The sequence below is a fragment of the Amphiprion ocellaris genome, chromosome 11, assembly GCF_022539595.1.
Source record: "Amphiprion ocellaris isolate individual 3 ecotype Okinawa chromosome 11, ASM2253959v1, whole genome shotgun sequence".
NCBI lineage: Eukaryota > Metazoa > Chordata > Actinopteri > Pomacentridae > Amphiprion > Amphiprion ocellaris.
The window spans coordinates 2763252-2882490 of record NC_072776.1 but is presented as its reverse complement, the minus strand read 5'-3'; the positions used below and the strand labels follow the sequence as shown (position 1 = coordinate 2882490).

The 119239-nt window shown below is 41.8% G+C and overlaps 4 protein-coding genes and 1 pseudogene across 11 annotated transcripts; 2 read left to right on the top strand and 3 right to left on the bottom strand.

The window, feature by feature from the left end:
• The window catches only part of LOC129350041 (Krueppel-like factor 5), a 3138-nt pseudogene extending 1725 nt beyond the window's left edge, over positions 1 to 1413 (top strand).
• A 203-nt stretch (positions 1414 to 1616) lies between these two features.
• On the top strand, positions 1617 to 5876 carry klf5b (Kruppel-like factor 5b). Of its 2 annotated transcripts, none has more exons than XM_023276633.3 (4): positions 1617 to 1959; positions 2682 to 3591; positions 3701 to 3760; positions 4139 to 5876. In XM_023276633.3, the coding sequence occupies exons 1-4, from the start codon at positions 1780 to 1782 to the stop codon at positions 4315 to 4317; spliced, it is 1329 nt and encodes a 442-aa protein (XP_023132401.1). In that variant the 5' UTR covers positions 1617 to 1779; the 3' UTR covers positions 4318 to 5876. The 2 variants fall into 2 exon arrangements, with proteins under 2 accessions (XP_023132401.1, XP_054871070.1); XM_055015095.1 differs by lacking the exon at positions 1617 to 1959 and adding an exon at positions 2446 to 2594.
• A 1467-nt stretch (positions 5877 to 7343) lies between these two features.
• Positions 7344 to 47067, bottom strand: klf12b (Kruppel-like factor 12b). Of its 3 annotated transcripts, none has more exons than XM_023276635.3 (6): positions 47016 to 47067; positions 32208 to 32290; positions 24819 to 25371; positions 21415 to 21550; positions 14548 to 14705; positions 7344 to 11671 (listed from the first exon to the last, which is right to left on the bottom strand). In XM_023276635.3, the coding sequence occupies exons 2-6, from the start codon at positions 32271 to 32273 to the stop codon at positions 11490 to 11492; spliced, it is 1095 nt and encodes a 364-aa protein (XP_023132403.1). In that variant the 5' UTR covers positions 32274 to 32290; positions 47016 to 47067; the 3' UTR covers positions 7344 to 11489. The 3 variants fall into 3 exon arrangements, with proteins under 3 accessions (XP_023132403.1, XP_023132402.1, XP_054871071.1); XM_023276634.3 differs by lacking the exon at positions 47016 to 47067 and adding an exon at positions 46732 to 46969; XM_055015096.1 differs by lacking the exons at positions 7344 to 11671; positions 47016 to 47067 and adding exons at positions 11680 to 14441; positions 46732 to 46973.
• A 30118-nt stretch (positions 47068 to 77185) lies between these two features.
• On the bottom strand, positions 77186 to 110578 carry tbc1d4 (TBC1 domain family, member 4). 5 transcript variants are annotated; one of them, XM_055015266.1, is made up of 23 exons: positions 109560 to 110578; positions 102107 to 102235; positions 101798 to 102029; positions 99936 to 100180; positions 97432 to 97521; positions 96892 to 96996; positions 96663 to 96795; positions 96438 to 96529; positions 95621 to 95731; positions 94604 to 94726; positions 94061 to 94120; positions 90646 to 90860; positions 90063 to 90242; positions 87647 to 87798; positions 86173 to 86385; positions 84733 to 84894; positions 83812 to 83970; positions 83510 to 83610; positions 83262 to 83405; positions 82052 to 82211; positions 81756 to 81925; positions 80561 to 80737; positions 77186 to 79861 (listed from the first exon to the last, which is right to left on the bottom strand). In XM_055015266.1, the coding sequence occupies exons 1-23, from the start codon at positions 109938 to 109940 to the stop codon at positions 79631 to 79633; spliced, it is 3765 nt and encodes a 1254-aa protein (XP_054871241.1). In that variant the 5' UTR covers positions 109941 to 110578; the 3' UTR covers positions 77186 to 79630. The 5 variants fall into 5 exon arrangements, with proteins under 5 accessions (XP_054871241.1, XP_023132393.1, XP_023132396.1 ...); XM_023276625.3 differs by having other exon boundaries at positions 90646 to 90863; positions 109560 to 110577; XM_023276628.3 differs by lacking the exon at positions 90063 to 90242 and having other exon boundaries at positions 90646 to 90863; positions 109560 to 110576.
• A 1145-nt stretch (positions 110579 to 111723) lies between these two features.
• On the bottom strand, positions 111724 to 116599 carry commd6 (COMM domain containing 6). Its single transcript, XM_023276643.3, has 7 exons — positions 116364 to 116599; positions 115518 to 115576; positions 114720 to 114785; positions 114542 to 114618; positions 114208 to 114376; positions 113959 to 114111; positions 111724 to 113528 (listed from the first exon to the last, which is right to left on the bottom strand). The coding sequence occupies exons 1-7, from the start codon at positions 116383 to 116385 to the stop codon at positions 113478 to 113480; spliced, it is 597 nt and encodes a 198-aa protein (XP_023132411.1). The 5' UTR covers positions 116386 to 116599; the 3' UTR covers positions 111724 to 113477.
• Between the last annotated feature and the right edge of the window lie 2640 nt (positions 116600 to 119239).

Below are 119239 nucleotides of genomic sequence, written 5' to 3'. Positions count from 1 at the left end.
AATATCACACAATTGAAGTAAAATAAATAGAAACAAGAATAAATTTACAAGATGTAGAATCAGTTAATAAAGCAAATGTTGCAAAGCAATATAAGCTTGTAGAAGGCCATAAGATTTAAAAAGAAATTTTGAGAATTTATTAAACCAGAAAGACTTTGAATGAGATCCTCCTTCATGAGATTCACAGCTGAACAATCTGCCACTTGTTAATGTCAATGTAAATGTAAAGTCAATGAGTGAACCTGATTTTTCAGTGCAGAAATTGAAAATAGTCTGTTTTTTATATTGCATCAGCAGTTTTTTAGGTCTCACATTTGACCCCATCGAACCTCGGTGATACTCACGTTTAAAACGTGTTCAGTCAAGCGTACGCTGGGTGTAGTCACAACATTTAAATAAATAAGAGGACAAGAACTGCCTGAAGAAAAATGTGGATGGGAGTGGCTGCAAATGTCACATTAGAAAAAAATCCTTACACACTGAGCTTTTTTCTAAATGCTAAAATGTCACTTAGCCTTAACTCCGTTCATGCCAGTGCTGTGGCACACCCGTGTTTCCAGTTCCAGCTTGTTGCACTGGCACCATTATTGACATGAGGCACGTTAATGCTTCATACACCTGTGTGGGAAAAAAAAGCAGAATCCTGACAGGTCAATTCTGTGTTGTTAAGCTGAGGTATAAAGCTGCTGTCACTGTGATCTCTAAAGGGCTTTTAGATTCTTTTTCATTGCTGTGCCAAATCCAAATATATGAGGAACAAAAACATTAAAAAAAAACCACCATATGTCAAAGTTCTTACAAGGTCAGGTCTAAAGGTAGCCAAGAGTGGAACAAGTAATCAGTGCAGTTTAGTTTATTATAGGTTCAAACACCTGCAGGCGACTTCACAAGATCATCAGTGCTAAATGTAACCATGGCACACTATGTGTTTGAGTGAAATGCTGAGCTATTTTAATGGAAACATCCGCTGCCAGTATATGTGTGCATGCAGGCTTCTTTGCTGGCTCAGGAATGTTGGCATCAAGTATGCAGTCCTGACAGACAGCTGCACTGCAGTGGCGTTTCTAACATGCCACACCACGATCCCAGCGTCCTGGACTCTCTAGAAGAAAAAATCAAAACTTCAAATGATGGAAAAATTGAACTCCAGGTGACAGGAGGTGGCCAGTTTAAATTTGACCCTGTGCCTCCTGGAGGTCAAAGGGGTGACTTTGGAACAGAGTGCGTAAAATTCAAGGGTTTTTTTTTTTTTTTTTTTTATATCTCCAAACTAATATAAACGTGTGTCTGATTTGAACAAATCACAAATGTTAGGTGAAGAAGCCACCCAGCCTGTCCAGCATCACCCTGAGGAAAACTGCACTGACTAACACGGTGACTCAGTCTCACTTTATCCCAAAAGTCTGCGAATAAACCGCTGTTTATGGACGCTCGACACCTTCATCCTCCGCAAAATCCGCTCCTCATCCCCCCCACGTGTTTTTGTCTTATTTCCACCCACATCATTACAAACCACAGTATTCATTACACAAGGTGTATCCCGATCGCCTGGTTGCCCTGTTTATTTTGTACATGTTCAGCCCCGCCCTGCAGACGCGCTGATATCACGCAGTTGCGTAATTTGACAAGCCAGCGCAAAAGAAAAAAAAAATAGGGGAGAATGAGCGTTTGACAGCTGCCGCTTTGCTCCTTTCAGATTGTTTCAAAAACAAAAAAGAATACATATGCAGGGTTTATTCGCGACAGGTTTGGGATAGTTGGGACAGTCTCTCTGCGTGGATGGCCGCTGCCGTGAGGAATAATGTTTGGGTCGCTCCGGGGCAGGACGCGCAGTTTCTCCACAAAACCGCCGCCGCGCCGCTGACAGCCGACGGTCTGAGACGTGAAGATCATGGACAAGTGCTCTGTAATACGAGGGATGCCGTCCCGGGAACTTCCACCTTTCATGATTGTAATTTGGTAGGAGATTGCATTTTTCCCCCCTCATCTCAGCATCACAGCATTTTCACTGATGCGCGCAGGTTTGGCGCAGAAATATTGTACGTTGCTGATCAAAGCAGAGCAGTCTGATTTCATTAATAAGATGTGAGCCTAATAGTGAAGGTATAAAGGGGCCTGTAATTACGGTGAATGTCCCAGCTCGGATGCTTCACTGACTGGGAATGTGGATCAGTGTAATGGCCGGGGATGGGAAGCGGCTTTTTGTGTGCAGCCCGCTCCAGAAAACTTGTGAGGAAGATGCATAGCGCTGCGGAGCAACTGGATGTTCTAATTTCAGCCATGTATTTCGAAACAGCTCGAGCTGGAGCGTTTCAGAAGGGCGTCTGCTGCTTGTAAAAAGGGGGAGGGGGCAGTTGGGGAGGACAAGTAGGCCCTACATGCATCCCCCCAAATTTATTCACCCCAGTTAGTTTTGGTTATCCTGGCATCCTTATGCATGCCTTTTGGTTTTTGCATGTGGAATCTGGTCTTTCTTTGGCCCTGGAATTAAAAATCAAAGTCAAAGTAGGACATGATATTAAAGCAAAGTGCAGGGATCACTTTAAATCTAAATACTGCTTTTAAAAATGTAAAGATTTGCTGGAAAATCTAATGTGAGCCTGAATCCATCGCTGCACACTTATGTTTGCCTAATATCTGTGACCACTGGCCTGATAATTTCCCTCTTTTTCACTTTCTAGGGGAAAGCAGACATGGACAGCTATTTGTGCCCTCACCCACAGGAAGTAAATCCCAAAATGCTGTGCAGAGACGCCTCTCTATCGCTGGAGCCTCCCTTCACCGAGGACTTCACCTCCCCATACAGCGTGAACATGAGCCTGCTCCTCCCTGACGTCACGTACCTGCACCCCGGCCTCTGTAGGACCGTGAGGCAGATCAAAACGGAGCCATCGCACTCCCTGATGCACCCCACCTGCCAGGGCAACGGAGCACCACCAGCTCCCCCAGAGTACCCCAGTGTTTTCAGTGCGGCCGACAGCACCGCCGGTAACTTTTACATCAAACAAGAAGTGCCAGATTTCCAGGACGTTCCCCTGTTTCAGCTCCTGAACTCTGATTTGGAGCAGTTCGTTCACGGATCGCAGGTGAACTCCATCCCCATCGCACCGCTGAGTCTTCCCATTGGGAACGTCCACATGCAGAATCCTGCTAAACCCACAAGCGGCCTGCAGAATGAATGCTTCCCATTTAACCGACGTCTATGCCATCAGCTGAGATCCACCTATTTGCCGCCTTCTCCGCCAAACTCTGAGCCTTCGAGTCCCGACAGGGGCAAAGAGCTCCTTCACAAACTCTCCCCTCCTCCCTCCTACGAAGCCAGCATCGCCTCTAAGTTTCACACCCATAATTCCATTGATCTTGGACAAACTTCCAGCGTAGCTCCAATCCAAAACCAAGACCAAAACTCCACTGTTGGATTCGTCCGAAGTCCACGCACTGGGCCAGTCCAGCAGTCCAGAACACCAGTTCAGACCACACCAGGTATCGGCCCGCTGTCCCCGGTGTTGGCCCAGTCGGCTCCTGTCAAGTACAATCGAAGGAATAATCCAGATCTGGAGAGACGGCGGATCCACCACTGTGACGTCCCAGGTAAGACTTCAGTCTAGTTTCCACAACAGTAAAGTTGAGTTTAGATGTTGGTGACATTAAAACTAGACATAACATGCATGTGCCTAATGATCTCTTTCTCTTTTTCTAGGGTGCAAGAAGGTATACACAAAGTCTTCTCATCTAAAAGCCCATCTACGGACCCACACAGGTAAAAAAAATGTTTGGAGTCGCACTTCTTATTTTGGGGATTAAAGCTGCGATGTTGCCAGGCAGAAAAATGTTCTCGGCATGCAGATGCATTCAGCCTGCTGACAGTCCTGGCCCACATCTCGCTGCTGTCAAATCACATAAACCCTGAAGCTCTTGTAAAGGGGGGCAGGGAGGAGGACGGGACGTGCTGTGATTTATGGCTCACAGTTGAGGCGTTGTATCAGTTTTTCCAGCATCAGAACTTCAGAATTAGTCATATGATTTGTGATGTGAAGAAGCGGTTGTGTGCTCCTTGTGTTATTGTTATTTATTGAGGGAAAATGATCATAAAAGTCTGCCTGCCGTGGCTTTATTTTGCAATCTCTTTGTGCTGAAGGTGAGAAACCGTACCAGTGCTCCTGGGAGGGATGTGAGTGGCGCTTCGCTCGATCCGATGAGCTGACGCGCCATTTCAGGAAACACACAGGCGCAAAGCCTTTCCAGTGCGGAGTGTGCAGCCGCTGCTTCTCCCGCTCCGACCACCTGGCCCTCCACATGAAGAGACACCAGAGCTAGAAAAAAAAAAAAAAAACACATCAAGTCAGTCCTTTTCTTTATTTTTCCACTAAACACGGACTGACACGTACACATCAGCAAATAAACAAAATTTTAAAAACTGTGGATTATTCCACTCTCTCCCAAGTGGAGTATCTGTAGCAGTGCTGGCCCACAAGTAATTGTTTCTTTTATTGTGGAAAGATTAAATATTATTGTTGCCTTATTTTATTTCCTCACAAATGCCTCAACATGGGGTGGAGGATATTTGCAAAAGTGTCAGTCAAAAACCAATAGCCAAATGTAATAACGAAAGAATATTTGATCTTTACAGGCTTTTATTTTCATTACAAACATCAAATATCAATTTTATATTTCAGTTTTTCACTGTACAGATCATATCAACACTGTCTCACACACTCATTTATTTAATACAGCAAACTGCTAAGTGCAGATATTGTATGTAGGTATGCTATTAACTGGAAGGAAGAGTATGTTGTTTTAGCCAGCAGGTCAAAGGACTGACAGTGTAAGTGTGTATTATAGGAAGTAACAGCAGTAAGTTAAAGTGAACAAGTGGTGGGTTTCCTTAAAGATGCAGCAGGTGGATAAATACTGGAGTGAGCCATGTGGTGAACCGGATTTATGAGTTAGATAACCTTACTCAAATTAACATCTATATTTATTCATTTCACTGGAATACATGGAAGACAATGGGTTTGATATGTTAGTGGTATTTATGTGGACTGCATTCAGATTATTATTATTATTATTTTTTTTTTTTTACATCTATGCTCCAACATCGTAGCAAAAATATGTAGATAACAAAGAGTGTTGACTGTCTTTCAGGACTTCTGTTGACACTCTACGATTTAATTTCATAACTGGAAGGTTGAATTTATTATTTCAACTTCAGCCACAAAGCAATATTCACAGCAAACATAATTTGCAACTTTGAGAACTGATTTTCTTTCCTTTTCATTGTCATCATGGACAAATCAAGACTTTGTTTTGGCTGCAAATGAATATTTTTATGATTTAATTTAAGATATATTTTTAGACTGAGCACCTGCCAGTCTGAACTACTCTCCACATGTGCCTTTAACTGCTTTTTTGGATGAATGAAAAACAAAGCTGCCCTCAGTGGGACAATGTTCTCTTATCAGGTACTCTGTTGGCTCTCTCTCCTTATGTCCACAATATAGTCATCTCTATTGCATGACCAAATTTCTTTATAATTTCAATACGGTTGAGAAAAATTATTTTTTTCTGTAATTTAAGATGTATATATTTTGTATCTGCTGTTTAAGGATACAATGATTGTTTTATCTTTATTTTTCTTTTTAAATTGAGATTTTAGTCCAAGAAAGACGGCGTTACAGGATACTGTTACAGTCTAAACTGATATCCAGCCAAGAAAGCAGCTCAGTGGATTATATGCCAGTGAGTTACTGCAATACTGCTAAAATATGAGTATTACAATATTTTGTGTCAAAGTTTAACATAAACATGTAGCTGAAAATTGATGTCCAATGGAGCCACGTGACCCTCACAGTGCAAATAAAGAGTTTTGTGTTGAACAGGTCTGATTTTTTAAAATGTAATGAAATACATCGTGTTTGTTTCCATGTAAACTACTCTGAAATACATTAACACAGAGGTTAAGTTAATTTTCTGCAGTAGTCCTTTACTTTTTAAAGGTTTCTTCAGCATGGAAAGGGTCACGCACCTTTAATACACTGGATTATCTACATTTTTAGACTGTAGTTTTTGGTTTTAGGGGAATGTAGGTGGTATTGAAGTGGATTAGAAGTATTAGTGATGATGTGGAAAATAGATTTTGTAGCAATATTTGCCCAAGGAATGGTGCATCTTGCAAGAAAATAGCAGAGATAGACAAAGATTTCCTGTTTCCTAGCTCAATAGCATCATCGGTGTTTTATACATAGAGATTTACAGTTACTGTTTACACACTGAAAATGTGGTGAAAAGATCCATTCAGAATCATGTTGTGGTTCTAAATGTCTGCTGACAGACAACCACTGGAAAACAGGAACAGGCCAAAGCCACAGTTTTACATTCCGAAAACCATCGGCAGAAAGTTCTCCTCCTCCTACGCACCTCCCACTCTTCCAAATCACCTTTTCTGTTTAAGTCCTTTGGGTTTATCTGGAATTTAGCAATTATTCAGGAGCACACCCTTAAATAAAGCCGTTCGTATTTGCATTTGTGCGTATTCAAAACAAAGCAAGACGTCCTTTTTATTGTTCTTGAACTGTATCATCGACGTGAGTCATGGCAAAGGTGTTGACAAAAGGTGCCAAGAGATGCTGTAGAAAACACAGAAGGAGTCTGAGCTTGTCCTGAGTTCAGGGGAAGTTACCTGTGGGGATCACGCTTATTTACTTTTCTTTTTCTCTCTCTCTTTCTCTCCGTACTTTACTTACTGTACAGTACAGCCTACACAGCATAGGCTCCTGTGAGTGATAAATCATGCAGGTGATACACTGCACACTAAAATGCTTAGTGGAGTGGGAATTGATTGTAATCATCTGAATCCTTTTGCTGGCTGACAGAAACATTCATCCAGATCCAGTTATAATAGAGCGCCGTGCAGGAAGTGCAGGGCGTTTTCTTTAAAGTGTAACCTGTTCTCAGAAAGTGTATTCACTTCAAGCTGTGTTACAACATACCAGGTCTTAAAATACTCTGTTGTTTTTAGATGACAACAAAGCGGTTTGAAATTACACAAAGGAACACGGTTTACTTGGATGTTTGAATTAAGTCCGATACTCAGCCACTGAAGGCCGTGTGTTGAAATGAACAGATCAACTTACAAATCAAGTTTTTGGTGGCGATCACATGCGCTTTTTGTCTACAAACTACTGTACTGCATATCAGCTATGATTTAAAATGGCTTCACTAATACCAAGATTAGGTTTCTGAATGCCACTGAATGCGAGTACGGTGCTCAAATGTCTAAGTGACATCGAAACCACATACCATCCGTCTCAGTCATAGATAGCAACTCGCTCCATCGCAGTCTGTTACATACAAAATGCAACTTTATTAACCTTCATGCCTCCATTCATATTAATATACATGTATATGTTTGAACTTATTTTAATTTCACAGCTCCATCCATATGAAAAATACAGAGAAAAAGGCAAAACACTGACTGGATACTTAAACAACTCTTGGAAAGAAAAGAAAAAAAGTAACAGAAAGAAAAAAAAGAAAAGGACACCTGTTTCCTTGAAGTTTTGAAAAATATCAGGATTAAAAATTTTCTTTTACAGATGTGGAATTCCATGAGCAGAATCTCCCTTTTGAAGCAAATGCTGAGCAATATCACATTTTTTTCTTCTTTTATGGTAAGAATGAAAAGATCTGAATATATTTACACTACACTCACTTTACATAAATACAGAAACAACGATTACTGTACGTAATATCAGCAAACTTGAAACATAGGCATCGGCTTCACTACTTAAAAATCTTCAAAACCAGGAAATCAAAAGCAGATGTTACACAGAAAGTAAAAATATATATCCAACTGATAGAAAGTGTAAGATCAGTAATCACTAACAAAGGCGTCGCTCTACCGCCGTTGGAATCCCAGCCACAGGATTGTTTTCCTGTGAGTACGATTCCTCATTATCTTCCACGGAATCACTATGTTGAATTGATGTGCTGAAGCTGAAACGTCAAGAGGCCTTTGTAACTCGGTTTTGTTCCCCTTGGAGGAGGTGACTTATTGCAAGCAAAGTAATAATATGTGCTATAAACAGCCTGTCAGAGTGTTATGGGAGGATGCTGCATTTGACACAATGGTATAAGGCTCAGTGCGAAAACAAAGTTCAACATTAGAGGTCCGACTTGCATAATGTTGTCTGTGCTTTTGTGTTTTATTTTGTTGGGTTTTTTTTGTCCTCCAAAATTCATGGTTTCTCGGTTGAAATTTATTAATCGGAGCAACACGTGTTGAAATCGAAACTCTGCACAGAGCAGCTGATATTACAAGTGTGTGATATGAGGCACTATTCATTATTATTGCATAACTTTGACCCTGGTTACCGTAACAAAATTATGCTTTAAAATGAGGAAAGAGATGCTGAAGGGAAGTACAATACACCCTGTCCTGTGGAGACACCGTCTTCAAGTCTAATTGAATTTTTCCAAAAAACTGGTGCATTAAGGCGTGCAACATCACATACTGAATACAAGAGTACATGTGTTGTTGATATGTGCTTGATCTGCAGAATTTCTTGTCCGGTTATAGCAAAATAGCAACACAGGGAATCGAGTACCTTTAATACGGTCGATGTATATAAATAATTTGTTGGTTATAGCAAACACTGGTTCAGCCTTGGGAATAAAAATGATTTGATCATGAACTTGTTTAAACCACAAACCCCCCAAAAAACAACAAAAAAACCAAAACAAAGCAACCTGTTATATAACATCACATATGATAATTTACACGATGGATACCATTAGCCCCATTTCACTGTATATCAAATTAGATAAATTACAGTCTCTGAAAAAAGACTTTACATGTATAAATGTATTTCCTGCATCTACTGATCAAAAGCCCTATTTTTCCAATGTATATACAGGATGTAGAACTTTGTAATAAGTTTTTATCTTCACTATCACATATATTACAACATTTCAAACGATCCTTTGTACATAAGAGAAAGAGTTTATATGCAATGATGAAGTGCCCCTCAATCATAAAAATGTTCGAATACATTACATGGATGATAAAATATGATGATGATTATTCGCTTATAAATTGACATCTGAAATAAAATTATTTGAAAATTATACTAATAAACAAACAAGGTGCTGATATGCTTCTTTTTCTTGTTGCCAAAAATGATAATACAACTGGGCATAATGACATGTGCACAAAAAATATACATAAATAATGATAACATACATTACCATTCATTAATTACATCCGAAGGGTGTGTGGAAAGTTACTTCCTGGATTTGGCTAGTCGAGTGAAAGTGAGAATCCAAATTTTTTTGTGTGCATTAGTGTGGGAGGGTATGGATTTCAAGGTAGGATAATCACAAAGGTTACCATTTCTTTTTACTGGCTCGGGTCCAATAAATGCATTTGGCAGCACTATCAAATAGCACGAGGTTGGCCTGATACTCCGGGTTTATGTCTGAAGCTTTTACATGGCATAAAGAGCGCTGGAAATACTTGCAAAGACGTCACTTATTAGGACTATAAAAATATATTTCTAATTGAATTTCCTGATTAAGGTAAAGTGATGCTCTCTGAGAGATATTTCTGCCAGTAACTGCATCTCGCTGTAAATACAGAATATATTATTATGTGTATTCATGTGTGCAATTCCTGCATTGTTTTTTCAGCATTTTTTGAACCAAATCTCAGGTAAATCAAATCATAATTTTAACATAACTCTGGTATGAGGTGAAGACATTTCAAGTGACTTTCTGTGTTCGAGACAAACAAAAATGGAGCAAATCAGCAGCTGAGACGCGCCAGATTGGAGCTACAAACCCAGTCAGTAACAGAGGGAGTCGTGGTACAGAGCGAGGAGTCGGCCGAGCCGGAAACTTCTCCTCGGGACATTGACATCAGCAAACAGAACAAAGAGGAGGGTGACGTTTCCGCCTCGTCGCTTTGTTCAGAACGTATTGCTCTTCTGTATTGTACACCGGGTACCACACTGTTATCCCTGTAACACTTCGGTCGGTATCGATGTCAGCTTATGGTCAAGTGCTGCTGTGCCGTGCAAAACCACAACACAAATTCCATTTTTTTTTCTTTTAAACAGAGGGGGGAAAAAAAGAGTCGAATGTTTAAAAAAATAAAAACAGATTGGACAGAATGAAAGCGTGAGTCTGTAAGGTGCCTCTATTTTTTCTTCACATACTGGAAATTCTCCTCTGATTGTTTCAAAGTTCACTGTACATGAGGGGTTTGTATTTTTTAAACAGAAGCAATAAGCAGGCATTTAAAAAAAACAAAGAAAAAAGCAAAAGTCAATAAAACAAAAACATTTCCATACTGAAACTATATTTATCCTTTAAGATTGCACTTTACTGATTGCTAATCACAGCTCAAAATCCACCAAAGATTTTTGTTTAAGAAAATGCTTTCAAGAGGCTCAACATAAAGAATAGCACTGATGAGATTTGGGGGAGTTTGTCCAGCAGAGAGAGCGGATCCTTCATGGTATTTGCTGGTGCGATGATATGCAGTTTCCATTGTTTGAAATAAAGCAAAGAACGATGTGCTGATGAGGTCGATCCATTCAGGTCGTGGTTATTGGAGTTAATGTTGCTTGCTGGCTATGATAAAAGGTGAAAGTCCAGCCCTCTTTAAGCTTCCATAAGGGGTTCCTCAGATCTAACAGCAGACTCCAGAGTGGGGGGGATAAAAGAAAACATCTGTGAATAAATGGTGCCCTCTGCTGGTTGCAAATCAGACTCACAGGGAGGCAAACAATACTGCCTGTTCAGTCCATCTACGCCTCCAATGTGATCCAGTCCAGGCCTGATTCCTTCCTGCAGGGACATCCATTCCTTACAACGGGGTCTTTCACATTATGAACGCTGAAAAAAGCAGCCGTTTGAACAATAATGAAAAGAAAGATACCAAAAAAGAGAGAGAGAACGTTGCAATTGCATTATATATAGATTTTTTTTTTGTCCAAATAGAGTGCGAGTTTATCTTTAAAAATCAAAGTGAAACATTTAAGAACAGTGCTGTAAAAGACAGTTCCCTATTAGACTCCAAATAATGACAATAAAAGATCCTGCCGTCCGTTCCTTCCATCCCAAAGAGGATCCAGAAGTGACCCTGTTTTGTGCTCCGCAAGCTCTGTGCACCTTCATCCATCCATCCGTCCGTCCATCCATCATCACCATCTCCATGTTCTCTCATCGATGAGTGTGTGTGTGTGTGTGTGTGTGCATCTATCTATGTGTGTGTGTGTGTGTGTGTGTGTGTGTGTGTATGTGCGCGTCCAGGCCAGCTGAAAAACATTCACAGGGAGATCCCGCTCCCCCGGCTGCCTGTATATATATGTGTGTGTGTGTGTGTGTGTGTGTGTGTGTGTGTGTGTGTGTGTGTGTGTGTGTGTGTGTGTGTGTGTGTGCGTGTCCGTTCCATTGACCTCTCCTCTCTTTATGGCCCCGTGTCTGATTCACACCAGCATGTGTCTCCGTCGGTGCAGGGCCAAGTGGTCGGATCTGGAGAAGCTGCGGTCACAGTCTGCACACTTGAAGGGCTTCACCCCCGTGTGTTTTCTGTAATGCCTCGTCAGCTCGTCGGAGCGGGCGAACTTCCAGGTGCAGCCGTCCCAGGTGCATTTGTATGGCTTTTCCCCTGCAGAGGAGGACAGGAAGCACGGCTGCAGTCACATGTTCATCTTACTTCATACCTGATACACGTGGGTTTCATTTAACCCTCGTGTCGTCCTGCGGGTCAGAATTGACCTGGTTTAAAGTTTGAAAATGCGGGAAAAAAAATATTTTCACAGTGAAACTTCTGATGTCCACATTTTCAACATTTCTGGGAAATCTTTGAACGTTTTTTGGTGGAAAAAAAGAAATTTTAAAAATGTTTCTTAAGAACATTCACAAAAAAATCTACCAAAATTCAGCGAATTTTGCTTTTTATGTGAATGTTCTTAGGAAAATATTAGAAGTTTTACTGATATATATGCAATCACTTTAGATGTTTTTAGGATTTTTTTTTTTTTTACCAATACTCGGAAAATGCCAAATATTGGCCATGATAATAGGCCAGGCTGATAATCAATCTATCCTACATGCTAAACACTTTTTCAGAATCTCATGTTTTATTGCAGTTTCCGTGTGGTATGAAAATCAATTAGCAGATGTGAAACTTGCTTGAGTTGTGTGATCCATCCCTGTGAACATCAGTTCTGCAATGACTGCTGTCAGTGCTGCAATATCACAGACTGATTTATAAAATCTGTACTCCTTAAGTAATAATGCTACTTTGGCACAAATAAAGGCTAAATTAATGTCCACTTCGAAAGGTTACACAGCTTCTACAAGTTTCAAGAATCTGCTAATAGATTTGCATGTTATGTTGAACTGGACAAACGGCTTCAGCATCGTCTGCAGAACTGTTAGCTGTACGGTAAAGTTGACATGATTTGTAGTAGTGGAAGACTTACTATCGGCATGGCATTTTTCTGATCATCACTATCAGTATTTTTATTGACTGATCATTGCAAAAACTAAGCAAGAAACCAGGAAATAAGTTGCTCTCACAGGGGCTAAGGCTATTCTGAAACTTAATCTTTAAAACAATAATTAATAAAGCTTTAAGACAATGACCATAGTGGACAATAAAAGTGATCGAACAGTGAAAAATTAAGAATCTAGAGAAAAACAGCAAACTTATAGTCATCCTTATTAATGAAGAAGTCTAATTATAAATGACAGGTTTCATCACAAGTTGTTAAATCACTACATTTAGTGTATATCGGCTCCAAATATCGGTTACTAGATTACCAATAATCAGCAACGGTGTTGGTCCCAACAAAAGTAGACAAATAAATACCTAAACAATAAATAAATAGTAAAAAACATATCAGTCAACCAATCCCTAATTTGTAGTAAATTATTTGAACCACTGGTTTCACACAATATGCTATAACTTTGCACAGTGGCAGCACCTTCAATCTAAACTCATAAAGGCAGTCTGCTTCCCTTTTGATGATGCTTGATAGCGCATCATTTCTAGTGTGGTGCTACAATATTATGCCATACAGTTCACTATCAGTACACAGCTTTTACTCCGAGGAGACAGTGAGCCATCTGAACGGCCTGGAGGCAGTCATAACTATAGTCTACATCCATAACAATTAGAGAAAGTGGTGATTCTAGTAGCGCTTCTCGTGAAATGAACTCATGTTAAGGACAGTTCATCCTTAATAAGATTGCATCAAGATGTTCCTTTGCATGTGTCTGAGATTCAGCAGACGTGGTATGGGCAGAAGTGATTTTATGCCATAGTAACTGTTCATGATCAGAGTACAAGTACGTTTAGATCAGGGGCGTCAAACTCATTTTAGTTCAGGTTCCACATTCAGCCCAATTTGATCTCAAGTGGGCCGGACCAGAAAAATCAGACGACAACTCCAAATTTTTCCTTTGTTTTAGTGCAAAAAACATTTTTGTCAGACAAAAAACGACAAAAACAAGACAAACTATTGCAAAAATGAGAAACAAAACGACATAAGAGCAATGATTTATGACCAAAATGACAAAAAAACAACCCAAAGAAAGACAAAATGTTACAAAAACGAGACACAAAACGACAAAAGCGAGAAACAAAGCGACAAAAAAATAGAAAAACAATGCAAGCAAGACAAAAAATGACACAAATAAGAAGCAAAACAACAAAAGCATGAGACAAGCAACAAAAGTCAGGCAAAAAAAGACAAAAAACAACAAAAATATTACAAAAATGAGACACAAAACGACAAAAGAACAATCTAGTATTTTACTTGATGATCAAAACAACTTGTCATGGTCTAGAAATTATTTTAAATTTATGGTTTTACAAATTTACAATCTGCAGTTAATGTCTTCTCTGTAATTTTTACACTGAGGGCCGGATTGGACCCTCTGGAGGACCACTTTTGGCCCGTGGGCCTCATGTTGGACAGCTCTGGTTTAAAGGCATGATCAGAGTATTACCCCATGGGCTCCGTTTTAACTCTAAGGAAAAGTTCTTAGTATCAGGATTTGTTTCTACTGAACATGACTGGATTTTCTCTTGCACTCATGATGTATAGAAATCTGTTCATTACACTTTGGTGCACAGAGAAAATCCCTATGAGAAAGTGTCTGCAGACCACTGAGCATGTACGGTCAGTTGACTTGATCTTTGAGTATTTATTTTGTGCATTCAAAATGGATTCTGTGCCCCTCACCGTACTTTTCTTGCCTTTGGTTTGTTTTTCATACTCCCCTGGTCTCAGTCTTGTTTTGGCATTCGAAGTTCTTCAAAGTGACTCCGGCTCTAAAGTGGTTTTCTGTGCGGCCTCAGCACAATATGACCCAGGCTGCAAATTTGCAAGCCGGTGGCGGGCAACAGAAACAAAGAGTGTGACTTTCTGCAAAATGTAAATGTCATCCCACTTAGACTTGAGCGGACACGGAACTGTTAGCAGAAATAAAATTACAGCACATAAACACACACACACACTCAGCCCCACTGACCTGTGTGCGTCCTCCTGTGTGCTTTTAAATGTGAGCTTTTGGTGTACACCTTATTGCAGCCCTCAAAGTCACATCTGTGGATTCTTCTCTTTTTGGAATCGGGCGACTCTGACCTCCGGGGGCGCCGTATGCTGTCAATACTGAACGGGGACATGGAGCTGCAAGACGGACAAAAACAGGCAACATAAAAGCATTATTAGAGTGTGACGGTGACTTCGCCTGACATCATTGTGCTCCAAACCCAATCTGAATAGTAATTCTACAGAACCGAGGTTTGGAAAGTATAATGGGTCATTTGAAAATGATAGTTTACGGTGCTTTGGGGAAACAAAACCTATTGAGGGACTAAATTCTGAGATATTTAACGTACAGTATAATAAAACACAGCATAATCCGTGCAGTAAAGCTGTGCTATTGTTTCAGATATTTAGTTCATAGTGTAAATGTATGGCAAACAATTAAGAAAATAAAGTAGAAAAACTACTTCAAAACCACTTACAAAGCAAAAATGATGTTAGCATAAACTAGACTAGAATAGAATAGAATAGCATAGAATAGAAAATTTCCATTTGCACATTAGAATTCTTCGTGTGTTTTTTAAATAGCAAAATGTGAAAAAAACCCTGAATAATTCCTATCCAATACTACATCAAATATCACATTAATTTGTGTTGCTTAAAATAGCAATTTCATAAAATAAATCAACTTATAAGTGTGCTGATTGCTTGATTACTGCAACTATAAACACAGAATGAGAAAACCACAAAGGTTAACAGACTGTACACACTGATTATTACTGTGTGAGGTGGCAGAACAGCAGCTTTGCCAGAAGATGGCAGTGCAACTCTGCTGTCGAGTTCCTCTGAGGACACAGATGAGGTAAGGAAGCTGGTATTCTTCTGCCTGCGCTACTTTCATTAATCAAAAGTGGAGGGATGACGAAGTTTTATTTCTCAATGCGTCCCACTGAGGTCAACGATTCCTGAGTAATTTCTGTCATCAATACATTTCTGGCATGGCATTTCCTTCTCCAACAAGTTGTCGATAACACTGTTGATAATATCATTTGTCACTTCTCTAAGTGAAGCCCTGCAGCTCAGTGTCTGCATCTGTGTGTGTTTTTGTGCAGAACAGCATCATATCTGTGGTTACTCTGAATTTGCATCACTTATTTTAAATAAAACGCTGCACACAAACCAAAAGAAAGGCTTGTGGTAGCGGGTCGAGTAGTTCATGTCTCACCCTGGGCTTGTTGACAGTGCACCTAAACACATGACTGCTGCACACACCCAGCAAATTGGCAAGAAAAGGGAGATACGGTGGAGGCAGAAAACAAGAGGATCTCTGTTGACTAAAGGGGAGGAGGAATATCTGTGGGATTTATTTAATGGGGCTCTGTCAGCAGCCGTGGAGTCTCTGGTGTGGATGGTGAGACACAGGTAAAAGGGGAAAAGAAAGAGGAAGGAGGAGGAAGAAGAGCTACAGTCATGTTGGAGGGGTTTTTGCCAGACAGACCCTCCAGTGAACCGTCTCCACCACACACAACCCACTTCCTGTCTAAGTGTCGCTCACCAAAGCTCGATTCGTCAGGCAGTGTACGATCAGCTACACACGAGCTGCACAAACACACAGAAATACAGAAGAAAACACACACACACATACAAACAGATCACCTGTTACTCTTGGCTTCCTGCCAATCTGAAGCTGTACAGGAAATGAGCACATGGGTCAGATATGAAGTGAACTCCAGCTCCCCTCTCATTTCAAAATCTCCCTGCTCGCTGCGTCGTGATGCCAAAATCGAGCGTTAAGACAAGGGGGGGGGGGGGTTTCATGCGGTGATTGATAAGATTACTGTAATCTAACGGAGAAATGTGGACGAGCATCAGGCGTCTGAGATAATGTTGGCCTCTGCATGTGGAGGGAAGCGAAGGAGGAGAGCCAGTGGAAAGACTCTGAGCTCAGGCAGCGAGCAGATGAGGCGGATGTTTACATTCTGACTTCATCCGACCGAGTGACTTCATGATTATGATATAATTTAGGAAGGTCTGACTACAAGAGCTTCTAAAACAAAGAACAAGCAACAATCATAAATTCAATTCATTTAATGCGGCAGAACTGCTTTTCCACCGGCGGCGATTCGTCTGTCATCGCCGCTGCTCCGTTTCAAGAGCTCAGTGACAGATTTCTGCTTTAATTAATTAGGCGTTTTTATGGACTTTTGGGCATTCATAAAAAAAAAAGTGAGGAAAGTGAGAAATGCTCTATTCCTCACAGAAACACTGGTGAACTGTGACAAACTTCTAAGCCCATTAAGATGACACTTTAATGATCCCTGTGAGGATATCAGGCCACAATAGAGAAATAACACAAATAAGCATGAATAAATGAAATATAACTATAAGTGTTAAAGAATAAAATAGCACTAAACAGTGAAATATGGCAATAAAATTAATAAAATTGAACTCTAAGGTACTGACAGCTTGAAGGAATACAAGATAAGTTGGACCAATTATCCAATCAGTCCATTTGTGAGCCACAGAAAATTCTTTTTCAGAAAAGTCATCTATCAAGAACACAGAGATATTTGCAGAATTTCCTTTATTTCTCTAGATAAGAAATGCATTTCTTTAAATTTTAATAATTTAAAAACATACATTCTTAATAGATTTTTTTATTTCTTTATTTTTTAACAATTTTTTTATTTATTTATTTAATGTATTTCTGTACTTTCTGTACTGTGCTTTGGATTGTTGGTCAGACAGAATTTTACATGTGAAAATGTCACTTCAGCCTTCGGAAACCTGAGATTTTTCACTATTATTCACTAAACAAAAACTTGTGAATGAAAATAACTATTAGCTATAATCTGCTTTAAGATCCGCCATGTTGCAGATGTCATGCAGAACATCTCTGCACATCCTCGCGCTTCCCCACAGGCTGAGAAAATTCCACAGACACTCGTGTATTCTGCTTGTCTCCAGAAAGATGCTACGAGCACGGAAAGTTGCTATTTATATCAGCAGTCTAACTGTATGTGCAAATGCATAGTTAAAGTTCAGTGCGCTAACACAACACAGCTGTTTACAAAATGTGCAAGGTGCACTTCAAGATCAAGTGGCACACCCTTAAAATATTCCTGTGAATAACTGTGACAGAAAGGCTTATCTTTTTATTAAAGATTCAGCTTTAATTGTTGTGTCAAGAATAAAATGGAATAAAGTCTATAGAGAACAGTGAACACAACGTCTGTACAGGCCTTTAAAGCTTGTCTCTGCTATATCGTAGCTGCTGTATGACAATACCTTCATTGTATTCTCTCTTTAAAGCCCAGAGGCGGACTCGCTCTGCCTTGAACCCTGAGTCACCGCAGCAGTATGGCTGCATGAATGTGTCTGGTTGTGTTTCCCAAAGTAGCACTGAGAAAAAGGAAGTTCAGGGCGATTTCAAACAGACTTCTGTTTTAGCTCCTTTTGTTTCCCCATTTTTTTATTTACTTTAATTTTTATTTTTTTGATCTTCTCTTTTTTCTGTCAAGAACGAAGCAGTGGCAGTAGTGGGTGAGGTGGAGGGGGGAGTAAATCCGTGTCACCTGTAACGGGGATTTCCCACAAAACAAACAGAATACATTTTTTTTCTGACTTCTCAGCGGCAGCGGGGTCGTAACACCGGCTACGACGCAGCAGCCCCAACAACACCGGCTGCTCTTTCTACACGGTAATAGTGGAATTATCAAGAAAACAGGAAAGGGAGTGTGTGTGAGGTTGTGTGTGTGCTCTGGAAGACTGCCCACTGGGCATTCCTGTACCTGTCCGAGGATACTGCCCCTCACCTCACCCGCCTCCCCTCCCTCCACCTGCTCTACTGCATGCCCCCGGCTCCCTGGGGACCGGCCAGACTTCAGCAGAGACAAACCCTTCCAACACCAGCCCCTGCCCCCAGCACACACACACACACACACACACACACACACACACACACACACACACACACACACACACACACACACACACACACACACACACACACACACACACACACACACACACACACACACACACACGCACACCTCTCTCTCTCTGTCTTCCTCTCTCTCACCCGCACTCTCCCACAATAGCCTATCCACCAGTCCCCAGGGAAACGCATGAATATGGAGGAGGCTGCCCAAGAAGCACATGATACACACACACACACACACACACACACACACACATGCACACATGCACACGCACACACACACGCACACACTCTAACTCTCTCTCCTTTCACTCATTTATTTATATATGGATACCTGGATTGGAGGCTGCAGGCACTCCCATCCTCCACCCTTCTCCTCTCTGATGCTCACTGGATGACTGCTTGTGTAAATGCGGTGCCAAATTATATAAAGCTTTCCCTTTTTTTTCCTCCACGCTTGCAGTGTACACATTTAAATGAAAAGAAAAGGAATATAGCGACACGGTGGACTGATATGTTTATAAGTCGGCTTCTGTTGCAGTGCAGATGTCCATAGAGTGCATGTGTTGTGTCAATACAGAATGCACATTCTTCCTCTGCACGGCCAAACCGGCGTGTAACTCAAGAAGACTACAGACTGCTTTGTTTTTCACAGACAAACATGCAAGTCTGTGTTCCTGTTGACAATGGCTGACCTCCTTCTGGAACCAGCTGTTCTGTCCACTGCGCAGAAACACGTGCATGCATACAGTACAAACACACACACACACACACACACACACACACACACACACACACCGGTGGATTAATACTTGCAGGCGTGCACACATAGTTTTTCACACGCACACTTTCCACACAGCACAGTCTGCACTTTGCACACAGAGAAGTGAGTGTGTGGGCAGACCCTGGCAGGGCAGAGCTAAGCCTGGCTGGTGATTTATCTCCATAGTGAAAGCTTGGGCAGTGAAAGGTTGGGCCCTGCCAACCTCTGTTCTCCTCTGACCACTCGGTGCCCACGTGTGGCACTCAGGGGCACGCCTGTCCCTTTCAATAACCTGCACCGAAACCTGAGTCTTCCACTGAGTGTGTGTGTGTGTGTGTGTGTGTGTGTGTCTGAAACATACAACCTCTACTTCTGCTACTGCATAAGTGAAGCAACACATCTAGCTTTTTGCCATATGTGTTGAACACTACAATATCTCATTTGGTTTAATTACCATAGATGTTCACACAGCCAACAGTGCACAAACAAACAACACGACGCCTTGTGCACAATGTCAACCACTATAAGCTGCAGAATTAGCACCAAAACTCAGCGACTTGTGCTACCACCAGCCTCAGCCTGCTTAATGCCGCTGCATCATTAACAGGATTCTCACAGAGTCCTGGAATACTTTCCTTACAGTTAGTCTAAATAACAGTCCTATGGGTATAAACTTGAGTCTGGCCAGGCTGGTAGTTACGACTGTTCTGGGTTTATGGGCAGCAGACAAGGAGGGCAGGGCCCAACCAAATGCTTCTCTGCATCTGATTTCCTTCCTTCTGATCAGACCACTATATGCTGTCATCCACTGGTGAGGAAGTCTTTTTCATTTCCACACAGATGGACTGGCACCACAGGAGTTGATGTCTGTAGGCCGAACAGGGCATTAAGTATGTCTGAGCCATATGCATAGAGGCATATAGATGCACGCCCACGCAGAAACAGCCAAATGTGGAAGAGCAGTTACAAAACCACAGAAATGCACAATGCAAAGCCTTACAATGGGTTTGATATCAAAACCCCTGCCTGGGGAGTAAGGGAAACATTTCAGTCTGCTGTACTCCACAACAGTTCTTTACATTTAAAATGTAAAGGCTGGAAACCTCACTAGTTTCACAAACAGTGACTAAAAGCAAAAGGAAAAACTCAGAATCAGGAGCCCAGACTATAACCATTGAAGAAATCCTCTGAGTAGAGATCTGCACATATCCAAAGATATACTAAAAAATAACATCTATTAAACTTCTAAGAGCAGTGATATGTTAAAACCCCTTTCAGATTTTTCTCCTTGTGGTTGCTGAGTAACTGCAAGATGTTAGGAGCCACACTATAGTGTAATTATTTACTATTGGATGAGTAATAATGGAAGGGAGGTTAGTTTGCAAAAATTCCATTTCACAGTGGAACAAACTGAAACTTCCATCTCACCAGATTTAACCCCAATAAGGAGCTTTCCTGTCATAAGCTTGAACCAAACTTACAGGTCTGGAGAGTGATGCTTATTTTTTTTAAAGCTTTTAGATTCACTTAACCCTTGTGTTGTTCTGCTGTCAAAATTGACCCGTTTTAAAGTTTGAAAATGTGGAGAAAAAAAATATAGTTTCACAGTGAAACTTCTGATGTCCACATTTTCAACATTTTTGGGAAATCTTTGAACATTTTTTGGTGGAAAAAAAGAAATGTTAAAAAAGTTTCTTAAGAACATTCACAAAAAAAATCAACCAAAATCCAGTGAATTTCGCTGGATTTTGGTTGATTTTTATGTGAATGTTCTTAAAGAAAATATTACAAGTTTTACTGATATATATGAAATCACTTTAGATATTTTTAGGATTTTTTTGGAAGATTTTTACTAAATTTTAAGATATTTACAAGAATTTTCTTGCCAAATTTGGGTTGTTTTTTTTTTTTTTTTAAATAAAATTTTTAATGGAAACTTAAGGAATTATTGGAATTTTCTCCCTGAAGGTTTTGCAAATTTTCAAAATTTGTGGAAATTTTTTGCTGAATTATTGGATTTTTTTCAGACAAGGAAACAATATTTTTTGGTGCCCGTAAATGAGGACAACGGGGGGGGGGGGGGGTGTTAAACAGAAAAAAGTCAGCGTGGAGATTTCACGTGCTCTTGCAAAGAGCGAGGTACTCACTCTTGTACGGCGCGAGCTATAGACAGCGCAGTGGAGCCGGTCTCATTAACACTGTCCAAGGTCACGTTTGGCAGGTCGTCGTCATCACTGTCACTCTTGATCTGCCTTGGCGACAGGCCGTTGGGGTCCGTGTGTGCTGTGAGGATGGTACAGACACGCGGGAGTCAGACACATGACACTGGAGCTGTAAACTTATAAGGCATATCACATGGTGTGCGTTGGTAAGTGTTTCCAATTGTAATGCAGTAATCATATATCAATCTTTTATCCAATTAACCTGCAAAGTGTTGCTTTTGGTGTGTGTAAAAATGGCCTCAAAACTTGTATTTTCCAACAGTGTAGACAATAGTTGCATACTCAGAGAAAAGCATGAAAAAGGACACACATGCACAGGAGCACATGTAATTTTTATGCGTCTAATCATAGAGATAAGGATCTGGGTGGAGCGCTGTTTGACTGCAGTCTCTGAGCAGCGTGTGGGAACATTTGTTGTTGTGCGTGTTTATGTGAATACTGGATATTTCCAACTTGTAAGTACATGTGCATGCATGAGTGCATCAGTTCCCCCACATGACAGAGAATAATATTCATAATAGCAACAAAACCTTCATGGTAAAATGCCTGAAGTTATCGCAAAACACATCTATTAAATGCAGAATTCTTTTTTGAAAATTCCCAAAAATTAGCAAGCAAGACTTTTTGCTTCACCTGATTCTTCTATTTTGCACAGTAACCAAGAAAAGAAAAAAACATGCTAAAGGTTTGACTGTCCTGCATGTTTCTGAACCATGACCCTCTGAACCGCTGAGTTCAGTGGTCTCTGGAGCTACACAGCAAAGTTACATCCATTACACAAGTTGTGACAACTTCTCCCTTGCACAATTCATTGGATATATTGCCAGAGCCTGAAGCCATTCTGTCCTTGCTGTCTCCATGGACACAGGCTACGAACATCCTGGATAACTCAAGAAATGGATGTCAAAAAAACAAAGACCTGCTGGAGACTGCTTGTCAGAGAAAAGGTGCTGGAAATCTAAATTACACACAAATTAGGCAGTGCAGCATTTAAAAGAATAGACGATAAAGAATATACAACGCAGGAACAATATGGCTGAGATGTTCTAATGACTGCTCTTGCTTCTGGAGATGAAATTATCACAAACACAGAATATATTGAGACATACGGCATTTTCCACTGAGATGTGCAGCATCTTTGTCTACTGTACGCTGGGTGCTTTTACGAGCTATCAGGACTTCACCTCCTCTGCCCTCTCAGCTGAGACTGTGGCCATAATGGCCCATAATAATGGTCTAGAGTAAGGAGCAGACATGGTGTTATTATTAAGGAGGGGTGGGGAGGGGGGCACAGAAATAATGCTGGAACTCTGTTGGAGCTTTTGCTTTTAAAGGTTTCTACTGTTGTCGTAGACTAAGACATGCAGAGTGGTCACCAGCTCGCCTACCCTATGGAAAACCTGTAATTAGCTAGAAATGCATCGTGTGTTGGAAAAAAAGGGGGTATTTTGAACGAGGGACACAAAGGAGGAGTGGTGGAGAGGTGGGCAGAGCACCGGATTTCTTTCTTTCTCTCCTGTTGTTTCCAGTCAAGCCCTGTTTCCATGGCAACCTCCTGCCGGAGACAGGGAGACAGCAGTGAAAGAAAGGGTACCCGCCCTCTCTTAAAGAGGATGGCCAACCTGTTTGTGTGTGTGTGTGTGTGTGTGTGTGCACATGGGAGAGGGGATGTGTGTGTTCATACAAGTGTTTCTGCATCTATGTCGAGAACTTCAATAAACCACATTAAACTTCTCGTGGGGATTTAGTTTGGGTTTGGGCCTAATGTCAACAACTTATTCGTTTAATAGTCACACCTGAGAGTGAAAACTCCAGATAAGGAAGCACCAAAAACAAAACATCTCATGCCGAAACATGATACCTTGTAGCACTTCATTATTTTTATTTGACTTTGGAATTTTCATGGAAGCCTTGCATGAAGCGCAATAAATAGCAAAACGTTCTGTTTGTCGACTGGTTGCTCTCTCATTAAAAGTAACTGCATCCACCACACCCAGCACTCACTCACCCTGTCTCTTTGTGCTCAGTGCCTTCAGAGCTGATGTTGGACCGTGCATATGTGCGTGCATGTGTTTGTTTAAGTGCCACCCATCTTCAATATCCATCCACACCCTCTTATGCAAGCCTTGTTTTTCCTGTCCTTCCTTCTTCCCTCTCCTCTCCTCTCCTCTCCTCTCCTCTCCTCTCCACTCCTCTCCTCTCCACTCCTCTCCTCTCCACTCCTCGGGAGCAGACATCCCAGCATTTAAAACGCCCATCTCTGAGGACCACCCCACCCAGCCGGCCAAGTGTCTGTCTGAGCACATGCTCTAATTACACACCCCTGTTTGTGCCTGCTCGCATGTACAGTACGTGCACGGGTCTGAGTGCAAGTCTAAATGTGTCGGTCCGTTCTGCAGGGAGTGACAAGGAGCAACTTCTTTTATGGCCAACAGTTGCCCTGTGTACAGCTCAGACTTGGACAGAAACACCTACTGTAGGCTCTCTTCCAGTGGTTGGCAGTAAAACCACACCCAGAGAGAAAACCAATAACACAGTCAAGGTGAGGCCAGAGAGGTCTAACGCTCAAACTACCTCAGATGTTTGCTCCTACAGAGGGAAAGGTACCTGCACTGCAGGCTATTAAAGATGGGAAATGCATTCAATCTGTGAACCTTATACTCACTCTGAAGCGGCAACATTTTTGCCTGAGGGGTCATCTCTGCAAACATGCACTCTGTCAGGCTGCACAGCGGGGTGTCTGGAAGTTATTTTTTAACTAAAAACACTGCAGAACACCTGGGCATCACAGTTTGCTATTGAGATCACACAGGTGTTGCAGCTGTGAGCTCTTCACTGCTTAATACCTGCCGGTTTCATCGCTAGGTTTCAACCCACAAACAGCCAAACAAGACATTCGCTAATTTTCTCTAATGATTCCCACTTAAACTTTTGTGGTGACTCCTTCTTTTAGAGGCTTTCATACACACATTAGCAAGAGTACTGTTTAATTGCACGACTAAAACATTTGCTTGTTTTGATTGACATGATTATTCTATGTGAGAAAATTGACTTCTAATTTATACTTTTCAAAAAGTGTCTTAAAATTGGGAGGTACAGCTCCTTAGGAGACACATCAGACTGCTAATTTTGCTAAAAACATGAATATAATCATAAGACATTAGCACAATTGCATCATCATTTCCCTTAACTTTCTCAGGGCTTGAATGTTTGCTGGGGCACCTGTGAAATAACAGCATTTCTTACTGAAAATAACATCTTAAGACAAATCCCCAAAGAGCAAAGTCAGCCTTATGAATATGGAGCGAATTCTGAGAGCATCGTCTCACCTTTGCCCTGGCTTTTGGCCTCGTCCAGCAGAGGTAGCATGATGGCGTTGCTGAGGCTGGAGGGTGATCGAACGGCAGTGGTGTACATGAGGGGCAGTGACTGTACCACAACTGGGATTCGGTGAACATGGCTGGCCAGCTTCGTTGCTCCCTGCAGGCTCAGAGGGCTGGATGGAGGCGGCGGCACAGAGTGCAGAATGTGCAAATACGGCTGACCTCTCACCCCGGTTCCAGGGGCGACCAGAGGGCCTGGCGTGAGCACCGACGAGGCTGAGGTGATAACCGACGGAGAGGAGGAGGAGGAGGATGACGACGATAACGAAGATGGGGAGAAGGCGGATCTGAGGGGGGATGATGATGAGGTCGCGGTGGGGGCGGCGGATGAGGAGGAGAAGGAGGAGGGGCGGGGTTTGTTGATTGACAGGTCGACCGGCTCGGTCTGTGTGTGGAAGTGCAGGTCGTGGGCGAGCAGGTCTTCTGGGGGTTCGGGTTTAACTCTGCTGAGGAAGAAAGGGACGCCGTCCATCGCAGAATAAGGGCGCACTTTGGGTGACTGTGGGAGCAGAAGAAGGAGTCACATTAGATTTCATTCATTTTAATGGCACACCAATGCAGAGAAAAGCTAGAAAAAGTGAAACCATATGCCTAAATTAGACAGATTTTTGTCACTGAAATGTTCCACTTATTCCACGAGGTGATAGGTTGAGGAAGACTGCAAAAACTCTAAATCTTACCAAGTCTATTTGTCCTATTTTTAGTCAAAATGTCTCATCCCACTTGATTTAAGATAAATTCAATTAACAAGTGACATTTCAGCAGATGGACGGACAATGCATCTTAAATATCCTGTTAAGTCAAACAATCTTGAAATTATCTTGTTTTGAGTTGGACTTTACAAGAAAATTCAAAATAAGTTTAATACATCTCAAATTAAGAGGTTACATGAAAGAAAGCATCTATTTTTGAGTGAAAACCACTATTTTTTTTTAGCATATCTGGTTTATTTTAAGACACCTAAGCTTGACAATCCTGGTCAAATAGAGCTTAAAATAAGTTTTTCCAGCTAATTTTGAGATCTCAATATTCTAAATATCATATCTTATTTCAAGAAATCTTACCAAGACATTTTTCACTTGTTCTATTGGCAGATTTTTGATTTTTTTTTTTCCCACTTATTTCAAGGTAAAACTTCCTGGAAATAATTTTTTTCCTTGTTTTGAGAGGGGCATTTTTTCCAGTGAATTAAGGTCAAAGATGACTGTAAATGTGGAAATATTTAATATACACCATAGAGGTAAACACAGTGACTTTTATACAGGAAGATCAGCTAATATCTTCATGTTCATTCAAGCATTCAGCTCCATCTATGAAATTTTTCTCAGTTAGCATGATGTCATACGCAGATGAAACGCAGGAGTAAAGATAGTGTCTCACACACTCGCCTCCTTTCACTCTTTCTTTCTTTTTCTCTTGGCGTGGGCTGCACTCTCTCTGTCTCTTTTCTTTTCCTGCTGTTTTCCATGACTCCCACACGAACGCAGCTCTCTTGGCTCCCCTCGTATCTCTCCTAAATCTCCTTTGTGACGGTGGAAAAACATCATATGGGCTCAATTTCCTGACCGTCTCTCTCTGTCTCTCAGCGATGGGCCTCCTAAGGCCAACGCTGGTGGCTCGGTGTATCCCTCAGCACATCTTTCACTTAACACCAAGCAGACTGTAACACAACCGCTCCATCTGTCCGCACAAGTTTCAGGAACCTGTTTACTCGGAAAAGAAAATAGAGGACACACACGGTGGAGAAACGGACGCTGCTACTATTTGTTTCTCCCAAACTTTGGCCCATGTTTGATACCACGATCTCTGCTCTGATGTCGAATTAGCCGACTTACATGCGATGTAGCTGATCTGGACTTACTGTGGGAGGGGTGCTACAGTCACAGTGGAGTTTTTCAGACGCTGAGTCACTGTTAGGGGCCATCGGGGACTAAGTACATCCAGGAGTTTTACTTATCAAAGAGGGACGGCTCATTAAAGTTAAAAATTTTAACTCAAACAGCAGCTGAGGCAGAATTGAAAACAACTAAAACATTCTGCACTGTGGATTTTCATCCTCACTTTTTGTTTTTGAGCCTCACATTTCTTTCCCCTTATGTAATGCTGACCGAGACTCGATCTGTGGTGAATTACGAATTTTTCTGACTCGTGTGTGTGTGTGTGTGTGTGTGTGTTCTTTTATGTAGTAGCCTACTATTTTTACTCCAGACTTGTATACTCGTTTTCAGCCTACAGGAAATGTTACGACCCCATGAATCAAAAAAAAAAAAAAAAGAAGCCTCTCACTGTGTAACTCCTCCTCGGTTGGAAAACAAACCCAGGCCCATGAAATACGCCCTCTGATGACCTCTGGAACTTGGTGAGGTTCAGGTCAGGGTCGATGGTGTCATGTCAAGATTCGTAGAACATTACGATCTGGTTTGTATACACCACCCACCATGCATTTGCAGTAGGGGTCCTATAGCACTTCTGGTAGCTGTTCTTTAGGGGGAAACATTTTAAGTGGTTTAATTAAGGCTTTTTTTATACAATACACAAGTTTAAAGTGCAGTATAGCAACTTTAAAAAGCTCGAGCCAGGTCGTTGTGAAGAAAATCAATGACAATCCCTCGAATCAATCACATCTTTTTCATCAAAACTCTTTTTTTTTTTGTTTGCACAGTACAGTTTACATACTGACCCTTTAAATCCAATAGTTATAAAGTTATATTGACCAGAAAAAGCCTTTTGAGGTTGCTCTCAAAGAACCCGAGCTACAATAGGGATTCTGCCGGGACAACTAATCCCCCTTAATAAAGACATATGTACACGGTTATTAGATCTAATAAAGTCAATAATAGGACAAGCTTGAAGAGGAGGAGCTGGGAGCGCTGGGAATGGAAAACGGCATAAGGGGTGTCAGCAGAGTAATAGCGAGAAGTGTCAGGTTATAAAGGTCGCCTTGTACATCTGTATGATTGGATTTTATTTGTCATTTGGCAGCCAAGCAGCTAATGAATGAGCCACTGATGGCAAAGCATGAATGAAGCAGCTGATGCCAATCAGCTGATGTAAGCTCTACTTTGCTGCTCCGCCTGAACCAACGCAATGCTTCAGCTTTTTTTGTTTTGGAGTTATTTATCTACTCATACAGTCCACACAGGAGGTGCAGCATGAGAAGCACAACAGATTCAGTCATCTATGAGGGTCTATAAAGGATGCAATCAGGCGTAGCTCACCAGTATTTTGGTATCACCAGCAAGAACCAAACGAAGATTTTAAAGAAGTACAAAAACATGCATCAGGTCACATCCATGCACACACAAAACCTGCATAGACAACTGGAAGGATTCAAATCAAGTCTTTTCCATTAAACATACGTAAGGCCAAAAAAATGTGAATGAAAGGTTTTATCACGCCTAAGGGTGACTTTTAATAATTAAGTTAATGATCATGTGAGACTGACACCGAATTTAATACAGTTTAATAATACATATCAATGTATTTCCTTTGACTTAATCAGAGTCTCCATTGAAGCTCCTTGTTAGCAGAATCTAGATAATCAACACTGAGATTATCCTCATGTTAAAGAGCTCACAGTTCTGCTATCTACTGAGTCAAACATCTACTAGGAGGAACTTCCATCCATCCATCCATCCATCCATCATCTATACACCGTTTTATCCTCATGAGGGTCGCGGGGGGGCTGGAGTCTATCCCAGCTGACTTGGGGTGAAGGCAGGGGACACCTGGACAGGTAACAGTCTGTCACAGGGCTACATACAGAGACAGACAATCACACATTCACACCTACGAACCATTTAGAATCACCAATTGAAGAGGAACATTTCAAAAGAAATATCACATCCAGTAACTGTAAATATGTAAGTTTTTGACGTTTAATGTCCTCCCTGCTTCTCTTGCATCAACTCCTGATGCATTCTCTCCCAACAGCCTCGGGCTACCGTCCAACTGCTTTAGCACATGATCTCTGTGTTTCCATGTTCTGTATAGGAAGTGAGTGTCACAGCCTGCCTGGAGCTATACAGCCTGAAGCCTTCAAAGCCATTAGCTCCACTGAGGCTAATCTCACTGCTTTGGAAATATTCTCCTTCTCAGTAAGTGTGTATGCAGCATTAATAGTTCTCCCCGATGGTCAAAGACGTGAAAATACATCATGTGTCGACCACAAGTGTCACTGAAGTACTATAATATTCTCTGATTAACAAAACAGATGTGTTGCCCCAGTCCTGAACTCTGATTGGCTGGATCAAATGACACGACTGTCTGAAACTGAATTTTGAATTTGAATTTAAGCGCTAAATTTTTATTATTTATTACAGATAAGCTAAACTGTCCACAACTAAAAAGAATAACTAAAAGCTAAATGACAAACTAGAAATAATAATAAACAAACACAAGAGTAATAATAATCATAATAATACTAATAATCCCAATAATAATAGTTATTATTTTTATTTTTATTAAAATTGTTTACATTTTATATCTGCTTTTTAAGTTTGAAAAATAAACTATTAAAAAACAATTATAAATATTATCTAAATATATACTATATAAATAAACTATTATTATTATTATTATTATTATTAGTTTATTTTTCAAACTCAAATAATAATTATGATTAGTTTATTTTTCCAACTTACAATACAGATCTAAAATGCAAACTATTTTTGTTTATCTTTATCTAGTAAATACTAGAATTGTTATGTGCAACTAGGGAGTGAGTGACTTTTGCAGAATGGCAGAGAATTTAACAACAATAATACTAATTCTACAATTGTAACTTGGTTTTATCTTTGTGATTAAATCACAAAAAACTGCAATTTCAAGTTGATTAAGCAAAAGCATCAGGTTAACAGCAAAAACCCAAGACAAATAGCATTCGTTTACTTTGTCCAGGTTGCACAAATAAAGTTGCACCACGTGTTCTATTTAAATGTTCTCTTGAAATTGGAAAAAATAAATATTTCTGGTGTAACAATCTGTTCACATTTAACATGTCCTCTTCCTGTGGTGCCGGCCTCTCTGACCCACGCTGATCCCTGTTACTCTCTGTAAACTAGGTTAAGGCTGTTTCACTGACCAAGCAAGCAGTGCCAGTTAATTATGAACCACAAAGTCTGAAGTAATGTGAGGAAACATTTTCTGATTTAACACCAAGGTAACATTAACTTAACTGTAGGGAGACATGACACCTGCAGCAAAGCGCCTCGGTAAATACATTTAAAGACGACTCACTGTTTTGACTTGTGCATTCTCATTTCAGTAACAAAACAATCTGCTATCTCTTTATTTCAGTTTCATAGCTACACCACAACCATCAAAGTTAGGAACATAGTCATTTACAGTCCTCTCTGGCTTCTGTGCAAAAAAAAAAAGGAGGGGGGGACACTTGTGTGGAAAGGTCAAATCTACAGATATGCAAAGAGTTACACAACAATGCAAAACAGAAACCTAGTTGCATTTTGGGGTCATGTTCTCAAACACATCTCACCCGGCAGAGATGGAAAACTGAAGCCACCCCCACTCTCATTCTGACATATACAAGCACTCAGATATGCGCTCAAACCTACACACACTGACACACGTAGAAAGAGCCGCTGCCTGCCTCTGTCCTCGTGCCATTGTCTTTATTAGGGGATACTGGTTAGCGGGGCAGATTTTCCAACCCCTTGCAGGCGAATTGTCTAACGAGGCAGACCATTTCCAGCAAGCCTTTGGCCCCACGCCACCCAAAATGAAGACCACATTTCTGCAGCAGCCTAAACTCTGTCTGTCTGTCTGTCTGTCTGTCTGTCTGTCTGTCTGTCTGTCTGTCTGTCTGTCTGTCTGTCTGTCTGTCTGTCTGTCTGTCTGTCTGTCTGTCTGTCTGTCTGTCTGTCTGTCTGTCTGTCTGTCTGTCTGTCTGTCTGTCTGCCGTCTAAAAGGGAAGCTCGGTCTGTTAGGGCGAGATTGGATCTCAGTGCACTTCAAAGCTGTGTGGGCTACAGCGCTCACATCCTGTCTGTGACTGACATCACTACGCCGAGAACGATTTCAAACCCCAGGCATTAGGTAGCGGTGCAGGATCACAGCTCCCGAACCCTGGAGCACCAGCTGAGAGCAGGACACCCAGAAAGCAACCACCTGCTGCCCTCACCATCAGCCCCTTTAGATGTGAGGAGACCGATTCTTATCAACGCAGAGCACCTCCACGGCCAAACAATTCTCTACAAGACTTGAGATAACCCGATAGGCTATCAGCGGCTGGTATTTCTCTCATCCATCATGGGGTAATGCTCTCAGGGTTCATCTCAACAAAAAGTGCTCCCGGTGATGCATTAGGGGGTAAAGATATTATCGATACGTTATGAATGGAAATCGATAATAAGTGAACACTAATTCATCATGATTACAAATATTAAGTGGCCTGCACCCACTGCACACACAGCTGTGGCAGGAACACAGAGCCCTTGTAACCTAGCAACAGCTTCACCATAACAAGACCACTTTATTTCTAGGTACGTCAGACCAGAGAGCACTGATACAGTATGTGGGCCATGAAAAGCTTGCATGAGGTGGCTCCGTTTTACCTAACATGGTCAACACACACAGATTAATTGAACGTTGAACTTAAAAAAAACAATGTGAATTTTAATTACGCAACGTGGCCTTTTGGGTAAAACAAACTCATCACAAACCAAGTGTTTTCGGTGGAAATTTAACCGCCACTCGCTATAGTGACGAGCTCCTCTGTGTGACAAATTCGTATAGAGTGATAGAAGCAACACAGAGGTGACGGCGAGATCTGTGAGAGAGCAGAGGCAAGCGTGAGATACAGTAGAGGAAGAGGAGAATCTGTGATATTTGTGTGCAAGAGGGAGATTGTTCATGTGTGTTTGTGTGCGAGAGCCTGACAAAGGGGAGGATGAAGGGAAATGGAGGGACGTAACGAAGCAGGAACAGACAGAGATAGATAAGATTTAGAGTTTCCCATGCAACCCTCCTTCCCCAGAGCAGTGACTACATCTGCGTAATCACCCCCAGCCAGCACTGGACTCCGCTGGCCCCAGTCACCTCCCCAAAAGACCCCAGTGCATTCCTGCTCCAGCTGTGGCTCTCTTCCTCCTCCTCCTCCTCCTCCTCCTCCTCCTCCTCTTCTTGGTTCTTCTCTTCTAACTACCATGCTCTCCGACCACTCCTCTTAGCCCCCAACACTCACTCTCTCAGTCACTCACTTGCTCAGGCCTGGGAGTGATTATCGGCCCATTGCCGGGAGGAGGAAAGAAGGAAGGGAAAGGAAAAGGAGGAGAAAAAAAGAGAAGAGAATTGTCTGGAAAACAACTGCTCTCTTACCCCTTGTTCCGATTCCAGGGGCTCAGCTTTGACTCGGACTGCAGGCATTCCGTCAAGCATTAACATCCTGTTTCTTAGGCTGCCTGTAAAGGAACACAGAGGAGGTGTAAGACGGGTGTTTTAGCATGACTAAGCAGGTCCCACACTCAGTTATTCACACACGGACATCTACAATGTTGTGCTTGCACCCACTGAGAAGTAAACACGTCAGAAATAGACAGGAATTCATGTTTATGAATCGTCAGAAGCTGACAGACAAAAGATGCACATAAACTGTGTAAACTCAGCGAGGGCACAGCATGACTCCCTCCTCTCCATAATAAAGATTTTCAATTGCCTGGTGGGCTGCTGCGGGGCTAATAACACTTCATAACGCTGAATAAAATCCTCTTAAGACTTCAATGGAATACAAACACGCGCTTTGATACAGTTACTCAACAGCATCAGAACAGCCAGACGGACACCAGAGTCTCCACTGTGACCACCAATATAAGGAAAAAAGAAATGTCACTTGGAATATTTTACACTTGTGAGAACACACAGCCACACTTTGGATACTTTTTAATATTCATCCGTCCCTCCTTCTAGATCTGAGCACAGCGTCCTGTGAAGTGGGCAGCGGTGCCCGTCTCCTCAGCTCCATGCTGTGGCTTTAAGAGGGATAGTCGGACGGAGCCAATGACAACAATGCATGTTCCGTATCCCTCAGCTGGGGCCGACCTGAGGTAACCCTCCCCTCTTATTATTTTAGCAGCAGTACATGGAGGAATGCAAGCAAGGCCAATAGATTCTAAACATCTCTATTACTCTCCGCTGTTGGCACCGGCGCCAGGGTTTGTGGCCCAATCGCTACAGTCAGCAGCACCGGGACCATCGTGACCATTATTATTCTGAGGAGAGAAAAAAGCTGAGCCAGTGATGAATGACATATATTATCTCCATGTAGCTGGATGCCTGGCTATCTAATTATCAGAAGACAAGCATCTACTGTATGTGGAATGGCCTTTGTTTTTGTTTTTTTTACTCAGCAAAAAAAAACATTTCTTTAAAAATTGTCAGAGCAAAACTCATTCAATGCCACATTATTGTTCCTGTACCTCTCAGATTCTCAAGCAAAAGGAAGAAGAAAAAAAGGCTAATCCTGACTGTGTGTGTGAGGGAGGCAGAGAGAGAAGGGAGGATTTACTCCCTCAATCTGCAACCCCCCAGATCTCGCCTCTCAGGTCTAAGTCCCTCAGGTACCCTGGCTGTGCTGCTATTGTATTGTTGTTCAGGATGTCCTTCGGCTTCAGGTCTTGGTAGGCCCAGATAGCGTTGCCATAGTAACGGCTGGGCGGGTGGAGTTGCAGCCTCAGTCCAGCCTCGAGCCATGTGTTGAGGAGAAGAAGAGAGACGAGTGCACCGAGAGAGGCACAAAGTGAGGTTTGTTTTTCTCCAGGATGACCATCGTTCCGACAAATTCAAGAAAAACAAATACAGATTTCTCCACGTCAAGTCTGAACTGTCAAAAGGAGCCTCAAAAAGTTTACCCTCTCCAGGCTCATTTGTTCTTTGTTCCTTAACCACACATTTCAATTCTATCTTTCACACTTCTTGAAAGCAGCACCCCCACCTCATGTGCCTGAAGTCCGGTTAGTCCGGCAGGTCTGTGATCACCTTCCTAATGAACTGGCCTGCAGGAGGCTATTCAAAGGAAATCAATGGCTAGTGCGTACTTCTGCTTGCGACTGTAATGACCAAAGCCCTACCAGCAGCGAGGGGCCTAACACTGAGTAATGAGCCAACAGAGGAGCGCTGTGCATCGAGGAGTTCGTGTCGAAAATACTTTGACTGAGGTCAACTGTCAAATGCATTTGCTCCCGGGGTAGGATCACCTCCACCGGTTAGTACACGAAGACGACAAATCAAGAAGATTAAACAATAAGAACAAAGATTGAGCCTGAAACGACGGGAATTTGCTCGAGATGAAGAACCGATGTGCATCCAGCTTTCTCTATCACTAAATTTGGTGTGCTGGCGGCAGGCAACCAGCAGTGTGCTGTCCATCAGCAGTATGAGGCACTGTGTGTGGGAGACGGAGAGAGAGGGAGGGGGTTAGAAGGAAACAGGGTAGATTAAGATCACCTTTCCATTTGCTGCACTCTGAAATGAAATGGCCATCCCAGGTGTGTGGGGGAGTGAGATGGAGAGAGGAGGGCAGTGGAGTGTTGAGGCATCTCATTTCTCCCTCCCACAGACCCTCCCGTCCCTACCAAAATCCCTCGGAAAGAAAAAACATAAAGGACAGTAAAGGGAGCAGGTGAGGACTGAGGCCAGCTTTAACAGCAAAAAAAAAAACAGCTCCAAATGTACATCTCAGTCTTTTCTGCTCTCTTTGTTTTCCTGTTTGTGTGCCTGTTAATGCATTTCAAAGTATGAACTGAAACTCCCACTACATATCCACATCCATGACCTCAAACCCGGCATCTCTCGGCTCGCTGACAGCTATTGATGGCTGATGGCTGACTGAGGCAGCAGCGGCTAGCTGGAGACGAGGAATAAAGGCCGGATGGACTGCGCTGGATCGAACAGAGGTGAGAAACCTCTCTAGAAAATCTCTGACCTTCTGAGACTGAATGTTGACTGGTGGCATCATCCATTTGACTCACAAATGTCAAAAACAACAACAAAAAAAAAATCAAAAGAAAAGCTTTTAAAAATTCCAACATGCCCGTGCTGTGACATGACTTCTAAGATCCCAGTATGCTGACAGCATTATGAATCAAATGTAGATGGATTGTATTTAAGTTCATTGTTAAGTACTGAGATGTACCGAGCAGTCTGATTGGCAAAAAATAAAAAAACAAAAAGCACAAAGGTGTGAGTTGGTGTAGTGGGTGGTGAGTTCATGTTCTCTCAGCACATGCGAGTGTGAAAACAGATCCCGTTTAATACTGTCTCTAGGTGTTAGCGAAGCGCACTTTTTGTTCAGATGAAGTTAGACTTAAACAACCTCATGAATCCAGATTTAGTATCTGCCTCTGAGTGTGTAGTGCCCCTGCTTTCTCTCTCTTATACTGTAAGTGGACAAACTTGCACACATATGCACAGGGAAACATCGCACACCCTGAAACACAAAGCAACAGACGGGCCCTGCCAGCGCTTTGTTCCCATGTCGAGCGCCCAGAGCAACTGGGTGCATCTGTGTCACAGAGGCTGGACCTGCTGCCACGGAAAAGAGGAAAGGAAGGGAAGGGAGAGGAGAGGGCGCAGTGCATTGTGGGAGATACACGAGGAAGGATTAAGGAAGGTGATAGCGACGGAAGTGAGCGAGGGTCGGGGGGTGGGGTGGGGGCGGTGGCTTGTTGAAGAGTTGCTGGCAACAGCAGCGGTTGGGGAAGCAATCAAGGGGAGTTGAAGGGGTTGGAGGGGGGAGGGAGGTGGTGTTTAGAGGGGGAGGAGGAGGGAGTTAAAGAAGCTAGAGAGGGTAGAGAGGGGATATGGACCCGAGCCAAGGCCCGGTCGAGCGCAAAGCACACGGTGCAAGAATGCCAACAGACCCCCTCCCACCCGGTCCTCTAACCAAAGAGAGCAGAGAAAGAGAAAAAAAAAAAAAGCAAGAGAGGAAAGCAGCAAGGAAAACATTTTAAAATGTTGCAAATCAGAAACAAATGGTGCCACAAGTGCAAAATGCATGACAAAAAACTGAAAAAGGACAGAGCTGTAGGTGATGTGAGATGAGCATTTCCTGTGTTTTGTCTGTCGCTGGCCTCTCTGCTGCAGCTCACTTCCCTCTTCGGTGCCCCTGGACACCCTAATGTGACACACTGGCCCGATAACCAGCCTGCAACTCACCAGCACAATACTCCATTTCCTCTGTTTTCCAGTCACTTTTTGAAGAGCAGTGAAAGCTGAGTACATTCACGACACTCTCATTAGAAAAGTAATGAAGAAAGCGCTCGCTAGACAACGGCAGCCGGCTGAGTGACACTTTAGAATGTCCTTGGAAAGTAAAGCTTTCCTATATAGTTATTAAAAACCATGCTGATCTTGTTTGCTAGCAGTGTAGACACAATAGAGTTCCAGCTGGATCACAGCTGACTTTTCAATCTAAACCTCATGTTAAAGCTGTGTCTGCTCATGACCTCATCTTGTTGGCCTAATTCTGCTTTTGAGAGCTGAGTAACTGCACCCAGGCAAATAATGGCACTCGGTTTGGTTCAAGGTTTTAAAGGTTTGAATCTTCATCCCACTCGGCGTTCATCTGCAGAGTCAAGGTTTGTTAAAATCCATCCATTATCTATACACCGCTTAATCCTCACTAGGGTCATGGGGGGGCTGGAGTCTATCCCAGCTGACTCAGGTGAAGGCAGGGGACACCCTAGACAGGTCACCAGTCTGTGGCAGGGCTACATATAGAGACAAACAATCACTCTCACATTCACACCTACGGGCAATTTAGAATAATCAATTAACCTCAGCATATTTTTGGACTGTGGGAGGAAGCCGGAGTACCCGGAGAGAACCCACGCATGTACAGGGAGAACATGCAAACTCCATGCAGAAAGATCCCGGGAAAGCCGGGACGCGAACCAGGGATCTTCTTGCTGCAAGGAGAAAGTGCTAACCACTACACCACTGTGCAGCCCGGTTTGTTAAAATATATATTAAAAAAACACACAAGTCCTGCTATAAACACAGATTGTTTTTGCAACAAAAAGTACCATCAGGCGGTTTTAAAGATAACTTTTATGGATTTTAGAGCTCATATGTAGCTTTGACAAGTTGTTAGTTGGTGCTGCATTGGGTTTTTCTCCATACAAGATTTAATGAGGAGGTGCTCTGTAAGAGGAGCAAGTGGAAACTCCAAATATGGCTGACTTGAGCTGCCACTGTGTGTTTTTACTTCCTCTGTTAACACAAAACCTAAGGTGAACCTGAGGTGAAAGGAACGCTGAAAATCAAAGCACCAAAGTACCAAATATCCTCACTTTAAGTCCCTGTGCACTAAAGCATACATTTCCCATGATGCAACCAATGCATTTTTTGTCAGCCCCTACCTGCCTGGTAGGTTTGCAACTTTTAAGTCTATGTTTGCAATTTGAAACACATTTTTGGTCATAAATTTGCCTCAAACACTGAAACATATCATCAGGGCAAACACTGTCAGCCGTGACAAAATTCCCACAGAGGGCACAGAACAAGTGTTTTCACAGAGTGAGTCCCCGTGATGAGTTAACTGACCTTTAAGAATAAAACTAGCGGAGTTCCCCTTTAATCACTTTCTACAGCCAAGCGGCACGTACCAGGTAAACAGTGTGGATGCTGTTTTTGTTGTGTGTCTGTGTGGGCCAGGTGGGGATGCGTGTTTTCCCCTCAGAGTTCACTCCTGGGTGTACTGACATGGACATAGTCTTGCTTTTTTTTTTCTTTTTTAATCATTCCTGGCACTCTGTGAATGGTCTCAGAATTTCCATTTCATAAGCCGTATTTTCCTTGGCAACTACAGCAAGCGAACGTCTTTTTGGATGTTTCTGGGACATTTTTGAACAGAGCTCAAGAGAGCAGAGTGCTGCTACCTCTCTGCTCATAAAAGCGTGGACTTTCTGTAACTGCCGACATTCACAATGGCATCAGACAGGCAGCTTGTATGCACTGCCCTTAAAAATAAAGAGAGGAGCGAGGGGGGGAAAAAGAAGTTCCCTTTAGGGTGAAAAAACCCTTAAAAATGCACTCAACTGATGCTTCTTACCTCAAAACACCCTGCCCATTTCCTCTGAGAACGTATCAGTTCCACAGAGGAAAAACACAGCTCTCTTTAGGAACACAGCTATAAATAGACAGAACACACTTATCATATGTTGCATGACTTCATCTCTGGGACGTACAGCAAACCTCGGTGAACTTATCAGGTCTCGCAGATTCAAAAATGAAATTCAGTGAAATGACGAGCAGATACTAATTTTATACCCTAAAGAGAGCAGCTGAGGACTGAATCTGTCCAGCAACAAAATATGGCATTGACACTCTCTCTCTCTCATACTGACTCATCACTTAATGAATATGCCTTGTACGACCATCCTTGAGGCTTGTTGTGAAGAGAATATTATTGATGAAATGCTCATGAAAAAATAAATAAAACCTATGTACGAGAAAAAATAAAAGTAGATACTGTGTATAATAGACAGCTCCAAAGACTGGACACCAAAACCATTTGCACGGGTTGAATGTAGATGGCAAAGGGATGAGTATTGATTTCATCGAGCCGTGTGTCAGAATACATGTCAAGCTCCATTGTGGTGAAAGCCGGCTTCGAGAAAAACCTCATACTCGTGTGCATTTGAAGAAGAAGAGCCACACTGAATTATTACAGTCTTCTGTGAGGTTTCATAGAACTTATCTTCTAATCAAATGGAGTATTTTGTGCAATTGTGTAATGTTAAGGTTAAAGAAGCCTGAGTTCATCAGGTTTGATATGATATCTGATGTGGAACAATGTAGCGTGCCAACTTTTTTCTTATCCCTACACAATGACTTCATTATCCTGGTTCCTGTATGTATGAAATGCAAAAATGTCCCTTTTTATACAGTATGCATTACAAACTGGACTCTCTCTAACAGCAAGAGCAACTAAACAAAGTCAGATAAGTACAATATAATGTGTGTGTGTGTGTGTGTGTGTGTGTGTGTGTGTGTGTGTGTGTGTGTGTGTGTGTGTGTGTGTGTGTGTGTGTGTGTGTGTGTAATTGTATTACTCAGGCGGTGGGGGACATAAATCCGTTCACGCTGTCACATTGTGGACACACACCTCCCTTTTGGGGACAAAAAACAAGTCCCCAAAACATAAATCACATGAAGACTTTGTTGGGGGAAGTTTCCATGAAAACGAATGGAAGTCAAGGCGATGTCCTCTGAAGCGATGGAAACACGATTGTGTGTGAGAGAAAGAGCAGTGAACTCGTGTTGTTCTTGCCTGAGCCAGGGAGCTCAGCACCTGAGAGGAAACCAGCTCCATTTATAGAGAGTTGACACCCATGTAAATACACAGACCACACACACAACACACACACACACAGACACACACACAAACAACACGAGCACTAGCAAGGCCCACGGAAGTTCCCATATTCTGTTGGATTGCCCTTGGGTCCTTGCTATTTCTGCCAGGGGCAGGGGGATCCTGTGTCAGTAATCCTGTCAGGATGAGGGGGATGAGGTCTCCGGATGTAGCTCAAGTCCACTGCCTTCACCAGCGCACACGTATACACAGACACACACGTGAAAAAAATGATTTGCAGGAGCATGTTTCTGAGCAGAAACCACGTACGACGGTGGTTTGTCACCACAAAAAATGCACAGTTTGAAATGAAACATGCTCAAGCAGTGGCATTAAACACCTAAGCATGTGGCATAATGGCACTGTCACACACTAAAACACATTAATTTCACCCAACTACATGACAAACCAAAACAAGTTATGCAACTAACAATACTTTAACCGCATGCTGTACTGTATGTCTCTGGTGTCTCTTGTTAAGTGTGTCAAATGTTACCCAAAAAAAAAACATCACCACCCTCTAAAATATATGGTTTTCAATCACTCTTTTGTGAATTTTGTCTTTTTCTTTTTTTCTGTGACTGTGTCATTGTGAAAGATCCCCACCTCCACCATCACCACCTCCGTCCCTTCTAGGTCTTGTGAAACTGTGGGAAATGAAGAAGCTGTTTATTCTGAGAGGAAACACTCAAAGCGAAAAGAAGAGTCGGTCGCTGTCTGGTTCGTCTGTGTCTCCGTCTGTGTGTCAAATGCACTTCTTATAAAGCTGACTTCCTGAGCCCCGGCTCTGTTCTACAATCTGGCTAACACTCGCACGCGCACGCGCACGCGCACGCGCACACACACACACACACACACACACACACACACACACACACACACACACACACACACACACACACACACACACACACACACACACACACACACACCTCGTGACCTCTGAGTGCACTCGCAATGAGCGATATTTATCTTAGATTCGGAGACAGACACGCATACACATAAACTCTCTCTCAATATTGCAGCTCTGCCCATGAAAGAGGAATATGGATACCCATTCAACACAAACAGCCACCCACATACACCTACAGTATGCACACACAAACCATGCACAAATACACACGCACTCCTCCACAGTGCTCCAGAGAGAGGTAAACAGAAGAGTCTGACATCCTCTTGCATCATGTGCCTCAAATGCAGCAGAGAAACAGCTAAACAAGCTGTGACCGTGACAGCTCTAAAGTGAGGTGGCATTACTCAACTGAGCTCCGACTTCCAAGTCAAAGCAATTTGTGACACCATTCTAGACAATTTATGCCCAATTGAAGATAAATTTTGATGTAATTATGGGAAAGAATAAGTTAAACATTCAGCAGGAGGTGCTGGATTGAAATCGGCGTTAAGGGAAACCGCAAACACACGCCGCAAAGCAGCTCCTGAAGAGCCGGTTTACTATGAGGTCTTCTTGCTTCAACATAATCCGATGACCTCTTAGAAACACCACACACACACACACACACACACACACACACACACACACACACACACACACACACACACACACACACACACACACACACACACGCACAGAGTCACTTGCCACAGTAAATGCAGTACGGTCAGTGGCTGTGCATCTAAAATAGCCTCTGACACAAAAACCTCACTTGTACCAAAGGAGGGGGAGGTGGAGCCGAGCGAACCAGGATAAACGTGTGGAGCACTTGGCACAGCCGCACAGAAAGATACTGAAATATTCTTTTGCATGTGAAGTTTGCACACGAGAGAGAGAGGAAGAGGTTTGCTAGATCAATAATAAAAAACATGCATGCAGCGACTCAGTACCAGTCTCTTCTTTACTCTGAGCTCAGGTTGAGGTGACCACACTGCAGCACTTGGTAGTCACCTCAAAGCTGCATCAGGGGCACAATTTAGAGAAAAACTGGTGATTATTTCTAGCTGGAAACCAGTAAAAACAGAGAAAATTAGCAGAATAAAAGCCCGTGAGAGCATGTTGTGAAGGTATAACCAGCAGCTGAATCACAGTATCCAGTCAGTGCTCCTCTCATGCTGAGGTTACAGCTGCTTCTACATACTGAAAAACGAGGGTCAGAGTGAAACTCTGCTCTCATCTTCCGCCCTAACAGGGAGGTGGGATGCATTATATTAGCATCCTCACACCACCACCACCACCACCACCACTACCAGCAACCACATACTTTCACCCCCCTCTCTCTCCCTAAGGGATGACAGTACACTCCTGCCCTAATGGGGAATTCTCTGAGTAGCCTTTTATCCCCCCAGGCTCAGATATATGTGTAAGTGCTTGTGTTCCGACGTATACGCCTGAATGCGATCCCACCCCCCCTGCCCCTAACATATGCACTGTGTACATGCTACTCACAATGGCTCGTCTCCTGAATGCATCACGGCACTGGTGCACTCACATGCACTCTCACAGATCGACCTAGATGTTTTACAATAACCGTACAATGCAAGAATGCAGAGGCACCGACACACTGACTCATCTACGGTATCTACTGTAAACAACTCACGGTGAAATAATATCAGCTCAAACACTTAAACACACACTTATTTTTTCCTTTCTCTTCTCTTTGCCCTTTTTTTCTCACTTGATATCGCTTGTCATACAAACAGTGGCGGGCGCACACACGAGCTTTTTTCCTTATGTTTAATAGCCTCGCTTCTTGATGCAGCATCACAAAGAGCCAACCCTATCTAACCTTACTTTATGCTGACACAACCAAATCTGCCCCGACGCGCAGCACATGGAAATAGACAATAACGGACCAACCAAAACATTCCAACACACTGACACTTATTGCATCAAATGTGCGCAGTTATTTTCTGCTCACCGAGTTTTTCCCCTTGGTTTGACCCATCCCAGCTCTCCAACTCCACTCAATAAAAAGCCAGCAGCTGTGTTTACCTCTATTACTCATCTACTTCACTTCGATTATTTTACCTCTCTTTTTTAAGCCGTTACTGTACCATGTTGATACCTGGTCGCAGCGGCTAATTGAGAGGAGTTTAGGCCCATACTATGAGCCTAAATCCAGCTGCGTGGAATGCCACAGGCCTCCTAAATGGTTTCCACATGCTGTTTGCATAATTTCCCCCTCCTAACAGTTGACCTACAGTACAACGGTAAACAAAGTTCACAGTGATCCGTGCAGCATCTTTACGCAGGTCTGCTGAAACCATCTGCACCGAGGTTAAAGAGAAGCAGCCCCCCACAGATTCTGTAAAGGGAAACTCTTTCTGTTGAACAAAAAAAAAAAACTGCACAGAAATGGTCCAAAACACTGTGAAAATGCTGACTTCAAATGCTCTTCCATCCTCTTTTCTTGGCTTCCTTCCTTCAGTTAACCAACCATATTTGGCTAAAGTAAAATTACACACTAGGTTGAGAGAGGAAACGTAATCGCAGATAGACAGGCCTTCCCTTGACATACCTTTCCATCCCGGCCATGGAAACACGTTGAGCAACGTTAAAGTGGAGTCTGGGGGCAAAGCTCTGTTAAATGAGTCACTTCCAGTAAGCACTGAGTGTGCTACTCTAGGAATGGTGTCTTTACTCAAAAAAAATAAAAAACTTCGATCAATCCGCTGGTTAGACTTCCAATAAGTACTTTATTTTGTTTTGTTTGTTGAGTTTTTCTTTCTATCAGACAGAGAAAAAAACCTGGTTGCTCTGCAGTAGCTTTAACAATAATAGACTCTTTATTCAGCAGAGCAATGCGGCAAAAATTCTAAATACTCACAACGATGTTTTACAAGCTGTAATTACTCATTGTAGGTCTTTTTTTTTCACTATTTACACTATCAACCTCAGAGTCACTGGCTGTTGCACAATACTTTCCATGCTCTCTCTCTCTCTCTCTCTCTCTATTTCACTCCATCACTAAACACACATGTTGCAGCACTCCATGTACACCCTTAACTCAATTTTGGTAAACAAACGTGGGCTTGGACACTCGGGTCGAAGGTTGAATCCACAAGAGAAAACGCAAAGGGGGGGAAAGAACATTTTGTCATCTTCTGGCATGATGAAATAACAGCACAGGGAACTGAGCTCACAAACATCACCTACAAATACTATTATTATTTTTATGTACTTTTTCACCCACAACAAGTTCAACACAACTACTATCCAGAGTGAAACGGTCATATTTTTGTCTTTTACGCGTGATGTTGACATGCTATGAATGTGTGCTTCGTGGTCAGTCCACTGTGGTTGAGAGTCCTGGTTTGACAGCTCTAGAGAAAAGACACCACCTTCATAAACACAAACCCACAGAGTAAATGTCTCTCTAATTTCCCTCTCTCCCCCTCTTTGGCCTTGGCTTACAGTTAGGGACCCACACGAACCCAGCCATACAGTGCACTGCAGTCCATCTGCAATCAATGATGATACACTCCATAGCACCCACGTGGATCAATGAGCAGTCAGTCAATACGGCAGCAGTTAACCCAGCTGATTAGGGGGTAATGCGGGGAATTTCATCCCCCTGAATGAGAATTTGAGCCTACGCGCCGTTAACGTGAACAAACCGGAGTGCCGTGCTTCTTCCTGAAAGATTCAATCTGTCAACACAGGCCCCAATTTGTACGTTGTGATCTGTGGCTGACAGGAGATGCCTTTAGTCGGGGAATCCTGCCGGGCAATTAAGTGTCCTGGGCAGAGCCGCCTTGATGGACAGATAGAGTCTGTCCATCGGTGATTGGCTTTTTAATTGAGTCTCCCCCACCTGTACTGATCTCTATCATAAGCCCCTGGACCGTGTCTTGAGGTGGGGGTTGAGCCATGGAGGAATCAGAGGAGGGAAACAGCCAGAGGTGTGAGATGTAAACTGTTCATAAATACATCAACAAACACCCAAAAACAACAAGTAATCATTTTAAAGTGACAAAACTCTCTACTGTTTGTTTAGTATTAAGCCTGTGGCCATTCAGGGACAAATAAGGAAGAAGTGTGATGTTATCAGAAAGTGGAAAAAATCTGCACTAAGGCTGCAACTAATGTTTATTTTATTGTCGATTAATCTGTTGATTATTTTCTCAATTAATCAAATAGTTGTTTGGTTTATAAAGTGTCAGAAAAAAGGCACAAAATGTTGATCAGTGTTTCTCAAACCCCCAATATGACGTCCTCAAGTGTCTTGTTTTGCCCACAACTTAAAAATGTTCCATTTATTGTCATAGATGAGTAAAGAAACTACGTACTATTTAGTTTATTTTTCAGGAAAACTGCTACTCAAACTAATAAATTGATTGTGAAAATAGTTGGCAGTTCATTTAAAGGTGGATAACTTGTTAAGTGACCACTGCAGCTCTAGTCTGTAAAGGGAGACACTTGGGGCGGACGGAGGGGCCAACAAAATGACTTTAACACAGAAGAAAGGCATTTGTTTTGTATTTCCTACTGAAAATCGACTCATTTGTTGTGTAACTTTAGCCTGGTGATTATTATTGTAAACAAAACAATGGATAACCTCTATGACAAAACAGTCAACATGACCTTTCACATAATCTAACCAAGGATATCAATGTTGGGTTATTTTAGCACAGAGACATGTTGCAACTTATTTAAGATGCTTCACTTTTTTCCAAGTCAAGCAATTGCATCATCATTCATAAGCGCCTCTCACACTCGTGTGATTCTATTTTCGGCTACATAGATCACTGAAACCGTTACTGGTTCAAGCTGTTGCACTGAAGTCAGGAAAAAAACAACACGAGTGCCATTAATAAAGTTAGTAGCTTCAGCCGGGAGAGAGAATTTGCACCAAAAAATATTGTTTCTGTAGCTTTTTACTCTCTTCTAATAAGCTTTCAATGAGGAAATAATGTACTCTGTATCACTGCTGAGCTGTCAGTGATGCTCTCAATCCCAGTGATTATTCATTATCATTATCCAGCGCTGACTACGACACTTTGACCTCAGACGTGGTTCAACGACGCCGCAATTAACATGAAAGTATTTTTCAGTATTTTGTATCTTGTTGTGATAATATGTAGTCTGACGCTGTTCACTAGCTTCTCCAGTTTGGTCACCAGCGAGTGCACATATCCGTGTGTTATGAGGAGATCCATCTTCACCGTTAATGTGCAGCATAGAGAGTCGACTCCACACGTGTGATAATATCATTCACGCACAGGCAGAAGGCCCCTTTTGTAAATGGATTTAAGTCAGAGCGAGACTTTAAATGGGCACTAATCTCCCTCCCTGAACATCCAGGAGCTGCAGGGGGTCTCATCTGCACACACTCCAACATAAACCCACCACCCACCCCCACTGCTTCCTCCTATGCTGTATGTATTTACTATTTACGGGTGAATGAGACCTCACTTAAACAGCACCAAACACCCTCTGGCTGACACACAGTTCCAGGCGAGGCAGGGCCCCCTCCACGCCGCCAGGGTAAAGTCACAGAGGTCAGTGCTTAGTTTCCACATCAAACCCAGGAGCAGAGAGCAGAGTCTCATCCCTCCCTCCTCCTCTTCCTCTCCCACCCTCCCACTCTCTCTTTTTTTTTTTACCCCCCACCCTCTCCACACCCGCCTCCTCCTCCTCCTCCCCTTTGCTGGATGTACAAATGCCTTTGCTGTCAGCTCAGCCCTGGTCCCCTGTAATTGAAAATAACAGCCAAGGGCCAGCCCCCGGCCACTCTCCCCCAGCCTGGTGGCTCTCTGCCTCTGTGACAGCCACCCATCAATACCAATGACTATTACCCTGGAAGTGAGAGCGCTGCCGATGACATCCAAGACACCACCCCTGCAACACTCCCACACACACACACACACACACACACACACACACACACACACTAGTGTCCTTCCTCCGCTACCGAGCCTCATAATGTTTAACCCGTTGCTAACAGCCTCTGTCTCTGCACTGCTACATTAGGCTGCAACACAAGCACACCAATGCACACCCACACACACTTAAAGTCTCTAAAGACAAACTCTCCACAAGCAGCAAACTTTTTGTGTGTGTTTTCCCACTCTCTCCTATCCTCCGCTCAGACACTCAGTCCACAGCAGCACCATCTCTGCTCAGCTCATCTGTTTTCTCAAGTTGCTTTTGGACTTTGGGAGAGATTTTAAAACACGCCGGCTCTGGAAAAGTCCAGATGCCGCTCAGCCACTCAAGTAGTAGAATCACATTATTATTTTTTTTTTTTCATTTTCACACACATGACAGCTCATGAATCTGCATTGAGACTCGGTGTCCGGTCGGCACCATGCAGGGTCTCCTGTTTCCCCCCTCCTCTCCACTGACACACACCAAACACAATGCCATAGGTGATCTGAGTTGTCATCTTGCTTTGACGGAGCAATGACAGCTGAACGAAAACGCAGTGAACACAAGCACAAACCCCCAGCAACGTGACAAATGAAGCACACATAAGCAGCAGCAGCAGCAGCAGCAGCAGCAGAGGAACAGGACAAGAAAAACGCACAGACCTTGTCAGAAGCTGCAGAGCCGTGGAGACTAGGAGACTGTTTTCCTTCTCTACAGTCCTCTCTGTCTCGTCTCCTCCTCTCCCCTTCCTCTCCTCTTCTCTCCTCTCACTCTGTGTGTGTGTGTGTGTGTGTGTGTGTGAGTGTTTGTGATAGTGTGTGTGTGTGTGTGTGAGTGAGTGAGTGAGCAGCTCCCTCCCCTTCTGCCTCTCAGCTGCTCGGCTCAGGCAGTTCTCAGGAAATGAATGGGAGCGCACAGAGAACTGTTGTACTTGCAAATGACTTACCCCGAGTCACATGATCCGCTAAATGTAGGGTGGGCCGGTGGGTGGAGGCTTCATAAGCAAAAGGGAAGACAATATACTCTAAGCTTTAACAGCGTGCATCGAATTACATGGGGCCCCTCCGGGGAGGTTTCCGACGCGTCCGTTCTCAACCAGCGCGAACTCCCGTCTCTGTTCCCCGCCTCCCGGAGCGCAGCGGAGAGCCCCGGGGCTGGGGGTGAGCACCGGAGCACCTCCCCGTTTAAAGGGGACGGAGAACCGGAGGAAGCTGTGGATTATTTCTACTTTGTTTGATTTACGAGCCACTTCATTTTTACGAAAATATTATTATTATTATTCCTGTAGTAAAATCGCACACTTACTGTCAATAGAAATGAAAATGTAAAGACATTTTTTAATATAAATATTTCATATATTCTACTCCAACAACAATTCTTAACACGGAAATGGCTCCTTGAATAAATTATCAGAAGACTTTCAAATTATCTGGCAACTATTCTGATAAATAATGAACAATTTCAGTCATTTTTAATTCCTAAAAAATAATTCTCTGATGGTTCCAGCTTCACAATTCGCTTCTTTCCTTCATCATATTGCACTTGACTGGATATATTTGGATTTTTTGTGGCGTAAAAAAAGCAATTTACTGAAATTACATGAACATTTTTCACTGTTTTCTGATTTGCATCAAGTAATTAATCAATAGGAGATAACTGACAGCTTAATAATGATTAGGATTCGAGTGTTTATTCGTGACATATTCATACAGTATGTGCAGTGGAAGACAAATTATATTTTTATTTAGTTTAGTAGATGAAAAATAGTTAACTTCTAAAATATGAATCATTTACTTATGATTTTTAAACCCCTGTTGATTTATTTACACATTGTATTGAGAAGAATCACATATTTAATAGAAATATTCAAAGAAATCAAACTAATCAGTACATACATTGTGAAGGAAACCTGCCTATTGATTTTTATAACTGCATTAACTGATCATGTATGTTGATTATTTTTTTGCCCAACTCACTGATGCGATCCAATTTTCAAATAATGCCAGAAATATGTTTGAATATTATATTCAGTCTTATGTATCTGCATCTTTAATTGATTGATAAGTTTAAGACTGAAGAAAAACAGAATATATTCATTTCTGAGAGGGTTTCTTTGAGTGTTTCTGCTGAAGAAGATGACCCAAAGAAGCAAATATTATTCCAAATTGCTACAGATCTGATTGTCCATTTACTCATCAGTTAACCAACTGCATTTAAAGTTGCTGAATTCATAACTTCTCACCAGATGTTTGCATGTGAAACACAATACTATTTGCTTCACCTCTGTGGGAAATGTAGTTTCTGCTCCTAGAATAAAATGCCACATTTCTGCCTGCTGTTCAAGTGACTCTCTTAAAAACATTTACTCACATTTTTAGATTATCGTCTGTATATTGCCTCTGTTCCCACATCAGTTCCCTCCTGCTGTTACTGTGCTTAATGCAAAGCATCTCTGAGGTATGAGAGGTTGGTACTGATGCTGCTCACTCCCCCAGGAGCTCTAATTAAGGTAAAGGAAGCAGGACTCATCTGCATGGCTGATGGCACTCGTACCACTTTACATGGGGCCAGCTTTGTATTGGAGCTGATTGAGAGAGCCAGAGATGATGGAGAGAAAAAAAAGACTATTTACAGTAGTACAGTGAGCCTCATCCAAATGCTCCCCCACTTAATATTCATTCTGTTTCACTTCAGATACTCTGTGTCTTCTGTTTGCAATCAATGGAGGATAAAATGGCTGGGTGGAGACGAGAGGATGGAACGAAGCGAATGGAGAGAAAGAAAGGCTGGATTAATAAGGTTGAATAGGCTGCACAGAGGAATGGCTGGGTGATTGTGTACGGGTGAATTTAGTGGCTGGTGGCTCTAGGTGTCCAGTGGGAAGAGAAGCTGCAGAGTAAATTAATGGATGGATGGAGAGGAGGGATGTAATGTTAACTGTAAAGGTAAATACTTGCAAATTATGGATGTGTTTCAGCTGTGAAGATGGTCCTTTGAAGGTGTTTTTAAATCATTTTTATGACAAGTTTTATGCCTCACAATGATTTAGGATATTATTATCTAAAGATTAGATGTTTAAATGCATGTCTAATACTATATTGCAGTTTATTTCATTTTAAATGAGAGTTCAATTTTACTCTAAGTGTAACACTGTCTGCTTACTCAACTTCTGTCATCTGTAAACCTCGAAAAAGATGTTTTTTTGTGTTTTGTTTCATGAGCCACCTCCCAGACAATTACTTGATAAGAACAGCTCTTACGGGGGATAGAAACAAACAAAAGTTGGCTATAAAAGTGTCTTCTTTCTTTATGCATACCAATTATTTCAGAGCAAGATACCACTAGATTAAAGCTGCTGCCAGAAACGTAAACCCACATGCACATTTTGCTCAAAAAAAAGAACTCAATAAAGTGACATTTTGCTGACTAACAGATAAAAATGCAACTGAAATTCCAATCCAGGGCATCATGTTTTAGTTGTAAAACACACCTAGCTTGTTCCACTCTCAGCATAATGTGACCCAGTGCTATCTCATCACACATCAAGACTTCAATGATGTTGCACAACTGCATGAAAAAAGCACATTCTTGACTGTGCAAGAATGGTCAATTACAGATTAATGAGAAATTACCAATCTCAGGGAAAGAATTGTGATTTGTGTGATGAGAGGGCTGACGGGTTATTAGCCGCTTTGATGGCTCTGCGTGTGTGATGGAACACTAATGTAACATCAGCCGTAAGGCCCGCTGATGAGCCCTGTAATGATGTCCTGAGGAGCTCTTTCAAATGAAATCCTCGCTGTGGAACTGGTGCCCCGGGAGTCCTGGCATGTGTTGAAGCAAGGATAGGCAGCGCAAAACAAGGAGGTGGAAGAAGGGGGAGCGTGGATGGAAAAAAGAAAAATGGGGGAGGAAGCCACAGAGATCTGGAGGGGAAAACGAGGGAGGATAATGGGGAGATGGTCTGAGGGACATGGGGGGAGGGGTCACTGTAGGGATGTGATCAGGCGAGCGAAGGGGAGGTATGTGAAGGGCGTCAAGGGGCTTGAGTCAGGGTGCTCAGATCCATCCTGGTGCACCAGCAGGGCTTATTAAACACCTGGGACACGAACCCCTTCTTCTCCCACAGCAATGCCAGCTCCAGACAGGTTGCTAATGTGTCACCCCGGGGTGGGAGCAGTTCAAAGACGACGTGGGCGTCTGGGGGATCATTTTGTGGATTGGCATTTTTTTTTTAAAAAAGCTGTAAGACATCAAGAAGAGCGTTATCATCACACTCTTCCTCCTTGCATCATCTGACCCAATCTCATCAAATTATTGTAACACCATTCACCATTTAGTCACACACTACAAAATGTCTACACTGAGGGGGCGGGCATTCTCACTGTGCAAACGAAGCCTGAAAAAAAGACAAATTATGTGTGTGTGTGTGTGTGTGTGTGTGTGTGTGTGTGTGTGTGTGTGTGTGTGTGTGTGTGTGTGTGTCTGTTGTGAAATGCTGTGAGTGAGCGATGTGATGCTCCCCTCCTGTTGTCTCTGGCTGAACTTTAGACTCTGGACTGAAAGAACAGTCGTGCCAGACGAGGAAGTAGAGAGCAGAGAAGCTAAACACAACCTGTTACTGCACAGTCAGGAGGGAGGAGGGAGGGAGTGGAAACAGAAGACGTTCTGTTGTTGTTGCCGCCTGAGTTAGAGGATATCACTACAATCAATACATAGCCGCAAAAATGTAGCACTTCTCTTTCCTTTCTTTCCCATTCAAGCAAAAGAGCGCACTGTAAATGACCATTTCTAGCTCATTTTCAAGCAGGGTTTTGAATGGAGTGATGAAAAACATGACAAAGTGGTAAAACAGAATAGAAGAAGTGGCTGTGAGAACACTCTAAGTGGAAGAATCAACAGGAAACCTTGAAAACCGAGATGGGCAAGAATATTTATTCAGACCACTCCTGTTTTGGAGGCGATAAAGTGCTCACCTTTGGAGCTTCCCTTTATCCCCTGCACTCCCACTCTCTTCCCACTGTGAATGCACAACACAAACGCCCAAAATTAGAAGTGCTCGCTCTCAGCTTCACAAGTCAAGGTTTTCCATCCTTCAGAAATAAAATCTGCCAAGTACAATGGATCGACCCCTGTCTGTTTGTCTTCCGTTTTGACAAAAGTTTGGGGAATGATGCTCGTGTGCTCAGAACTGAAGGTGATGCTCCTGCTAAACAATATTTTTGACACAATAAAGCTCCTTTCTGACATTCAGTTCCACTGCGCTGACAGTGTTTGTGTTCTTGTTCATTCTTTGCAGAAATCTGTCCCTCAATGTTGCCAGATTTTAATTTTTTTTTAGAAAAACAGATTAAATGCAGCTTTTCGCAGCTGCACACAGTAATATTCACCTATAATTACCTTTCATGACAAGGTGTCATGTTTCCTGCTGCCTCGCAAGGAACAGGAAACATGTTTAATGTCACTTATTTTTTCTAACGGGACATGATTGTGTGTCATAATATAGAAATATTTGCAACTGTCACTCAAAAAAAGACACATGCTACAGTGAGGGATGTTCAGCAGCCTATATAATTAGCCTGCCAGATTTTTTATTTATGTAGAAAAGGAGAAAAAAGGAGAGAAAAAGACATGGTAAATGGTTTTATTGTCATTGTTAAGTGGGATAAAATCAAAAATATTCAAGAATGCTGTGACACTTGAGGTAAAAAAATCCTTCAGAAACATAACCATCACATGTTTAAAGAAAAAATAAAGAAAGCACTAAATAGCCTGGTTGAAAAGTCTTGTAATTACATGCGCTGAAAATGACAGAATCCATGAATGTGCTAATTTCATATTTTGCACTGAGTTTATAAGGTTCTCATCACGCTAGTAGAAGTTGCACATCTGACCGCAAACCACTTAAGATGTTACAAAATCCTTTAGTACACACTGTCTTAAACTCAGATTCAAGGAAATCAAAGTGAAACACATTGTTCTGCGCAGCAAAATCAACAATTAAAGAGGAAAAACAATTATCTAAACACAAAAAAGTTGAGGAGACCATTAGAAATTGATAAAATTGTCATCTGAGAGTGAAATAATAAGTTAAACCAGCATGTTGTTTATCTTTTCTCCCTCTGATAATGTGTTTTTTTTTATGTAATGCATTGCAGTTATTTTATATGATTGGCCTAATTTAGTACACCATATTTTTAAGATGTAAAAATATTACAAGGATTGTTATGTTCTATATTTTCTCATGTACCTTCAGGTGTTTTTGACATTTGCTTTCCATGACTTTTAATTAAATGTGTACATTTCAGTTTATGATCAGGACTATTGACCTGTCCTCTTTGCATACATCTTACTCATGAGACCAAGAATTGCTCTGGTCCTTTAATATTTCTTGCTTTAAGTTGTGTTCTCAGTGCTACTTTCACATGATGCAATGTTTTGGTGCCTTTGAAATAGCTGCATGTAATTTTTGTTGATTTGTTTCAACAGATGAATTTACCCTGAATGATGCCAAATGAAGATTTAGACGTGGAAGTGGATGCAGTGTACATAACTCACGATACTGTACAGCGTCAGTGTGTTGCTGAGTTTAGATTTCCGTCTTCACTGACACCTCTCACGTCAGATGTATCCGAACTCTCTGAAGTCGTACAGTATTCTGCTGCATGAACGCCATAATAATGAACACTGGTGAAGAGCGCAATAAGGAGTAAATTATTGATTCATACATACATTTATACATATATTTATTCATGTGCATCTGTCATCAACTAATAGATTCATTACAAACATGTAGCACTGTGTGGTCTGTGTCACTGGTTGGTTCATGAAACTGCCAGAAAAGACAGATGGAAATGTCTGAAATGATCTCATGCTTACAAATAAAGCACACTATTGGAATATAATGCTCAACAGATTACCTTTAATGTTCCACCTCGTGCTTTTGAGGTAAGCAGAGAGGATGTAATATACAGTTAAGTACAGAAAAACAAATTTAGAAGCAACAATGAGAACAAATTAACCCTCGTGTTGTCCTGCAAGTTAAATTGACCCGTTTAAAAGTTTTTAAGATTTTTATGTGAATGTTCTTAAAGAAAGTAGTAGAAGTGTTACTGATATATATGTAATCACTTTAGATATTTTTAGGATTTCTTTGGAAGATTTTTACTAATTTTTTGAAAATATATAGAAGAATTTTCTTGCCAAATTTGGGAGATTTTTTAAATAAAACTTCTAAGGAAAACTTTTAAGGAATTATTGGGAATTTTCTTCCTGACGGTTTTGCAAATTTTCAGAAATTTGGGAATTTTTTGCTGAATTTTTGGATTTTTTTCAGACAAGGAAACAATATTTTTTGGTGCACGTAAATAAAGACAACAGGAGGGTTAAAATGGACAGTAAAAGTGAAAGAAAAAGAGAACGACCATGAGATATCCAGAAGAAAAGGTAACAGAGAAATGGAGTGCTAGGACATCTGTTTGCTCAGGGGCCTTCCCTGGTCTAGTGGCTATGCATGCATGTGTGTGTGTGTGTGTGTGTGTGTGTGTGTGTGTGTGTGTGTGTGCGTGTGCGTGTGTGTGTGTGTTTGTCCAGGCGTCCGTACACCTGCACAGACTGAGTGGGCTGGCTCAGTGGGCTGGCGTGGAGCTCCGTGGATCCCCCTCCAGGCCAGTTCTCTGTCAGGCCCTGCCAAGGTCAGCTGCCTGCCAGTGGGTGGGTGGGTGGGGGGGTGGCGGTGCAGCGTGGGGGGGCAGGGAGGGGGACGCTTCAGCTTCAGCATGGCCACCGGGGCCTCAGCATGCTGTGTCTAATAGCAACCGCAAAGCCCTCGCGCACACACACACACACACACACACACACACACACACACACACACACAACACCCCTAGAGTGAACTTTAACACCGATACTGCCAGAGCAGAAAACAAGTTGAGAGGGACACATTCAAGGCGTAGCGGGCTGTAGAAACACGGCAAATAACACAAGACAAACGAAATAGGCAGGGTTGGATTAGCTGATGAAGTAACTATATCTCTTCGAGCCTAAGAGAATGAAAGGGTGGCTAGAAAAGTAACAAGGAGAGCTGTGTGTTTTAAAACTGCTCGCTGCCGTATTATGTCCATTCCACAGCTATCCATTACCTGGATCGGCTTTCTGGAGCGGCTAGACTCGAGGGTGGAGCCTGTGATACCAATGCCATCCTGAAATACCTGAGTCACTTATGTACACACAATAAGCTCAGCAAAGGAGAGACAATGAAGAGGTTGTAATTAAAATATCAGGCATCCACGAAACCAGAGTGAGAATGAGACTCTTTGACAGCTGAGGTGGGGCGGACGTTGAATCAAACCTGTAGAGGAGCGATGATGATGATGATGGGAAATTGAAATAATCTGGTTTGTTTAGACATCTTAACTGAATTTTAACTACATCGGTGCCCAGATTAGCCTCTTCGTGCTGCAACTGAGACACCTGGATTGTATGGAAGCACCAAGGCAATTATCCGCCGCCACTCCTCCGCATCCCCCACTGCTGTCAACCCTGTCATCAGCACTAGTGTGTGTGTTTGTAACTACCAGGGGCTGATCAGCCACCAGAGCCCTCAGCGTTGCTCTTTTGTTGCTCTTTTCCCAGCCAGCAGCCCTTTGGTTTTGTGGCGGAAAGACCTTGTGTTGTTCCCCTTTGGCAGCTGGACCCCTCCCAGACATCTTCCCCACCACCACCACCACCACCACCAGCTCACCTCCTCCACCACCTCCTCACCTCCTTCCCCTCTCCTCCCCTCCCAGGCGTTGGGTAGAGAGGGAACAGCCAGTGCTCTCCAAACACAAGGACAGAAGCTGCCAGCAGGTAGCCATGGCAACAGTTTCTCTCTCACCCGCCACTTCCCCGCTCGGTAAAAAGGGAGTGTGGAGAATCGCAGGGCCCCTCTCTCCTCTTTTCGCTCTCACACAGCCCAAATTAGACGGGTCACAGTGTTTTTCTGGCACCCGTTTAAATAATCATAGAGATGGATGTGCACAGAGAGAAGGAGGAAGAAAGAGAGGTGAGGCTGGGGCATGCCAAGGAAGTAGAATGGGGGTGTTAATCAAAAAGAGGCAGATTGCTGCACAACAAATGATTTTTTCTTCTCTTTTTTTTCAGACATAAGACTGTGGTGGGTGGAGACAAGGATGCTTGAGATATTTGCGAACCATGGTGCAGAACTTATCTTGCTAAAGCGAGTGCAAGGGAGAAGGCTCAACTTGTAATATTTTCAATTGCAGCATCTTAGTGAGGGGATGTAAATGTCTGGGAGACAAATCAATTCCTTGTTCCAAGCTTGCTGCTAATGTGATTTTGAAGGTTCGTTTCCAGATCCGTCTCTGTAACTTGTAGTTTAATGTCTGAACATCAGCACAATGCACATGAGCAGCAGTGCTTATCCAGACCTCTTCAACTCTCATTTCCTCATACCTTGCCTCTGGCAGATATACTATACTGCAGGTCTTGTACACTGTACATGAAGCACATAGGCTTCTGCAGCAGTCTGATGTAAAGCTCCTGGTGTCCTTCTGAAAGTTTATGTATCTACAAAGAGGTGCTGATATTAAGAATAAGAAAGTGTATGATGGAAAAGCCTGAAATGTTTTCTTTTCATGAGCCGCTGCCACGGGCCTGCTCTGGCTTAATAGCATGGTGGCTTTTGAAAATAATTCAACGCTGCTTATTTTCTACTTGATTTGCTCTGCGCAAGCCTTCCCTCATCAGGTCAGGGTTTTGATATTAAGCCAAAGTAAATCAGTTTCCCTTTTCAGCGATATGTTGAGCCTGCACCAACAGCAGAAAGAAAAACTTTAGGATACAGCCACGGGATTACATCACAGCCAAACAATGTCTATTTTTACCCCGGCTAAAGTTTTTCTTACGTCCAGGAATTTCCAAAACAGGAGAAATCTGAAAAGATTGAGCACAGTGCTGCAAAAATTGAATTAAACTGCAGTCATAAAAGCAGGGTCAAAACGAGGATTAAATGTTTTCCAGCGGCGTTTGGAATTTAGATCTTTGAGGATTAGGAGTCCCTGTAAAGGTAACCAGTTGCAGGTTTTTGTCTCAGACATTTGTCTTGCTGAAGAAGTTATAGTACATTGATATATACACCGATCAGCCGCAGCATTGAAACCACCTGTTTAATATTGTGTAAGTGAAGCTTGTACTGCCAAAAAAGCTCTGAACAGTCGGGGAATGGACACAAAACCTCTACAGGTGCCTGGCACTGGGACAATGGCAGCAAATCTTTGGAGTTCTTTGGGATACCGTGGGGGATCTGGGGAGTTTGGAGGCAGGATCAACACTTGGAGCTCTTTGTCGTGTTCCTCGAGCAGTTCTTAAACAGTGTGGCAAGTTGGGGGGGCTGCTGTTGCCATGAGGGGTCGTGGTCGGTCTGCAACAATGTTTAAGTGGATGGTAGATATTCATGCAGCATCCACACAAATGGAGGGAGCAAAGGTTCCCAGCAGAACGTTGTATCAATGTTTTTCAATTTATCTAATAGTAAAAGTTGTGGCCTATCATGTAAAGAAGGACATAACTTCAGGTGTAATTGCATACAGATACTGACTTGGTTTAGTTTCATTTTACTGACAGTTACCTTATCACTGTACTACCTGTTATACTGAATAATAAAAAACCTGCTTTAGCCTTTCTATTGTACAAGTCATTGTGTAATTTGTTTTGCAATATTGTGTGATTTGCTGCACATGTAATCTGTTTTTGTTGTTCATCTTGTTCGTGTGCCAGCATTATTGAAAATGAGAATCAGTTCTTAACTCACTTACCTGTTTAAATAAAGGTTGAATAGATAAAAATAAATAAATTAGTCACAAAGACAACTACAAATGCAGACGTAAATACATTACATCATTACAAGGATAGTACTTTTGTACCTTGTTATAAAAAACAATCATTTTTGCACCTTTTTTGGTAAATTCCAGCATTTTTGGCATCTTATTTCATTTTTTTCTACCAGCATGATTTGTACATTGTGTCCTTGTCTATATTGAATATAACGTGTGAGCTATTGGATACCCTGAATTTCTTTCTTTCTTTCTTTCTTTCTTTCTTTCTATCTATCCTGACTCTTTCTACTGTTAATGATGAGACGTTGTCGCTCTGTAAGGAATGCCACAGACTTTCAATGAGAGGTCACTGACATGATGTTCAGGTTCCGCCACGAATCTCTTGCAGATAAAACAAAGTCATGTTTGCTGCATGTGTGGCTCTGAATGTGCGCTCTTTCACAAGCTTGCTTGACTTCCCCACATTGATACCAGATGGCCCTTCCCATCACGGCCAATGGAGGAATTCAGTTGGCAGGACCCCTTCTTGCTCATGGTCAGTGTGTGTGTGAGCCTCCCCGTGCCCCTCCTCTCCAACCACACGCTGACCTATTTGTATTCTGGGCAGAGCAGATGAGGCTCCAGGCCCACTGCCCTGCTCCCCTCTAGCCTGTCCCCTCGGGAGGGCATCTGTGGGTCTGCACTGGGCAGATAGGGCAGACCCATCATGGCAGCGCTTTAAAGACCACCTCACTGGTCCGCAGAGAGGCAATGTGTTTGGATTTGGGTGTGTGTGGTGGGGGGGTGTCTCTGTGCTTGCCTGCTGAGATGTCTCTCCTTCCATTTCTTTGTCTCAAGTGGTGCTGTTTCTTTTTCCGACCACAATTCTGTTGACAAAAGAAATCGCCCGACTCCGGCATGAACCTGCAAACTCCCAGTCAGCTGGTAATGATAGTAGTAAGTGGTTGTATGGAAACACTGTAACTTAGATCTTTTTAAAAAATAAATGAATAATTATAAGCCAGAGAGAGTTGTTGAGACTCTCCATCTCACACTGATTAGTCACTCAGAAGGGAGCACATCTCCATCCTCTGAGACGATGCATGGTCAGCCCATATGTGTTGTGTGTGTGTGTGTGTTTATCTCGACTCAAACTTAGATGGGCTCATTTAAAATCACCCAAGCATCTCTGATAGACCTCTATTTTTAACCCCCCACCTCCTCTCCACATCCATTCACCCTACAAACATTATTTCTTGATTTGCAGTTACACACATACATTCAGAAATTGGCACGCAAAAGTATGTGTGTGCTGAAATACGCACACACACACACACACACACACACACACACACACACACACACACACACACACACACACACACACAGACATGCATACAGAGGGTGCCGGGCCATAAAGGAATGCAGAGCGGTATAATCACAGCATCATCAGCTCTGTCCTCTGAGAGAGCGGGCCAATAATGCCCCTCTAATTGAATAACTTATCCACAGCTATTTCCCAGGGGGCCGAGCTGCAAGGCACTGTCGCTGAGAGAGGGGGGCAGATGGTGCTGAACAGAGCAGATCAGCATCCTCCAAGTACCACAATGAAAGGTGGAGTTAGACAAACACACATAATCACTCAGTCTAGTGCAATCGCTCTCAACAGCGGCAACATTTTGGCTCGTCTGATTCTAAATTTCCTCACACATAAAGCAAAACAAACAACTGTACACATGTATCTGACAAACAACCAAGTCTGTATCTATTAAATGGCATTGCTCTGTCTTTGTTTCCCCCTTGTTTTCTTCTTCTTTCAGCATTGTTGAATCTCACTGTCGACGAGAGCAGGGCTCCTCTCTTATGTGATGCTGAAAAGCTCACTATATCCCCAAGCCTGAGGGTGAGGATAATTCCCCTTAAGACCCCCCAAATTCTGGCTCCTTGTTCAATCACCCTTGGGCTCACTACAGGGGGTAACTATACATTCTGTCTCCTTTTTTTCCCATCAGACACCATACCTCCTTGGGAGAGAGAACACACACATGCTGTCCATAATACTCTCCAAGTTGCAGCTTCGATCACTCCCTCCCACTGACACTCAGCCACTGTGGGAAGAAAATGTATCTTCAGGCCGAAGGGAGTGTATTTGTAGATCACACAGTACTACAACCCTTATGGTACGTACAGTAAAGCTGAGCTCGCTGTTCCCACATGTCGACACCACATGGCACCAGTTGGATTGAGCTGATGGATTCGGTGTATTTTTTTTTCTCTTTTTCTATATGGGTAACTGGCTGAACTCCTCTCTGGTGAGCTGTACCTCATCAGCACGCATGATATCTACCCAGGTCAATACCTTTATGCACACATCCATTGTTGAAGTCGATGGAATTTTTATTATGAAACATTAATGGGGGAGTTGAAGGGAGGAGGGAGGGTGCAGGGTTGAGAAGGAGAGAAAGCGAGGTGTATGGAGAGGTAGTACATTGATTTACCCTTCATAGTTCGTTGCACTACATTTACCCAGCAGAGTGCTCAAATTAGTGCCCTCCAGCTCTCTCCCAATTAGTTTCCACAGAGACGAGGTGTAAAGCCAGTCACTGGCCTCATTACCTCTCCTCTCTCCTCCTCTCGCTCTCCCCCTTTCTGTCTCTCTGTGACTAAACCTTCCTGCAACTCTTTCTCTCTGTTTTACTTTTCCCCTCCCTCTCTCTCTCTCTGTCTCTCCACTTCAGCCTCTCTCATCTCCTACACTTTTTTTTCCATTTCAATCCCCCAGCCTTTATTTGTGCTCCCTCTGTCTGTCTCTCCGTTTCGACGTTTGTGTATTTTCCTCCTGTTTAAAGTGCCGAGCAGACAGAGAGAGAATGTATTCATCTCCAGGAACATGATGTGGGGGACGGCTGGGAGACTCAACTACCTGATGAAGAATAGATGATGTTTCCCTTTTGTCGCTGTGACTCCGTGGAACTCTATAGTTCAGCACAGTCAAGGATACTGAATGAATTTTCATGTAAATGCAACAGAGAAATCCTCTTCAGCGTTTCCTTTACTTTTATTCAGACCTTTGGTGAAACATTCACTTCAACGTATATTCACTGTTTGTGGTCAACAATGAAGCATGTAAAAAGGTTTCAAGCTCTGCTGTTTGTGCCTTCACACGTCTTTCATGCTACTGGGCTTTCTGTTTCATGTGCTACAGAATAGTTTTTATATTCTGACTGCATGTCTTATTGATGAATTTCCTCAACTGCAATGTATTCATTTCTGACTCCTGGAGTTTGTGTATCTGTAGCTCTCTTTTATAGCTCAATTATAATCTGACCAACCAACCTTAAATCTGTTGGGAACATTTAGCATTCAAGCACAATATTAATTGAAATTATAACAGACGTAAGGTGACTTGTGTATTCAGACCAAATCCTGACTTAAAAACAGGACACTGTCAGAAAACTATTCTTAATAACTGCATTATTTTCTTTATATAGTACTCAAATCAAAGTGTGTCTAATCAAATCAAATCTTTTAATCACTCATGCTATTCCCACTACTCAATAGTTTGCTGAAAAATGAGCTGTAAATTTAGATTTTCTGCATCTCTAAAATGCAGTCTGTGTTTGTGTTTTTGGATTGTGAGCAGAAAACTGTGTGTCTTGCCATGGACATTTCTTTTTTGTTCCACTGTGGGTGCCTTTTGAGGTATTACATAGCCCATAAATTTCATACAGAGGGTAAATGTAGGGCACAGTGTGATTTCAGACACTGCTATGCGTTGTCTGCAATGTGCACTGGCTGCTTAAAGGCAAACTCAGATAAATAAAATACACAGAGTGGTGGGAACTTTGAGGCCAATAGTTTCATTTTAGCCCAGTGGCCCCTAGCAGGTTAATCCAGCCAGGGTCACTGCAGTAGTTCTAATTGCACAGCTACCCAACACTAAAACGTTATTTTATTCATAAAGTTTGCCTTAACAATGCAGTAAATTCTGGATGGATCTCCATGTAATTTTTTACAGAAACTCATGGTCCTCAGAGGATGAATCATACTGATTTTAGCGATCCCTTTGACTTCTTTTCCAGTGCTACAGCGAGGTTGACAGTTTTTGGCTTTACACATAATGTCTTGCTAAATATTGAAAAACAATTTGCCATAAAATTTGCTACACACATTAATAGGATGAGGTGAAAAACAACTTTAGTGTTTATCTGATTTTCATTTTGGACCATTCAAGACAAACTCCTCATCAGCTTCTGTTGTACTTCGTGTTTATTTTGCTTAAAGCTAACATGCTAAACTAAGATTGCAAACATGGTAAACTACAAATGCTTAGCATTTTAACATTGTCATTGTGATCATGTTAAAATGCTGCGAATAACATTTACCCCAAAGCGCTGCTGTGCCTAATTTCAGCCTGGCAGAACTAGAAGTGAAACCTGTGCCCCATACTGAAATGTATTTTCTGTTTTGAATAACCTATGATGGTGATATTAGTTTGACACATCGCTAAGCCCGCACACATGGCACTGCTTAGAGGCTCAAACCTCATTTCATTATGTTTGGTGAAAACCAAAGTAGTGAGACATTTGCGTATGAAAACAGAGTCGGTCGTTTCTGCCTAAAAATAGAATCAATTTTCTCACAAACACAATGGGCAGGGGCACTCGTGCTAATATATCCTTGGCCTCGGAAAGACAAATTTCAGCCTGCGGTAAAGCAAACACCTTTCCCTCCCCGATTGTACCCCCAACAGCTTCCCCTCACCTCCCTCCCTCCATCAATCCCTCCCTCCTCCTGTGTAGAAACCCAGAGAGAATCTGGGTGAGGTGTCAGGCCAATGTACTGCCTGCAAACAAAAGCCGCCCTGTCCACCCCAGACCCAGATGTTCCTTATTGATCCCCCTGTGGATTTGGCTGAATGTAACCGCTCCAAAATTTCTCTCTCTCTCTGTCTCTCTTCTTCTCTGTTTCCTTCTCCTTTTCTCTGTTTTACATGCTCACACTCTGTGCAAGTGTGCTCCTCTCTCTGCTCATGTGTGTGGTCATGCATGTCCAGTCACGCATGGCAAGCCAAAGCTGAAAGTGTTGTTTCCCCCTCTGAAGTTCATACTGCAGCCAGCAGCAGTTGGGGACTTGTAGCCCACTCCCTCTCGTTCTCTCCCTCCTGTCCACTATCCGCTCCTCCACAGCCCCTCTTGGCTGTTTCTGCTTAATAATGTAGCATGTCTCACTGTCTGATGTTGCATTGGGTTGCTGTGGCACCACAGAGAGGCTTGTCTACCTTTCTGGGAGACGTTGCAACTGGTTGCCAAGGAGTTGGTTTCAGGGAGGAGGCGAGGAAGAAGAGGGAGTGTAAAGTAAAGGTCTGGCAGAGACAGAGTAAGAGAAAACTGCAAAGACAAAGAGAGTGAGAGGAAGCAGACCAGGAGAGAGAGGTGAAAAAGAGTGAAAGATAGAAAGCATATGAGTTGGAGAGAAAAAGGCAAACTGAGAGAGGCAAGCAAGTCCAGCCCCGGCTCACACTCAACCATTACTCATTACACTCTGTACGAATCATGTTCGCGATGACAAAAAACAGACAAAGCAGGTGAAACATTATTGAGAGCATTTTTAGCGTAAGAGGCAGCATAAGAATGTGGAATGTTTGGTGTAATGTGGGTGGTGCTGTGGAGATGATATAAAAATGTGACTGAGCTAACCAGGTAGGATAAAAATGCACCTTGAATTTCCCAAAAGAAACGTTCACATTTTAACTTTCTTTGTAAATCCCTCCACTCTCATATAAGAAAAGAAAGTAATAATGTGTGCAGTTTTTGGATTGCATTGTGGGTGGAACATGTCATTCACCGGCTCTGCAGTGCATATTTATGTCATTACAAGCATAGACATGGTTCCTGAAGGAACTGATGGCTTGAGCAGCTTGTCAGTGTTTCAGTTAAAGGTATTTCCCTTCAACCACCAGGTTTATGCCGCCATACACAGACGTATTCACAGATACAGATACACCATAACTGCTTAAAATATATGTAAAAGCTGACTCTACGCCTTCAAGCCTTAGCACAATATTTTTGCGGCAGTTAATCTGATTCTGTAGCAAGGGTAACGCAGGCAGGGTTGTGTCAGAGATGTTTCTTTTTACCAGTGAGCTGCTCCTACATCAATGAGATTGTCTTTATCTGCCGGCTTGCAGCTTGGGCTCAGATTCTGCCCTCTATATACGGGTGCTGGGTTGTGGGAGGCATGTGGGCGAAGGTGCGTGGCATCCGGCCTAATGCACAGCCTGAAGAGAAATACTAACACTTCATATTCACTGTGACTTCAACACCGCCACAGTTGAGGCTCTCACATTTGGATAGAGATTTTCAGTGAATGAGTCACAGGTTTGAAAGATATTCCATGGGACATGGTCTTCTAATTTAGTTGTGGTGTGAAATGAAAAGAGTCAAATGAATGCCGATTGCAGGCATCCATGTTGCGTTGTCAGCCGCACAAGTGAATAGTGCGTTTGATGTCATCTGTCTTCATATAAAAACACAGATTCTAAAAGTGTTGCCACAAAGTGCTCCTCCTCAGACCCCGGGACTGCCTTGTGTTTGACTCAGGATATTCCCCGCCGCACCACATTCCACTGTTGTTCCGTTATTCTGGACAGGGTCCCTGCCTCTTCCTGCCAAAACCCTCCCATAAACACACATCCAACCCTGAAGTCCTCGCTCTGCAGGGGGCATTCCAGAAGTGTTAGTTTTCTGAGCCTTCCTCCACATTCAAAGACACACATGCAGATATACAGTACGTTCAGACACACTGTTTTGTTACCCTTGCCCTAAAAATAGCAAAAAGAAAAGCACACTGGTGTTTTTCACACTGCAACAGACCATTCAAACAGGAATCATTCGAACTCAAATTGGGTTAGTTTTATATGCTCATCACTTGTCCATGTTTTTTTTTGGCAGTCTTTGAATCCTGAAGACAAAATTGGGAATTTGCTTAAACACCCGCCTTTTTTTGCATATAAGAGATGCAGGAAACTAAAAGATGCGCGAGTCTCTTCTGATGGAAAAAGTTGCCCCAAAGTCCAACATAACTGGAAATCTCCTTGTTTTTCCGGCTCACTAAAGAGTGCAGGCATCGACAGGCATTTAGGACAGACAGTTTAATATAAAGGGATGCTCTTCATGTGCCACTAGGTGGGTTATTTGCATGCTAAAATGCACATATAGCTCGTTATATGTGGGGGGCAGACAGCACTACCATAAGACAGGCTTTAATTTCTCAAAATATAGCAAAATATTCCACAAAATTTCTAGTCTGCGTTCACAAGAAAAGTCTAAAGGGAAACTGCAATGACCAAAGTAGTGATCTGGGTCTATTGCTTTTGAAACACGGAGCAATTTGAATGCATATATTAACCCTCTGAACAGTTTTGGGGCATTTTGTGTTCACATATTTTCTGCAATATAAAGTCCTGCATCTCTATGGAAAAAGCACAACCATGTTTATAAGAAGAGAGAACTCAAAAATGCATTTTGTGCAGTACATCAAAGTTATATTGCTATAAATCTGCAATCTCGTTATACATTGTATAATGACAATAAAGAATATTCTATTCTAATCTTTCTATTTGTTGCTGTTGTTGATTCTTTCAATTTGTTTTGATTTAATCACAAGCTACAATGCGTGGAAATAGTGCAGGTGGCCAATGATGGTTCAATAACGAAGTGAGGTGTTTACTTAAGTTTAAATGTTTGGCTTTGATTCTGCATCGTGCTGCACAAAGACGTTGATGAATCACTGACCGATCAGTGTTCCCATAACATCACATTTATTAGCTGCTTCATCTATCACTCGACTTCGATAATGAAGTCTTTCCTTGACACACACCAGCTACAGTGTACAGAACTTTGTGAAGTGGCTTTTGACTGTTTTCATCATAAGAGGGAGATGTTGTGTTGAGACATTTCTTCGATTCGTGTTGCTGCCTCGTGTTTCTTCGTGGTTTTACACTGCCAACTCTTATTATCCTTGAGGTGATGGGAAGTGCCCCTGAACTTGTTGCTCAGCCCTATCAGCTGTGGCCTTCACATTTAAGACCCTCTTCTTCTTTTACCAGTCCAGACAGCCAGAATTAATTACTAATGGTTTGCTTTCATTCATATTCTCATGTGACCCAGTGTTTTGTTCAATAAGTAAAACTTAATGTTGGAATACTATAATAATTTTGAGTCATGCAAAAGTTTGAAGCCACACACCATCTCCTTCAAATCTGTACAGGGACACATGTGGTGTTCAGACAAACTCTTGAGGTGTTCTTGAGCAAACTCTGCACATCAATTATTCAGTTGGATCACCTAGCGTCCTCGCTGTCTCCATCTTACTATTTTTTGTTGCTGCAGAAGGACCTGCTCTGCCATACAGGCAGTCGGGGAGGAGGGGAGCAGCCCTGTAGATAGCCTGACTGGAGCCAGAAGAGGCCTGGAACAGGAGTGTTCATTATAGTCGCCCCAAGAGCACAGGCATAGGAGAGGATAACAAGACCCTAGGGTGGCTGGTGTGGGACCATAAATGTATTCCCCTTCATCCAGACAAATCCAAAGTCTACTGTGTCAGCAAAAATACACACACACACACATACCTTTGCTGGAACCTTGATTCTTTGCTTTTTGTTATACATTCATACTTTCTTCACAATTTAGAATATAAGATGAGGGGAAAAAATTACAGTTTCAGCCTGATTGGTTTTACAATAACAGATTTCTCAATCTCTAGACGGACGAGAGACGTGGAAATGGTGACAATGCCAGATTTTAAAACGACTGATCATTAAAAAAACTAGTTTAAATTATTCAAAAAGAGAAATGTCACATCAGGTATTTGTTTCTGCTGGCCCCCAGTGGTCTTTTTACATTTAAAATGAGGGCAATGAAACAAGAAATAGGTAAAAATTTTGGGCAGTAAATCTATTTCTCTCTCGCTTTGAGATAGATGAAAAGATAACACCACCAAGTTCGGACAATAAATATAGCCAGAGTCAGCAGCTGTAAGTTTAGTTTAAACTGGAAATGGAAGAAACAGTTAGCTCAACTCCGTCCAAAAGCAACAGAGTCCACCCACCTGGCAGCACCTCTAAAGCTCACTAACACGTTATGTCTCATTTGTTTAATATGTACAAAAAATGAAGAACAAAACTCATCATTTTACAGGGGGTAATGTGTTTAAACATTGCTTGCCCAGAACCAGTTGCCAAGCAACCGGCAGAGAAAGTTCCTGGTCCTGCAACAGAAAAAGAGGTGCTGGTAGGCAAATGTAGTTACCTTTGTTAAGAGCTAGGCTTCCCTGTTTCTCCTTGTTTCCCATCTTTATGCTAAGCTAAGCTAACTGACTGCTGGTTTCAACAACTTATTTACACACGTGACCGAACAAAACTGCATCATTCCCACAATGTTGATTAATTCTTTTACTTTACCTTCAAGTAACTTTAAACATTTCCTAATGCAACTGAAGATCATGACTAACCTCTTCTGTTCATTCACTTTTGTTCTCTTATTAAAGAAGTGGAAATTTTGCTTAAAATCTGTCCAGTTTTCTGAACACTCATGCTACCTGACCAATGCCAGGTCAGGAATGCCACCATGTGCCCGTGTCCATGCAATACATTCTGGTGTGTGAAACATCATGATGACTGAAGAGAACGATGGTCATGTCTGTGAAAACAGACCCAGGTCTTGTTTTCTATTTTTCCGTTTAAGTCTTTTTACCCAAGATTTTTTAGCCGCAATACCACAAAACAAGGGGAAACTAAAGTTATCCTGTCAGAAAGCACAGCAGGCAAAGCATTCAGCTCACTCCATAGACGACCTTAATGTGTGTGTGTTTTTATCCAGTCGTCAGTTATTGGCGATCCAGTAACTCTCACCTCCATGTATGGGGCAGATGTGGCGAGAAGCATTTAAAAGAGCCATAACTAACGGAATGACTCCTGAAGGAGGCTGCTCTGACAGACAATATGTCTCTGGGGTCTCTGAGACCTGACTGCACAGGGCCGTTGTTCTCCCTCGTCTGCCTGCCATACCACGGCTTTCCAGAAAGACCCCCAAGCGATCTTGCATTCAGCCAGGCTGAGCAGCAAGCTGAAATTAAAGCTGTTTCACTGTGGTTAGTTAAATAGTTGGACAGTGAGAGCATGGGGTGGCCCCAAGTCAAGACTGAGGCTGTCTGGACTAGTGAGTGGAAATATCAAAAAAGACTACAGGGGTGGGGAGGGGAGAAGGGAACACACAAACTAACGGAGTAAAGGAAACTATTTTAGTGACCTGGTTAAAAGGTTTCTGGGATTTTGTTGAGTGAAAGGGACAAAGTAGATGTGGGTGTTTTCTGTTGTACTGCTAATCTATTACAATTACTGTCACTTCTCATTGCCTGCTGCTATTGCAGCACAGTGGGAAGGAATGCATTACATAAGATGATAAGATACTCACTCAACAAGATATACACAAAGAATGTTCAGTGGTCATCTAAACTAGAACAGAGTAGAGACTGAAAGTAGCTATGTAGTTTGCAGAGTATCTCCAGTCCTATATTATCCAGTTCCTGCATAAAAACAGCATCCATCAGCCAAAATCTGTCACGGTTGCTTCGTTTTTTTCCAGTAGCTCTATAATTAGTTGGTCGTAGTACAAGTGAAAATGCTGATCATGTCGTTGTCTGAGTGCTAGATGGCCCGTGGCTGGACTTCAGCGACAGAGTTGGAAGTGTTTATTGAATTATGTAACTGTTCAGCATAAATCTGGGCGAAGGAGCAAGGGGTGGATCTACAGGGTCCATCTACCCCCCATGACTCGCCGGGTTTGACCACAAGTCCAGCCCACATTCTTAAGCCTCTGCTCACTATGTTTTGAGGAAATCTGTCTGCTTTTCACCAAACATGAAAAAACGAATCAAACCACATCGACCTTGTCAGCAGCAAATTTCCTGACAGATGATCTCGGGCCTCCAAGTCTCTCATCCAGAACACACACTGAAAGTATCATCCGTGATCATAATCACAACAGCTTTTATTTTCTATTTTCGTGCATGTTGGATGCTGTACAAAAGACACATTTCTCCTAATGTTTCCAGGCTACAGTGAATTGGCCATACATAATGACTGGAATGGAGGAGAGAAAATTCCTAAGCCAAGTTCCTTTAAATCCACAGGGGTTCACGCAGCGCATGGATCAGTCTTCCAAGAGGAACAGGAGCCAAGACATCTGTGTGACTAGCAGGGACTGATCCCCTCTACCAGAACACTGGGAATAGGAAAACCAGGATTATCTGGTCACATTGCATATCATGGGCATATATTCTCAGCACAATTGTACATGCCCTGCCTCACAGCGATCCAAGTGAGCTGTGGCAAATTCATAATGCAAGTTCAAGAATACAACCCAATTAGCACGTACTGTTAGACGTACACACACATATTTGTGAGGTGGAACTTGTCGTGGACAAGCATATATAATCATATCTGGATATTATGAAGGATGGGGAGCACTCAGTGACAGTCTCCCCACACTAATCTACTCTGTGTGGAGGTTCTCATTATCCACTATCCACTGTGTTCCTGTTCAGTGGGGTCTCTGTGCCCAGTTAAGAGTCCCACTAGCCTGAGGGTAAAAGGATGGTGATGGAGATGACAAGAGAGCAGAGCTTAACTGTTTCACAGCATTATGCTTTACACTTGCAATAATGCTGTAAAAGAAGAAGATAATTTCATCACAGCATGATTATGATATTCACCGTGCTTGTAGTTTCACTTTGTAGAGTGAGTGAATCAAAGATTGTAGCAATGGTGGACAGCTACTGGGAGACACATTACGTTCATCTTGAAACTATGACTTCAAGCAGTACTGCACTTTTCATTTAGATCTGTCTTTTGTCAGCAGCCATGGAGGTTTCATTTGACATTTTTTCATGCTAAGTACTGACAGTATAGTAGAATGTGCATGTATACATGACAAGACTCTTTGTTTGTACATGCAGGAGCGTAAGGGAATGAAAGCTTGTGTTCTCACATGTGTGACCTCCTGTGTCCTAGAATGTTGCCTCCACCCAACACAACCACACCCCCCTGGTACACACACACACACACACACACACACGCATAGATACACTCACAAACGCACACGTATTCCAACCTAGACAGGCCAGGTTGCCAGAGCTACACAAACTCCCACCCATTAGCGGCAGGATTCCAGGATAACCATGGCAACCAGTCTCTCACCCCCGGGGAGACGAGCAGTAGAACTGAAAGGCTCCATTCAATTTCCACATCCCAGTACAGCACACACAAAAGGACACACATGCACTCTTTTCACACGCTAACACACACTCAGTGACAAGCGCACAGATTTACACACACACACACACACACAGACACACACACAGACATGGACACGTCCAACGCAACCCACTTGCTCTAACAGCCTTGCAGTCACTCCAGCCTTTCCTGCCTGCCTCCACTGGGGTGAGTGGGAGCTTGTTAGAGAGACCGCACACTACATCCTCTCACCCACCGTCCTCGACTGCACATACACCTACTGCACAATTACACCTCACTCGTGATTAGACACACTTTTAAAGGAGGATGACAGACTTTATTGTATGCACAAAGATGATCTTCCACTCCCCCGGAGGCATGAAGCATCTTATCGAGTAGTGGGTCAAATCATGTGACTGCTTTCTTGTCTACCGCTGGTTTTGTGTCACAACACACATACAAGGAAGTGAGATTGGTATCACGTAAGGTAATTTTCTCTGACAACTCTGAAGTATCTCCTCTGCACACACAGATGCAAAAATAAAGTCATGAGAGAAATTGTGTTTCTGTGTAATAGGATGTAGATCTGATCATTGGTCAAACCTCCATCTCACTTGAATAACCGCAGCAGTCTCCTCCGACTCCAACTGCAGAATGTACTCACTGGGTTTAACCAAGAGGAGAAAGAAAAGGTTAATGATGCACAGTGGGAAATCAACCTTTAAGTATCACAGAGAGCATCACAGGAAATGGATAGGGAGGTATAGAGGTGACAGAGGACGGGTAGGATGATAAAAAGGAAAACGAAGGGAAGCCTTGAGAAGGTATGGGCAGAGAGAGACAGTCACAGAAATATAAATGACTGACAAACAGCTCGGAAACGCAGGGTGTTGATTATCTCCTGTTCACATTAGAGCCCACACAGACCATTAGATGTGAGCCCAGCTTGAATCAATTTCAAAATTATCTATTCAAGAGAAATCTTGACTGGAAAGCACACGGCACTCAGCCTTTCAGCAACACAATGTAGGTTGCTTTTTTTGTTTTTTTCCCGTCGTTTCGGTGGCAGAAAGTGGGGAGGTGAAGACGTGCGAGGGCACAGCGTCTTGGCAAGATGGAGAGACAGGTGGGAAGACGGGCAGAAATGAGGTCAGAAAATGTTATAAAAGGGTGTGGTGTTGTTTTGGAAACAATGTAAGGGAGGGAGAGAGATCTCTGGAACAAGGGAAGGATGGAGGAAGAGTGGAGGGAGGCTGGCACTAATGACGGGTGTGCCCAGGGCCACACAAGTACAGCTGTCTCCCCTCCCAACTTCAGCAATGTCAGATCAGCATAATAAAACCCAGTGTGCTGGTTTGTGCTCACAGGAACAGCTGGGTGGCTCGGTGAAAAACACGGGGAACAAAAAGTGAACAAGGGAGAAGAGAAATGTGCAACACCAGACCTTAGCATCCCTGCACTGAACTTGTTGAGTTTCTCAAACACGACCCAGCAATACACAGACAGGCTGCAGTTTGTGAAGGGGGTAGTGGACACTTAAATTTCTGGCAGCCTCTTCTTGGACAAATAACTTTGCTTTCATCGAGTTTCCAATGGCTGACGTCAGAATGTGTTCAGAGTGAGTCACACATATGCCGGCTCTGCCCACCACCTAGTCTTTGTGTTTGTGCCCTTTGTGGCCCCGTGGAAGAGGATGTACATACACACATACGGCATGATGTCAGACGTGATTCTCCATCCTCATGTCACGCCCAGTCACTTATCGCTGACACCATACACCCAAGGTCTCGCAGGGCTTAACCCCCGAGCACATAAACAGCCCACGTCAAGGACTATTGGTGCTGTACTTGATCCTCACATATTATCTGCACTTTTATTTGACGGACCTACATGTAGGAGGATATCTGCCTGTCTGACTCACTCCTTGTCTGTCTGACCACCCCCTCCTTCCAGCCTGCCAGCACTCTCATTGTGTCTCTCACTGTCTCTTTCTCCTCCTCTCTTGCCTCCTGTGTTTGTCTTAATCATTGCTGAGGTGATGTGGGTCTGGCACAGCCACTGGATAATGTGATTAGAGGAGGCTCAGGCACAAAGTCTCTACACTGATCACTTCAGTCATCTGGGACTTCAGTTGCATTTGTCGTAGGATCTCCAGGTGGAAAACAGCCTCACTAAGATCTTCAGACATGTTACTTATGGTGTGTGAATTTCACCTCGTTTTAGCCTTGTTTTTAAATGTGTGAGTATGTGTGCACCAGCTCGGCCTGAGATGTCTGCGAGCACCCGAGCCAAAAGGGAATATTCCAGGGAGGGGGCTGGGCAGGCGCGTCTGTTGCGGTTTAAAGTGCATATGTGTGTACATACATATAAATCTGTGATTCCCCTGCGTCCTAAGGACACTGCGTGTGTTTTTGGAGGCCTCCAGAGGCTTCACAGATGAATGAAGCATTGGATCAGGTAAGCCAGGCATTATTCCCCAGCATGTGCAGCAGCTGGCCCCGGGGAATTTTTTGATCGTGCGTCTGCAGGACCGCTAGGGGAGAAGGTGAGGAAAGTAAGAGTGGCTCTCGTCAGGGGAAAGATGAAGAGGGTTTAGACATGACAGGCGTGTCATTAATCACAAGATTCTCCAGGCAGTATTTGTGGATGTACCTGCTCTGAATGGAAACAACCAAAGGAGTGGACTGGACTAGCTGTGGGAACAGGGAAAGGTGTGTGCATCTGTGTGTTTAGTTCTGTGTTTCTTCTGCCGCTTCATTATTGCCCTATTCCCTGTTCCTTCTGTCGTTCCTGGCTCTGGCCGTGTACCATCACCCCCTCTGGCAGCGACATCTATGACAGGTACAGAGAGAGGGAGAAAAGCACTCTGTAGGAAGCAAATCTGTCACAGTGCTAACTAAAACATGTCAGTGTAGTAGTGCTGTGTCTCGGTGCGCCCGTGTGCATGCCTGTGTGCCGTGTGGACAGCTGATTGGAATGCGGGGCTGCTACAGTGAGGAGTTTATTTCATAGCTTTCGAGACAAGGAAGGAGCTTTTGAAAGAGCCGGAACAGCCGGTGCTCCTGCAAAAGTGGGAAAATAGGGGGGAAAGATGGGGAGAGAAATCAAGGCACAGCTGAACTATGAGACGCACTGAAGTGTGTTCATGTCTGCGAGTGTGTGTGTGTGTGTGTGTGTGTGTGTGTGTGTGTGGGTGGGTTTGTGTCCTCAGGGGAACCAGCTCCTCTCTCTGGACTAGACTGAGCCCACCTGAGTCTCTCTCCCACCCCTCCAGCTGTTTCCCCTCACTACACCCAAATCTTCCCTCGTCACCCAACCTCTGTCCCCCAAATTCACTAACTTTCTTTCTGCAATCCTGGTGCCTCTCTGTTACACTGCAAAAACTCAAAATCTTACCAAGTCTGTTTGTCTTATATTTAGTCAAAATGTTTCATCTCACTCAATTTAAGATAAATTCTCTTAACAAGTGACATTTCAGCAGATGGAGGGACTTGTTTTAAGACAATGCATCTTAAATATCTTGTTAAGTCAAACAATCTGGAAATTATCTTGTTTTGAGTTGAATTTTACAAGAAAACACTAAATAAGTTTAACCCTCGTGTCGTACTGCAGGTCAAATTGACCTGTTTTAAAATTTGAAAATGTGGGGAAAAAAATATATTTTCACAGTGAAACTTCTAATGTCCACATTTTCAACATTTTTGGAAAATCTTTCAACATTATTTGGTGGAAAAAAAAGAAATGTTAAAAATGTTTCTTAAGGACATTCACAAAAAAATCTACCAAAATCTAGTGAACTTTGCTGGATTTTGGTTGATTTTTTTGTGAATGTTCTTAAAGAAAATATTAGAAGTTTTACTGACATATATATGGAATCACTTTAGATATTTTTAGGATTTTTGGGGAAGATTTTTAATCATTTTTTTGAAAATATTTACAAGAATTTTCTTGCCAAATTTGGGGGATTTTTTTAATTATAAAACTTTTAAGGAATTATTGAAATCTTCTTCCTGAAGGTTTTGCAAATTTTCAGAAATTTGGGGAATTTTTTAGCTGAATTTTTGGATTTTTTTCAGACAAGGAAACATCATTTTTTGGTGCCTGTAAATGAAGACAACAGGTGGGTTAATATATCTCAAATTAGGCGGTTAGATGAAAGCAAAAATGTTTTTTTTTTTAGCATGTCTGGTTTATTTAAGACACCTAAGTTTGACAATCCTGGTAAAATAGAGCTTAAAATAAGTTTTCCCAGCTAATTGTAAGATCTCAATATTCTAAATATCTTATTTCAAGAAATCTTACCAAGCCATTTCACTTGTTGTATTGGCAGATTTTTCCACTTATTTCAAGGTAAAAGTTCCTTGAAATAAGTTTTTTTTTCTTGTTTTAAGAGGGGCATTTTGTCCTGTGTAACGCTGCTCATGTTTTCCTGCAGCAGTCGATGCTTGTGTTTTGCCTGCGAACCACAATATTGCTTAGAATTTTGGTTAGTTCAAGTCGAGCCACTGCATAGATGTTCTATGACATGTAATGGTTTGCACTGAGGGCTGCGGCCCGGTGTTTTCTACTGAGACGGCTCCAGCTTTTAGACTGCGCCACAAGCAGAGCAGTATAATTTCCCATATAAGGCAGGAGGACCCTTCTTAACCTCTTTCCTCCACCGCCTCCTCCTCCTCCCATGTCTCTCTTCTACCCCTTTACTCCTTCAGTACAACTAGCTCATACCGTCAGCTCACTCCCCCCTTTCTGTTGAGACTGTGGTCTGGTGCCCTATACACACAAATATCTCATAAGGAACTGTCAGAGAACAACAATCCTGTTTCAAACACTGATGATTCTCTCAGTTTGTGTCATTTTTGCGTCTCTCCATTCATTGAAAATACCTGCCCGGCCATCCGCATTGCTGCATTTTCCTTCTCCACGGTGCAGCAATCATTACACCAAAGCTTCAGATCAAGCCTCCCAAATCCAATGGGAGGGATGAGGAGAGTGGGAAGCAGAGTGGGAGGCAGAGATGGATTGAAGGATGAAGATAGTGAAGATGGAGAGAAAGGGAAAAAAACACAAACAGAGCTGATAAGAGCTTCGGCAGAGGAAGTGTCGTTCTGGGCCAATCCCCCGTGGACTCCCAGTATCCCACTCTTCCCCCTGCTGCAGGATGTGTCCTCGTGTGGGAATACACAAGGAATGTGGCCCCTTTTGTTTAGTGTGCGATAGGCTCCTGGTTGGCGGTCATTTGTGTGTCTTATGTGTGACAAGCTCCAGGCTTGGCAGACGCTGATCAGAGCAACAGTCCTTTCTGGGTAAGACCCTCCTAGGAAAACAATGACTGGTGTTATGGCTGCTATCTTTCAAAGCCCCTCCTTGGCCGATGGAGCACTTGCTGGTCTCTCCCTGTGGCTCTTATTCAGAAACTACACATTAAACAAAAGGCTAGGAAGGCATCTACACCAGTGGTTGCCAGCCTTTATGGTTGGATGTACCCCTAAAGAGCTGCCAAATGAACTCAAGTGCCCCCTCATAGATGCCACCCATCATGTTCCGAATGCCTTTATTCAAACTGATCTTAAACTGGATATTATTTATATTGAAGTGAATAGTGGCAAGGAAATATTTTCTAACAAGTGACCTGCACCAATTCACAGTGTAAATCATCTGAAGGCACTTCACATAGTGAGATGAAGACCTTAGAATATTAAATTGTAGAAAAAAGTTTTAAAATGGAAAGATTCCCTTAAAAAAAAAAAAAAAAAAAAAAAAGCTCTTTCGCAATAGTGAGAAGAAATAATTCACATTTTATAGGAAGAAACTTCCAACAGAACCAGGTTTGGAGAGGGTGGTTGTCTCCCTCGCCCTGTTGGGGTGGAGTTAAAGGGGAGAGACAACAGGACAGCAGATAGAAATCAGACAAACAATGCAGAAAAAAAGCAAACAGAGGGGAGTCTGGCGAGGTCCATACCCAGAGATACCTGCAGAGAAGACACAAAGTTAATGACATGTAATAGCGGCACATAAATGCACTGAGAGAGAAAGAGTGGAAAGTAGAGGTGCTCAGTGTATCACAGGAAGTCCCCCAGCAGTCTAGACCTATAGTAGCATGACTAAAGGACGGTTCAAGGTCACCAGCCTTTACTATAACCCTAAAAAGGAATAATTTAAGCCTGATCTTGAATGGGTGAGAGGGTGCCAGCCTCCTAAACTCAAACTGGGAGCTGATTCTACAGTAGAGGAGCCTGATAGCTGAAGGATCTGCCTTCCATTCTACTTTTGGAACTTCAGGAACCACAAATAAGTGTGCACTCTGAGAGCAAAGTGCTCTGCAGGGACAACATGGTACAATAAGGCCTTGAAGATACAATGGAGCCTGGTTATTAAGGGCTTTGCATGTTTAGAGGATGATTTTAAATTTAACAGGTAGCAATCAGTGGCTCTGTTTTGCTCTCAGGGGCATTGTTTGGGATGTGAAGAGGAAATAGTCACTGCAAATCAATACAAATGTTATCATATTTATCCTGTGCTGAAAAAAATTCTATACTGATGGAATGAGTGGTGTCTTTCAGGATGACAATGCCCCCATCCATAGGACGCAAGGGCTCACTGAATGGTTTGATGAGTATGAAAATTATGCAGATCATTTGCTATGGCATTCACTGTCACTGGATCTCAACCCAGCTGGACAACAACAAAGATTTTGGACCAGAGTGTTCGACAGCGATCTCCACAACAATCATCAAAACACCAAATGAGGGAGCACAATGGTGGTTCATCAATACACTGGAAAAAATGCCCCTCTCAAAACAAGAAAAAAAAACTTATTTCAAGGAACTTTTCCCTTGAAATAAGTGAAAAAATCTGCCAATAGAACAAGTGAAAAATGGCTCGGTAAGATTTCTTGAAATAAGATATGATATTTAGAATACTGAGATCTTACAATTAGCTGGGAAAACTTATTTTAAGCTCTATTTTACCAGGATTGTCAAGCTTAGGTGTTTTAAAATAAGCCAGACATGCTAAAAAAAACCAGCATTTTTTCACTCAAAACCAAAGCAAAATTTGCTGGATTTTGATTGACTTTTTTTGTGAATGTTCTTAAGAAACGTTTTTAACATTTCTTTTTTTCCATCAAAAAATGTTCAAAGATTTCCCAAAAATGTTGAAAATGTGGACATCAGAAGTTTCACTGTGAAAATAAATTTTTTTTTCCCACATTTTCAAATTTTAAAACAGGTCAATTTTGACCCGCAGGACAACAAGAGGGTTAAACTTATTTTGAGTTTTCTTGTAAAATTCAACTCAAAACAAGATAATTTCAAGATTGTTTGACTTAACAAGATATTTAAGATGCGTTGTCTTAAAACAAGTCCTTCAATCTTGCTGAAATGTCTCTTGTTCAGTGAATTTATCTTAAATCAAGTGGGATGAGACATTTTGACTAAGAATAAGACAAACAGACTTGGTGAGATTTGGAGTTTTTGCAGTGCACCAAAGCGCACTGAAGCTGTTTTGGTGGCAACACCTTATTAAACCACTTTATGAGGCTTTTTCCTTTAACTTGTCACTGGTCTGTACATCTAAATAGTTCCATTAAATCATCTTAGTCTGCAACAGTGACATCTTCAGCTGTCAGGGCATTTGTTTGTATTTCTTTCATCAGAAGTCAAGCATTTGATGAATTTCCACCCTATTCACTCTATTATTGCTAATTCGGAAACGTACATGAGGTGAAATGTTTTTTTCCTCACTAGACAACAATTTCAGGGTTTATTTCCCCCCCACTCGAGACCCGTACTTCTCTTTGCCCAAGGCGTTAACAAAAGAACAACTCCTGAAAGGCCTTTAAATAGACTCTCTAAAACTGTCGAAGCTTACCTTGGCCTTTTACGCAATAAAATACGTCTACACACAGACCACTTCAGCTTGAGGCTACATCCTACACTTGGAGTGCGAGAGGAACATGATTTCTTTATGAGCGTTTACCGGGCAGCAAAGACACTGGGACATGAGTAGACAGAAAACAAGGCGAGGTGAGGTTTATTGAAGAATTCATGACAGTTTCTTTGCTTCTGTGTAGCCCTCATGTTGACAGCCTTTTGTTGAAACACAGTGATAGAAGCACTTTTTAGTAGTCAGGAATCAGAGCACCTGATGTAAAATAAAGACTCTTTACCGACCAATGTGCTTTACAGTGATGAAATGGTCTTTTAACTCAGATATAAAGAGAATAAAGGCCATTTTAAACTTTTGGCACAAGAAATAAACATTCTGTGACAAGAAAAATAATCACAGCCATTCCTTTTTTTTTTTAGTGTGTCAAGTTTTAACTACCAACATTTGGTATCGGTTCAAGCTTTTGTCTTTGTAGAAAGCTAAAGGAAGCTGAACAGATGTAGTGGAAAAAGGTGTAACACATCGCTGCATTTTGGGTTAAATTCATTCATTCATTCATTCGTTGATTTTTGGGAAAACAAGCACATCTTTGGTTCAATGGTGTGTTTCTAAGATGCACAAATACTGGAGTGAAGCAAAATACAGCCAAAGAGAGGCAGGAAAGCTGCGTAGAATTGTATCCTACGTTTCCGTCAGCAGCTTTTAAAATGATATGTAACATTCGCTGAACTGCTGCGAGAATCCCTGCTGTTCAGAGGTGACTATTTCTCTATTATGCATGAGAAGTTTGGTGCAAACTTTAACAATGTCACCTCAATTACAAGAAGAACATTTCCCACTGACAGGGAACGTCAGGCTGGATTTATCAACCTAGCAAATCTTGTGTGAATAAGCCACTGTAGCTTAGCAAAAAGTTGACAAGTGCTCTGGGTATATGCAACGGCACAGGACTGATAAACATATTGCATTGTCTGCCGAAGGATATGTCCATCTGGACCAAAGTTTGGGAATAAAAACTTTACACAGAAACAGACGCAAATGTGTCACCACAACTTGTCACCAAGGACAGGAAGACTGATCGACTCTGCAAGTAAATACTTTTTTCATGGCAGACGGCATCACCTTGGTTTTACTGTAAGGGTGTTTTCTGAAAGTCAAGTCAAGCTCAGGACTGGTTTGCTTTCAATCAGAACCGATGATGGTGACTCAGACACGGAGGTGGCATAAAAACAATACTGAGAAGGGAGCCAGGGACATCACTTTGAACTCATATATGCCGTCTGTCCATACAGTTACTGTATGGAGCCAGTTCACTGCACACCGTGAGCATATACTGTATTTGTTAACCGGTATCAGAGGAGACGCACCCCCCGCCTCGAAAAAGGAAACTCAAGTGTCATTTAACTGCAATGCATCTGCAGGTACGTGTTGTCTTGAAATCTTCAGCCAAACAACACCTACTTCTGTTTCAGAATGACAGCAGAAGTTGTTGCACGCTCTGACAAAAACAACATTGTCATGCAGACTTGTGGAACAGAAGCATGTGATGTACATTCAGATCACTCCCCCACCTCAGTCTGTTACTGGGTGCCTCCTGGGCAGTGTGAACTCTGCCTCACTGTCTCAGCATAGCGCTAAAACGAGGCGCCACCGCGGTCAGTCACACAGGAAACCGAGAAGGCAGAAAACCTCACATCCTGCCTTAGCTTGCCTGGGAGAAACACTTCCTCCTCACAAAGCGGCAAGTGCATGTACTAAAGATCTCTCACGTAAAGGCAGTGCTGAGAGATGAGCAATGAGATACTATAGAACTGCTGAAACTGAAAGCCTGATATGGCAGACGTGTGCCCAGACGTCTCTGCGGTGGAAAAAAAAAAAAAGGGAGAATACTATCACAATGATCTTTGGAGGGAAATTACATTCACAAAAATTCAAGTGAATAAAGGGAAATAACAAAGCAACATAAGCAGCCTGAGGCCAAGTTTCCATCGCAGACACGAGTTCAAAAACAACACAAACAATGCAGGCTCCACTCCAGGATCATACACACTGGTAATGGCTATAAGTTGACCCTGAGGTCCAAAGGATTGTTTGCCAACAGGCACCTTCTGTTCACTACTGTTGTGGTGCTACTGGTAGTAAACACATGAAGGCAGTGCTCGAAGAGACAGACGTATCTCTCACTCGTGTCAATCTAGAAAAATTCCCCTGTGATTACCTAAAAGATCTGAATGGTGAAGGATGACGTGCATCTTGATCTCACCGTCAAAGCGGCAGTGAAACAGATGAGAACAAGCAGCAGCTCTGATGCACTCCGGGAACGGTCTGTTTGCTAATATAACCGAAACCATCCTCCCACCACTCTATTATCTGCTGACAAATATCACGTAGATTCTTCCCATACAGTCTGCACGTCTCAAGTCCAGACATTTACAAAATGTTCTTGTACAGCAGTACAACAATGCAGTGGAGCTCCTCAGCCTTCCACAAAGCAAGTCTCCATTTGTTCACTTCAGTATCTGCCTGTGCGTCTGCCCAGAGCAGCCGGCCCCCTGGTTACCATCAGGGCTTCTTGGCTGCAGATTTGGCTTTCCCGTTGGGTCCTGTTTTGATCTGGGTCATCTCCACATCTGTCAGGGCGTCAGGGGGAAGGCACGAGCGCATGCGTTCAATGGTCCTCTGGTAAGCTGCCCTCTCCTGCTCCAGAGAGCGAATCATGTGCTTCATTTTGCTCTCCCGAGAAAGGAAGTTGTCCACGCTCGTCTCCAGCGTCTGAATCTTCTGCCGTGCAGCCTGGAGAACACACACACACACACACACACACACACACACACACACACACACACACAGACACACACAGACACACACAGGCACACACGTGCTGCAATAAATACAGAGACTGACACTTGGAAACGGGGTGAACAAAGAGACACAGATGTTACAAATTCTGATAAATCAACTCTACAAACTTTTCAGAAGTACAATCAAATATGCCAATATTTCACACAGAATCAAGCTTTTATTGTAAATCACTGGTAAATGTTGCAGCAGCAGATTTCTTACACCATGAGGTAAAAGACTCAAAGAATTTGTCATTACATGAGATATGAGAGCAGCTCCACACCTCTTTAACATCCATTAATATAAGTCCTACCATATGTGACTTCAGTAATCCTTCTTCACAGATTCACACATGACTGGAATGACAGGAGGTCTTGGAGAACACACAGCTCTGAATCCCTTTGTTTTACTAGTGCTTCCATTGTGTTTTTAACTTAGGTTTTAGTGCCATCTATGGGCAAACTGAAGCACTACCACTGACTCAAGATTTCTTTCCACAGTTAGACATGAAGCCTCCCCAGGATTTTAATCAGATAAATCATACACCAAAACATCCTATTTGAAAAGTTATTCCCACTACAGTAATAGTAACACGTTGGAGGGTGGCCTTTTCTAAGATTAAAGTGTAGATTCGGTCCTTCCCTTACTTACCTGAAGTTTCTCCAGCAGGTCCATGTTCTGTTTCTTCAGCTGTGTGTTTGTCTTCTCCAGTCTGTCGAGTCGGTCGGAATCATCAGGCAGCGGTCCAGCATCTAATAACTCATCCTGCAGGACATGATACTCCACTTCGTATGCGTGCAGCTGCTTTGAGATGTCCATCTCCATTACCTGGTAATCAACAGGACACACAGCCAGACAACAATATGACAACAAATATTTTACTTTTTTTAAAACGTAGACTTTACCTACATGTATCATCTATGACTGTGATTAAACATGAAGCAGCACCTTCTTTTGTAATGAGGTTGAAGTTCTCCTGGTGTGTAAATACATAAGAATCTGAATATTTGCAATAAATCTGACAATAAAAGCTCTACTTTTCTACTCTTCCTTCCAGATCATGTGAGTAACTGGCAGTCTGCTGTACCTTGACCAAGCAGTTTTACAGATTAACCCTGGTGTCGTCCTGTGGGTCAAATTGACCCGTTTTAAAGTTTGAAAATGGGGGAAAAAAATATTTTCACAGTGAAACTTCTGATGTCCACATTTTCAACATTTTTGGGAAGTCTTTGAACATTTTTTGGTGGGAAAAAAGAAATGTTAAAAATGTTTCTTAAGAACATTCACAATTGGATTTTGGTAGATTTTTTTGTGAATGTTCTTAAAGAAAATATTAGAAGTTTTACTGATATATATGGAATCACTTTAGATATTTTTTGGATTTTTTTTTGAAGATTTTTACTCATTGTTTGAAAATATTTACAAGAATTTTCATGCATAATTCGGGTGTTTGTTTTTTTTTAAATAAAGCTTTTAAGGAATTATTGGAATTTTCTTCCTGAAGGTTTTGCAAATTTTCAGAAATTTTGGGAATTTTTTTTGCTGATTTTTTGGATTTTTGTCAGACAAGGAAACAATATTTTTTGGTGCCTGTAAATGAAGACAACAGGAGGGTTAATCCTAAACTTTGTTCGGTTTCACTGAGCTACAAGTTTAATACTGCGTTATAGGAAGTAAGCATGCTGACCTTTAACAATGTCACACCTCTAAACGCATTTTACACCGTCACAGTAGTAGTGGCATCAAAGCTGAGGTTTCATGCGCGACATATTAGCTTTACATGTATCACAGTGCTTCATAATCTGGAAAGCTGCGACTGTGTTCTACATAACTTGCTTTTCTGTACCTTGGCGATGGTCTGCTCCATCTGTGTCTGAGTGAGGGTGGGGAGTGTAGTTTTCAGGTAATCCACGATGCTCTCAAAGCTGTCACACTCCACTATCTCCCCCTCATGGCTGCTCAGGAGACAAAGGGCCACTTTAAAGATCACCTCGGTCCCCTGTGCAAACACAAAATCTGAAAAAGACAGAAAAAATAATCAATAAATAAGCTGCAATTAATATAAATGTCCCCCACACAAAGCAGAACGGTGCGTTTCAGCAGCCGTGTGTGAGCAAACACAGAGCACATTAGAGAACATACCAAAGATGCGGGACACGAAGCCGAGGGGAAACTGCGAGGCGAAGAGGGTGAGGAACCACGGCGCTGCGTACAGGCTCGGGGAGATCTCATGCTCCTCCAGGTGCTGGTAAAGGTCACGGTGGTAGTCGTGCAACAGCCTGGAGAGCTGGTACATCTGAATCTGAGGATGAACCAGCGTGCGCACGTAGAAAAAGACAATACAAACTCAGGTTAAAACACGCAAAGCAAACTGGTATATCTGGATCTGTAGCAGACAGGATATCACAGCACAATCTAAGAACTGGCACATTAACCTTCATCCAGCTCCTTTAACAGTGGTATTGCACAGACTTGCTCAGACACGCATCAAGGCCAGGCATTGGATGAACTATCTAACAAGATATTACAGTGGCAAGCACAGCAGGCAGGAAAGAGAAGCAGAAGTTAGCCGGAGCTAAAATTAGACTGTTATCACTCTTACAGTTTCCTGACAGTTACAAAGAAGACACATAACACCTTTACCTCCTGAACCAGGCGCAAAGAAAGCGGCACAGATTCCTCTCGTGTCTGCAAACTTTGGATTAGTCTTAAGGGAAACGGAACTGCGGTGAGAGGCTTGGCTAAATGGTTACCTGATGCAGATTAAACATTACCACACCCGCTGATGCTTTAACTTGACTGGGGTCAGCTGATGTTTAACTGAAGCCAACAGAGCAGGTGTGGCTTCACTGGGAGGTGGAGACACTGAAACTACTGTTTGCTGTGGCCGACTAATAAAACTCACAATAGCAGCAGGTAGATAGCAGCTGCAAAATGAATTCCAGCTTGCTTGTTGTTCAAACACCGTTTCAAACAAGCTTTACATTTACTGAAATTCAAAGCCACTGTGTGCAGAAGGGTATTTGCATGTATTACCGTCTGCAGCGTCTTTTTTGATGCCACTAATGATGGAACCAGAGATTAAAATGCTCAAATTTTATTCATATTTTTTCCAGGAAGCACCAAGTGTACAAATGAACACCACTTTGGTCTGGTACAAGGTGTAATTTTTCCCTAATTTGACTTTTTTGAAATTCAATATTGGTGCAACTAGTAATCAAGTCTAACCCTGAGCCTTTAATTATCTTTTAGGAGTGAAACACAGCAGATATTTGTGGCTAAAATGCAACCACATAGTGATTATGTTCTAACAACATGTTAAAGTGGTCGATCCACCCACTCGTGCACTGACCTGCAGGGAGACCATGTCGGGTTTGAACTGCCGCCTGATGCCGAGGTCATACATGAGGAATTTCAACATATCAAAAGCCTGTTCTTCGCTCATGTGGAGCAGCAGCACCCCGGCCAAGAAGCTGATCCCCTGGCAGTAGCCCACCTGAGCAGCACAAATATAAAAGAAGAGCACACGTTTACTGCAGATTCCACGATGATCATCACAGGCTGCACTGCGGGGAAAGCAAAGAGGATTACAGCATGTACCTCTGTGTCCAGCAGAGAGTAGGCTTTCAGCAGGTTGTAGAGGGAAAGCTGCCCAGCGCCGAGCTGAGCTGAGAAGTACTGGTGAGTGGGGAAGGTCCGGCCTAACGAGGGAGACAGGTGTGATTTAACATCGATGAGTTTTCAACATGACAAGAAGAAGCAATAGGGAGATTTTTTTAGGGAGAAATTTGCCCATTTATTTGAAAAAGCACATTTCATAGGCCTAGACACAAACCAGTGAAACACCATGACTTTTCTTTGTTCTCAGTGAGTGTGGGAACCCCTTTTTACAGCGTACTCACCTAAATCCACCAGGATGGCGTGTTGCTGAGCAGTGAGCTGCTTCAGCAGGTCATGGTAGGGGGTGTCGGGGGCCTGCTGGCGCTGAGGCAGTCTGTGATGCAGTCGGTGCTGATGGGAAAGAAGCAACCAGACCTCCCCACGCCTGCTCTTTGGAACCCCTGCACGCAAAGATTAAAATGACATGCGCTCATCAGAACAAGGAAAAGTCAAGTTAACTCTATGATTCCCAAAATCCACTGGCTGGTTCGATAAACATGTTGTCGTAAAGTCAGAAATTGTTAAAACAAAGACAATTACTGCATATTAAACTTTACAGATTTAGTTTTTTCACATCTGTGAAAAAACTAAATCTGTAGACAGCAGGAGGACAGCAGGAGGGTTAAGAGTGCAGAAAGTGTTTAAGAGCACAGGAAGTGTTTAAAAGAGGGTGGGAACGGTAATGCCTTAAAATAGGGTAAAATAGGGTAATGCCTTAAAATATATATATAAATAATAAAATAAATATGGTTGCTACTTCGCGTATTGTCGCCTATTGTGAGGAGTCTGGAACATAACCCCCACGACAGACGAGGGACCACTGTATAACAGCATACATTTTCTACTGTAAAAATAATTGTTTTTATTTCTCTCTAATTCCACGGAGGTGAAAGACTTGATATTGAAGTGAAAAATGAGCTCACATTGAATTAAAAAAAAAGTGACAAGAGCACAAGAGCCCACAAACTGCCTGGAGTGCAGAGAGTTAACTGTGTCATGTTTATTTATTCATACAGCTCTGTTTGTGTTCTATTTATGTAGTTTATTTTCCTTTATCCAACTTGATTTTGTTTTGCCTTCAGTGTGCTGTGCTCACACACACACACACACACACACACACACACACACACACACACACACACACACACACACACATCTCCTACCTTGGCAGAGTGCACGATACATCTCCTCCTTGTCTTGTGGGACTGTCGTTCTGCCTGGGGCTGTCAGTTTTCTCTCCCACAATGCCTGGGAATCTTTGGAGCACTGGCTCACTTCCTGGTAGTTGAGTTTCATCTTGCGGATGTGCAGCTCATCTCGGCTCGCTGCAACACAATCGCCAGTGCAAAAACACATGAGAGAGCATATTCAACATCCTTTTGTCGATGCAAATTCTTTTCTCGCACCAGAAAATCAACACCAAAGGCCAACAATAGAAAAAAAAGCCTCTCTGTTTTTGCTTCTGTAAGAGGGAATGTAGCTGAATAAAAGATGTCATATTTGAGAGATAGACCCCTGCACCTTTAATCCTTCCTCACTAGTTACCATGGAAAGCGTAGCACATAAAAACAAGCCACAATACCCACACTGACACCGAATATCCAGCCTTATTATGACAGATACATGTAGAGGCTTCATCAACATAGTGGGAAGATGGACAAAGGATAAAAGAAACACAAACACCATCAAGTATGATTGTCCCTGAACATGCAAACAAAAGAAGCTGCACTGAATGAGGATAATAACCAGCCACCAAAATCATGCAAAACATCTGCCTTGATCCCAAGGGTTCCTTTGTGTTGCTTACCTTCTATTGAAAACAGTTATTCACAGTTAGGTCCTCAGACCAGCATTGATGTCATAGTAACAGACAAAGGGAAAGACATGTGTTGGTGTTCAGAATAAAAAGGCTACACCTAGCAGGTGCATCCCAAGGATAAAAAGAAAAAGAATCTCTCCTTTTAACTCATGTTTTGTCCATGATCTGAGCTACACATGCATAAAAACTTGACAGTCCTTAAACATTTGCAACGTGGGCTCAACTTCATTTTAAAGATTGCTTTCTGACACTTAGCTCCACTGATCCCACACACATTTGTGAATCTGCATGTGTTGCAACATCAAAACTTCTAAATTTAGATGCGGTCAGGATCCCCAAACCAATACGGCAACATTTGACTTCTCAAAATAAACTGAAATGACAGCTTTAAGGAGCCACTAACTCTGAGCCTTCTATCTCTGTCCACACTCATAAAACTACAGTTAGAAATACCAAGGCAAGACTTTACGTGTCAGAGCATGCGGTGATTGTGAAACTTTGATGAAGGGTGATTTATTAGTGTAGTAAATATCATCATGGGCAGATGAATCTTAACAATAACACCCAATGTGAGCAGATTTCAGCAACATCCTCGTGAGAAATTTATAAATACTACCAGTGACCGCAGAGAAAAATGCACCACACATCAAAGAGTATTATCTGATTTCACAGCAACAGGACTTCAGACATCATGTTCTTTCTATTTGTCATTCATGTGACCAAGAAAGGGTTTGCTCAAGGCTGAGAATGATTATTTATATGTACAGTAGTAAATTATTCTCACCCTCTAGTCTCTGGTTCTCCTTCTCCATGCGCAGCAGGAGGATCTGCTGGTGGATGGCAGTTTTCCAGAGGGCCCGGTAGTCAGCCGCTGTCTTTTTAGGTCTCTCCTTAGACAGGGGGTCACCTGCTGGGGGCAACAGGCGCCCCAAAGGGTCCAGAGCTGAGTCCAAGGCACGTGGAGAGAGGGGCAGCAGCTCCCTGGCATCAGAGTGCTCTAAAACGCAACATCCAAGAAAAATACATGTAAAAAATATACATGAAGCAAGTCACTTTTTGAACAATTAATGGCCAGTAGTGGTCCACAGAGTAATATCAACCAACACTTCAGCTCAACAGGACCTTCAGACTCTTTTAGTTCCTGTTTTTTTATGGCATATTTAGCGTGTAGTTCAGTCTCACTGCTCTCATCATGACAACGCAGCAGGCAGCTGCTCGCACCAACAAAACCTCCAATAAACCCACTGTACAGGCAAATGACCAGCACCAAACAAAGGGAAGCATTTCACAACTAAAGAGACAGACATTGTTCTTCCGAGTTGGAGACCAAGCCAGTAACAATTCTGCACTTTCATTTTCATTCATCAGAAAGATGTCTGTTAATTAATGTCTCTGCTGCAGCCAGAATTTATTTGCAAACACAATAGCTGCTGCCACGAGCTTGTTTTATTTGTTTCTGGACTCAAAGCAGATGAAAAAAAATCTGTTTACAAAAAATGCAACACTTACAACAACAAAAAAACAAACAAAACAAAAAGCACAATTTTATGATTCTTGTTGCCATGATATTTGTAATGATAACTACATTTTTGTGACACATCCCAGACTGAGATTAGCAACAAAAAGAATTTTCCATCCAACGCTTACAATATGCAAAAAAATAATTTTTACATTAACAACTGTGGCATCATATAAACAAACTGGCGTTTTAAGGGATAAATCCTGAAAACGTTTAGCAATCATGATCAGAACTTATGTAGAATAAATGAGAGAAGTCATTGAAAGTAAAAAATAACATTATTATTGAATTTTTTTTGGCACTGTTTTTGATGGTGACATTTTTGGCCTTAAAGACCTCATTGTAACTAAACTGATGTCTTGAATTGAAGGTTAAATTCTCTCCAGCAACACTTCATATCTTCTATGCTATGAATGTTGCACATTACATGTTACAATTATTTTTTACTACCTTGCTTGAAGTATTCCGTACATTTTAGTGCTTCTTCTAGTTTTATCTATCCATCTATCTATGACAAACCATTTTTACAAGCCCCTTCTGTGAGTCTCTATCTGAAAAGTAGATGCACTTCTTTTTCTTTTCAACCCTCCCTGCTTTCAGAAAATCAGTTCCAGGATGATAATTGACCAGAAAAAGGTTCCTCATGCCTTGCCTTCATTTCCTATGCACTTGTGGATTATTCAGAGCTGACTCATTGTGCATCATGTTGTGCCTTGCCTGCAGGATTGTGTTACCAAACCTGTGTGCTGCATGGATGCAGATGGCTTGTTCACGGGTGACGCGACCCTCAGGAAGATCTTCTGTCTCCAGGAGACCCTGCGAGGGGTGGGAGGGAGGCTCAAAGAGTCGCTGCTGCAGCCGGACAGGGTCCTCTTCCTGCCTTCCCCATTACTACAAGAGAAGACGGCAGCGTCAGAGACACCTGATTAAAGAGCCGGGTGTCAACTTACACCAACACTCTTTCAGCACCCTTCTATAAATGCAGGCACACACATCCTTCAACACGTGAACACCCAACAGTGGCAGCCTCAGACGAGTTTCTCATCAACAAACTGGGGGTTGATGAGAAATGTCAAGATGAACCTTAAACATACTGATAAAAAAAAGCATGCGCCAGCTGCTGACTAGTTCCCAGAGTCTGTGTTAATGAAGCACAGTCAGTATCTAGAGTGACAACAAACATAATCCACAGCTGAGGCGCATGCACGCTCGTTCATCTTCTGCAAAAGAAGCCGCTTTAGTGAGCAAAGAAGAAGAAAAAAATGGTTAATAGAGGTACTTAAAAACTTCACTGCCTCATGTTACTTGTTTCACATTTATAGAGTCATAAAAACCCGGCTGAAAAAGTCATACCTGCCAACCCAGCAAACGGTGTAAAAACTAACTGTGAGAATCGATGTTGAAGACTTAGCTGCTGCTGAACCAAATACAGAAAGTATTTTTCTAAATAATCATTGAATCACTAACTTTGTAGCACAATATAATGAGTGTAGCAGCAGTAGAAGTTAAGAAAATATCAACATTTTGCAGCCTTGGTTGTTTTTCTCAGGAGGTGGCATTCAATTAGACTTAACCCTCTGGTTGTCCTCATTTACAGACACCAAAAAATATAGTTTCCTTGTCTGAAAAAAATCCAAAAATTCAGAAGAAAAATCCCCAAATTTCTGAAAATTTGCAAAACCTTCAGGAAGAAAATTCCAATAATTCCTTAAAAGTTTCCCTTAAAAGTTTTATTTTTTTTAAAAAATCCCCCAAATTTGGCCAGAAAATTCTTGTAAATATTTTCAAAAAAAATTTGTAAAAATCTCCCACAAAATCCTAAAAATATCTAAAGTAGTGGTGCGACATGATTTTAAAAATTACATTTTGACATTCTGAGTCTCTCTACTTTTAGCCATGGTTGTGCTGTTTCCATAGAGATGCAGGACTTAATATTGCGGTCACAAACAATCCCAAAAAGCAGCCAGAAACTGCTTAGGGTTAAAGAAACAAGCCTGTAGTATTTCTAATGGGGGATCGCTTCACAGTTACAGGAGTTAATAAGCTTCGTCAGCAAACAAGAGCCCGTCTGATCATGTGGGCAAAGAAAAACAGGAAGGGACCTCAGATTGAGACAAATGTCACTGAGACAGCAGTTCTGCTCTTACAGCAGTTCTGGACAGCTTCTGCCTCCTTAACAGCCTGAAGTTCCTAACTTGGCATATTACCTCTTATTATGTTTGCTTGCTCATCATTAAAAAAAAAAAAAAGTCTCACTTGGGTGAAGTTATCTCACAGTGCTGCAGAAAGCAAACCTGCCTACGAGCATGTTGGCATATTCAGATTTAAACACCCAGCCGGTCAAGGCTCGTCAGCGAGCTGTCTTTTAAACCTCGGGGCAAGTTGTGCAGAAAAACTAGCCTTGAACCTTTCACTGCGCTCTCTAAGAGGATTGGACTGCTGTCGGGGTAAGAAATCCTCCTGTGGAAATGATACTTCACAACGGTCCGCTCCACTGAATCTCATTCATAATGCAAATGTTAACCTTTGCTTTCTGCCATCCTGACACCCAGACCATGTCAACACAGCGCTGACGGAGAAATCAGGAGACTCTCAGGCACACTGCAGTACGTCCTGATTTCTTGAACACACCATATTAGCTAATTACCTTGTGCAGGCTGAGCATTTACAACAACCTTCAAGAATAAATACATCATTGAACTAAATCAGCAGGATGCTTAGAGCAGCAATCCTAAGGCATCAGAGTCAGGAAAGATGGTCCGAGGGTGAAACGTGGTTAATAAAGGCTGTAAATCTGGGTTAAATATAGTCTGCCGTGCAAAAAGCTTGAAAAACACACATGCAAATACAGTAAGGGAGGGGTGTATCAGCATCCCCTTCTACTTCTGAGAGAAACAGGAAGAGGGCAGCTCCAACTGCATGAGGATGGGGAAAAAGAAATAGCTGGAAAATATTTTTACTCATAAAATGTTGACAGAGAGAAGGGAAAAAGTAGAAAGATACAGGACATTAAAGCTGGGTGTTAAAAGGTTTCGACGGCCAACACATTCGTCATCCCATCAGAAGAACAGGTCTACCCTCCCACCCGCCTCATCCCTCCCTCTGTGAAGGCCTTGAGTCTTAACGGGGGGGTGGTCTGAGCAACCCCCTCTCACCTCTTGAGGCTCCCACTGTCTGCCAGGGAGCTCAGGGAGCCCAGGGAGCCCAGGGAGCCCAGGGAGCCCAGGGAGCCCTGGTAAAAGCTTTTCAGGAAAGTGGGGGCAGAGAAGGAGGAGGGGACGCTGAAGGAGGACTCGCTCTCCGAAACACTGCGTGTTCTCGAAACAGCCACGGGACTGGGGCGAGCCGAACATGAAACGCCCACAAATAAAAACAAACGTTACACAAAAGGAAAGAGCTCCTGGTCGGAGCACAGAAAAACAAAACACTGAGGAACTTGTGAGGGATCAGAACAGTGACAGGAAACGCATGATGCTATTGTCTGAGGACAGTGGAGCAGGAAGTGAAAGGATTTTAGACTGATCAAAGGGCTGCAAATAGATTACACTGTCTGTGCGTTCATCAAAAGGTCAATGAGGTATTTAGTCAGTGTTAAAGTGATTACATGAGAAGCAAGAAGTTCCAATCTCTAAGCAAAAGAAATACTGCAAAATTAACTCCTGCAGTATTAATAAAGATGCATTGATCATTCAGTTCTCGCAAATTTTAAACCAGAAATGCAGCGGCTGGTTAAATCACCTGCTCTGTAGCAGCTCTGGGTTAACAGACTGTTGTCTACGAAGAGGCGCCTGTTTGCTCTGGCTGACCGACTGGCCCTCGAAGGAGATGCGTTTCTTCACTGGTGGATGGCTGAAGGTGTGGGCTCGCCGACGGAACTGCAGTCCGGCTTCCGGGTCGTCGTCAGGGAAGGCCGGAGGCGAACCTGGAGGGGAGTGGCCAGGAGATTCCTCATCCTGCTGAGGAGGGCGGGATGAAAAAAGCAGAGAAAGATGTCAATAAACTGTAAAAGCATTTTAAAGTACTGCACATTCATAAAACTTTGTATGTAGATGTTTGGATTTCCTGATGTAAGGACAGGGAGAAACAACGGCAGAATGGCAAGTAAAAAACATATTCCCAAAACAAGATCATCTAAAATATTCTTCAAAGCTCCACAGGCTAAAAAAGTGAGTGTAAGCAGGCAAAAGGTAATCAGCTTAATATCCACACACAACTTGAAACTCTATTCCAGTAGCCCAAAACCACATAAAACACTCAATGACTCAAGTTACACATCTGCACTCACCTATTCAATAAAACCCAACAGCGAGACTCATTCCGACTCAACACTCCTGCACTCAGCGTTGCCTCATGCCTGGTGGTACAACTCCCACATCCATTGTATTCTAATGGACAATGTCCTGTGACTCACAGCATCACACACAATTGGTGGGGAGGACCTCTGTGACACAACTCCACACAGAAACCCTCCAATCTCCTCCTATAATGCTTCTGGAGACCTCCCTCTTATGTATCTGTCACGACACGGGACATGCAGCGATACGTGTGCTCTGAGGTCTGATCTAGTTACCACCGCTATCTAAAAAGTCCTTGTGTTGCTGATCACACTGGAGATTGCAAAAGGTCTGTGTGTCATGCAAATCACATCTCTGCCAACTAAATGGCTTAACAGTGACTTTTAGGAAACACTGACCAGATAAAGTGTCTCAGATCCGACACTCCTGTAGTATTATCTCCGATGGCAGGCCTGAGAAGACGAAGCCAGGACAAGCATGGCTCAGCAGATGCATAACTGGACATCCTGACTGGGATTTCCTGCTTGCCAGGACATCGTATGCTGGCAGAATCCCCACAAGACCACTTGCTCATATAATAACAATGCAAACAACTCAAAATATAAATAATATGGCTGTTTTTTTGACAACAGAAAGGCCTCTTAACCCTCCTGTTGTTCTCATTTACGGGCACCAAAAAATATTGTTTCCTTGTCTGAAAAAAATCCAAAAATTCAGCAAAAAAAAAAAATCCCCCAAATTTCTGAAAATTTGCAAAACCTTCATGAAGAAAATTCCAATAATTCTTTAAAAGTTTTATTTTCAAAAAATCACCCAAATTTGGCAAGAAAATTCTTGTAAATATTTTTTAAAAATTAGCAAAAATCTTCAAAAAAAAATCCTAAAAATATCTAAAGTGATTACATATATTTCAGTAAAACTTCAAATATTTTCTTTAAGAACATTCATAAAAAAATACAGCGAATTTCACTGGATTTTGGTTGACTTTTTATGGATGTTCTTAAGAATCATTTTGAACATTTCTTTTTTTTCCCCATCAACAAATATCCAAAGATTTCCCTAAAAATGTTGAAAATCAGAAGTGTTCGCTGTAAACATCTGATAGAGTATTACCATTACCAGAAGTTTCACTGTGAAAATATTTTTTTCTCCACATTTTCAAACATTAAAACGGGTCAATTTTGATCCACAGGACGACATGAGGGTTAATGTAGCAAAGGTTGCTTGTGAAAATGCTTTTAGTGCACCTCATAGACTAAGACAGTCTGTGTGATTGTGGCTATGAAAGATCAGTTTGATTGTTTAAAATCAACCACAGGCAGTGCTGGTAGAAAGTAAGACACACAGCAGGACTTGGAGCTGCTTCTTGGAGGCTGACGTGACTGCTTCTCCTCACTTGGCAGTTCACATTTCCAGTAAATCTGACATGACAGGATTGATGCAACATTCAAAGTAGGTCATATGACAGCATAGGAGCAGCTTCTATTTCACACATCTGCGTGTTCAGTGCTTCGGCCTACACATCTCTAAAGGGAAACTCCACCGACTTCACACATCAAAGCAGGGCTGAACAATTAAATCGATTTCAAAACGAAATTGCAATTTGAAAAAAAAATCTGCAAATCGCAAAAGGCTGCTGGATATAAGTGATGCAATGTGTCTGAGCAGGAGTTTGAACCGCGGTGTGAATGGTTTGACAGATTCATCCCATCCTCCTTGTGTGACGGTCACAGGTTTGATGGTGCCTCGTGGTAATACTCTATCAGATGTTTACAGCGAATACTGAAGCTTGAAACTAAATAAAAATACATCACAAAGTGTAATATCGGTCAACAAATCACAATTATATATCCTCCCCAAATCATTCAGAGGTATAATAAAGCTGTTTACAGTTCTTGGGAAACACTGCTGCAGGAAAACTAAAAACAAATAGTGGAACCAGAGGCTGCTGTACAAAATCTATCCATCTATCTATCTATCTAGATAGATCATTGTTAATCTCATGGGAAATTCAAGTGTTCAGCAGCTTACATATAAGAATAAAAACACAAGAAGATGAAACAGGCGGGTTAGTAACCAGATTAACATTAAAGTTAGTATAAACTCTGAAAAACTTGCTGTACAATACTATAAGCAATACTATAAACAAAACACTTATAATTTCACAATCCATAGAAATACTAAATGTAATTAAGAGTCAATATGCAGTATTTACACATTAAAGGCACAGTGATTTAAAGTGATTTAAAGTGATCTAAAGTGATCTGACAGGTAGTACGAGTAACTGTTACAGTAAAACTACATGTACACATTATTTGAAATCATCTCAAGTAACGGAACTGAGGACCTCAAGTCTGAAAATGTAGAAAATCTGGGGGTGTGGAATTAGAAGGGATGAAGGTATCAGTGCTCTGTAGTCTGCACCTAATCTCTGGTTAAGGCTCATCCGCAAAACTTGTCCGAATAGCCGACCAAACTCATGTGAATCAAGCTGCATCACACGTTCACTCCACATTCTGCACAGCAGTAACACGCTGCCGCCAACAACCTCAAATTGCTTACTGACAACTTCGTAAACACGCTGTACTCTTCTGCCTTTTGCTAACTTCACCTTCAGCATAAAACAACGTGGGAATATGTGGGAATAACAGTCAAGTCAAGTGAGAGGAGGAGTGTTAACATTCATCCAGCGACTGACATTGATGAAAGTGAACGCACGCTTATCACACTCTCCCTTTCCTGAGGACAGAGCTGGGAAATAACCTGCTTTTAAAAGCCACGGGGTAAAAAGTGAGAATTCTCAGAGTCCCCCGACTGAGGCTCTGGGAATTCTCATGTTCTTCCTCAAGGACACTTACTCTTTCAAAACCGCTAATGCTTCCCATGCTTCCCAAACGGCCTCGCATTCGGCTGGCACCCTGGTGACAGAGGAGGTGATTAGACACGTGATTAGAACCGCTTTATGCAACCGTTATTTTCCTATTACTGACAGACATAAGAAGAAGAAGAATTAAAAAGGCAGCTGTTTGTTGGCTTCATAACATTTACAGTATCACTGTCAGTTTGTGAGACAATAGCAGATGGCAGCAGTGTTCTCAGATTGCCCGGATCCTTCTACTCAGGAATTATTCTGCTGTCTCACTGGCAGATATGGGTCAATCCAAATCCCCTGGATGACAGCGACACAGAAACAGCAACTGACACAAAGACTGAGCAGCGAGACAAATAAAGGTTCACAGCACAGTGGTTGTGTTCTGTCTGGGGTGGATAAATAAGACACAGAGACGAGGATAAACTTGGAGAAAGAGAGAAGTGGTTGAATAAGACAACAGCAGGGAATTAAATAATGATAAAGGAAACCTGCTAAAAAAAAAAACAGCCTCTTTTCTGCTCTGACCCACCCTTGCAAAGATGTTCTCCAGAGAGCTGGTGAGGGAGGTGCGCGCTTTGTTCTTGAGAATATCAAGTTTGAAGCGACTGCTGGTGGCTGTGCCGTCTCCTGCCGACGAGCTGTTTGTGGCATTCTGTTAGGGAGAAAAACAAAAAAATGAGTTTAGCAATTAACACATGCACATTAATACACAGCTTCATGATACAAACTCAGTGTTCCCATATAGCAGGGGTGTCAAATATGTGGGCCGCGGGCCAAAATTTGCCCTTCAGAGGGTCCAATCCGGCCCGCAGGATGACTTTACAAAGAGTAACAATTACAGAGACTAACTGCAGATTGTAAATTAGTAAAATTATCCATTTTAAATAATTTCTAGACCAAGACAAGTTGGTTTGATCATAAAGTAAAATATTATCTTGCTCATTGTTCTTTTGTCATTTTGTGTCTCGTTTTTGTATTATTTTGTCTTGCTTTTGTTGTTTTCTGTCTGACTTTTGTCATTTGTCTCATGTTTTTGTCGTTTTCTCCTTTTTGTCATTTTGTGTTCCTTTTTTGTCTCGCATGTGTTTTTTTGTCTTATTTTTATCATTTTTTTGTTTTGCTTTATTCAATGTTTTGTATCTCTCAAATTCATACCAACCACAAAACACAACTGAAATGGATTTTCACTGTTTGGAACATTTAAGACCACGGCCTGAAAAACAGCTCTTTTAGTATCAGCACCGGCCATGACAAGGCACTAAATTCTAAAACAATCCTTATGATTTTCTGCTGAGAAGCATCATCAGTGGCAGACAGAGTGTGGCAGAGTGTTGATTGGGAACAACTGCTGCTGTATCAATACAAAAATCGAAGATCTTAGAATAACAAGAATAACAAGCAGAAGCCTTAGACTACACCACTTGACTTTGAAGAAGTTTCAGTGAAAATGTTGCATCATCAGTTCTGTAATCAACCTCTGTTCTTGTTTTTTTTTTTTTTTGGCTGTGATTTCTCCTCCTCATCATCTGCAGAGTGAAGCACTCACCTGAGGGGCCTCTCCAATGTGGAGGTGGGATTTTTGTTTGGTTTCACAGAGCTGCCTCAGCTGGAGAATCACCAGCTCGTTTTCTTCATGGTCTGATCCAGGCTTCAGTTTCTGCAGATATGGACCCATAAATACACAAACATAAAGCCTGAAAAAATATTGCTTTAACCCTCCTGTTGTCCTCATTTATAGCCACCAAAAAATATTTTTTTTTTGTCTGAAAAAAATCCAAAAATTCAGCAAAAAAATTCCCCAAATTTCTGAAAATTTGCAAAACCTTCAGGAAGAAGATTTCAATAATTCCTTTAAAGTTTTATTATAAAAAAAATCCCCCAAATTTGGCAAGAAAATTCTTGTAAATATTTTCAAAAAATGCGTAAAAATCTTCCAAAAAATCCTAAAAATATCTAAAGTGATTCCATATAAATCAGTAAAACTTCTAATATTTTCTTTAAGAACATTTGCAAAAAAATCAACCAAAATCCAGCAAAATTCACTGGATTTTGGTTGATTAATTTGTGAATGTTCTTAAAGAAACATTTTTAACATTTTTTTCCACCAAAAAATGTTCAAAAAATTCCCAAAAATGTTGAAAATGTGGACATCAGAAGTTTCACTGTGAAAATACATCTTTTTTTTCACATTTTCAAACTGTAAAACGGGTCAATTTTGACCCCCAGGACGACACGAGGGTTAAAGCAGATGTAGCATCTGTAAAAAATAAACCTCTCAATCAATCACCAAAGAACTATTAACATGTCCCTCATGTTGCCAGCAAACACAGTGCTTTGCTTCAGAAGAGCCTGCCAAACCTCACCTGAACTCGTTCAAAAATCTCAGCCTGCTCATTGTCAGTCAGCTGGGAGAGATATTTTTGGATGGCTAGCTTCGCTCTAGGTGGGTAGAGACCTGGAAACAGAAGAGGAAATAAGAGTCCTCCTTTATCTTGTCTTAACTCTGAGAAACAGACCACGCATCAGTGCATTGGTGAGCCGAGCCGGGGGAGAAGTGCTGGATGTGTGACTCAGTTCACGTGACGTACCTTCAATCCTCTCGCAGAGCTTGTGCAGGTCGTGCATGGGGCAGGCTTCACACAGCTGGATGGGAGTCTTGTTGCTTTGTAAGGCTGCTGCGGTGGTGAAGGCCTGCTTCAGGGTCAGCATCACCTCATCCACCTGACACACACCACACACACACACACACACAAAGACAAGATCCTCAGCTTCTGCACTGATGCAAATGAAAATGACGTTTACTCTTCTGTGACTCACCAAGGATTCACTGGCACACTGGAAAACGAAGCACATGTAATGACTGGGACCAGCCTCTGATTGGTCCCGACAGATGAATCCAAAATGATCGGTCTGCTTGATACCCTGAGGCAAAGACAAGACACACAGCAGACTAGAATGAGCACAGAAGAGGATGAGACTACTCTGGGATGTTCATTTGAGAATTACAAATGATAAAACTGCAACTAAGAAGAGCACAGACAGTATTAAGACACCATAATGGCTCTTTTTCCATTTCAATTCTCCATTCAATTAGTAAATGACCACCACTAGACAGTGCATTATCTTTTTGCCGGATGTCTATTGAAGGAAACTGAATTGCACTGAGCAGTGGGGAAAAAGGAACATACTTCTACATGACTCAAGATGTCAGTTGCCATACAGATGGGCAATAATGCATTAGATGTCTAGATAAAGTAATATACAAAGTTTCTCTGAGTTTATTCTCCGGTTAAGACTGCAGTCGAGACACCAGAGAGAGGCTTTTAGTGTAAATACAACCAGTAAAAATAAACCAACCTGACAGCAGGATGAGATATCTTTGAAGTTCTTCTCCAGCACCACTGTTTTACTGTCAGGACTTATGAGGTTTACTTCAAAACGGCCAACCTGGGAAACACAAAAGAACACAAGCAGATGCATGAAATGTACTCACAGGAACAAGAACATCTTCACACTGTTGGTGGATCATGGATGCAACAGCAGGTAAAATGTGTAGCTACGTTACATTTGCATCGATAAATTGCATCGAATGAATAATGAGTTAAAAATGTCATCTCATTTATTTTTTAATTATCTAAAATCACAAATAATTGTCTCTCTGTTCAAATTCTAGTTATTCACATTTAAGTTGATGCTCCAAAATTTGATGTTTTTGAACCACAACAATAATTTAAAAAAGAATCTATATTGTAATTTTAAATTTCTGTGTTTTGCGCTTGTGGTTGGACTGTACCATTAACATCTGGGGGGGGGGGGTGTCTACATTTAACCATGGATTTAGTTATGCAGCAACTTTATGTAATAGTATGAATAAAATTTTATACACATTATGCTGTCTTCTAATATTGTAAGAACAATCTTGTCTTTACTTTTGTTCATGCATTTATTCATTTGTGGCTGCATTTGAAGATGTGTATAATAAACACAGACACCATGTTGGTCAGTTGCAGTGGGTTTGGGCTGCTGCTCTTTGTTTAATCCAATATTTGCTTTTGACTCCGGTCTATAAGTAATATTAACATACATCAAATTTCCCCCAAAATAGTGTAGCCGATAAATTATTGCATGGTCTAATGTGCCTGAAACACAATGCTAGGGCTGTGGCTAGCTGTGGACTCCCCAGGGCGCTATGGTACAGTCCAACCACAAGCACAAAACACAGAACTGGAACATGAGAATGACTGGTCATTTTTAAAAAATCATTACATTCTGAGGCAAAAATCCAAATGGGAGCACTTAAAAACAAAGATGAGAGAGAATTATCCATTTGTGAAAGTTGAAAGTTTCAGACTCATTTTCCATTTTCTTCATTTTGAAGGTTCAAATTCAACAAAGAACTATGAAGCGCTGCACGGACCGTCACTGTCAGGCATCTCACGACAAAGACAGACTATTTTGAGGCCCGTTCAGTGACATAAACACACTCATGCACATTCAAAATCAAGGTCAACTAGTCGGCAGCAATGATTTTTCCCATAATTGACTGCTATGTAGAGTATCATATTGAGCGTTGTGCTCTAGTTTTTAAATTTAGCTTCATGAGGAAATGGGCCTGGTGTGTGAGGAATGGCAGCTGGCTCACGCTGCTGCCCGCATGTTTTTCATAAAGCAGGAGGCCTTGCACTTCCACAGGAGTAGTGCTGCACTCACAAATTCTACACAGGAGTTACAGCCTTTTAACTGAATCAGTTACACAGGGCCGCACCAGCCGGTACATTATAAATGCCAGCCGCGAGCACATAAAAATGATTTGCAGTAGCATGAGGCTCGGCGAATAAACGGAGAGAAGAGGAGGCTTCAATGACAAACAGCGCTGGAGCTGGCCAGCGTTGGGCTTCTCTGGTGTGACAGCTGGAATCAAGCTCTTCAAGACACATTATGATTTAGCGGTAGCAACTGACAAAAACAACAACATCCTTCTCACTGACAAAGAGAGTATATTTAGGACGCAGTAAATCCAGAGAGCATAACTGTACATTACATGTTGATCAGCCACAACACAATCACACATAGTAGGCATGTCTTTAAGTATGACTAATGCACATATGAACACTCTCTTGGCCCTGCCCTGGCACTTCAGAGTACAACAAACCACAACTTTTATTAGGAGTATATTACCGTTTTGATTAGTGCTCCTCATGACTATTTCAAACCAGCTTTCTGAGTCAGTTGGACGAAGAGATACACTGCAAAAACTCTAAATCTTACCAAGTCTATTTGTCTTATATTTAGTCTAAATGTCTCATCCCACTTGATTTAAGATAAATTCACTTAACAAGTGACATTTCAGCAGATGGAGGGACTTGTTTTAAGACAACACATCTTAAATATCTTGTAAAGTCAAACAATCTTGAAATTATCTTGTTTTGAGTTGTATTTTACAAGAAAACTCAGTTTAATGCATCTCATTACATGAAAGAAAAAAAATCTATTTTTGAGTGAAAAATTGTTATTTTATTAGCATGTCTGGCTTATTTTAAGACACCTAATCCTGGTAAAATATAGCCTAAAATAAGTTTTCCCAGCTAATTTTAAGATCTCAATATTGTAAATATCATATCTTATTTCAAGAAATCTTACCAAGACATTTTTCACTTGTTCTATTGGCAGATTTTTTCACTTATTTAAAGGTAAAAGTTCCTTGAAACAAGCTTTTTTTTCTTGTTTTGAGAGGGGCTTTTTTCCAGTGTAAGAATCCTCTGAGCTGCTACGCTCATTCTCAAACCAACGCACCACATCACTACTGCAAGATTACTTTACTTGGAAATCAGGTGAGCTTTTCTTCATCACATTTGCTTTACCTGGAAGAGCATAGTGCGGTTCTTGTCTGCGTCAGACGGCTGAACGTGGTTCGGAGCGCTGGCGTGTCTGCGTCGCGTGGGACCCATGATGACACCCTCCCCTGGCTTCCTCTGCAGACTCCCTGCCAGGCTGCTGCAGCGAGTACGAAACTCCTGAGGCTCCTCGAACCCAGTGTCCTCCAGGATGCACTCAGGGAACGCTCCTCGCAAGCTGCTCTGACTGGCGCTGCTGGTCAGGCCTTGACCTGGACCAGACACAGCGAAGATACGCTCAACTGTTTATTCAGATAACATGACTAACTTGCAGTTTTTTTGTTACAAACTGGATATTTTCTATTTCTTGCCATTAGACTTATGAATGTACAGACCACCATGGAACCAGACAAGTCTAACCATGTTTGACTGTACTATTTAGTGATTATACATAATTCTGTTGGACGCTGAATTCTTGAATGTAAATTTATGGCCTTCCTTTGAAACTTATGATGTTGACAGTTGTTCTTTGTTTTGTTTTTTGCCATCATTTTAACCATCTGTCATTTCTGTGCAGTAAAGTTTGGGCTCACCCAGACAATTCCATGTTTTCCATGAAAACTCCCACTTTTATCCATGTGCTAACATAACTGCACAAGGGTTTTCTAATCATCAATGAGCCTTTCAACACCATTAGCTAACACAATGTAGCATTAGAACACAGGAGTGATGGTTGCTGGAAATGTTCCTCTGTACCTCTATGGAGATATTCCATTAAAAATCAACCGTTTCCAGTTACAATAGTCATTTAGCACATTAACAATGTCTACACTGGATTTATTATTCATTTAATGTTAAAACTGCTTTTCTTTCAAAAAGAAGGACATTTCCAAGTCACTCCAAACTTCTGAACGGTAGTGTACATATATGATATACGTTGTACATCTTGCACTTCCAAAATCAGCAAACAAAAAGCATACTACATCATTTTAAAATTGCCAAAATTACACCATTTGTCATACCCAGAAATTGTAAAAATCATCGGATTTTCAACTACCAAGGCCATGAACTCTACATCCATCAGAAAATTGAACTAAATCTAAGCTTAAAATGGTGATATTTGATCAAAATCATTTTTTGTCTTGTTTAAAATTCACTAAAATATAGTCACTGGTACTATCAGATCGAGTAATAAAACTAAAAAAATCTGGATTCTTCAGCACAACCATAATGCCATTAATGACTAAGCTGCAACCAACAGCACAGTGATAAAAAAATTCACAGACTTTTCAGCTGAATGGCAGACAGAGAGAGCAAATATTAGACAATCACAGGAAAAATTAAATATAACAATATCTATAAATTTAGCTTTCTATTTTTTAATGCCATTATAACCGTGTCATACTGTAAAAAACAAAAAGATATTTCTGAGTTCTGTCTACTTCTAGCCATGGTTGTGCTGTTTCCACAGAGTTGCAGGACTTTATATTGCAGTGAAAAATGTGACAGGAGCAGTAAAACAGACAGAAACTGCTTGAGATTCAGAGGGTTATGTCTCTTTTAGGGCTGGGCGATATGGCAAAAAAAAAGAAAAAAACACTAGTAACTCATCAATTGGTTGTTATTAATGAAGCAACAGTTGTTATTTTCGCTGACCTCTATCCACCTGTGTATAAAATGAATTAACCTAAAGTGGTAAATCTGCTGCTGTTATAACTGCCACTTTATACATCAACTTGACAGGTGCTACGCAGTAACTAAGGGACGTGGGGCTATGAAACGGCCAACTGTGGGTCATAAAAAAAAACAAAAGTCTGTCTAAAGTCACTTGTTGGTCCAGCTTATGGCCGTTGCTGTACACATGTGCATCATTTCAATAAAACTTTTACCTCCACCTGTGGTCAAGTCCTCCACTGCTGCAGGGTCCTCAGTGCTCTCATTCAGAGCAGAGGACAGCGGGTCTCCTTCTGCCCCCATTAGAATCTCCACGGGGGCATTTTCTGTGGAGCCCCGCTGACCGTTGAGCAGTCTCAGGCGCTTGCGCTCAATCTCATGCTGACGAAACTTGTCGATGCAGTCATCGATGAGGGTGGACGGAGCCTTCTTGTGGCCAACTGTCACCTAACAGGAGCATTTATTTTAAAACACCTTGTTGAGTGAAAACACACCATATTTAAAGCACATGCATCGGTGTCTACCTTGCCACAGTAAAGCACTTCAAACTTCTGCGAGTTGTAGAAGGCCTCGTCTCCTTCCTGTTTAGGCTTGGCATCTTCCTTTAGGGCTGATTTGGAGACTTGGCGAATACTAGTGATTACCTCGGGGACCTGTAAGGAAGGAGAGCGGAATGAACGGATATGATGGATAGGAAAGACATGAACGAGGCAAACAAAAGACTTGGGAAGTCACATGGAACCCCATCTCCTCCTACAACTAAAGTGTCCTTAATCCTACTACCTAAAACTACACAGCATGACTTGTTTCTGTAAAAAAAAAATCTCATTTTCATGTTAAACTCAGTCTCAAAAACTGCAATGATAAGTCAGATATTCTGAAAATATAATAAGCAGAAGTGAAATAACCTCTGCAGCTTGAAGGTCATGATCCCTCACACATAAAACAGTGGCATCACATCAAAACAGCTGTTTGACGCATAAATGCAGAATGAAAATACAAACAGATGACTGACAAATAACACAATCTGACTTCATGCTGCGACTTCAAACAGCTTGAGGCTAAAAAACAGAATAAGATCTGAACAAAAGCTGGTCAACAACAGACAGACAAATGCTACAATGGTATCAGAAGTGGGCAGGGAGCCAGGGAACGCCCACGCTCTATAGGACTGAAGACAAAACAGAGAACTGGAAGAAATCAGAGACTTGAAGGTCACTCTGCCTATTTCCTGCTCCGCTGTGTTCAACACGTGCACAAGCAGCCAGTGCCACTAAATTATGCTTTCCTAACACACATCCAGGGAAAAAACTAAACAAAAGACAGAAACTGTAAGTCTTTCCACACCATTTCATGAGCAACACTTGGCAGTACGAAGCCTGATCATCCTTCGCGCTTGAGACACTTTAACAATCGAGGCTGAAGGAAAACTTCTGAAGTCAGGGAGCACTAAATCATTCTAAAATTTTGGCAGACAAAACTCGCTGACAGCCTCCGAGCTCCAACTCTGTGAAAAAAAAAAAGCTAGAGGGCCCTTAACTAGTGCCACAGCCAAGGTCAGCCAAACGCTGTGTTTAAGACAACAATGAGCGCTAAAACAAACAGAGGCTCCAACACACTCACTGTACACATCTATCACAGCAGATAAGAGCTGCATACTGACTGCTGGGCAAATATGTTAATAACGTACGCTGGGGAGGGAAGTTATGTAACTAAATACATCAGTCTTAGTCCTGAGGTGCAACCAGAACAACAGCAGAGAAGCGGGAGGGCAGGCAAACATCCTGACAAAGTCTATCCTGATTTACATACAAGACACAAAGATCACTGCTGTTGTGCGGCTACATGAGCTATTTTAAAGTCCCATTTTCCAAGTGCCTGCTTTCCCAAGGGCTGTACTGTGCCTGTGCTGGTGACAGAGGGCTTCATTGAGATGAGGAGGAGCGCAGGTGGTGAGGGGTGGAGGCTGGTTGGTCATACATATTTACTCAGAAATGTGGCCAGTGTAACTGATTTTCTATGCGTTAGGAATCCTTCAAAGCTTTAAAATGATGCTTTAATGGGATGGACTGTAAGTAAGTGCACAAAATATCCTGCTGGAATAAGTTGCCATGGGTGAAAAAACAAACAGAAATCAAACAGGATACCTTGGTGGAGGGGAAAAAAGGGAGTCCAGCACTGGCAAAGACGGTGTTGACGCTACGAGATCAAGAGAATTCAGAGGCCTTCCTGACTGAGAATCACAGCTGCAGCGTCGGCTTCACACGCCACTTTGTCACGGAGGAAGAAATGACAGGGCTGTCTTAACATTTAAAGGAACTGCTGTATTATACATGAGTAAGATGACGCCAGGGCACCATTTGATCTGATTAATTATTTGTAGTTAACCCAATCCAGAGCTGGGAAAGGTGCTCATTCCTTGGGAGGAGGCAGGCATGGACAGGCACAGAGCTGTTGGGCAACAGAGGAAAGCCGATGGGTTTTTCCAAACTCAAACATACCCAGCCATCAAAACTCTTCTCCAAACTGGTTTAGCCATCGCTGCCTGGCTTTATTAAACCATCTCAGTGACACTGGTGGTGAGCTGGAGCTTGTCTGGATAAACAGCAGCAGCCAAGCGCAGCTTTAGAGCTTAGAGAAGAACAAGCACGAGGATTGTCCTCTCCGAGCTCGGTGGAGTCCTGAGCTCTCCCACATAACGTCCAACCTCTGCACAATAGGCCCCAATAATATCAGATCAGACAGCAGCTGGCACATAGTGCGGTTGCTCTTATCGACACCATTAAGCCAAACCACCAGGAAAGAGTGGGGACCCGAACAATCACACACAGCGTCTGTGAACCGGCCTAATTAGAGCTCTTTTAGAGACACACGGGTTATCATTGTGTCAATACGAGATAAGAGTGGAAACAGGCAGAGACATGGAAGATAATTCCTCATGTCAGACCAGAGGTAATTGAAGACTACATGCTTTTTAGGTTGGAAGCAATTAGTTCTTGGAGAGATATAAAACAGAAATAAACGAAAGACCAAAAAGCAATTAATGCTGAATTTCACTTGTGCAAACTTTCCTTTTCAACTTAGGGAGCCAAAAAAGTGACAGTGAATCAGTGAAACACTTCATGTATCATAGGAAACTGAAAAAAATATGTGGTTTATTAGGTAACAATTATAAACCTGCAGAAAAGCTGTTGCATTAGTGCACACACTCACCAGTAAATGTACTGTACATCTGTAAAATCTAATCCACAACAACAGCGCTCTCATAAATTCTACTTTTCTTCTACATTTTCAGTTTTTTTGTCAACATTGTCACGTAAGGTGAAGTCTCTACTGAGGTCATACTGGTTGTTGTCCATGTGTTTCGAATATTTTGTCCACTCCACTAACACACACGAGACAGCAAAGTACTACTTTAAAGCATAATGTCGTTCAGCACACAACCACGATGAACCCAATAAGAAACATACAGTAGAATCATCACCATGTCAGCAACATTACTGAGACCTGAAATAGTAAAACTGTCATAAAAGAAGAACTTATGGCAGAGCTGTTGTACTGGATCGCATTAGATTTCACAGGTGGACATAGTAAAGTGACCTGTCAGTGTGGATCTGTTTTTGTGCTGCTGAGGCTCTCCAAGGATTGGTCCTTACGACGCTTAGTAGCTTTCACTACACCCAGTGTTTTTCCACCTGCCTGAGGGCAAATTGGGCAGCTAAGTTCAATAAAGTTCATGTTAGAACGTGAAACAAAAAGGTCCGTGTATCACCTTTACATAAGGTGGGAGTCATATCAGTGATGGCAGTGACACAAAGTGGTTTTTCCTTTCTTTTTGTACACATGTTGCAGCTAATTATGTGATTGGAGTTTGATTTTGGTGAAAAACTACCATGGAGTTAAACTTATTTTGGTATGACTTTACACAGGATTTGACTGTTAAGCTGAACTTCAATGCTGCTAAAAACTATGCAAATAACAACAGCAGCTGAATGTGCCTCTGCTAAGAACTAAAATGGCAAATGCACACAATATCGACAGGCCAACAAAGCTATTTAGTATGCTTGGGCATGACATACATCTTTGTAAATGTGAAAAAATGTAGTTTCCCATTCACTGTTCTTGACTTTGACAGAATCCACCATGACAACCAGATATGAATCTGTGGTCTTCAGTGTCTCGTTTTGCAAGAAATGTGATCATATTAACAGACAGTGACTGTGTCACAAGCACAAGTGTGTCGAAGAACAACCATTTCAACACCTCTATATGACACAAGAAGGAAAAGAAGTGTTTTACTCCACATGGAAACACAAGATGTCCATGTTTTGTAAAGACACCTAATGTAAAGCAGGTAGCTAGACAATAGGTTTCTATCCAAACTTGGCTTTATAGCACAAAAGCATTACAGTCTCAATTATAATTTGAGTAAAATGCGTGACCTGCACCCTGACTTGGCTCATCATTAGTATGTGTCACTGTCCCCGAATGATGAGCAGCACCCATGAAACAGCGGAGGGTCACCCAATGAGGGAATGGTTCTGTTCCAACTCAGAGCAAAGGTGGAAAACAACAAAAGGTGCTGCAGTTTAAACAATGTAAGCTCCGACTGTTTATTACTGGCTTGATAATGACACAATGACTAGAGTCTGTGCTAAATTTGTATCTGCTTTTCCTCATTTCACTGAAAACACAAATGAGTATCACAGACTCTGAGTCAGGTAAAGCTCAAAAAGATGTTTAACTCATGTCTAACCCTACATCTGGTATCATTTTGGCAAAATATTAGGTGTACATGTGCTAGCCTTGAACAGCTACACCTTACGTGTAACTAATTAAAGCCTATAAAAAAAATAATTAATTTCTACACAAGGACTGAAGTTGTATTTCAAGTTACGGTAGTCAAGCCTGATTTTAACCATCACACTCATTGAGACACGTCATGTTAATGTACAGATTTTTTTGGTGTTTCTGCATGTTAAGCTGTTTTCGTGTCACGCACACAAAACCTGACAAACTGAACTTGAACCGACTGAGCTTCTCTGCTCTTCAAGACGCCATGAGCGTTTTCTCATTTTAACCTTTCACATCGTTCTGATAGATGCCAGGGCTCCTTCCTCAGGCTTTGCACAATGTATCCCTGTCATGTCTGCAGCTAAGAATAGATGTGAAAACAGTCGCCCAAAAATAAAGCAGTATTTTATCAGGTCTTCAAACTCAGCTGTGACAAAGAGAAAATCCACAGCAGCACAATGAGAACGGCTGAATTAAAACGCAGAACAATACCGAGCATTTAGTCCACAATTAACAATCGCTGCAACAGGGTGTTGAACGCGACATCTGATAGAATAACCCATGCATTCCACATGGTTCACCTTGCACATGTTGCTAAGTTGCTTGCTGGCTGCCAAACCAGTTTTGGTTGTGTAATAATGAGGAATGTTCAAGATGCCTCTCTAACTGCTGCAGAGAGGCCACAGACCTCGACAGAGCGCCTGCCTCGAACTCGTAGCCTCTACTGCTCTCAGCTTTCACTAGCAGACAAACAGTGTGCTCAGGCTCTATGCACACCACAGGAAAGATGATACAACGAAGGCGTGCTTTAGATCAATGCAAAATGTGAGCATAACTGGGTATCTGCTTGTGAACACTATTTGTGAAGGATTCCTGACCCGGTCGCCGGGGAAACGACAATAACATGAGCCACTGGAGGACTTCAGATTGTGTTATGGGGAGTGTAGTGACGTTGGTGCAAACCAAACTGCAAACACAAAAAGCGTGTATTAGGAACTTATTCTAATTCTTATCTATATGTTATTTTTTAAATACATTATTGCTTAACCCTCATGTTGTCCTGCGGGTCAAAATTGACCCGTTTTAAAGTTTGAAAATGTGGAGAAAAAAAAAGATTTTCACAGTGAAACTTCTGATGTCCACATTTTCAACGTTTTTGGGAAATCTTTGAACATTTTTGGTGGAAAAAAAGAAATGTTAAAAATGTTTCTTAAGAACATTCACAAAAAAAATCTAAATCCTGCGAAATTCGCTGGATTTTGGCTGATTTTTTTGTGAATGTTCTTAAAGAAAACAAGTTTTACTGATATATATGGAATCACTTTAGATATTTTTAGGATTTTTTTTTGGAAGATTTTTACTCCTTTTTTGAAAATATTTACAGGAATTTTCTTCCCAAATTTGGGGGATTAAAAAAAAAAACTTTTAAGGAATTACTGGAATTTTCTTCCTGAAGGTTTTGCAAATTTTCAGAAATTTGGGGAATTTTTTTGCTGAATTTTAGGATTTTTTTCAGACAAAGAAACAATATTTTTTGGTGCCCGTAAATGAAGACAACAGGAGGGTTGATAAAGCCCAGCATTTTCACAGTACCTTCCTGTACATAATGAACCAATATTAGCTGCATTTGAAAAAAAAAAAACAACCTATCATAGATGAGTATGAAAAACAGCGGATTTATTTTCACTTTTTAAGAGATTATTGTGGGTTGCTGTTGCTTTATTGGTTCTGATTATGAAGGAATTTTCTATAGTTGTGAAATGAAGACCATGTTGTAAAATGAAGAACATGTTGGTGATAATTCAGATAGTTTTTTAACTTGGATCATGTGACCTCTGGGGCTGCACATGGGGCCTTGTTTGGAATTATGCTGATTTATACCATGGACACTGGTACGACTGGTGCAAATGAGTTTAGCATCTAAAACCGTCAAAGTGCTTTTCTCTTCTCTTGTTTTAAAAATCCTTATCATCCACCAAACATCTATTTAACTGAAACAAGACGCTGAAAGAGAGGTTGGCGATAACGGCTCTGTTTATAAAACACTGGATTGATGGGAAGTGGAAATACATTGTACAGGTTTAGAAGCTAAACAAAGAAAAATATCAGCAGGTTGGTTTTGTGAGGGGGAAGGTTCGATTAAAAGTGGAAAAATTATTTTATACATCTGTTCTTAGTATTTTTATCTTAAACTGTGAGTTCTGTATTTGATATGTTTTTGAGAATGTTGTCAAAATATGCAAGAAATTCTTCTCACACACATCAGTGGCACTGAGGTGAGCTCTTGAACGCAGCTTCTTCTGACCGCACACTGGGATCCAAACACTGACTCCCATGTTCCTGATTTTTCTGACTGTTTACAACATTTCGCTTTATTACTCAAGAGGTGGATGCTGATCAGCATGTAAATGTGCTGACTCGATATTGTGCCTATCCAGCTGTTGTCACACCACAGGCACCAGTCTGACCTACGGCGGCCCACAGGGCTCATGGCACGGCTACCTCTGAAAACATACACACCATTATGCTGCAAAGTGGGAAAACACTGAAAATCCAACCAAACACATTACATTTGTGTTGCCAAAATGGTGACATTGCATGGAGTTTTGGTAAACTGTAGTGGATTGAGCACAATACTGATGCCCTAAAGAGAAAAACACAGCGATGGATTAACTCTGACAGAAACAAAAACAGTGTGCTTGGTTTATCATCTCCACCAACTGGTGGCCTAAATACTTAATGCCAAAACAAACATGTTTGGACCATTGACTAATCTAATACTGCGAGTGTGTATGTCTGAGATTAAATTACAGAGCTGTCACCTCAAGGAAAATCAGGCTGCTGCTGGACTCTCCTTTGTCTTTTGTTTACTTTAAAAATGAAACTCGGTCCATCACAGCAGCATTTAAACAGGTGTGCCTTATTGCAAAACCTGACATCATTTAGAGCCAATGACTCTCGAGTATTAAATTTTAATCTCACTGGGATATTATGAAAACATTACAGAGACTTATTGTTTAAATTGTACTTTTGAGCTGAGCAGGTCATAGAAAACTCTCTTAAAAGTCATATTTCTTATTTGAATGGCTGTTTTGCTCAGTCTGTTCTCCACAATCCTGCACCTCTTGTTCCTGCTCTGATTGTTATGCATCAGGAGGATGTTTTCCCCCTCAGCAGGCCTACCTGGTTGGGGTCTGCAGCTTTGAAGACGTGACAGGACATCTCTGCCTCGGGATTGTCCGGTTGGCCCCGGAGCAGATATGCGAAGTAGGTGAGGTCGTTGCTGTTGTGGATGAACCGAGAGATGAGCTGCGCTTTGTGCTCGAATATGAAAACCGAGGAGTTGTTGCTGCTGGAGGGGACGCATCGGACGAAGGGGGGACACAGGACCAGCTGAACTTCTCTGGGCTGCATCACGGGGCCGCAGTCGCCCTTCTCGCTCCTCCGGCGGATCTCGGCCACCAGCCACGGCAGCATGGGCAGGGTGGCCCGCCTGTCGAGCGACGACCAGCCGATGTAACTCAGGGCGAACCTCCGCTCTGTCTTCTCCTCTTGGATCTCCATGTCACACTCGATGGCAGCGACTAAATGCTACTTTCAAATATAAAATATTGCTCTTCGTATACCATTCCCCGCAGCCGAGGCCAGTTGTGGTCACTTTGCAACAGTTTCCATACTTCAAGTTCACACAACGACACGCTCAACTACATGCAGGACATGTGCTCAACCCCTCGATCAGCTGCAGCTCTCCATGATATCCCCCCCAAAAAACGCATCCGACGGCTGCTTTTCCTTCAGGGATTTCAAGTAAACTGACTTATAAGGCCATGTATTCGCAGCTAGGGTCCCTGCTCGGCTCCACTGTTTGCATGGGCAGAGAGTCAAACGCTGAACACTCCTGTGCACTGTTCCTTGCTAAAACGTGGCTTTGGACGGCTCCTGTGTAAACACAAGCCGCCCAGAGAAATCTGGTTTCTTTGACGCGCTGCTCCTTTTACGCACACGGGGCGGCGCGTTCACACCGTCCCAGCCCCGAAATCCAGTAACGCATAAACTCAGCGGGCTCTACGCTAAATCCCTTCCCCGTGAACTATAAAATACATACACTGATTGTCTTTTAAATGCAGCCTCTCGTCTGGGATCCTTTCTTCCACAACGCCTTGGAGGCGGAGCGGCTGCGCGCTTTGACGAACTACCCAACCATCCCATGTGCTGGAGGAGTGGGCAGGGAGGGCTGCTGGACGGAACGTGACAGGAGCTGGCTCCGCCTTTCTCCGCGGTACACAAACTGGAAAAGTCTCTTCCATGGCAGACGGGGGGAAAGTGTTTGCAGCTCCTTTAGCTCCTGCGTGATCCTCAACGCCCAAAACTGCGCTGGGTGTAATCCCCAAAACCACCAGGTTAAAGCGGGGGGCTTTGCAAAATTCACCAAGGAAGTTCACAGCTGTTTACAAGCAGGCAGTGCTGAATCATAGTATTGGACAGGAGTAATCTGATGCTTTAACCCTCCTGTTGTCTTCGTGTGCGGCCACCAAAAAATATTGTTTCCCAAAATTCAGCAAAAAAAGTCCCACAAATTTGCAAAACCTTAAGGAAGAAAATTCCAATAATTCCTTAAAAATTTCCCTTAAAAGTTTTATTTTAAAAAATACCCCAAATTTGGCAATTCTTGTAAATATTTTCAAAAAATGTGTTTTTTCCCCACATTTTCAAACGTTAAAACGGGTCAATTTTGACCTGCAGGACGACACAAGGGTTAAGCACTGAGGAGTTCCCATCCACTAAATGCACTTCGCCTGTCCCCAGAATAGACCCTTGTCCATATATAACCTCATGTGTGAGGGAGCAGCCAGCAGAGCTCCATCCTGGAGAACCTCACAGTGCTGCTCTGCACCTATTTCAACTGTAAACAACTTTCATATTCCAGGAAGGCCATGAAACATCAGACTCTAGACCTGTATTTTAATGAAATCATAGGATGAGCTGATTGTTCACACTATACTGAATCTAATGATGACCATGCAAAACCATAAATAGAAAAAAATATTGAAATCCATTGTTAAAATATGCATAATCCTGACAGAATGATTAAAACATCCCTCAAAGTCCTACAGACTCTTGAGAATCTCCACCTGACTATAAAATTACCCAAAAGTATTTTTTACATGTTTATTTTTATGTGGTTACTTTTACAAATTCATAGGATTTCATTAACTAATCTGCAAAAACAATAAGCATAGATCAAATAACCATGCAGCTGAGGTTCACGTTTAATTATTTGTAGCATCACTTGTGGATGAAGTATACAGACGATTGAAGTATCAAAATAACAACACAGACAGAAATGTTCAGAATAACATAATTTACTTCAACTATCAAAAGGAAAAGTATTTAGTCTGCAAAAAAAATAATACAAACTCATTACACAACTCATGCATCAGAGGCAGGTAGAGATTTGGTTAGGTAGTAAACTGGTTCCAAAACTGTGTGTTTGATCTCCTCCAAAGGATCACCAGATGAATCTCAGGAGTTGTGAGATGAGTAAATAGGAGATCATTTCACCTCTCTGCAGCTTCAACAGTTCTTTAACCCTCCTGCTGTCCTCATTTACAGGCACCAAAAAATATTGTTTCCTTGTCTGAAAAAAATCCAAAAAGTCAGAAAAAACATTCCCCCAATTTCTGAAAATTTGCAAAACCTTCAGGAAGAAAATTCCAGTAATTCCTTAAAAGTTTTTTTTTTAATCCCCCAAATTTGGGAAGAAAATTCCTGTAAATATTTTCAAAAAATGAGTAAAAGTCTTCCCCCCCAAAAAAATCCTAAAAATATCTTCAGTGATTCCATATATATCAGTAAAATTTCTAATATTTTCTTTAAGAACATTCACATAAAAATCAACCAAAATCCAGTGAAATTTGCTGGATTTTGGTTGATTTTTTTGTGAATATCCTTAAGAAACATTTTAACATTTCTTTTTTCCACCAAAAATGTTCAAAGATTTCCCAAAATGTTGAAAATGTGGACATCAGAAGTTTCACTGTGAAAATATATTTTTTCCCCACATTTTCAAACTTTAAACCAGGTCAATTTTGACCCGCAGGATGACATGAGGGTTAAATGAAACCATTTGAGAAGTGAAAACTACTAACAAGTCAAGCAGCCACAATTACAATACATATCGCTTTATTGTAAGGGGTAATAAACCAAAAACACTGACAATGTGTTGTATTCTGTGGGGTTTTGTAAATGCAAACCCTTAAATGCACAAATTAACCAGTCATTCTAGTTGTTTAAATAAAATGCAGCAATATGAAAAGTATAATATAATCCTCTGGATTGTTATGGAGTAGAAGTAAGACATGACCTAAAATGGAATTTAAATATGCATAAAGTACATGAAAAAATATTCTAGTACAGCTTTTGATTGAATGTACTTCAGGTACTTTCTACCACTGAGCAAAAAAAGCAAACACAAAGCCTAAAAAGCTCACATGGACCGTTTTCCTTCACAAGCTTTTCTCACTAAAAGCTGTGGCGCAGAGTAAACACAAATTTCAAATACTATCAGTAACTATGTAGATAATGTTGTATAGAGGAAGGTAATCACAGTCCCAGAGCAGAGATAAAAATACAGCAACAGATGTGCTCACTGTGGACCTGCATTCTCATTCAGTCTGAAAGTACAAATGCATTGGCAAAGTGCAATTTAGTATAAACTGTGATTTACCTAAACCATATCATAGACATTTTGCAACAGATGTGGCACAATTAAGAATATTAGTTGGATTTTGCAGCCTAAACAGCCTGTGTAAACCCTAAAAATTCTCCATACCTGGATATGTTAACAGGAGGAAGTACAGTTAAATCTTGGCACACAAATTGAAGACAGTTTATCTCTCAGCTGTTTTAATTCTAGCTGGAACATCTAGAAGCTTATGCAATCTGTGGAAAAATACAAGTACAAAGCTGAGAGTTAATATTTGCAGCAATTGCCATCCATTTTGAGACAGCCAGCAGACAAACACGTGTCAAACTGCTCTTCCGTTGGCTCCGTATCGATGTGGTGTAACTGTGATAAGCACTGAAGTGTGCCTGCAACCATCATACCGTCTCCATGACAGCTGCAATCTCCTTGAACTGCTTGTGGAAGTTCTGCAGAGGAAAACAAATCAATCAGTCAAACGTTATTTATATAGCACTTTTCATACAATTAAAATGCAACACAAAGTGCTTTACAACTTTAAAAAACATTAAAAACAAGAAAACCCATCCTTCCCTCCCTCCAGATATACATGTATGCACACAGACAGACAGACAGACAGACAGACAGACAGACAGACACAGACACAGACACAGACACAGACACAGACACACACACAGACACACACACACACACACACACACACACACACACACACACACACACACACACACACACACACACACACACACACACACACACACACACACCAGGGAGCCATGGCATGGCACTGACGATCATGGAAAACACGATCAATAAAGAAGAAACTCAAAATCTAGCCAGAAAAAAAAGACATCAGCATTCACATTGACCAGTACAAACCTGGAACTGTGGAATGGTCATCTCAAAAGACCTCTGACAGATCTGTCCAGAGGGCTCGACAATCTTTAGCAGTAAGGTCACATATGGAGAGTTGAGAGATCGGCAGCTGTCTGAGCTCACTGCCATGCCCAGCTTCCACTGCATGTCCACTAACTAGAGTAAAACAATCTAGTTATGTCTCATAGGCTTTGACAAAGAAGAAAAATAGATTAAATTGCATGTTCAGGTGAGAAATAAAACTGGATATACCTGGCCGATGCTGAGCACGGCCTGGACGTCCTGCTGAGTGTGGACTAATGCTCCATGTTCACTCCACAACTTGTGCAACACCTGAAGGGAAGCTTTGGACCATTTATTGCTGCTTTCTTCCAGCTTCGACACAAGTTCATCCCCAGAGATGTTGCTTTTCCCACCTGACCTGCAGATATAAAGCATTACTATCGCTCCGTAAAGCAGAACAAGGTGCTCTTCATGTGCGATTTGATTTCTATCAGGCCAAACAGGAATAAACGGTTGCAACATGAAAAAAAAAAAAAACACACTCACACACTCATTCATATAGAAAAATGAGTATCAAAGGTACCTGAATGTCAGCAAAAGAAACCTAATGATGTCCTGAAGAGCTTCATGGTCAAGTCTGACCCCAGCGCTCTGAAATCTCTGCCCAGTAGAAAAACAAAAACAAAAAGGTCACGAAAGAGGAACTTGGGAAAATGCGTTACTATATATTTGGAAAAAAACAGACGGAAATACTGACTCACATCACAAATTTCAGCTGAATCCACTCCTCTTGTCTGCCCTTGCAGATAAGTCAGAATGTGCTGACACTGTGGAGATTATAAGATTAGTTATCAGAACTACAGTTCAACCTCTATGGCAACAGCACCACATCCTGTGTCACTCGAACAGAGTGTGCTGTAAAATTAATGCTTCTACTCTATATTTCACATCCAACTTTGCCCTGTAGCAAATCTGAAAATAAATTCAATTTTTACTCTTTTAGAAATTCACTCTGTGACTGTAGTAATCAAACAAGTAACATAGGGCAACAGTGTGCCAACTATGCCATGACTTTCTGGGAAGCTCACCTTTTCCCACTTTTGATTGAGCTTTTTTTTGGTTTATCCTTACTATGAATAATAAGAATAGGAAAATGAGCCACAGAGTTGTGTAGAGTGGTGAGGAACGAGCAGAAAAATGCTGTATATTTCATTTTTTCTTTATTTTACACATGATCCATGATGATGAGCAAAAAGAAAAATAGAAATACACGGCAGAAACAGCATACCAACACTACACGCCCCCTTCAAACGTCACTAATGATGTTTTCAGATGACCTAATGACTTATTAAGAATGTAAAGCTGTCCTTAACTCCCCTGCAGTTCGCACACTGGAGACCAATAATAATAGCATGATATATGACCGGTGTGATGCTTCTCCTGTAAGTACTAATATCACTCACTTAAATAAGAATCAAGGTCTACGCTGTGTGCTTAGCTGCCTTTATGTAACTTGTTTTTGACCTGCATGGGGACAACTAAAGATAGAGAACACTCACTGCTTCAGCCAATAGATCTGGAGAAAGCCTACAGATGTTGTCCACAACGTTGTTGGAAGCTGAAATACAGAAGTGAAGCAATTACTTTACCACAAGATTTCCCAGTCTTTTGTGGACTGAACCACTGGTGGCAAAATGCACAATAGACACAGAGTCATGTGAGTCTAACTGTGGTCATTATGCACTACAGAATTGGCTGGAAAAACGAGGCAGGACCATGGTAATGATGGCATCTCTTTGCATTTTCCCCCAAGCATGGGCAACTGCAAAGGAATTTGTGATCTGAATTATTTATTGATAACAACACAGTTAGTCAATACATTAGTCAAACATTATAAGTGCCATTTGACCTAAAGAAATCTTAGTAGAACCTGGGAAATGGGCTTAAAATCTATTTTATCGTGCAGTTGAGGGCAGACTTTTCAATGTGACGGCTAAAAGTACTTGAAGGATTCTGAAAATAAGTTTTTAAACGCTGTATTTTAGAGCAACTAACGGCTGCAGCTGTGATGGACATAGATGCTAATGTTAATACGTCAGAGACACAAACTGGGGCTCTAAAATTTTAGGGATAGCAGGGGTAAATAATCAGGGTTCAACTGAGGCTGGGGTCATTCAGGTTAAGAATCCCAGAGAGGCTAGTTTTGATTCAGCTTTAGGGAAGTGAAAACATATCGCCTCCTGTTAGCTACTACGGTAAGCTAATGCTAAGTAGCAGCTAAATTAGCATATATTCGCTGGATTGCGCACATAGCTGCAGTGAAAAGTCTAGCCTTATCTTATTTATAATTAAAATAGAAGCAGCTAAAAACACTAAAAGGCTGTAGGATGCAGGTTAAAACCCACCACATGACTCTGCTGCTGGCATCTTCTCTCTCTGTCAGGCTTTAACTGCCGTAGCAGGTTTGACGACTTAGCGACGTCCGACTTCCGGCCTCCTTCAGCGACTTTACAATTTTAAAAAAATAATGTTATTATTGAATTCAGGACGGCTGTTCATAAGTAAAGTTATATTTTAACCGGGCAAGCCGTCTCCCCTTAACAAGAGGTGCCGATATTTTTCTTCTTCGTGTTTATTTTGGTAAACCAAAGGTGCACACCGCCGCCTGCTGTACTGGAGTTTCTTCTTCTTCTCTTTTTTTCTAGGCCTGGAAGTTTCTTCTTCTTCACTTCATATTAAGTGCATTATTTCCCAGCTGACAAGTACAGTATTCCCGATAAATAATAAAGTAAAAGTAGTATCTTTTAAAATAATTCACAGATTTTACTCATCAAAACTCTTTTTTCAACGATTCAAAAGAGACATAGATATAAATTGCTCTTTCTGTGAACAACACCCTGAAGACGTATTTCATTTATTTTGATCTTGCCCCTTCTCCACCAAATTATGGGAAAATATTTGCAAATTGATTTCTACTTGTGATGAACCATATTTTCCTTGTGCTTTGAATATGTATTGTTTGACTTCACTGACTATCCATCTGCCAAAGAAATATATATATATATATATATATATATATATATATATATATATATATATATATATATATATATATATATATATATATATATATATATATATATATATATATATATATATATATATCATTAATCTTATCATATATTTAGCCAAATGAAATATCCACAAATGTCTATACACTAATCAGAAATCACTTCTTTCTGTCTTTGACAATGAGGTCAAGCAATATATTAAAACTATTAGACATTCCACTAATATGAAAGCCATTAAGACTCTTGATTTGTGTGCTCTTTTTAATATATTTGTGTAGTGTAATGTTCTGAGGTGCTGCCCTTGGTGATTGTCTTCAGATTGTATTGTGTTGCACTGTACTGCATTGCTTTTTTAAATAGATTTTTAAAGCATTTCCTCTGATAAGCAATCAAAAACAAATAACAAGCGAAACATAGCCCATAAAATAGAAACTTAATGCAGCAAAAGTGAATATATGGGTCAATATATAATTGTGGGCCTTTCTGTATCTTAGTTGACATTTTTTGCTGTTTTCAGGCCTAAAATCAACATAATCAAACACCAAATGGCATTTTTACAGAAAGATTCTTCTAAAATACTGAATATACAATTGAGTAAAACTGAAATTGGAAGTTATTTATAAAGATACTGTAGTAAGCTTGTTGACACTTTACTCACACACTACTTTATATTCAATAACTGAGAAAGCCTTGGAGTCTGGCCAGTCTTTTCTTCAAGAGGAAATGAAAGAAAATTTGATATTTTGCCAATAAAGAAATATCTGTCATGATTATCTCAACTTAATAAAAACAACACAATTAAAACTATGTTTTTACTTAAAATGTCGACTTTATTTCGACATTTTAGCGATATCCAGTCATTTTTTATTAATGAGTGATTGTTTCCATAATAAATAATTCTGGAATTTGTAAAGACATGGTCATAATGAACATAAAAACATTAGTTTTTTTTATTTTAACTATTGCATTAAGAATCACTCTTAGGTCTTCAAGTGCAATTTTTTTTTAGGACAATCACAGCCATTATACTAAACATGTTATGATCCCTGTTCCAGCTCCTGCCTTTCTTTCTCCTTCCTCTTTTCTTCCTTCTCCCTTCTTCCTGTCTTTGTCATCTGTCTCTTTTGTATTTCTGTCTCTCATCCTGTCTTCTCTCTCCCTGTTGTCTCTCTCTCCTTGTCTTGTCCCTCTGGCTCCCTCTGTTTGTGTTTGTTGGTCTCTGCATCTGTCTGCCTTCTTGTCTCACTCACCTGTCTGAACTTTGCTGATTGCTGTAATGCACATCAGCTGCAGTAATCAGTTCACTCTGTTCACCTGTTCTCCACCTCACCTCCACCTGTTTAAGCCCTGTGCTTTCATTCTCTCCCCGCTGGATCATCAACTCGCATTCTGTCACAGACTCTGTAACAAAACAAACCCTAAAAAAGCCATTAAAGACTTAAAGTTGACAATGGGCATTTTGGTAGAATTTAGTTTTGTTAGTTTTTCTTGTAAAGAATAAACAAAAAAATATCATTTGTATTTGTTTATGCCTGTTGCAGCCACACCCTTTGAAACACACACAAAAAAAATCCACAAATATTTCATGATATTTGAGATTGTGAAAAATTTTAATGGTGTCCAAAAACCTTTTTTTCCACCTCTGTATATCTGTATATGCAGCTGAAACGATGGCCCTGCAGTGGAAAGAAGTCAAACCTTTGCAGATACCGCTTTGCTCAGAATCGAGTGCAGCCCCAGCTAATTTCAAGCCTACCTCCTCAGGATGCAGACAGGATGTCTGTTAAGACATTATGCAATTTGATTAGGAGTCGACGTGCAGTTTTTACGGGCACCAGTGCACGTGGGCAACCAGAGAAATGAGGTTGTGGATCATCTTGGCAAAAATAGATTGAGAAGAAATGCCACAGCGATAAGTAAGACAGAGGCAAAAGCTTTACATATATATTTATATAAAGGAGGGTTAAGACACAGTGGAAAAGGCTGTGGAATAGTAAAGAAAGGGATTCATACTAATCTGTACACCTCTAATCATATAGAAACCATTGATGTCTGTTCTCAAATTCAAAGGACAGAAACAGCTGAGACTTACAGAGATTGAATGCATGGACTTGAAATCATTGTTCACATACAAATGAGTGGAAGTTCTTTTAAAACTTGCCTTTAATTATCAATAAAGCACAGGTTTATTCCTTGTGTCGTCCTGTGGG

Coding starts and splice junctions, on each gene's coding strand:
- klf5b (XM_023276633.3), top strand. CDS start 1,780: ATGGCCGCTGCCGTGAGGAATAATGTTTGGGTCGCTCCGGGGCAGGAC. Junction 1,960..2,681: donor CCTTTCATGATTGTAATTTG/GTAGGAGATTGC, acceptor TTCACTTTCTAG/GGGAAAGCAGACATGGACAG. Junction 3,592..3,700: donor CCACCACTGTGACGTCCCAG/GTAAGACTTCAG, acceptor CTCTTTTTCTAG/GGTGCAAGAAGGTATACACA.
- klf12b (XM_023276635.3), bottom strand. CDS start 32,273: ATGTTAATGCTTGACGGAATGCCTGCAGTCCGAGTCAAAGCTGAGCCC. Junction 21,551..24,818: donor GGCCAAAAGCCAGGGCAAAG/GTGAGACGATGC, acceptor CCATCCTCACAG/CACACACGGACCCCAACGGC. Junction 11,672..14,547: donor ACACAGGAGGACGCACACAG/GTCAGTGGGGCT, acceptor CCTCCTCTGCAG/GGGAAAAGCCATACAAATGC.
- tbc1d4 (XM_023276625.3), bottom strand. CDS start 109,940: ATGGAGATCCAAGAGGAGAAGACAGAGCGGAGGTTCGCCCTGAGTTAC. Junction 102,236..109,559: donor AAGCTGCAGACCCCAACCAG/GTAGGCCTGCTG, acceptor CCTTCCTTACAG/GTCCCCGAGGTAATCACTAG. Junction 84,895..86,172: donor GGAGAACCAGAGACTAGAGG/GTGAGAATAATT, acceptor ATTGTGTTGCAG/CGAGCCGAGATGAGCTGCAC.
- commd6 (XM_023276643.3), bottom strand. CDS start 116,385: ATGCCAGCAGCAGAGTCATGTG. Junction 115,577..116,363: donor GCCAGCAGCAGAGTCATGTG/GTGGGTTTTAAC, acceptor TCTGTATTTCAG/CTTCCAACAACGTTGTGGAC. Junction 113,529..113,958: donor TGACCATTCCACAGTTCCAG/GTTTGTACTGGT, acceptor TTTCCTCTGCAG/AACTTCCACAAGCAGTTCAA.